Here is a 121,896-nt window from a genome sequence, read left to right on the forward strand (position 1 = left end):
TCTTAGCTTTTGGGTGGTAGAGGCAGGAAGATCAAAGTCATTTTTGACTGCTCAGTGAGTTTGAGGCCAAGCCGGGACTACTTAAGAAACAAACAAATAAACAAACAAACCCCCAAACACCACAAACAAAACAAACAAACAAACAAACAAACAAATGAAACCAGCACTAGGGAGCTGGATTAGCAGGTTTAAAAGCATGCACTGCTTTTGCAGAGGACTGGGGTTTGACTCCCAACACCCACATGGAGGCTCACAATCATCTGGAACTCCAGTTCCAGGGGCTCCGACACCTTCTTCTGACTTTTAGGGGCACTACACGCATGTGGTGCACACATGTGGTTCACATACACACACACACATACACACACACACGAAAAGATGAAGTACACAGAACGGAAAATGCAAAGGAGAAAATTAAGCTTTTTCCTGACAGACTTCCCCTTTCCTCTGTATCTCATCCTCCCCTCCTCCACTCATTACAAGGTCCCTGAGACCTTAAATGGATGACAGGCCATATGCCCAGCACCAGCCATGTCTCCTGCAGCCCAGAACATCCTTATTTTGTCAGAATGAAAATTCCTCTGAGATCTTGGGTGATGGCTCGGTTCCATGTGTCTTATGCAGAACTCTTACCCATCATCCTACAGTGTAGCCTCGTCTGCGCCTCTTGTGTCACAAGGGACAAGATTAACCTGGAGGGAATGAGGCTAAAACAGGCATCACAGATCTGGAAGTGGGCTCTCACTTCAGGTGTGCCCCGAGAGCGAGTCCTTTCAGATGAGAGCAGCTCACTCAGTGTTGAGCCGTCCCAGAGGCAAGCCTTCTGTGTCCCTGGCTCCTAGGAATGAGAGTCTTTACCCTTGCTTCCTGATTCCTCTGGCCCAGGTGACCTGACTGGTGATGCAAGGGTTGTGCAGGGGGAGGGGAGGAGCTCTGCTGACCTCTTTGAGGACCATGAGGATGCTAGTTGAGTGGTGGTTCCTGTCGACTGTGGCTTCAGGGCAGGCCCTATGGACCAGCAGGAAGGGGTGTCGTGAGCAACGCTACAGGAACATCTTGGGAAAAAGGTTATCACAGCCCTCTGAGCTCATCCTTGTGTTTGTCACACCTCACTGCCCTCTGGCACACACACTGTGCCTGCTTTGTGTCTCTCTTAGGGCGTTCCCGCCCCTTGTGCGATGACTACCAAGTGGCTTGGCACAGGCCTGAATGCACGTCCCAGGCAGGTGGCGTGATGACACCTGGCTGGCACCGCTCTCCTTATGTTCCTTGGCTACCCTTGTCCCCACTGCATTGCCTTCACAGACACGTGTGTCTAGTGGGAACTAGCCCGTGAGCGCATTCACAGTTCACCTGAGATGAGTGACTGCTTTCTTTGTGTGTGTATAACACAGCTTCTGGGGATCGATACAGCCGAAACCAACAAAACAGAGGCGCAATACACACTACGTCACTGAGAATACTCAGGGTAAGCAAGGTTTACTAAGCCTTGGTCTTGCACCCGTCTTTGAGGTTATAAGTGATAATTCATTCAAGATGATCAAAACCTCCCCAGTTAGATATGGCCAATGTGCTCATTCTACTATGAGGAAATGGAGGCCAGAGAAGTTAATTTACATACCCAGGATGCACAGTGTGGAGGGAGGATTTACTCAGAAGCCCATACACAAGACCAAGATGGATTATATATAGTGTGTTTTTCGTATCTGCGCCACTGTGGCTTGAGGAAAAGTTCCCTTAATCCCTGTGCTTTTATTTACATCAGTGCACAAATCTAAACCTTTACCTAGGTCTCTAAAATCATCATTTACAATGAGTTTGAGCCGTAGTCTCCTTTTGTCTCTGGCATCTGTGGCTTTTGAATACTCATGCATGGGATTGACATGTTTTTTTTTTTAAATGACAGTATTTCTTTCTATTTGTGTGTGTGTGTGTGTGTGTGTGAGTGCATGCATGTGCCTGAGTGTGTGTGTGCATGTGTGTGTGTGTGTGCACTTGTGCATGTACATGTATGTGTATGACTCAGTCAGGAAGCAGACCATAGTGAAGAGTGCTCAGTCCCTTTCTCCTTTTAATTTGGTCTGGGACTTCAGCCCAAAGGATGCTGCCAGCCACGTTCAGGGTGAGTTTTCCTCTTCAGTTAAACCTCTCTGGAAACATCCTTGCTGACACACCCAGGGTGTCTCAAGATGGTTGTAAATGCGGCCAAGCTGACAATGAAGGCTAACACTATGGTTTTTCCAGTGCTGTTTCTTTGAAGACTCTTCGTGACATAACCTGCAATAGTTTATCCGTTTATACCAACAACCATCTTTTAGTCCCCTCGGCACCCACATGGCTGTATTCATCTATGCTCTGACAGCTGTGGGGGGTCCCCTTGGTCTACATACCTGCTAGCATGCTTTCATGTGTGTGTGTGTGTGTGTGTGTTTTTCCCTGTTAGCCGTTCAGACTGGGAAGGATGTTGTTATGTACCTCACTGTGGCTGTGACTTGCAGTTCCCTAATGGCGATGGTGGGTATTTTCTCATGTGCTTCTTGGCTTTTTATGTGTCATCTGAGGAATCTTTATCCAAATCATTTAGCCATCTTAAAGTTGAATTATTCAGTTTTTTATTGCTGGGTATTTTGAGTTCCTTATAAATTCTGGACATTAATCCTTTGCCTGGTGGACAAGATGAACCCGGAAGAAAGCAGGGGCAGAAGAGAAGAGTATCCAGTGAGCTAATGGGGACCTGCTGCCCACTAAAGGGGATTGTGAAAGACACATGTCTCAGAATTTCCTTAGACACCTAGCCTCCCACTGATTTAAAGTTTCTGCTTGTTGTGGAATAACTGTTGGTGACTTCTACTTTTAGTGGGGAATTTGTCATTTTGCGGGGATCTAGACATCATGAGTGAAGAAGCTGTGTCTCTTGGGTGACTCCAAATGTGTGCTATCATTTCTGTTCTGAGTTTTGGGGATCTTTCTTTTCTTTTCGTGTTTGGATTGGATGGGTGATTTTGTGTGTGCATCCTTGCACAGACCTGGCCAAAGGACAACCTTCAGAGCGGATTCTCTTCTTCCATTGTTTGGGGTCTTGGCAGGAAGAGCCTTCAGCCGCCGATTTATCTGGTTGACTCCAGAATTAAAGCTTTTTTTTTCTCAAAGAAAGAGTTTTTGAGATATCAGTTCAAATGCTTTTCCATTTTTCCTTATTTCTTTGTTTTGTCTTTATTATTTTTTCTTTCTTTGGGTGGTTTGTCAGTTCGTTTTATAAATTATTGAGTTGAAAATTTATTTTTTTTTCTTTAGCTAATTTAATTAATAGAGAAGATTTTGCCTCTGAGCTTCAACCAGATACGGTTTTCAAATTTTGATTGTACCTCTGACTATAGTTAGTGATTGCGCCAACTGATTTTGTGTCAACCTGACACAGCTGGAGTCATCAGAGAGGAAGGAGCCTCAGCGGAGGAAGTGCCTCCATGAGACCCAGCTGTAAGACATTTTCTCAAGTGGTGATCAATGGAGGAGAGCCCAGCCCATGGAGGGTGGTGCCATCCTGAGCTGCCGGTCCTGGGCTGTATAATAAAGCAGACTGAGCAAACCAAGGGAAGCAAACCAGTAGTGAGCAGCTTCTCTCTTTGGCCTCTGCATCAGCTCCAGCCTCCTGTTCCTGTTCTGTTTGAGCTCCTGTCCTGACTTCCGTCAGTGATGAACAGCGATGTAGCAAATGGAGAATGTGCTTTTGCTTCCCAACTGCCCAGACCCAAATAACCAAACAGAAACTATCCTAATCGCAACACTGTTTGGTGGCATATTCCTAGCTAGCTCTTACATTTTAATTAACCCATTTCTATTATTTGATATTTTACCACGAGGCTCTTGGTTTGTTACTTCACATCTTGCTTTCTTGGGTGGCTACATCGCTTCTGCCTGACTCCCCCTTCTTTTTCCCTGCATTCAGTGTAGTTTCCCCATCTAGCTATATTTGCCCTGCCACAGGCCAGATCATATTTTTTTATTAACCAATGGGTAATAAAATATATTCATAACATATGGAGGGGAATCCCAGATCACAGTGTGGATGTGTAAGCTGAATAAACCCTTTCCTCTCCGACTTGCTTTATGGTCATGGTATTTTGTTGCAGGAATAGAAACTCTTGCTAAGACAGTGATTATATATTTTTTCCTTGCCCAATTTATCTAACTGTACTTTTCATTAAAATGCTAACTAGAAATAATATGAATGGGCTTTTAATACTGATCTTTTGCTTGACCAAATTATTCATATTTTCTTAAGATTTATTTTTACTTATGTGTATATGTGTTTGTGTGACCATAATATGCACATGAGTGCAAATCCCAGAAGAGGGCATCAGATCCCCTGGAACTGGTAGAATTACAGACAGTTGTGGGCCCTTATGTGGGTGCTGGGAACTAAACTGGCGTCCTTTGGAAAAGCAGCTGGTGTTCTTACTCATTGAGTGCTTGTTTGTTTCCCAGCTGCCCAGACCTGAATAATCACACAGAAACTATATTAATTACAACACTGTTTGACCAATAGTTCAGGCTTCTTATTAACTAACTCTTACATCTTAAATCAACACATTTCTATTAATCTGTGTATCACCATGAGACTGTGGTTTACTGGTAAGTTTCTGGTGTCTGTGTCCTTTAGCAGCTACAAAGCATCTCCTGGACTCCACACACATACACAGAAGGACATCCCACATCATTATTAATCTTTTCTTTTCCTTTTTCCATTCCACAAATATTTGTTAGGTGGTTTACATGGTAGATGTTCATTTTCTTCCTGGAGACACAGTAGTGAGTGAAGGCCCCAGAGTCTTTGTTCCTACTGGGGAAGCAGTCACGGACTGAATGGATGACTATACAGCACACATAAAAGAGTTACAGAGTTGATAAAGAACAAAACAGAAGAGAGTGATAGGCCCATGTGGTTAGACTTAGGCCCAGTCATCCTCAGGCCAGAGTAGGCAGAGCCTGAAGAAACTACAGCAGGTGTCTTAGTGTATATTCGAGACATAGCTGGAATAGTAACTAATTGCTAGAAACAATAGAGATCCTGTCTTTTACATTATGGGCTAATATATAATTTTTCTGAAAATATTTTGTATGTGTGTGTGTGTGTGTGTGTGTGTGTGTGTGTGTGTGCATGTTGCATGCCATGAGAAGTGAAGAGACACCAGAAGACAGCCTGTAGGAGTCAGTTTTCTCCTCCACCAAGGGGGTCCTAGGGGTCAAACCCAGGTTGTCACTGCCCCATCCCATAGGACCCCTGAAGATATTCAATAGCTGAAATAGTCACCTTATACTCGACTCTACTGCATTATAATCACAAAACATTAAGTTATTGTTATTGTTGTAGCCAGTTAAATTCATAGATTTATTTCTAATTTCAGTTTATCTGTTTAGAGATTAAATTATGCCAGGGAGGGATACTATCTTTAAAGTTTTTTTCACAGTAATTGGGCTAGACATGGTGGCACACAACTTCAATCTCAGCACTCAGAAGAGAATAGAGGTAAGGAGATCTCTGTAAGTTGAAGGTTAGCCTGGTTGTCATAGTAAGTTCCAGGACAACCACAACCTAGGGAGACTGTCTCAAAAAAGAGTGGTTTTTGTAAAAAATCATTGCACCAGATTTTGAGATTTGCCTTTTTCCTACATCAGAATTTTAAGTAGATGTTCAAGGAAACTTCTAGTTGTGGACCAAATGCTTTCGAGGTGGTTTGTGTCTTCTCAGAAGCCAACTAAAAGCCACAGCATTGAAATGGGAGCTTAACTGCGTCAACCAGAATCCAGTCTTTCGCACATTCCTTCCTAAGATGGAAATCTCCCAGGATGCACCTGAGTCTATACTCAAGCAGGGCTTGTGTGCAGTTGTGATGAAGCCCTGCAGTATTCGCTTGGGTGATCTTTAAAGCTACAGATCCTCAGGTGGATGGAAGAAAATCACAGGATGCTTGAGGCGTGTTTCTAATATATGCGAAGACGCAATTCACCAGAGTAGAGGAAAGAGACCAAACTGAAGACCCATGCTGGCCATGAACTTCACATGCCAGGTCCCTGAGATGCCTGCATGTGTATGAGTGTGTTTAAATGTGCGTGTGTGTGTGTGTGTGTGTGTGTGTGTATGTGAGGTGAGTATGATCATGCCATCTCACCTGTAAGCTTCCAGAGTTTCTGCTGGTTCTACCTCCCTTCTCACTTAGGAGTAGAGAGGTTATAGGTTAGTAACCAGCTTTATGTGAGTTCTGAGGGTTTGAACTCACGCCTTCACTCCTGCGTGGCAAGTGTTTTACCTATTGAGCCATCTCCTCAGTCCCTTAACCACTCTACCATGTATTGTGGAATATTAGTTTAAGATGTGTTACATTTGTTTATGCTGTGAAACATTTGTTTTAATGATGCAAAAGTGTGTTGTATTCTTTTATGTTGTGTTTGTTTAACTCTGTGAAGCTGTGTTACTTTGTCTGTCTAAAATACCCAATTGAGCTAATAAAGAGCTGAATGACCAATAGCTATTCAGGAGAAAGGATAGGTGGGGCTGGCAGGTAGAGAGAATAAATAGGAGGAGAAATCTGGCAGGAGAAGAAGAACAAGGAGAGGAAGACATCAGGGGCCAGCCATCCAGCTACACAGTCAACCATGGAGTAGGGGTGAAAGAAAAAGGATACAGATATAGAGAAAGATAAAAGCCCAAAAGATAGATGATGTGGGATTCTCCTCTGTATGCTATTAATACCGTTGGTGAATAAGGAAACTGCTTTGAGCCTATAGCAGAGCAGCGCAGAACAGAGGTGTGGGGAAAACTAAACTGAATGCTGGAAGGAAGAAGTAAGGGAGATGCCATGGAGCTGCTGCCAGAGACAGACATGCTGAAGCTTTGTCAGTAGGCATAAAATAATGGAGATGGGTTAATTCTAGATGTAAGAGCTAGCTAGCAATACACTTAAGTAATTGGTCAAACAGTGATTTATATAATACCATTTAGGGTCTGAGCTTCCAGGTGGCCGGGAAACAAACAAGCAGCCTTCTTACTACAGATAGATGGGATAATTTAAGATAAGAAAAGCTTGCTAGAAACAAGCCAAGCTAAGGCTGGACATTTGTAAGAAATAATAAGCTTCCATGTGTGATTTATTTGGGAGTTGGGTGTCGAGTCCCCCGAAAGAGCTAAAAAGCCAAAAGAGTAAAAAGAGAAAAACAAACAACAAACACCTGACATGCTGGTGCTATCATCTGCTTATGTGGTCCCCAGGGCCGGGCTCTGTGGATTCTCCTGACACCGCCCCTCCATGCTTTCTTTTACCTTGAAGGTCTTTGGAGGCTGGGAGCTTGAGTTGGACCACATACTCGAGGCATTTAGGATCACATTTAGGTTTTTATTCTAAGAACCAGAATGTGCATGTGGGAGACTGTCCTAGCTCAGCTTCCTCAGATGAGTGAGTGGGAACTGAACATACAGAATGACCAGCAAAGCCCCAGAGTCGCAAGGTGGGGAGAAGCAGGATGCATGCCCAGAACTTGGCCTCTGGGTCCCCTTCCTGACAGGCACCCAGAAGTCTCGCACCCTGGGTGGAGGCTGTGCACACTGCAGGGGAAAGGCCACTCTTTTTTCTTGTCCTGCTGGGACATTTCAACGCTGCAGTGTCCTCCTGGGATGACACCCATGTTTCCATAATCCTGCCCTGCCATGTTCCATATGCTGGTGGTACAGGCTCTTCGGCAGTACTCCAGCTCCCCTCTCTTCCAGTGGATCCCTGCAGGACTTGAGACGGAGATAGCAGCAGGAGCTCTCAGAGTTCCTAGGCATCTGCATACCTCCATGTGGAATGTTCACCAGAGCCAGCATTCCTGCAAAGAGGCTGTTTCCTGCCCCTCGCATTTCCCTTTCAGCACAAAAACTCGATTTATTTTTATGCCTAAGAATAAAATTCCTGTAAAGCTGTGGTCCACTTTTGCATAACTTTGAACACAAACCAGTGGCCTTTCTTGCAGGAGCTTCCATCTTTCAAGGTTGGTTGACCAAGGTGGGCGTCTGGGTCACACACATGGATTTTTATAGCTCTGTCCCTCACTGAAAAGCCCTTGAACCAAGTATCCATGCCATTCAGCAACTCTTTGACTCCTGCTCCCTGGCTGTGAGCTGCTGAGCTGTACATGCAAGGCCCATATACTGGAGAGACACGGGGAGGGTTCACCAAAGACTGATAGGGACTGGGTGGACAGTTCTAGAAGTATTCCCCACTGTTAGAGTCCAACAGTGGGTTCCACGGATGGGGCATAAGAGAGACAGATAGGCCTGTGTGCCCTTTCCCCCAGGCTGTGCAGAGAAGAGTTGAAGAGGTGTAGCCTCGGCATTTGGATCGCTGTGCTTAGCAGCTCTCTGCTGGTTAGTTCTGCCAGCTTGACACAGCCTAGATCCTCTTGGAAGTAAGTCCCAGTGAGGTGTTGTCTAAATCAGGTCGGCCTGTGGCATGTCCGTAGGGGATCGTCTTGTTTGTTCCTTAAGATGAGAAGATTTATTCACCCTGAACATGGGTGGCACCAGAGGTGGGCCCTGAACTGTGTAAGGGCGACAAAGACCGTCAGCTAGGCAGAAGTGCCCCTGGGGCAAGCGGCACCTGTGCTTTCCCCTCGGCTCTTTTGTTTTGGGGTGTGGTGGTGGTTTGAGACAGGATTTCTCTTTGTAGCCCAGGCTGTCCTGGAACTTGCTCTGTAGATCAGGCTGGCCTTGAACTCACGGAGTTCTTCATGCCTCTGTTCCTCTCTGCTCCTGACCGTGGATGTGATGTGAAGAGCTGTTCCAGGTTCCTGCTTTGGCATTTCTCATGACTGTGACCTGGAATCTGAGCAAGCCTTTCCTCCCCTAAGCTGATTTGAGTTGTGGTGTTTTCGTACAGCAGAAAGGGCACTAGGACAGACCCTACAGGGTAATTGAGTTTCATTGTTCTACGGGATTCTGCAAAACTTTCCCTAAAACAGCCTCACACAGAAACTGTCCCAGGGCCCTACAGCACTGGCTCTTAGTCTGGGCCATGGTGCCAGAGTGACTCAGAAGCAGAGGAGCAGGGGTACCCCTAGAGTTTAGCATATTGCACCCCAAGCTCTACATTCCCGACAGTTCTCAGGAATATTAATCTAGACCTCAGAGCATCTACATACTCTTCACCTTCAAATCTTATGGTTTCTATGAAAGCTGTCAGGAAATCACCCAGAGGCATTTTCTGCTGCCATCCTACCTTAGCTTCTCTCAGTGCAGGATGAAGGGTCACTGTTTTTCCTCCAGGTATTAGGAAGAACTTCATTTCTTTAGGCAGACAGGGGCCAAGTACAATCAGGTTTAGGATTCTACAAAGATCATCTAGAATTCAAGCAATGGCTTCACACTTAAGAGCGTTTACTGCTCTTTCAATAGACCCGTGTTGGCATGTCAGGAAGGAACATGTTAGGTGGCCCACAGCCCCTGTAACACTAGATCCAGGGGAATACAATGCCCTCTTCTGGCCATTGAGAGCAACTGCATTCATGTGCACATACCCCTGCATAGACACACATGAATAAATACACACAGTTAAGAATAAAAGTAGATCTTAATAAAAAAGGATCACCTACTGTTTTTCCCCTTATTCACACTTGCAGATAAAAATTTGTTTCAGCCACATTAAAGGAAAACACCAGTCTTGATGTTTAGGAAAAAAAAGTTCATTCCTTCATCCTTCCAAACAAGGTACAATACAACTGAGTAACAATACACATTTCTGAAAACCATAACAGTGTCTTATATTCCTCACTGCTCTTTAAGTATAATTCAGATATTAAGGAAAAAGCTTCTAATCACATTAATACATTACAGAAACCAAAATTAACTTACCACATAAAATAAATTAAAACATTACATATTAACCTTCAGTGCATCATATACAGAAGTCAGAATGATGAGTTCTAAGACAGCATCAGGTTCCTTATAATAAAGTTACTACACTACGGAGAGGAGTTGCTGTTCGGTTCTCTATGTAATCATGTGCACGAGTGTGTGCAACACTATGTCTTTGAGACAGATAAATGGCCTCAGGGAATAGATCTTACCCCAGAACATTAAAAACAAACGTAAGTCAGGCATGGTGGCACACACCTGTAACCCAGGAGGCTGAGGCAGGAGAATCATGGGTTTGAGGCTGGCTTGGGCTACAGAGTGAAACCCTGTGTCAAAAACTGTATGTGTTGTTTAGTATGGCCTCCCCTTGGTCCTGGGAGGGACAAGCTTAGAACTCACCACAGGACTGGGCCTGTAGGCAGGGTTAGAATGTTGCTGGTTCATTCAGTGGCTCACAGGCACAGGAAAGCTGACCTGTGGACCCCAGATGACTTTGTGTACTTGGGAACAACCCACAACCCAGGCCTCAGAGCCACAGCCTCGTCCCTCACCAGTGTGCATGTTTAGGACCAATCTTGACTCCTGCCCCTTTTTTGGGGGTGGGTGGGAGAAAATGGACCTTGGAACGATTGGTCCCACCTTTTTCTAGGACACATGACAAACTGACTCATGGCTTGATTCTATATTTGCCCATCTGGAATCTATCTTTCAGGCTGGAGTTGCTACTGTATGTTTCCATGGAGAAAACATGTCCTATGGTGTCTTCAAAGTTACAACTAGAGGTGTGGTGGCCTTTCTAAAATTCATTTTTATTTTTAAAAATTAGTGAGTGTGTGTGTGTTCTCTCCTTCCACCATGTGGGTCCCAGGGATTGAATTCAGGTCCTCAGGGTTGTTGGCAAATGCTTTTACTCTTGGTGCCATCTTGATGTCCCTGGAATTAATTTTAATTCATTTTGTGGGGCTGTTCATTGTCCCTTGAGTCACTGAAAAACTGTGTTGGCCACTGTCCTGTGTGGCTGCTGAGAATCACTCCTTATTTATAGCTGTGTTGAACATCAAGAGGGAGTCAGGAAGTACAGTGTGAACTATCAGGAAGGTGCTGTGGGGAGCACGATGTGAACTGGCAGGAGGATGCTGTGGGGAGCACAGTGTGAAATGACAGGAGGGTGCTATGGGGAGCACAGTGTGAACTGACAGAAGGGTGCTGTGGGGAGCACGGTGTGAACTGACAGGAGGGTGCTGTGGGGAGCACGGTGTGAACTGACAGAAGGGTGCTGTGGGGAGCACGGTGTGAACTGACAGAAGGGTGCTGTGGGGAGCACAGTGGAACTGGCAGGAGGATGTTGTGGGGAGCATGGTGTGAACTGACAGAAGGGTGCTATGGGGAGCACAGTGTGAACTGACAGAAGGGTGCTGTGGGGAGCACGGTGTGAACTGACAGGAGGGTGCTGTGGGGAGCACGGTGTGAACTCACAGAAGGGTGCTGTGCGGAGCACGGTGTGAACTGGCAGGAGGGTGCTGTGAAGAGCACGGTGTGAACTGGCAGGAGGGCACTGGTACAGTTAATCAGGGCTATCTCTGCTGTGAGATGGCCCAGGAAGGAAAATAGCATCTGTCTTCCAAAATCAGTCACCAAAAAGCAGGACTGTCATCTGTTGGGGCAGGGACAATATCCAGCTAGACTCATCACAACCTAGCCTCAGCTTCTGACTCTTTAGAGCCATTATTTTACAAAAGACCTGGCTGGGAAGGCACTTCTAGGGGCATTTGAGCCATCTGCTTTTGTATATAGGCACCAGGAGGGTTATTGGCTGCTGTGATTGGCTGGACCTGAGAACTGGGATGCTCAGACCCCAAGCTGTGGTCCTCCCTGGGATCCTCCGCCTTCGCCATCATATGTCCATCCTAATTTTCCCCACTTCTGCTGAGTCTCGGATGACAATTGGTGACATTTTTAGGACGGGACATTAGTGAAGAAGTTCCCATCAATACTTTGATGTCAGTTCAAAGTCTTTAAAAGAAGTCAGATGTCCAGGAGCCTCCAGCAGACCAGGAAAGATCTGTCATCTGAAGGTAACGGTGTGAACTAAATGAAAACAAGCCCTGTGCCTCCTTTGTGTAAGTCCCCACGAGTCAGGACTTCAGACAGGGTCCTACTGAAAATGCTGGGGGCCGATAGAGGTCTAAGGTCCAGTGCAGTTGATGGTCTCTGAGCAGCAGGCTACACCTGACCTTGACCCACATGTATAGCCCAAGGAAAGCAAACGTAACCAGTTTTCTTTAAAATCTGAAAAACTCTGCTGGGCATGGTGGTGCACACCTATCAGCCTAGAACTCAGGAGGCTGGAACAGAAGGACCTTGAGTTCAAGGCCAAGCTGGGCTATACAGCAAGAACTTGTCTCACAAAAAGAAACAACAAAACACCAAACCAAAATAATAATAATAATAATAATAATAATAATAACAAAAATGATGACTTCCGCCTGGAGCCGTGTCAGCTCTGTAGCTAGAGGACAGCTCTGGACAGATCCAGTTTCTTCTTTTGGGGCTCCAGTTATTGTGAAAAAAGCAGGCCAGGGTTCAGACCTGGGGCAGATCAATGCCTAGATCCTAGGAGAAGAGAAAAATCTACAGAAAAAGGTGGGATGAAAGAATGAGGCAAAACTTTCCGATAGAAATCAAACCGACTTGGTGTGTCGAATGCCCTCTCCCGAGGCAGTGTCAGAGGCTTTGGGGGGCTGATGGGGGCAGGCTTTACACTTCTGAGTTAGACAATGTCTTCTTCCATAAGCAGCGATATATATTAACTGTCATTCTATCTCCAGACAGTACTGAGCATCCCAGGGATGAGGGTGGACCCAATGGGTCAGAGCACCCTTGGGTGCTCAGGTCTCCTTCTCCAGAGGGGAGTGGTGGGGTTTGGTAGCAATTTTGTTAATAATGCCAGCGTTCTGAAAGGGAAGAAAACAAAACAAACAAACAAAATCCAACAGTGGGATATATATCCTAATGCTTGAAAATAAATAGGAAAGTTAAATTTCTCCTTCTGAAAATAAGGCAAAAACCAAGGCAAAAGCACGGAAAATAAAGGGCTGGTCCCCTTCATGGATTTGGCCCATAACTCGCTCCTAATGCCAGAGCTCACGAGGAAGTTAATCCACTTAACCAAGCATTGGCATGTTCGTCCTCCCTAGGTGTTCACACAGACTCTTTTGTGCTCTTGCCCCTGTGGAGGCGGGGCTCTGCCACTGGCCTTGCTAACTTTGTGACCATGTGTATCTGGGGGGACTTTTCTGCTTTGCATCTTAGAGGACATGGCCTCCAAATAGCAGTTCTGTTCCCATCAGAGTCACTTTTGGCCGCTGTCCCTACAGTCCCTGGGAGGCACCCCTCCCTGCAGTCGGGCATTATCAAAGTGGCTGGACATTTGTGTTTGGTGTAACGCCACAGCCAGCCGCTCTTGTATCGTTAATATGGATGCCTGGCATTGACTTAAGAGATTAAAGATAAACCATTATCTATCTAATAAATAAGACACACATCCTGGCAACAGCTTGAGGAGATGTCAAGGGTGCTAGGAGGCCACGCTGTCTTCATATAGCAATAGGCGTCTCCCCTTGTCCATTTTGTACATCAACCATGGAGTCTCTGCTGGGACCAGATGGCCCATTGAGAAGAAACAGCCTTGAATCCATAACTGGCAAGAGACACCAACCCAAGCCCATGCCTGGTGTGGGTTAGCAAGAAGGCCAGACAGCCCTTTGAGGTTCTTGTTCAGTTTGTCTTGAAACATGGTCTACTGGCCTCTTCTCTAGGGTGCGCTGAGGAAGCCCGGCAGGCAGAATTACCACACAGTTTTGGAGGCCTGCAGAGGACAGACGGCCACAGAGGCGATTGTGCACTGCACAGGGAAAGTCTGCCAGCATGTCCCAGGAACGTGGGTACTGCCGGTGGCATTGTCCCAAGAAGCTTTTCTGGTGTTGGGCTCCCATAGGTCACCTGGCCAAATTCCTCCTCTGGGATCTTCAGACCACTGGCAGAGAAGGGAAACAGAGTGAGCAATGTGGGTCCGAGCTGGGGAGACAAGCTGGGGACAGAGACTTTGGGGCAACATCATCCAATGTCACTGACGTCTCTCAGCAGCCAGGCCCAGTTCTAGGCCAGTTTCAGGGGCATCAACTTCTGAAACTCTGCCTTCAGCGACAGACAGACAATGAGTTACAGTAGAGGGGGTGGGGCTGTAACGGAGAAAGATGGGCTAGAGTAACGAGGAGAGTGGGGGACATATTTCTGTCAGGAGGGCTGCAGTTCAGCCAAACCCATGGCCGATTTCCCTGTCAGGAGTGGCAGGGGGAAACAGCCCCTCACTTCCCTCCTGTTTTGTCTCAGCACCTCTGTGCCATCTTGAAAAATGGTGGCCATTTTCTCCACCCAGCAGTATCTTCCCAGGAATGAAAGGGGAGAAGCTGTCTTGTACCTGTCTCAGAGTGGCAGCAAGCAGTCCTTCCCTTCAGAAGGGCGCTGGGCTTCTCGTGTCTGCAGACAAGGGCGCGGCACCACTCACAGTGTTTGCGGATGCGGCAGCAGCTGGCGACAGAAGGGACAGGCTGAGTTGCACCTGCCTGGCAGGGGAGCCCAGCTGGGCAGCCCTGGGTTCTCACATATCAGCCACGCCAGGACCCCGAGGACCAGGACAGTTACCGACCAGCCTCAAGGAACCTGTTGGCTGCTGCACAGACAGGGCCAGCATTATCGCTGGAGCTCTGCTCTAGGCTCCCTGGACCACCTGGCTCCAGATTCCCTAGTTGGCTGAGGGGACAGGCCAGCCACCTAGCTGCTTGCTGTCTCCATAAAGGGCCAGCTGAGAAGTTCTGCCAGTGTAGCAGTGGCTTCACAGAAGACACAAGGACTAAGACCAGCAGACCCTGGGGTTGGAGGCCATCACGCTTCAGGGGTGGCCAAGTCATCACTGGGCTTGTGTCCCAGATGCCTGATCAGCAGCAACTCACCAGGACAGTGTCTGTTATTGGTCTGTGTGCAACCTGGCCAGCTTTGGAGGACAAAAGCCTGGCCTTACTTTATACCCAGCCTCATCAAAATAACCTTTGTGCTTTCTGAAATCCCAGCCTTCAGTCAACCTGAACTGTGCTGCCAGCCTGCCTTTAACTGAAGAGTGACCTGGGCCAATTCAAACTAGGTAGGATCCTCTGAGCCCTTTGACTTAGAATAAATCAACCAGGGGTGAAGTCCTGCTTGGTGTCAGCTGCTGGGAATCCAACACTGTGAATCCAGGGCTCTGGTTGTACTAGCCAGGTCAGTGGGCAGCTGTAGGCAAGCTAATAGGATAAGACACTCCTGTGGTCTCCCTTGACCTGGGGCTCAACACAGCTCCCTGGAGGATACGGTTTAGAGGATGAGAGGGTGGTGGTGGGGAAAGAGGGAGGGCGCTGAAGGTGAGGACACCAGGGTGCAGCAATAGCATCGGGAGCCTCTGACTTCAGAATTTATCAAATGTTTTTTGCAGGGAGGAAGAACTTTGCTGCAGACCAAGGGCACTGAGCTGTTTCCAGCTCTCTCCAGAGCCCCTGACCAGCTCATAGGTTTTCAGAAGTTTCTGGGTTCATGGGCAGTGGTGGAGCATGTCTTTGAGTTGACATGATCTCTAGAAGAGCCTAGAACCACTGCTATTGCCCAACCGTGTTCCAGGTGTTTGCACATATTGCCTGACACCGGGTGGGGAGACATTAACCTTCTTAGCTGATGTCACTCTCACATCACAACAACGAGCTGGTGGCTCTTCTGTGTGGTCGTATTCTAGTTGCTCCCAGCAAGGCAGGCCGTTGGGGGACATTAACTCAGGGGTGGCAAATACTCACTGGATCAGCACACAGGTGACAATCAGGACAGCCAGGGCCACAATGGAGACCACCACCAAGGCAGTGATGGCCTGCTTCTTCTGACTGGCAGCGACCACAGCCAGGAGATCTGCATGCTCACAGCGAACACCCACGTACCCAGAGTGGCAGCTGTGGGAGAAAGGATTGTTAGCCTGCCTCCGACAGAGGGGCTCCTTTACCCAAGCTAAGTTGGGAGGATCTGGGCTTGTTGGACACGCCCCAGAGGGCCACTGCATCCCTTGTGATTGGAGACACAGGCGTGAGGCAGTGAGTGCCTCTTCCTTGCCATGGTGTTGCTTGCTGAGGGGAAACTTCCTCCCCTTCATCACCAAGGGAGCACTTGGGATCTCTGTACTTATGTCAGCTCTCGGGCACTGAGGATGAGAACTTTATTTGGGTAGGTGATGAAGCTCTATGTGTGCATGCTCATGCGTGTGTGCATGCTAGTGTAGGTGCATGGATGTGTGCACATCTGTGGAGGCCAGAAGTCAATGTTGGTTATCTTTCTCTCTCACCCTCTGCCTTATTTTGGAGACAGAGTCCCTTACTGTATCTGGAGTTCACCTGTATGGCAAGGCTGTCTGGCCACAGAGTTACAAGGATCCCCCTGCTTCTGTCTCCTCAGCTATGGGGTTAAATAAGTTGCTACACCATTTTTTCCCCATGGGTGCTAGCAATCTGGACTCAGGTCTTCATAGTCTTGTGGCAAGTATTTTACCAACTGAGCTCCAAATCCAGGTGTTTTTTTGTTTGTTTACTTGAGACAGGGTCTCCCTATGTAATCTTGGCTGTCCTGGAACTTGCTATGTAGACCAGGCTGGCCTCAAACTCACAGAGATCTGCCTGCCTTTGCCACCCAAGTGCTGGGATTAAGGGCACGTGTTATCATGCCTAACCCAAATCCAGGTTATTTTTAAGCCAAATTTGCTTATTTAGAATTTTGAATGAAAAAAATACACTAGATGAATAGTCAGTGTTTGCCTTTTCTGTCTTCATCAAGTTTAATTAGCCCCAAGTATATTTCCTGGGTGGCTCAGTGCATCGTCTGGTCCCTCCAGGAAGGGATGAGGGCCTGGCTGTCACCTGGTCACATCAGGACTGAGAAGCCTCTGGACTCCTGTGAGATCTTGTGTAACATGTCTGACCTCTACGCAGTGAGTGAAGGCATTAATGAGGTCAAAGTGTGAACGTGCATGCTAGTACGTGCATCGCCAGCCCATTCATTCCTGGTCTGGCTGCACCCTCAGCTTCTCTGGCTCTGTCATGCCAAAGGCAGCCTTCTGTGTGCGCAGGGTTGCTTAGTGGATGGTTCTTCATGATGGGCCGATGATGACGAGACATGGACCACTTGCTTTCCTGGCATTCCTCCAAGCACGCGACTCTTTTTAACAAAAAAGTGAATGAAGTGACACCCTGGTCCCTTTTTAAAATCCTCAATGTAAATATTGAGTTCCAACTCTCTCAGGCAGGAAGCTTCCTTGAGGAGCAACCCCACATCACATTCTGAATTAATATTATATATATTCCTAACTATGGCTAAGGTAGCTACTATTTTTAAGTCTATGCTTGAATTACCTTGTAACTTGTAGTTGTCAGGTAAGAGGGCTTTAAAGAGCACAGGAAGGACTTGGGTTTAAAGACCCGCCCTGGGGCACCTGGGGCTGTGTCTGGCTGGCTCTGCAGCCATCCCAGGTGGGATCCCTGAGTCCAGGCTCCTCAGTCGTCGGGCCCAGCTCTCATGAAGGCTCATGGAGGCCCAGGACAAACTGGGCATGTTTTCTCAGAACAGGGCTAAACATCAGCATTTGGATGCTGAAGGAACAAGTGTTGTAGGGGGCTTAAGGCTAATGGCAGCCCGGGATACAGGGCACACACCCTTGCCTGAATCACCTGAAGGTGGCTATTAGTTGAAGCCCAGATACTTGAGTTTATTGTTGTTTTTGTAGCCTTGGCTAGCTCACACTCACAATCCTCCTGCCTCAGCTTCCGAATGCCTGGATGGCAGCCGCGCACCACAGGCTTGGCTACTTGTTCTTTGGCTGGAGTTATTTCGTGTTTGGTGTGTTTTCTCATTTAATCTCGTTATGGGAACGTCGAGCCGCACTTTCCCTGCACCTGTTCTGGGGACTTGAAGGACATTTGTACCAAGTCCAAGACTGGGGTCTGGCGCCCTCTCCTTTGCCAGATGGTAGGCTTATGGTTTGGCGTCTTATCTTGTAAAGTAGAAAAGATTGGAGTTTCAGTTGAGCAAGCTGTAAAGAGCTTGTGTCCTTGGTAAATAGAAAGTTAGGCAGGGCTAACAGGGAAATAAAAGAACCTAGATAGACAGGCTGTCTACGTGGACCCTCATGGCTCAGTGCGGTGGGACGAAGACAAGATTTTATTTCATTAAAAAAAAAAAACCTGGGGGGAGGCAGAGAGGAGACAGCTCACTGGGTAGCCTCTGCCCTTTTCCCTGGGGGCAGATGGAAAACAACAGTGAACAGCCCCAGAACTGTTTGGTGATCAGCTGTTGGCTTGGGCCCACCCAGTCTGTGTTGCCCATGGCTAGACAACACTGGTCAGGTTCTCTCAGCCCATTCTCAAGTTCTAACTCTTCCCGGATGTCCCTCCTTTCCAGAGTCCCCCAGTTAGAGGTGTCCTTTCTGTGATGTTTGACATCTCCTCCATACAGGGTCTTAATCTCTCCCTCCTAGCATCCTGTGAGGTCAAGCAGCCCACACGGTCCCTCCTAGCCAGGTGGTCACACACGGGTTCTCGGGCACCTGGGATACATCCCTGACTCTCCCACACTGCAATCCACAGACCACCTTCTCCAGAACCACGAGCTTTCTTCACTGATTCACCCACTCGCCACCCCGTCCATTTTCCCGTGGCTCAGCAGTGCCTCCCAGACCCTGTCTGTCTTTGAACGTCTACAGCCCCGCCTGTGCCCACCCTCTCTCCCCAGCCCCTCGCTCCTGCAGGGCAGGCCTTGTCCTACAAAATGCCCTGTGAGTAGTTCCTTATGAGTGGGGAAAAAGACCAAACTTGACATCTCATCTTCTCTTTAGTTTCTAGTCTTCTAATATTAGACTTAATTATGCTGATTATTTTAAGCACAAGCCACATAAGGAGGGAGGAGTGTCACCTCACCTGGCGACAGATGAGTCACAGCCTCACTCTGCTGCTGCCTTTACCTCTGACAGGCACAGCAGAGTCCCCTGGGAGTTCTAGAAACTGCTGGGTTCAAGGCCATACCCTCGCTCTGGCCACCTGGGTGGCCCTAGCGTGCATACAGTCCGAGGAGTGCAGAGGTAGGACTGGCTTGGAATCTGGACCCAAGTTAAAATGCGTTGGCTCCTCCTCTACCTTCCTTCCTTCCTTTTCCTCCTTCAGCTCTGTCCCAGAATGACAGCTGTAAGAAAAGCCCTGGGCCAGGCACTGGACACGAGGGATAGAGGGGGCTGCACCTCCCGTTATAAAAAGAATCTGAATGACTTAAGTTTGGTGACAATGGGGGAAAGACGCGAGAGTGGCGCCTTCCTCATGGGACCACGTCCGCATTCAGAGAGGGTCTCCTGGGCCTGAGATAGTTGCTTGTCAGACATGTCTGCAATGCTGTCTGTCTTCCGTAACTCAGTAATTCAGGCCCTTTCCAGGCTGCTTCCCCAGAGTAAGAACAACAACAACAACAAAAATGAAAAAAGATAAAAGGAAGAATGGAAAAAAAGGAAGAGAAGAGTGTGGCCAGCCAGGCTGCAGGACTACAGGGCTGCAGATAAGTGTTGAGGACCCCAATCTCCTGTGCCTCTAGCAGAGGGTGGGCTGGGCTGTGCCTGCTGGTGGTTAAGGCCGCCAGTTACCTTGGAGCTTTTCCTAAGAGTTTTAACTGCAGGCCCCTCTGTTTTAGCCGTCTATGGCACCTCTCCTCCTCTAAGGATAGCTTTTGGGTCACCCTAAGTTCCCACTACTCCTGGCTCACAATGCTCTTTAAAAATATTATGAAATATGAAAACTGCAGCTGCCAAATGTTAAGGTTTTCCTTAAGGAAAAATTTCCCCAACTAGGAAAAGAATGCTTTAAGCACATTGGGAAGTATAAAAAATGTAATAAACATAGAGAAGTTCATACCAGTGCCATGGCGCCAGTGTGTGTGTGTGTGTGTGTGTGTGTGTGTGTGTGTGTATGCAAGCGGCTATAATTCATATAAATGTATGAAACTGTAAACTATAGAAGAGAGAGAAAGAAAAACAAACAAATAAACAAACAACAATAACAAAACCCAATAAGAAAAGAAACCTCAAGCCAGAATCTCAGGTTCTATCAGGCTGAGGATGTAGCTTAGAGCAAGAATGTTTGCCTAGCAGTCACAAAGACCTGGGTTCAATTCCCAGCAACACAGGAAAAAAAAAAAAAACCAAAACAAGAAACAAAAATCCTTTGCAAAGCCACTTTAAATGGAGCACAGTAATTTCTGTGCTTTAGCTTCACCAAATTCTTTCCACGCAGACGGTGCCGGGTGTGATAAGCAGAAGGCTGGGCATTATCTCTGTACTCAAAAATACTTTGTTTGTATTTCCGATTACATCCCCAGGACAGGAGCTCAAAGGTATACACAACTTGGCACAGGCTCTGTAGCCAACCTGGCCCGGATTCAAAGCCCTTTCTTCACTTCCTGTCTGGGTAACCTGGAGCCAGTAACAGCTCTTTACCACAGACTCTGCAGCGTGACAATAAAGTGCCAGTAAGCCCCGCCCCCAGTTAAGAACACTAAAGGGGCCTTGTGCTTTGTGGAGAGCAGCGTGAAGCCCACAGGCTATGTCTCTGTTAAAAATGAAATTAAACAGCAGGGGTGGGGAGGTGGTTCAGTTGGAAAGGGCTTGCTTGCCTTGCAGTTTGAGGACCTGAATTCCATCCCAAGCCAATCAAGGTGCTGGGTGCTTGTAGTCCCAGCAGACAGGAAGATTCCCGGGCTCACCGTCCAGCTGCCCTAACCTACTCGGGTGAACTCCAGGCCAGCGAGAGACTCTGTCTCAAAAAATAGTGTGGGCGTTGGAGAATTGGCTTCGGCGGTAAAGTTTTTGCTAGGCAGTCAGGAGGATCCGTGTTTAGACCCCCAGAACTCACAAGAAGTTGGGCCTTTAGTATGCTCGGGATTCCAGAGCTGGGAAGGCACAGACAGGTGTATTATTGGGCCGGCTGGCTGGCAAGCCTAAACGACTTGGTCATTATGAGGCCAGTGAGAGACCTGGTCTCACCAAACAAGGTGGGTCTGGGGAGATTGTTCGGTTGTGAAGATCACTTGCTGCTCTTGCAGAGGACCCAAGTTCATTTTTCCAGCAACCACACTGTTCCTCACAATGGCCTGCAACTCTAGTTCCAGGGGATTCAACGCCACCCTCTTCTGGCCATTGAAGGCATAAACACACACCCTACACACAAAGATAATCTTGAAAAACAACAAAAATCCCAGCCCAACAAGGTGGACAGAATTTGGGGAACAATGCTGAAGTTGACCTCTGACCTCCACACACACATGAACTTGATCCTGCCTATACATGTGTGTGTATGTGTGCACATGCACACATATACACACATGCGCATACACTCACAAAGGAGACAGTGTTAGACATGGTCTCTGTATGCTGTGCTGTGTTCTTTGGCAGGCGGCTGCTGCCCTGGTGACTTGCTGAGTCCCTCTGCACTGATCTCAAGGTGCCCATCAGAGCCTGAGGGTTGAGGACCAGGGGAAACTGTCTCTGAATGTTCATTATCAACTGGTGCTTTATATGCACCTCCCCACAGGGCTGGGCTGGGAGTGGACTCCCTAGGACTGGTGGGATGAGGATCGAGTTCACCTTTTCTTGCTCTCTGGAGAAATGAATTCGGGGCTGGGTGTGGTTCCGAGACAAAGCACTTGCTCAGCATGTGAAGGGGTCTGGGTTCCATCCCCAGCTCCGAAACAACAAAAAAGATGGATTCACCTGGTCCTATTCTTTCTTCCATGGGGCTGGGAGGCAGGGCTTCCTCTGCAGCCCAGAGTCAAGGGTCTCTTGGGCTGCCTTCACTGTCCCTGAGCCAGGGGGAAGGTGACACTTGTGTGAGCCCCTCCTGACAAAACTTGTAGGCTTATGCTGTGCGGGGAACAGGGCCTGGCAGTCTCCTGGAGGTTTTCAGTGATGACTACAGAATTTGCCTCCTGCCGCCTCTAGGTGTTCAGAGCTTAAAAGGTAGTCGTGGAAAAGAAAACTAAACCCTATTTAATTAATTCAAGTGTCCAGAGGCACAGCGGCAATTACCACGAAATCCTCACTACGTGTCTCTAAGGTATTGGTCCCTAAGGGGAATCTGAGGTTAAATGCGGCCAGGCCACTTAGTGTATGGGATACTTATCTGGATTTTAAATCAGGTCTATCTGACCCCCAGATCCAAAGAGACCCTTACTGTCTGCTTCAGGTGGAGGTGGGGAGAAAACAAAACCAGGACATAGGTTTTCTCCAGTCCTGTCATGGGTGTGGTGTGATGTCATGCTACCCTCTCCCCACACACTGGTGTTCAGATGCTAACAGAGCTGTCTGTGGGGGCTTCTATGCCACCTGGATCTGATCTCCTGTGGCTGCAAGGCTGCCTGTCTGGGCTGGAATGCCCATTGTGGTCCTCTCTCTCTAGGTGTCTGGCTATTCAGACTCACTGGTGTGCACCGTGGACAGAGTGGTCAGGGAGGGCAGAGTGATGGGGAATATTTTCTTTGACTGGGAGAGAGATGTTTTGCTCTGGGGTCTCTGTCAGGGTTTTCATTCCCAGGAACATCCAGGACAGGGGGGAAACTTCAGTCTCCTGTGGTTCCTCACACTATCACCCGTGTGAACTCTGCGGCCACCTGCCCAGGGCACCTTGGGGAAAGGGTGGGCCTCCCCTGACCTTCCATCTCCACAGTTTTCTGCTTTTGCATCTCGTCCTGCCAGCGAGATTTCCACGATGTTCAGAGGAACAATCTTGGGCTCATCTGAAGCAAACACATTTGAGGGTGATTTTCACAGTATCTGACTAGTGGTACTTTTTCATTCTCTAGTTTTAGAGTATGAAATGTCACTTTGGGTTTTCTGAAAACCTAGTGACTTTTTTCTTCTGGGAGAGTATGCTAGGAAGCAGAGTCTGCCTCTGTACTACACTCTCAACTTGCTGGGCTTCTTTACGAGGCCCTGACAGATGGGGCCCTACCTCAAGGTCTGTCAGTTTTATTGACCAGAATGTTGAGTGTGTCAACTCCTCAAAGGTGGGAGGTTCTTCAGAGCGGGGACAGAATGTTCTGACTTTCTCTATAGAGACTCAGAGTTTCTGGTCTGGTGGGAATTAGGTAGCTAGAACATTCTTCTGGTTACTATAAATATTAAAAAGGAGCAAGGTGTGGTCCTGTCTCCTACAGCTGATGCACCAGAAGGGATAGAGAAGCAAACCTCACCAGGTCTCCAGGCCCGACAACTTGCCTTGTCCAGACACGCTAGCTCTGTGCCCCCAGAGTGCTGTGCTGAGGGTAGGGCATGGCCCTCATGCCCCCCACAGTCTCTGCTGCTAAATGGATCTTCTGAGGATTAAAGGTCAATCATTCACAGCACTCAGGGCCATGTGAATGTCTGAGTGGCTGACTGTAAGCAGATAGAGGTGGTGGCAGGTGATGGACACCAACACTCTGCTTTGGTGTCAGGCAACACTGGGGAAAGGTGGGAACCAGAGAGCTGGAGAGGACAGCCATGATACGTGGTGATATGTGGGTAGCCGTGACTGGGTGATGCGTGGGCAGCCATGATACGTGGTGATATGTGGGCAGCTGTGACTGGGTGATGCGTGGGCAGCCATGATACGTGGTGATATGTGGGCAGCCATGATACATGGTGATACGTGGGCAGCCGTGACTGGGTGATGCGTAGTTAGCAGTGACTGGGTGATGCGTGGGCAGCCATGGCTGGGTGATGTGTGGTTAGCAGTGGCTGGGTGATGCGTGGGCAGCCGTGGCTGGGTGATGTGTGGGCAGTTGTGGTCTGTGGGAGGTCAGGGCAGCACTGTGTCTTCTGTTGAGTCAAGGGAAGCTGAGTGACAGCTGCAAAGTGTGAAGCCCAACTTCTAAAATGCACACAAAGACTTAGAGCCACCAGAGAAGAACACACAGTGTCACCTGTCATATTAACATGTCTGCCGACTGAATACTGCCCCTGGGCCACCAAGATCCAGTAGGGAAACTGAGAGAAGAGGGTGGTCACTGTTTTCCATGGCCTCAGCTTTCCAAGGTTGGCAGAACATCCTAATCTCGGCTCTTGGCCCTGAAGAAGTCTTGTGAAGAGTGGGTAGGAGCAACCCTGACCTTTCTCTGGAGTAGGGCTCACCTGCCAGAGGAAAATGCCCAATCCTTTCTTGATGACTTGAGGTGAATTCTGTGACAGACACATCTACGACCATCTTGTCACAGCTGCCACAGACAGATGAACAACTGCAAATATCCCTTTCTGAACTTAACAAGGCTCCCTCTGCTCAGAGGGTGAGGGATTTCTCCCAACAGGTTCTGGCCTCCAACTGCATCTGCTGCCTCCCTCCCTGGTGTGCACTCTGATCTGCAGCAGCCCCTGGAACCCTGGGTCTGGAACCCTGGGTCTGGACACCTTTCTGCTTGTCCTCTGGTCAGCCCCACATCTGTTAAGTGGCCTTTCTCTCTGACTCCACTGTCCATGGCAGTTACCAGTGGCTGCGTGTGTGTGTTTGTGTGTGTGTGTGTGTGTGTGTGTGTGTGTGTTTGTGTGTCAGACATGCACCCTACTGCATCTGGCTTTTATGTGGGTTCTGGGCATCTGAACTCATCAGGCTTAAGTGGCAAGTGCCTTACCCCTCTGAGCCATCTCCCCAGTCCTCGTGTGCTGAGAAGGCTTAGCACCTGCATGGCACTTGGCAGTACTTTGTGAGGCTCAAGGGAAATGGGAGCCACCAAGGTGTGCATGTGTCCTGACCCTCTGCGTCCCTTCCGGCTACTTCCCAGGCTGGACACAAAGTGTTGGCTGAAAGGGAACTTCATTACAGAGGTGCGGGTGCCCAGGTCAATACCTTCCCCCAGGAACTCCAAGCAGAGAACTAAACTCTAGTCAGAGATTGCTGTTAAAAACAGATCCCGGCTCTGGCCTCCTGGGCTCCTCCTCTACCCTGGGCACTTGGTTGGCAGCTCTCACCCTTCAGCTTCCGTCCTTTGGGTCTCAGATCCCTGGCCAGCTTCATAGAAGTAAACGTTCTATTCACTGGGTGCCTGACCGCCCTCTGGGGACTAGGGGGTACTTACACACATGCCGGCTTCTCCTCCTGCACCAGAAACCTGCAGGTTCCATGGAAGCAGAACTGAGTGTGGGAATCCGGGCAGTCGTTGAAGTGAGACACCACTGCAGCCGCCACGGGGGAGTCTGCTGGGGCGAAGAGACAGAGGTCAGACCTGGCACAGCTCATACCTGGGAGGGACTTCTGACCCCACCCAACACCCCCTGCAGAACTCTCAACTGTCTAATGCCCAGCCAGGGCCCAGAGTCTTCATCAAGAACTCTGATTATTATTCTAAGATTATAAAAGAATTCCTCCAAAGGCTTTGGTATAATTCAAAGATAGCTAGTTTGAGTCATTTTTGCAAAGAAGTTTTTTTTTTAATAATAGCCCTAATGATAATTTGTTTGTAGTTGGGTGTGGCAGCACACAGCTGTAACCCCAACACTCAGAAGGTAGAGGAGCAAGGGTCAGGGGTTCAAGGTCAACCTAATCCATAAACTGAGTTTGAGGCCAGTTGGATCCCATTGTCTTAGAAATCAAAAAGGGGCTAGAGAAACAGCTCAGTGGGTAAAGTGCTTGCTGGACAAACACGGGAGCCCGAGTTTGAGCTCTTCTGCCCCCACAAAAAGACATAGTGGTGAGGACTGTGATTCCAGCACTGGTGTCGGGGCAGCGCTCTATGCCTCGTGGCAGAATGAACAAGGATGCTCATCGGACAGAAATATACAGACACATAGGCAGGCGGGGCTCAGCTTTCCCGCTTCCATGTCCAGAGAGCTATTGAAGAAGACATAGTGGGCAATGGCAGATAACCTCCTCAACCGTGTCCCAAAGATCCCTGCAGAAGCGCCTGCAGTGTCCCCTCTCCCGGGCCATCTCATGGAGTCCACACCATAAAGAAACTGCAGTAGCAGGCGCAGTGAGAGTCGCTGACACCTGTTCTCAGTCCTCAGAGCACAGGGTGAGAACAAGAAGCCCGCTGTAAGTAGAGTGTACACTTCTGGTTCTTTGTGTTTTGAGCCTCGTGTAGCCCAGGTTGGCCTTGAACTCACTGTGTAAGCGGGCTGTCTTTGAACTCTTCCTGCCTCCACGTCCCAAGTGCTGGGATTATAGGAGTGTGACACCACACCTGGTTTATGTAATGCTGGGGATGAAACCAGGCCGGCACTCTACAGTTTGGCTTCATCCCCAGCCCACTTTGGTCCTTCATACAGCCGCCTACCTGCCTTCTGCTTAGAAAGCATGCGTCCGGTCCTTTCTGGTACCCTCTGTCCTCTTCAGGGCAAAGGTCTCAGAAAGGATGAAGCACATGTTACAACTAAACAGCAGTTTTTTTTAAACCCTTTGTCTTAATTACAGCGATACATTTGCTCTTGAAACTTTTCTAGAAGCTTCACAGACTTCTGGATTATGAAAGTAGTCCACCGAAACCACCAACATACAGTAAAAGTCACCTCAGAGACGAACGCGCACACATTCTTAATCCTCAACCCATTGGGAGTCATAAAAACACACACCACACAGCGACACGCTTGTGGGCTTACATCCCTGTTCTAAAGTCAAGTGTGAAGCCATGGCGACCAGGAAACCATCCTTGTCTGGGACCCACAGAAGTGTTTGTGGCCACCCAGGACACCTCAGCATGCGCTCAGATTCACAGGCAAGCACATTCCTACTGATGTTCAAGGTGGGAAGGCTGGGGAGGGCTCATGCGTGTTGAGGGCAAAGATAAAAGATGGGCTTGCCAGGGTATCATCTCCGCTTCTGGTGGGGGGAGCATTGCCTCTAGTTTATCTAAGTAAGTTTATGAGAAGACCCCCAAGCTCCCAATATCTTCTCCCAAGGTTGGGTCCCTCAGCATTTTTTTCTCCTTTTGTTCTTTTAAATGAAAAAGTGTGTATGTGTGTGTGTCTGTGTGTGTGTGTCTGTGTATATGTGTCTGTATGTATGAATATGTGCGTGTGTCTATGTGTGTGTGTGTGTGTGTGTGTGTGCTTGAGTTCTCTGGAAGAGCATTACTACATCTTAACCACTGAGTCATATCTCCACCTCTTTCTATTTCTCTATGGGGTTATGTAGCCCAGGCTGGCCCCAAATTTATATTAATCTTCTTATGTTAGTTGAGGGCTAGGATTCTAGGTGTGTAGCACCACACCTGTCATTCATCCCCCTCTCCCCTCCTCTCTCTTCTCTGTCTAAAAACTCAACATAATATCAAGAGATGAAGGAAAGCTTAAAAGCACGCTCAGGTAGAAAAGGTGGGGTGATGGCTACTGGGCAGCATCCAAAGGAGGGCTGTCTTGCTGGTGCACACGCAGGGCAGGGCGGGCTGGCCCAGTTCCCTGCCCTGGGCCATCTCGGCCAGGCACCATGTCTGATTAGCTCTGGGACTGATAGGAAAAGCAAATGTTCTGGTTGGGGAGCAGCTCAGCACCAGGCACTTGCTAGCAGCTGGAGTTTCAAAACTGCTCAGTTCCTGTTGTTGTGAAGCTGACGAGAGGCCCCTACATCCTGGAGACCCGACACTCATCCTGCAGACATCACTGTCCTCTGGGGAAGCTGGGAAAGAGAGACCACAGACCCACTAATAGGGCCTAGAGCCCGGCCCAGCTCACAGAAAGAGTCTGGAATAGTCATCAGGGGTTGAGGAAATCCCTGCTTCAACCCACAGGGGGTTCAGAAGTCTGGGCAGACACAGTCTGCAGTGTCTTTGGGAGCTGGAATGGGGAAGCTCCAGGGTCGCTGCAGCCATACCCGAGTGGTCCCGAGGAGCAGCCCTAATTGGCCTGTGTCTAGCTAGTGGGGGCCTGTGAGGCTGTGGCGCTTCACTTTTCCCCAGATGTGGTGTTTGCCTGCTGTAAAGCTGACATCACTCAGAGCTCCTTCATCACTTCCTCCAGGAGGCTGAGTAACTTTCCGACAGTTTCGACGTGACATCTAGCAGGATCATCTGCCAAGGCTAGTAGTCAGAGGCAACAATAGCAGGGCTGACTACTGCTTCTTGGATGTCCGGGAGGAAAGATGAATTAATGAATATGAGAGTCCCCAGTAGCCCCCTCATAGCCAGGGAAAAGCAGACGTCAGAAGGGTGCCCCCTGCAGGGCTAGATGAGTATTTCACCTTGTGGCCAGGCTGGAGGCCTCATGGTCAGGGAGGGTTGGTTCAGGGCAGCAGGCCTGGCTACAGGGCTGAAACTCCTTGCTCAGGACAGATGTGCCACAAGTAAAGGAACAGGCCTTCCCCAGAGGGAAGAAATGCCACACTGCGGTTAGGGGTGAATGGCCCAGGTCACAGGCCCCAGCCTACACGTCCCCGTTGGTGAGTGGGGCACTTGTGGGTTGGGGAGAGCAAGCCTTTGTTTTTTTGAGGCAGGATTTCATTCTAGCCCAGGCAGACTTCAACCTCATGACAATCCTCCTGCCTCAGTCCTTTGAGTTTTGGGTTATAGGCCATGAGTCACCATGCCCAGCTCAACGGAACTCTACAAATAATTCTGAAGAGGAAGGATGCCATCGGCACTGTGTGGTCATACCACCGACTGTCAGCAGACAGAGGAGTACCCCTTCCAGGAAGACAGGCAGCGAGGGCCACTCCTGCAAGACGGAGGCAGGCCAGCTTCAAGGGCGCTAAAAGAGTCATCAGAGGATAAAAAAGCAGTCATGTCACTTCCGTTGCTGAAGTTAGTAATGTCTCATTCTCAGGCTGCATCAGCTGGTAAGGGGGAGTCCCAGGTTCTTAGAATGCTCACTGACAGACTCCTTGAACGAGAAAATGGGCCAGTGAGAGGGCTCAGCTGGTAAAGGGGCTTGTTGCCAAACCCAGTGAACTGAGTTGGATCCCCAGGACCCACATGAGGGGAGGGGAGCCCTCTGACCTTCACACATGTGCTACGGTACACTCTCTCCACTACACAGTCATGTAATAAATAAATACATATAAAGGTAAAAGTGCTTTCTAAAGCTGAATCCCAGGACACAGACATTCTAGATCCTTCAGCAGTCTTTCCTGTACTGGCTGACTCCAACCCTGCTTGTCTCCATCAGTTCCCTGCCTGGAAACTGACTTTAGGACACCTGAAAGGTGTCCTCCTAGACTCTCATTAAGAGAAAGGGCTTTTCATTATTTTGCCAAACCTCGCACTGTACAGCCCGTGGCTAGAGGTTTTCAGACACAGAAACTAGCATTCAGGTAAACTTCCAGACAGCTAGACGGTGCTAGAACTAGACACTTAGGTTGTTTTTCTCTGACTTGGAGCAAATAAAAGGCTGTAGGGAGTCAGGATGCTGCCCAAGTCTGGGAAGACAAGTGCCGAGAGGCGCATGAACAGCATCGACAAGTTCCTGTGAGCAGCAGGGAAGGGCAATACCAACAGGCACGGCTCTAAGCAGAAGAGATGCTTTTAGAGAAACAAGAGAAAATTCTGCCGTTCACAAGAGGACGAAACTGAAGATGGTGGTTTCTCATTCCCTCAAAGGAACAGTAGCCAGAGCCATACACAAGTGCACAGAGATTTCTAGATTCATGAGTGATGGTTCACTGAGGAGCACCTGGGGTGTACTGAGGGCCCCAGCCATGACCACTGAACCTCTGTGCAGCATGGCATTCATGCCCAAGAGACTGGGAGCTTCTGGTTCAGGGCAGGCTTGGGTGAAGCCAGAATACTTTCTACAGCTTAAAGTAAGACCCTGGGGGACAACGCAGGAACAACTGGTCCAATTTGATTTCACTTGCTCATTTTTAGTTCCAGGCAAAACAAGATACATGAATGAACAAAGTTCAAAGATAACCGTCCTACAAAAATACTGGCTACTTTGGTCCATTGTCGGCTTTAGGGTGTCACTGGCGATACCACACCTGGGAGGGAGGGGCTTTCCTGCTGTGCTCACTTAAGTCAGAGGCAGAGGTGGCATCAAGTTGAAGCGTCTTTCCATCTTAAGAAGGGAGCTGGAGTACAGACATGTCAGGACCCTGTTGTCGCGGAGGTACCCAAGTTTACAATTTTAGCGCAGTTGGGTTTTCTGAGGCTGAGCTATGACGGTGACAGCTAATGTCACTAACAGTAGCCACTGATGGGTTGTCTAACTACAGGCACCACACTCAACACGATGAAAGTCCATTGCTGTCCCTTCTGCCACAGAGGGTGGCGACATTAGTTCAAGGCTGCTCACTCAATAAAGGGCAGAGCTGAGACCTGAATTTAGGGGTGGTCACTCTGGCTTCTTCCTCTGACACCTGACAGTCACTACAGGGTGTGGATATGTGTGAAGAGGGGCAAGAAATCCTTAGTGGGCACCGTCACACACAGACGACTTGTTCAGAGAACAAACAAACCTGGGATTACCAAGACATTCCAGGAGAATTTTAGGATTAAAGGGGCTGAGATTTTCAAAGCAAATGGCTTTAATTTGCAAAGAAAATTTAGAAGCCTAAAATAAAATGTCAGTGAGCTAACATGAAGTGTAGGATGGAACCCGCCTCTGTGTGTCCCACCAAAGTCACAATATGCAGATTTCAGCTGACCGCCTAACTGTACGCTGGGTGTTACTGGGGACACTGCATCCCTTGGAGAAGGGAAAGCCAGTTCCACTCTAACCTGCATTCTAGATCACAGACTAAGGACGGCGGAGGACAGATGGCTCCCTTCCCACAGCTGTTATTGTTCTGTGAGACCCTGGGCTTAGCCTACAGGTCTTTCCTTTTGTCTATACCAAAGCCTTGGTAATTTTAAAGGAAAAAGAAAATCAGGTCATGGTTTTGCTTTGAAGACAGATGCCAAATGTCCTCCACCTCAGCATTTTAAACATTTGATTTCAAACAGAAGGACCGCTTCTTTCATATCTTTAAAGCAGAAAGCCCCTTATTCTAATTTCATGTTCTTAGGTGTCAGTCAGCGTTCTGAGAACACTTCACCTCTGATTTCCATTCACGCAGCCAACAAGGGTATACCTGTACTGAGCGCTCAGAATCAGGATAGGAGGGGCTCCTGGAGACGCAGGTGAGCCCTGCCAGCAGGGGAATTCTGCCCCAGCTTTGTGGAAGGAAGAGTCCCGTTAGAGCCCAGGGCTACCTGCCTTTGCCAGCTCTGTGAGCCTCTATTCTCTTTATAAATACCAAAATTGTTAGGTAGAGTGGCTGGCAGGAAACCCTCACTCAGCCCTGGGGGGGGGGATGCTCCCTCCTGCTAAGTCTTTGAACCCTAATCCCTTCAAACCCTCTGCATCTAGGGTTATAAACACTGCGGAGATGGCGGTTTTTCTAGAACATTTTGTGTCCTCAGAACTTTTGGGGATGGTACCCAAGGCCTTGCACATCTGAGACAAACGTTCTACTGCAGAGCCACACTCCCTGTCCTCGGACCCTCCAACAGATGTCTTACTTACGTGATCTGAACATAAAGACTCCATGGGCAGATGATGTGCCTAACTTTGAGTGAGGGTCTGGGGTACTAAGAGGTGGACTGGAGACAAAGCTCGGAAGCCTTAAAATCCCTGGAGCAGGAACTGCAGAGATGCTTAGTGAGGAAAGGCATTTGTTACCAAGATTGACGGCCTGAGTTTAATCCATGGATCCACACAGTGGGAGGAGACGAGATAGCCTCTGACCTTTCCCGATGTCCCACAGCATGCGTATACGCACACCCAGACGTGGGTATAATATAAATAAAATGTAATCATAATAATGATAATAAAAACTATAGGAGTAAAATCAGGCATGGTGATGTGAGCGTATAATAACCCCAGCAGCATGCAGCAGGCCGAGGCGGGGTGGGCCGTGAGTTTGAGGCTAGCCTGGGATACACAGTAAGTCCCTTTCGAGTGTGCCACTGGCGTCAACAGAAGACCTTCTGTCAAGATCACGTTCCAAGGAGCAGGGTCGAGATGTTGGGAGGGGATTATGGGTAATTTTCTTCTTTTGTAGTTTTTTTTTTATTATTATATTTCACAAGATGATGACTTTAAGAGTCTGAAACAACACCGAAGCTTCAAACTTCATGAGACTGGGGGCACAAAGCCTGGCTTTATTTTTACTGTCTTAATCACAGGCTGTATATAGGGCTAGAGAAATTGGGCTGTAGGAGTCTGGATTTGAATTTGAACTACAGCAACAACAACAACAACAAAACCGTGGAACTCCCTCAGGCTCGGTCACTGGCAGCGAAAGCTGGAGAATGGTGCTGCCCCCTCCTTCAGTCTCAGGAGCCTTAGAAACGTTAGGACCCATGAGTGTGATGCTCAAGTCCCTCATGAGTTCTGTGGCATTGACTATAACCCCCAAATGTCCTCTTGTATGCTTGGATTGCTCCCAGAACACACCCAGTGCCCAGTGCAGTGGAAATGAGGCACGATTGGATTGTTGCTGTATCACATCCGTTAGGGGGTAGTGACAGAAAGTCTTACGAGTGTAGCACACATACAATTTTTGTTCAAGTGTCTTTAAGTGGAGGTTGGCTGAATCTGTGGTACAAATCCATGAATGTAGAGTGTCTATAATTGCTTAGAGGAGACAGAACATGTTCAGATGAGAGACGCTTGGCAATGGGACTAGATACACGGCTCCGTCGCTAAGAGGACTTGGTGTTTTTGCGGTAGCCACAATCAGCTCACAACCACATGTAACTCCTGCTCCAAAGAATCTGATGCCCTCTTCTGGCCTCTAGGGCACCTGTACTCATGTGGCACACTCACACACATGCACTCACACACATGCGCACACACAAAATCTTAAAAAAACTACAAGCTCTGAAGGACACGGCACCTATGTGATTCCATCTCTAACCACACTTGTGTCTTGTGTGTAAGGGTGCATGTGTGGGTTGTGTATGGGTTCATGTGCACACGTGTCCATTTGTGTGTGAAGGCCAGAGGACAACTTCGAGTGTTGTTCCTCAGGAGCTCACCATTTCAGATGGACTGCTGGTCAGTCAGCCACAGTACCCTTCCCTGGCTGTCCTTCATGCAGCCCTGGTTACAGTCATGCGTCACTAAGCCTGGCTTTGAACTCAGGTCCTCATGTTTGTACACTGAGCACTTTATCCACTGAGCCATCTCTCTCACTCCAGAACTTTGCTCTGAAAGAATAAAATGTTGGGAGGTCCCCACCACAGCAGGGACAGGTAGCTTCTTAATCGTTTCCAAGACATGCTGGGTCTCAGACAAAGGCTGCATATTTCAGTGAAGAAATTTCCACCCACAGTCAAGGAACCAAAGCCAGGACAAGTCTTGGATTCTCTTGGGAATATCAAGTTTTCTTATCTACACGTTAAAGAATCTTCAGGCATTTTTATGGATTTAAACTCAGAAACAGATTTGTCTTTCCCAACTCACTGAGCAATCATTTCTATTGGCTACTTCTTAAAGAACACCAGCAAAGATGCAAAGTTCTTGGAAGTTCCCCTAGGACATCATGGCGACTCTCGTGTCTGGGCTCCTGATGAGCAAATTCTCTTCTGACTTTGGGTGGTTTCTCACTGTAACCTGTGCACAGACTTCTCTGTCTTTACCCTTTGTCTTGACAAGACATATGAAAGCAAAAGTATACACAGAGGCGGTAACTTTTCCCCAGTCTTGCTCTAACTTTATCTCACCTGCTCCAAAAACTGAATTTACCCTCCTCCTGTGTGTGTGTATACACATGTGCATGTGTGTGTGTACATGTGTGCATGCACAGACTGATGTTGCTTTCTTCCTCTATTACAATCCACCTTATGTTTTGAGACAGGGTCTCTCACTGAAGCAGCGATCCAGCTTGGCTGGCTGGACAATGAACTCCAGCAATCTTCCTGCTTTTCCTCCCCACTCCCCAAATACTGGGATTAAAGACCTTGACTGCTATACACTGCTATTTTTTAATTATTATTATTATTTTTAGTGTGGGTGCTGGGAATCTCAGGTGTGCACAGCAAGCCCTTTATCCACAGAGTCATCTCTTCAGCCCTTGATTTTTAAACTCATAGATCAGACATCCATGTCTCCATCACAGATCAGACATCCATGTCTCTGTCACAGATCAGACATCCGTGTCTCCGTTATAGATCAGACATCCGTGCCTCCATCACAGATCAGACATCGTGTCTCCATCCTAGATCAGACATCACAGATCAGACATCCGTGCCTCCATCACAGATCAGACATCGTGTCTCCATCCTAGATCAGACATCACAGATCAGACATCCGTGCCTCCATCACAGATCAGACATCCGTGCCTCCGTCACAGATCCGACATCCGTGCCTCTATCACAGATCCGACATCCATGTCTCCGTCACAGATCCGACATCCATGTCTCTGTCACAGATCCGACACACATGTCTCCATCATAGATCTGACACCCATGTCTCCATCATAGATCTGACACCCATGTCTCCGTCATAGATCAGACATCCATGTCTCCGTCCATCAACATTTGCCAGTCTGGGGTCTTCCCAGCAGAAAGCCCCCCGTTTCCGAACAGCACCGGATTTCCCTTTAGTGAATCACTTCTGCTCTATAGGTTTACATTGGTTACGTATGGTCAGATGTCCTCTCTCCCTGGACTGCAGATCTCCAGAAGAAAGACATGTAGCGGATGACCTGGCAGGCTGGCATGTTGAGCACTGACTGTTCTAGAACAGAATCTGTAATCCCTGATCTTGGCTCCAGGGACCTCCTGGATTATCACTCATTTCCAAGCACAGCTCCTCAGCTTTTTGACTATGTGGCTCCCACAGACTTCCAATGAGCCTGTGTTGGTGCAAAGTGGCAGACTGTGACTGCTGTAACCAAAAGAACCCTCACAAGGAGGTATGGCCTTCCAATTCTTCTCACCAAATCTCCACAGCCCATAAGGCAGGACATGACCTGTTCAATTCACTGGAATGATTTATTTCAATTTTTCAAAGACATCCCTATACCATGTCCATAGTGCAGAAGCTGGGCTAAAATCTCAAGTTGAATCTTTGTTTCTCAACAGCTCCTTTCTGGTGGCTTTGCATGGTCACACTTGAGATGGACTGTCGAGAGAGACTAGATAAGCATGCGCTATCGGCAGCTCCATCCTCTCTGACAGAAGGTCACGTGCCACAACCATACTGCCAGCTTCTGACCTTAAAGTCAGGATCCTCTATGCTCTCAGGTGTCAAGGTGGCAGTATTTGACAACTCTCACAGAGAAAATATCTGAACGTGACCTAAAATTCTTTCCCCCAGGCTTCTGAGTAAGGAATTTCTTGTTTTTGTCTGCCTGTGGAGTGGATCAGTCCTTCATGGTTATATTTGTGAGACACTTCCTGCCTGAGGAGAAGGGCTGGAGCCTGTGCCCAGCCAATCCTGCCTATGTACCCTCTGTGCCCAGCCAGTCCTGCCTATGTACCCTCCCTCTGTGCCCAGCCAATCCTGCCTGTGTACCCTCCCTCTGTGCCCAGCCAATCCTGCCTATGTACCCTCTGTGCCCAGCCAGTCCTGCCTATGTACCCTCTGTGCCCAGCCAATCCTGCCTGTGTACCCTCCCTCTGTGCCCAGCCAATCCTGCCTGTGTACCCTCCCTCTGTGCCCAGCCAATCCTGCCTATGCATTCTCTGTGCCCAGCCAATCCTGCCTATGTACCCTCTGTAGCCTGGCAGATGACACAGTGAATGTGCTGGCTTGTTCTGTGGTGGCCTTCAGGGAAGGGAGGCGCAGGAACAGAGGGCAGAGTGGCCTGCTTCCTTTGATCCTTGTCTACATGAAACTCAGTGACATCAGGCCCTGACCGCAGCCACCCAGCTCTTGAGAGCATCTGAGAAAGTCTCCCTTGTGCTCTTTTCACTGCACCTCCCGCCCTTGTTTTTCACTCTAAGCAACTCAAAAGTGCCAAGGCAACATTCAGTTCAAAGCAGCACACTCAAGAGAGAAAGCACAGAGAAGAAAAGCCATGGTCACCCGAAAGTCCCTGGTTCCCAGAGAGCCACAGGTAACACCGAGGAAGCTAACCATCCACTTTACTCTATGCCTACTGAGCCGCTGGCAGGAAGTTGGCAGAAATGACCGGCCTTGCCAGCTCACATTCCCTGTCACTGTGCTGAGACACCTGCCTGAAGCAACTGTAAAGGAGGAAAGCTTATTAGGGCTCACGGTTTTAGTCATCATGGTGGTGCTGGGAGCATGTGGTACAGTCTGCTCACATCATGGCGGATCAGGAAGCAGCCGGTGCTCCAGAACCAGGCAGGGCTGTTCCAAAATCTTCCAAGGCTCGCTCTTAGTGACCTACTTCCTCCAGTTAGGCAACTCCTAAAGATTCTAAAGCTTCCCAAATTACTGCCACTTCCTGGGGAACAGGCACTCATAATACGGGCTTGTGAGGGGTGTTTTAGATCCAAACCCTAGTAAGCTCCATTCAACTCAAATGTTAGAAGGGAACTTGATCGGTGACTGATGTCTCCTTTGGCATATCTGCTTCTTTGGGTCACATGGACTCTCCACAGTACGTACACACGCACGCACGCACACACACACACACACACACACACACACACACACACACATTTTAGAGAGGGTCTTACTGAATAGTTCCAGCTGGCATGGAACACCTTGTGTAGATCAAACAACCTGGAACTCACAATGATCTGTCTGCCTTTGCCTCCCAGTGCTGGTATTAAAGCAAACACCTAGCATTTGCTGTCCATCTTTGTTTGTGTGCACTAATGGCTATCTTCCTGCGAGAAGAACCAGTGTGACAAGGGATCCTCCCTTCTAAGACTTCCGAGGACTTTGGTCAAGCTGCAACCACTGTAGTGACCACCTCAAAGGATGAGGTTATTTCCTCACTTTTCGGTCCGCGTTGCCTGTCACCTTTCAGAACCCTTTAGGCCAAGTTCTTTTTAAAAAATAAATAATTCAAATGTGTGTATACATACAGACCTGTGTGTGGGTCTTTGCACATGTATGTGGGTGCCCTTGGAGACCAGGAGATGTCAGATCCCTGGAGTTGGAGTTACAGGAAGCTGTGACCTGCATGACATACATGCTGGGAACTGAACTCGGTTCCTTGGGAAGTGTGGTCTTAACCAGAGAGCCATCTCTCCAGCCCCTCTACTGAGCCTGTATGGGAATCTTCACAGCACCATTTCTGTAACTTGGGATGCAGATTTTTTTTTCCTCAAGATTTTCAGCTTCCATTTTTGACTCTCATTAGCCAGCTCTATCTGTTGCCTGTTTTTCTATGGACACACCCATTCTTGTTTATTTAATAAGCTCTCTTTAAGCTACTAAGAATAACAATTCTGCATCCTGTTATGTATACTACAAATAATTTGTGGTTTGAGTCTTTATTTTGTTGATGCAGAAGACACCTTGACCTTGTAATTAGAGACCTTACCTTCCCTGAAATTATATAAATATTTACCTGTGTTTCTACCACTGGGTTGTTTATACAAATGCAAGCCATCTGTAATTTATTTTAGTGTTCAAAGTGTGCTTTGTTATTTTCTAAGTGGCCCACCAATTACTCCCAACCATTTATTGGATAGCTCCTCGCTTCCTTGCTGATTTAGACTGCTACCTTTGTCTCCGATCAGGACTCACTTTCCAGTTCTGCCCAGTTCCACTGAGGTTCTGACTGCTCTGATATCAAACCTCTTATTGGTTCTAGCCTGGTAATATGATCTGTCATTGTCCCCTGACTTCACTTCTTACGGTTTTGGAAAAGAGTTACGTTTTTTAATGTGTGTTTAATGTGTGTTTTTTAATGGCTGTTTTGCTGGCATGTACGTCTGTGTACCATGTGCATGCAGTGCTCACAGAGCCAGCAGAGGACCTCAGATCCCCTGGAACTGGAGTTACAGATGGCCTGTGAGCCGTCTTGTGGATGCTGGGAACCAAAGCCGGGTCCTCAGAAAGAGCAGGCAGAGCCCCTGACTGTTGAGTCGTCTCTCAGCCGCTGTCTCCTCGCTTTTTTTTTTTTTTAAATAAACCAGTTTATACAATGGTAGTAGTGAGGAAAAAAAACAGTTTGAACATTTTCACCTATTTATTTTTTTCTACATCAACTTTAGGATTCTCCCGATTTTCCAAATCTTTTTAGGGAACTGAGACCACACATTAGGGACCACTGGCCCACTTAGAACTTAGACTTTTCTACTTAGAGGCACAAGGGGATTTTTCCTCTTGGCCATGGTTCAGCTGTGATCTCCAATGAAGCTCTACCACACGGCTGGAGTTATTACTTCCAGGTCATGACCTTGGAGTCTTTGTTAATCATTTGGACAGATTCTGCAGAGGCCTCCGGGCATCATGGCCACTGCAGAGCTGAGAACCAGGGACTGGCAGGGTGAACCAGGGCTCCAGGAATAACAACCAAAGGCCTGGCTTGGTGACTGCTTTGTCTCACTTGTCCTGAGGATGTTGGTCAAGTCACTGGTTTCCCTGGGTTTGTTTGTTTCTTTGTAACAATAGAGTATTAGGTCTACACAGAGAAGGCTCTTTACAGATGGGAAGGCTGTGGAAAGAGAGACGGGTTGTTGGTGGGGCTCAGTTGGTAGAGGTCTCACCCTGCAGGAAGACCTGGGTTCCCTTACCAGCACTGCATGGCATAAACCTAGTGGGTTGTGGTGGTACACGCTCATGATCCTGTCAATTGGGAGGTTGAGGCAAGGGGATCAGAAACTCAAAGTCAGCCTCAGCTACATAGTGAGTCTGAGGCCACCTTGGGCTACGGCTACATGGCACCATGTTCAAACTTAGGGTCAAAAGTAACTTGAGAAAAAAAGGGCTTATTTGGTGTATATATCCCATGTCTCAGTTCACTGGGGGAAGCCAAGGCAAGCACTCCAGACAGGGACTGAAGCAGAGACCATGGAAGAATGCTGTTTACTGATTTGCTCACCATGGATGGTTCAGCCTGATTCCCTATACAACCCAGGGGTGCCGTCACTACAGTGGGCGGGGCCTTCTCAGATCAATCACTAATCAAGCAGATGCCCCCACAGACTTGCCCACAGGCCACTGATGGAGGCATTTCCTTAACTGGAATCCCTTTCCCAGAAGACTCTAATTTGTATCAAGTTGACAAGGGCAGCTAGCCAGTGTAGATCCAGTCTCAAAACCAACAAAAGCAAAGATGGTGGACAGGGCAACCCTCTGAGGGAAGGCAAAGACCCTGAGGAACGTATGTATTAATGAATTCTAGGTGGTTTTTATAATGGTGGGCACTTCAGAGACAGGTGGGGGTGTGAATGTGGCTCTTGAGGCACAGAAAATGTGGCCTCTCTTTCCTCTCTCCCTTTCTCTGTAGGAAGTGTGCAGGGCTGAGAAGTGGGACGGAGAGGAAAACGAGAGCCCTTGAGACTGCACAACACAAGCTCCAGATGACTTTCTACTAGAGAGTGGCCGTGTGGGAAGGCCGAGCTGGAAGAAGTCTCCACAGCCAGTTTCTTTCTTCCTTCCTCCCTCCTCCCTCACTTCCTCCCTCCTTCTTCTCTTCCCCTCTTCCTCCATCTCTTCTTCCTTTCCTTCTTTTGCTGAGTCAGTGTCTCCTTCTGTATTGCAGGCTGGCCTTGAACTCACTCCGTAGCCCTGGTTTGGCCCTGACTTCGTTTTGTAACCCCAGGGTGGCCTCAAGCTTGTGCAACGCTTTCTGCCTCCGCCCCACGGAGTGCGGGGTTACAGGTGTGCTCCTCTACACCGGTTCCTAGTCGGTTCCTTTTAGCAACATCTTTGGCTGCGCGTCAACAGTTTCCGCCCACTCAGAGCAGTTGAGGGCCTAATGCAGACAGCCCTGGCTGGTCCTCAGGTTTCCTGGGCTCATTAACGCAGGGACCTTGGTCTTGATTTCTCTCTAGAGATGAGAGGGCTGGAGAAACACAGAGGAGATGGACTTCCTCATTCTAGGAGACAGACCAAGGCATGAACCCTCTGTAAAGAGGTGAGTGTGAGGGACATAGGTGGCAGCTGCCCCGCCTGTCTAGACACAGAGGGAAGCTTGGATGGGCCATGCACAGAGCTGCGCCAGGAGACAGGTAGACTCCAGTGCCCAGTACTGCCTGCCTGGCCTCGGGAGATGGGACCTGGCTTCACAGACTCAGGCAGAGCTGCCCCGGCAGGTGAGTGTCTACTCCCACCAGCTGCTGGAGAGAGGTGGGTGTTGGAATGCTGCTCCTAGCCACCCTGGCCTCGCTCAGCCTGGCATTTCACACACCCATTCCTTAACCTCATTCTCTGTCTATTTCATTCCTCTTCCCACGCAGTGTTTACTAAAATCCCTCCTCCACCACGAGAAGCACGGGACTTCAGTTCCCTGGGCCTCCTGGGAAAGTTCCCACAACCTGGGAGTCATCAAGCACAGAAACACTGTGTGGCCAGCCCACACTACCCACTGCAGGCCAGAAAGCCCCAGCTTCCACCTTGGAGGGCACAGACTTTGTCAGGGACAGGAAAACCACCAGGTAATGTCAGAGGAAAACCGACTTTCTTTCTGAGGCTTCCAAACACCTCATAGGAAAAAGAAAGGGAAGACACAGGTCCTGGTGGCTTTGCTATTTATCAGAACTGGAGAAAGCAAAGGACCAAGGAGAGACTGTGAGGCATCTGCTTATGGCTGTGTAAGGCCTCGTCTCTATTCTAGCTGTGTACTCTCATGTACAGCAAGGGATCTTGCAGCTTAGAGACTTGCCGAAAAGAGTCATGCTTTCCCCTCAGCCCAGAGCTGTGTCCTAACCACCCCAGAAACAGTACCATGCATGCAGCAACCAGGGATGTGATGCCCAGGCACACTCAGCCTCGGCTATGTGCAGGTTGGAGAAATCACCTTGGAAAAGTACCTGGTCTGGGTCCACCTCCGTACCCAGAATAATGACCTAATTGTTCTGAGGTACAGCTAGGACAATAGCTTGTTCCTTGGGGTGCCTACTATGTAGAAAAGTTGGAGAGACAATGGTTTAGGATGAATATAAATCGATTAAAACAAACAAACAAGCAAGCAAACAAGAAGAAGAAAAACTAAAAGGAGACCTTCCTTCCTAGGCTTTAAATGGAATCACACAAAGATGTGTAAATCATTGCAACCGACCTCACTGAGAACCAGACCGTATAAGAACAGCTCATCGGATGTGACTTTACCATATGGTGTCAGTAAACTTATGAAGAGGAAAATAAAATCACTGAAACCTGTTCTTCGGCGTAGCTCAGAGACAACATCGCCTCCCACCCACCCGCATCCTTTCCTTGTGAATACATTTTGAAAAAACGGCTTTTCCACACAGCGATTTTCAGACTCGGCAAACCGGACCATTTTGGTGTTCTTAGCTTGGTTTTCTTTTCACACGGTGGATTTTAGTCTGATAACGTGCAGTGTGCTAGAATTCCCCGGGCAGGGTGGATGGCCTAGTGTTCGCTCAGACTACACAGACTTTCCTTTGACGCACAGCCTCCTCTACTGTAGCTGGACATCAATCTTGCAGGCTTAGAAAGGAGGTTTTATTTCTGTGCCAAGGGGCAGAACTTCCAAAAAACACAAATGCCTTTCAGAATCGTGTAGAGTAAATAATCAAGGGTCTGTGAATCAATCGCCCTCTCTACCTTCAACTCATCAGCGGGCTGTGGAAGGACACCCAGGCAGGATGTCAACCGCGCCCCTCCCCTCAGCTGTGACTCTTCCTGGGCTTCCCAAGCCTCAGCTTTATCTGCTTCTGGGGTTTTCCAACAAAGAGTACATGTATGTAGATGAGTTAGCATTTGCCTTTGAATCCAAGCCATTCATAAAGCCTGGGGAAGCACAAGGGCACCCAGTGGTATTGAGTTTTATGTAATCATTAGTATCCCATTGGTCCACATCTACAGGAGATCTGCAGGAGATCACACCTTACCAGACCTCTTACCCCCAAAGGAAGCCCTGGGAGCTCCCAGGGCCCCACCAGAACTCATCAAGTTGGTGGGGAATGGGAAGAGGAAAGTAATAAAAGCCTGGATAGCAAGCGCAGGGCTCCAACAACCCAACACACTTCCCACGACTGAACCCGGAAGTCACTCCAACTGTACATATACAAAAGCAGCCACCCTAAGCCCACCAGCCCCTTTTGTGTTGCTTGTAAGAAACTCTTTCGTGTGTGTGTGTGTGTGTGTGTGTGTGTGTGTGTGTGTGTGTAGGCCAAAAGACAACCCCAGTGTGGTTCCTCATGTGCCTCTCTTTCCCGGGGCCGAAGAGAGAAAGGACCTGCCAGTGGTCGGGCTGATTGGACAGTGAGCCCCAGGGACCCACCTGACTTTGCCTCCTCAGCATTTGGATGACAAGTGTGGGCCACCAGGTCTGAGTTTGGAAAATTGAGTTTAAAAAAGTGTTCATAGCAGAAGAGAGGGGGAGAAAGATTACAGAGCCTGAAGAACAGGAAGTTTGCTGAGAGAGTTTTGTCTCCTAGAAATGTCAGAGAAGCTCCACTCATGAAGTCTCATGGATGTGACTTTTTCAACATGACCTGTAAGGGACAATGCCAGCAGACATGCTAACACTGACGGGGAATCTCAGGGGACCCCAACCCTAGATAGAGAACTACAGGCAACTAAAGAATGTGGAGAGAGGGAGAAATAGTCTTCCCTGGGGAAGGGCCCCAAAGTTGCCTACGATCAAGTGGTCAGTTCTGAAATCATATACATACTAGTAACAGTGTATGTACTGAGCAGGTTGTTCTTGTATGTTTAGGAACATCTATATCAACCATTAAAGAAATAAAGGCCATGAGTTTGAGAAAGAACAAAGGAGGTTCATGGGAAGGGTTGGAGGGAAATTGATGCAATTATACTTTAATTTCAAAAATTAAAAAAATGTTCATTTTCTTTATCTTCTTAAAAAATTCAAAAGAGACAAGTATAAGTTGAGACAAGACCGTCTCACCCTGTCTACTGGCCAGGCCCCCTCCCTGTTGGCTCTGCCTTCATTTTGGAAGGGCTCATTTTGCTGGGTGAGGGGTCATTTCCACATGCAGAGACTTTCAAGACTATCTCCGCCCCCAAGTCTCGCTAAGTGTTATAGAAGAGAAATGTGTAGAAGCAAGTCTTAGCCCGGGACGTGGGTGCCTGCACTCCTGCTGATGCCTGGGGACGTGGGTGCCTGCACTCCTGCTGATGCCTGGGGACGTGGGTGCCTGCACTCCTGCTGATGCCCGGGACCTGGGTGCCTACACTCCTGCTGATGCCTGGGGTAGCTGGTGTCTGCACTCCTGCTGATGCTTGGGGTCGCGGGTGCCTGCATTCTTGCTGACTCCTGGGGACCTGGGTACCTGCACTCCTGCCAATGGATGGAGAGTCGTGGGAGAGGAAAACAAAGGGATCCAGAATGGGAGGGAGCAACACAAGACTAGAGACCCAACATGAGGACCCAACAACACAGGATTTGGGAGAGAAAGGAACAGAGGGCAAGTTGGTGTCACCTTGATCCTAGCTGCTCCACTATCCTATGGGGCACGCGAACACGACACTTCCTTCTGCACACCTGGCCCAGGTGGGGCCAAGGGGAGAGGATGGATGGAATGAATGGGCTCTGTGTCGGAGCATGGTCAGTTAAGGATGGCCCTGGCATCTCTGCAGCTGGACAGCATGTCCTCTGAGGTCAGGTGAGGATGAGATGAGGTGGCTGCCTGCGTCAGTCTCTGTCCTACTTCTTACCATCACTAGACAAGCAGGTATTATCTTCTCATCACAGACAAGGAAACGGAGAGGTCGGGCGACTTGTCTAAGGTCGCTCTGCTGGTTGGCATGGGAGCTGGTCAGAGCCCAGGGCCCTATGTACTCAAGCCCTTGCTGCCCCTGTTTCTTTATGCAGCTGCTGCAGGCTTCATTTATCTTGCTGTTCTTTGGCTTAGGAACCACACTCATAGAAAGTGGGGGGTTTTCACATCCCCAGCTAATTTCACACCCTTCCCGCACGCTGGGCTAACAAGCTATCTCTGCATCCCCTCACACGCTTCTCAATCATCATTTGTGCTACAAATATGCTCAAAAGACAAAGGTGCCTTTCACGTCATCCCTTCATCACAACACTCGGCTTCTGTGTGAGGCCTTCAGCCATTCGTTCACAGTGGGCCTAAGGCTGATTCCGGCTGTTGTTGTGGAGAGCCCTGGTTCCTTGCAGACACAAAGTTAAGAACGGTGTGTATATATATTTATGTTGAACAGATTCAAGTAATGAATACTGATTATTATGGTGGTTGTGCTTATGTATCCAGGAAAGATGTAAATATACAATTTTTTTATTTTCTGAAATTCAAATATAATTATAGAAACCCCCAATAAGCTCCATGCTGTTACCTGGCACTGAATGGGAACTCTCCTTCCCTGCAATGTTTCCTGTGGGCCAGGGAGGACACAGAGCAGGGAGGGCATGGAGCAGTGCCCACCCTCTCTTCTGGGCAAGTGACTTTTACAGACCTGGAATGTCTGCCCTATGGTGATGCTAGAGTTTCAAACTTCTTTAAAAAATATTTTGTTATTATTATTTTTTTATTTTGTGTGTGTGTGTGTGTGTGTGTGTGTGTATTGTCTCTGTGGGTGTGTGCATGTAAGTATTGGTGCGAGAGGAGCCAGAGGCATCAGATCTCCCAGATCTCCAGAGCTGGAGCTACAGGCAGGTGTGAGCCTGGGTACTGGGTACAGGTACTGGGTACTGGGAATGGAGCTCAGGTCCTTTGTAATAGCAACAGTCGTCTCTTCAGTCCCAAATCTCAAACGTCTTCTCTTACATGAACTGTAGTGATCTGATGTATGAATTTGAAGAGGAAGGTTCTTCTAGGAAACAGTTCTAGAAAGATCTACGGGTAACCTGAAGAGTACACGCCCAGGGTCAGATGTACCATGGTCTCTGTCTGTCATGGTTCTGATGGCTTTTAACCCTCTTTGTCTGCACAGCATTCGCTGAAAAGGAGTCCCAGGATCCTCCATGGAGAAATATGCCACTCATCTGAGCACACACCCCAAAAGGAAAATGCCTCCTAGATAAATCAGCTAAATTTCCTCCACAGCCTCACCCACATTTATCAGTGCCACAACAGCCAGGCGCCCAATGGGGTAAACAGAGCTCCGGAGCAAGGAGGGAGCCTGAGAGATGAAGGCAGAGACCGAAAGGGGACTCTGTCCATTTGGGAGGGCTCTACAGGACCACCTAAAATACCCGGAAGGCTCGAGTTCAAATTCAGTCTGTGCTCTCTATTTCCAAATGCCTTGTTTATCATTGCCACTAGGACAAAATTTACAAAGTGAGTGACTTAGAACCACATGTGAAAAAAAAAAAGGAGCCAGGCAGTGATGGCGCATGCTTTTAATCCCAGTACTTGGGAGGTGGAGGCTGGAACCAGGCAGGCACGACCAACCGCTTCAGCCAGCTCTCTGAGTTCTTCAGCTTGAGAAGCAATTCTGCTCGGTCACCTCATCTTCCACTGAGCCTTCTGCCCTCATTTTCCCATTTTAAGGGTACTCAAGACTAGAATCAGTTTATCTACCAGGGGATAATCCCACTTCCAAGGTCCTGCAGACCATCTGCAAAGTCCCTTTGGCCATAGAGGTAGCATAGTCATAGTTTCTGGGGACCAGGGGTAGACATCTTTGGATGCTTGTCACATCATGTGAAAAGTGTTCCTCTCTGCTGTCTGTACCAAGACATACTCTATTGTGATGACCCTTCTTTTAAAAACATACCTATTTATTTCTATTTTATGTGTATGAGTGTTTTGCCTGGTTGCATTTCTGGGCACCACATATGGGCTTAGTTCCTGTGGAGGTCCGAAGAGGGCCTTGGATCCCCTGAAACTGGAGTTAGGCATGGTTGAACTGCTATGTGGATGCTGGGAACTGAACTCCGAGCCTCTGCAAGAGTGGTCAGTGCTCTTTTTCAGAGTCCTCTCTCCAGCCCCGAGACAACCCTTTTAAAAGGCAAAGCAGCAAGAAGGGAATAGAGACTTAAGTTCTTGTGTGTGGATGATCGCAGTCCACCCCCAGCAAAATCCAGAAATTCAAACACGTGACTCTCTGCTGAAACCACAGAAGCCTAAGCTGTAATGGGAAAACCAGATTCCAGAAATTCGACTCCAAACTCAATGTTACTTGAAAGGTAAGAACCTGAGAAGTTTGCGTGAAGACCGAGGAAAGTCTCCAAACCATAAATCCCCAAAGGCCTTAGTGCTTCTCACACAGAGCTGCTCTCAGCCTCCGTCAGGGTCTCCAGCACACAGACCCCCATGCCAGTCCACCCTGGCATCCCATGGAGACCCCAGTCCTTCCCCAGCAGCCGTTACTGCCCCAGCACTGAGTTTCTCTTTAAAATTATTATTATCATTATTATTGTTTTCGTGTGTGCAGGGTGCACATGTGTTCTGGTGGCACACGTGTGGAGGGTAGAAGACATCTGGGGGAGTCTGGTCTCTCCTTCTGCCGTGTCGGTCCTTGGGGACTGAACTTAGGTTGCTCGCTTTGGCAGCAAGCACTGACACCTGCTGAGCACTTGTCAGCCCCAGCTAGGTCTCAGCATAAATCCTCGCAATGCTTATTTCCTTAGGGTGAATTCTTACACGTGAGCCACTAAGTGAGAAGGACTTCCCTTCGAGCCTGTGATGAATGTGCCAACCTGCTATCCCAAGATGTCAGATCTTACATACCCACAATGTCTGTCTCCAACTCTATCCACACTACTTCATAACGATTTACGTATCTTTGGCGGCTTCAAGCCTGGACATCTGTTGTATGCTTCTTGGCCTGGGAGTTGTTTTTTTAATATTGTGCCCATTCAGAGAGTCTGATCATCCTCTTAGTGGGATGTCAAGACTTACCCATTGCTTTGAATGAATATTTCATATTTTAAAGTATGGACTCCTTTAAGGAGTCAAGTATCGACAGACAGTTACTATGGATTCTTTCCTACAGTGGCTTCTCCGATGGTGTTCACAAAACTATAATTTTTTTTGCTATGTTCTTCAATGTTTTAGTTACTCTTTTTTTTTTGTCCCATAAATATTCTCTTTCCCCCTGGCCCTGGAGATTAAACTCAAGGCCTCAGTCAGGCAAAGACCCTACTTCCCAATTCCTAATATATAATGTATATACTATATAACAAATAAACATATAATATATAATGTATATAATATTTAACAAACAAAAACATTTTTGCAACAGGTTCTCACATGATCCAGGGTGGTATCAAACTCACCATCTGGCACAGGATGACCTTGAACTTCCAACTCCCAACTGCTGAGTCACAGCTGTGTGCTGCGACTCGTGTGTTCTGTGGTGCTGAGGGTCAGCCCTGAGGCAGAGGGCTCTATGGGTGCTAGGCAAGCACTCTGCCACCTGCACTATGTCCCCAGCCTCGCGTTTATGTTTTCTTAGAGGAATTTTATGTTTCTATCTTTGAAATATTCCAATCTGCTAATATTTATTTTAAAATGTCACTCAGATTCCAAATCTAAACTTGCTTATTTCAGATGCTTACCCTCTTGTATCAGAGTCACTGTGGCATGAACTGCTCTTTATCTGGAGAGGTGACCACCTCTTTGTCCTGTGCCATCTTGTTATGGACCTTGAAGAGTACCCAATGTCAGGATGAAGGTCAGTTACTTCAAAACCATGGTAATCAAAATAGACCATGTAGGATGGGGGGAGAATGAGTTGGGAGAGGGTGAGTGGGGGGAGGGTGAGTTGAGGGAGGGTGAGTTGAGGGAGGGTGAGTGGGGGGAGGGTGAGTTGAGGGAGGGTGAGTTGGGGGGAAGGTGAGTTGGAGGAGGGTGAGTCTCTGCCCCTGGCATGAAACTCCATTGTGCAACATGAAAAGAAGCCATGAGCTACTGTACAACTTTGGGCTTGTATTTCCTGAAACTGCTGAGCTGGAGAGATTGCTCAACAGTTGAAAGTGTTGGCTGCTCTTGCCGAGAACCCACGTTTGGTTCCCAGCACCCATGTGGGGACTCATAACCACCTGTGAGTCCAGCTCCAGGGGATCTGATGCCCTTTCCTGGTCTCTGTGGATACCTGCATTCATACACACAACACAGCATAGCATACACATGCACGCACACTTCAAATTTATCATCCTTGAAGATGATAATTCACCATGTTGTGCTGTATACATAAAAATTTAAGAAGGTAAAGAGTCCCCAAAACATTCTGGGAAAAACGGCCTTCAAAGATTTGAAATACAGATTCTGTAGAACACTTGGAAAGAATCTTTAAAAGGTGTCCTCAGGATCTATTTGTGGAATTCCATGGATCTTTCCTTTTAAGGTGAATTTATTTAGCAGAAATTCTGCCTTGATGAGGAAGCACGATGCTATAAAATTATTCTCATTAGCACATTTGCCATCAAGGGAAGACTCAGTTGCTCTTTCAAAACCTCCAGGATAAGGGAGAACATGACAAAACGACACTAAGTTCACCTTGAAGGGTAAGATAAAATATTTTTAAAGACACAGTGTTCCTTTGAATGTGGAGAGATCTGTACCATCAAATTTTATAAAAGACACAATGAAACTGAGGTAATTAAAGATTTTAACACTTGCACAAGAAAAGTTACAACAGTAAACCGGCATGGAAAGCCCCAGAAGAGACCTAGTTGCTCCCAGTAAGCTGACACGGGATAAAGTGGTGTTTCATGTCTTTTGGGAAAGAGCTGGTCATGCCCCAGTGACTCTGATCACAGATGGGGGGTAAGAGCTGCGAGAGCTCACCATGTGCCAAGGCAGCATCTCCCCTGCCCTATCAATTACAGAGTAGCTGGCACCCTCCAGAGCACAGGCCAGGAAAAGCCAGGGAGCAGCAGCTTGTGTCTATAATCCCTGAGTTTCTACAGCAAGATGGGAGGCAGAACCAGGAGAATCCCCAAGTCTTCTGGGCCAGCCAGCAGGGCATTTGCAGCATCAAGTAGAAAGAGACCCTGTCTCTAACAAGATAAAGGCAAGGACTAACCACCAAGGTTGTCCTCTGACCTCCACGTGTGCACTGTAACTCTCTCTCTCTCTCTCTCTCTCTCTCTCTCTCTCTCTCTCTCTCTCTCTCTCTCACACACACACACACACACACACACAAACACACACACACACACGGACAGGAACTCTGGAGTTCTGAGCTCAGGTCCTCATGGTCACACAGTAAGCACATAACCCGTTGAGCCATTTCCTCTGCTCTCCATATCTTTAACAGACTTTTTGGGGTTAAGGGTGTTTTCCTGGCGTGTGATTGTTTAATTTGTGAAAATGGTTATTGAACTCCTTTCCAGCCAGGGAGAGTGAGCATGGACCCGGCTGGCTATCACCCTGGTCTCAGCACTTGCGCAGAGTCCCCTGCACCATGCTGTGGACACTGAGGTGCTGGGCAGACCCTCATCACTGCTGTCTGGTACTTGCTTGTGCCGTCTGATCACGGCTGGCACGCTTTGATTGTTTTACAAAAACCAGACTAATAGTTTTACGATGTGTCTGACCTTTGGATTCTGGAAAACGATTAGTTGCCTATAAAGTCCATGCTGGAGAACTGTACAGTTAGATCACAAAACACTCAAAATCATCAAAAATTACCATAATGTTCCAAGTGAGTTTACAGTTTTATATTGGGTGGTGTTCCTAGCTGCCCTTGTCCACGTGGAGCTGTGGACCCAGTGTATTACTTCTCCAATGGGAATCGCTGTGATCGTGTTCAAGCAACCCTCTACAGCTCCCTCCAAAATAGACTCCTACTGGAACCTTCCTTGTTACTTCTGAGTTCTGCAGAAAACAGTGAGAAAGGACCCATGTCAAAGGCAGCAGACAGAAAGCTGTGTGCTATGGGAGCCCCTTCAGCTGCTCTTCAAGGGAAGCCCACCAAAATACTGCCTATCCACGTACCTATCAAGACAGACTCATACCCGAATCTACCAGAGACCTGTGCATGCTGGGAGGCCTGAGGGCAAATCTCCATGCACTCTGAGAGCATGGGAGTGTGACCGCACACATGGTCATCGGTCCCATTTGCAATAAAGTGAGTCACAGAGATCTGACCCAAAGTTCCCTGCAAAGCATCAGAAAAGCCTTAAGACACCTGTCACTGAGGAGGCATGGTGCCTGGGAATACTGTCCCTGTCACTCAGGAGGCATGGTGTCCAGAAATATGGCACCCAGAAATAGGGCCCCATTGCCTCCAGCCCTGACCAACCAAGCAAGGGAGGTCCAGGTAAGAGGGCAGGGTGACAGAGTCACCAGGTTTCAGGAAGGCCACGGATTCCTTTGCAGTTTGAGTTGTCAGCATGGCCATTAGCAGTCGCCCGAAAGGCAGTGCCAGCTGTCCAGGCTGAGCAACTCCTTCCACCATCTTTGTTCATAGCGAGTACACAAAGTCCTTCATAAATGCTGTGGCATTTATTCACAGTGAGGGTAATTATTAGGCACAAGAAGAAAAATAATTAAAACCAACTTATTTTAGTATTAATGATTAGCTCTGCCAATGCTTTTTTTTTAAATAAATAATCAAGCCTGGCTTTAAGGGCATTTCCAGTTTACAGGACAGCAGCATTCCTGGAACCTGTGGGTGTCTTAGTTAGAGCTACACAGGAAGCAGAGTGTCACAGAGAGTGTGTGAGGATATGGTTGGTCACTGCTTTTGGGAACTGTCGTTCCCCACCACATACTACGCTGGAAGAGATGGCAGGGCGGAGCTCTTTGCTGGGGTCAGTGCACTAGGCACAGAGTTCTGACATCACATGTTAGTCTTTGTAAACCTGATGCAAATTAGGGCCACTCAGGAAGAGAGAGCCTCTAGAGAACTTGCCGCCACCGAACTGTACCAGGACATGTCTGCGAGGCATTTTCCCGGTTAATCATTGGTATGAGAAGGCCTGACTTACTGTGGGTAATGCCATCCTGGGCAGGTTCTGGGTTGTAGTTTGCAGGCTGGGCAAACTACAGGGAACCAGCCACTAAGCATCTTCTGCCATGGCTCCTGCCCTGACTTCCTCCAAGGACGGACTGTAACGGAGACTCAGAAGCCATCTTCCTGGTGGTGTTTTGAATGGAAACAACCCCCACAATCTCACATATTTGAATACTTGGTCCCTAGTTGACGAAGTGTTTGGGGAAGATTAGGAGATGCAGCCTTGTTGGAGGTGTGTCTGTCTCATCTCTCTCTGCCTGCTATTATAGATCAGGATGTAAAGCTCCCAGCTACTGCTTCAGCGCCAGGAAGGTCTGTTTCCCGCCATGAGGATCATGGACTAGCCCTCTAAAACTGCAAGCAAGTCCTCATTTGATGCTTTCTTTTTACAGAGTTGCCTTGGCCATGGTGTCTCTTCACAGCAATAGAACAGGAACCAGGACATCCGCCCAAGGTACTTTTGGTCATGGTGTTTATTATAGCAGCAAATAGCAAACTAGAACCCTCGATAGCATTCTAGTTCCTGTGCAGAGCTGGCATGGGGTTCCCCAGTGGTGTGTGGCTGTCATATGGGACAGGGTGTTTCTCCACACACTGTCCAGAACCTTTCAGAGATGTCTCCTATTTAGGAAGACTCACACGTATGACCTGGGCAATGGGGGGGGGGGAGGGGTGGGCGGGGGAGGGGGAGACACTCTTACTTAAAAAGAAAGCATTGGTTGAGCTATATTCTTGTTCTTCTTTCAGTTCTCTGTGACTTTGATGGGCTTGGAGCTTGCTATGTAGACCAGGCTGGCTCAGATCCTCAGGCCTGCTTCTGCCTCTTGAGTGCTGGGATTTAAGCCTGGCCTGAGCCAGATTCTAAATAATGCCAGTCTTTGAAAAAGGAGGAGGAGGAGGGAGTGGCTTGGGGGTGGGGCTGTAACTCACTAGCTCAGCAGTGGAGTGCTTGGCTGCCATGCCCAAGGCCCGGGATTTGGTCCCCAGCGCTACACAGCCACATACACACAAATGACGCTATCTTAAAATGCAGTGATTGTCAAGGTCCACCCACATCGCACAAGTGTCCTGACAGGACTGTCTCATCAGGAGGTTCGGTCAGGAAGCACCGGTGACCAGACTCTGCACACACACTCACAGGAAGAGACCCTCACAGGACCTGAGCTGGTTTAGGCTGAAGGGCAGACAGACAGACAGAGGAAGACATACAGGTTCTGGGGATGGACACTCATTAAAGCCATGCTACTTAAGCTTTTAAAAAGCCATTTACTAGGCAGGCCTGCAGGCTCCAGATTCTATGCACAGTGCTATCAAACGTGAGTGATTTCCCCACTCAGACATCTTTTCGATGAGTCGGCGGGAGACGATGAGGAGGCTGGATTTTCTATTCTGCTGACCTAGAAACTTCCTGGACTGTGGCCACCCGAGGTGACCAGCAGACAGGGACATTGCACACATTAAAGCTGAGCCAAGAGAACACTGCTTTTATCCCTAACAACTGGCTTTGCCATCTCCAGGGTCACCAGTGTTTACAGGACCCCTGACAGGGTTTCATCTGGACCTGCGAGGAGATTCTGCCAAGAAGCACTTGTGACCAGACCTTTGACATCTAAGAACAAAATCCCCCACAGGATCTGAGCTAGCCTCTGCGGAATGGCAGGACAGACAGACAGAGGTAGATTATATACCTTTGTGTTAAGAAAGAAGGCAAAATATTGCTGTTAGATGCATGTGCTTACATAGTATTCTCCATGTGCACATGCTATCCAAACACACATGTGCATATGTGATTACACACACATTTTGTGTTAAGATGAATAATTTAATTTTTATTATATTTTTAGATGCATTTATTGTGTGTGTGTGTGTGTGTGTGTGTGTGTGTGCACGCAAGCAGAGGTTAAAAATCCCAGAGGTAGGGTACTCAGAACCCGGTATTCCATTATCACCTGGGTTTGAATTCCACATTTCCCACTTTCTAGTGACCTTGGGAAAGCTTTATAACTTTCTGTGCCTCAGTTTTACCAATTGTAAGATGCAGCTGCTAAAATGACCTCCTTTGAGTTACAGAAATTAAATGGTCTAGACAGACCAGTATCCAGCTTGTAGCAAATACAGTCTGCCAGTTTACATTGGGACGACATGAGTTTAACACAAACAAGAAACACAAGTTCATTGTGACATGTTGAACTCTCATGGTAGCTTTGGCAATTATGTATATTGATTCAATAAGATGTAATTAATAAAGGCCAAGTTACTATCTGTAGGGTTCATGCTTTTGATATTAAAATTAGATTTTTGCTGAGGGAGGAGGATTGCTACAAATTCAAAGTCAGCCTAGGCTACAATATGGGTTCCAGGCCATTCTGAGCTACAGAGTGAAATCCTGTTGAGAGAGAGAGAGAGAAAGAGAGAGAGAGACAGAAAATGAAGTACTGACCCAGGGTTGAGACAGAAGCTGCCCACAGTGGTCCCTGTGGTCAGGCCTCAGAATTCTGCCTTCTCTGGGCTGGCTTTTATTTAACTGGGTGTTGGTTGCAAAGTGTGCTGGAAACTGACTTTAATAGAAGATACCGGACTTTTATAGAAGCATGTCAGAGCCTGTTACAGTATCGGGAAGATTCACTTGTGGCAGATTTCAGAGTGACATGTGAGACCTTCCCTTTCTGAAACCTCAAACATCTTCCTAAATCTACTGGGCAAGGTGCGGAGGGGTTCTGGCCACAATCCAAGCCCCTTGAGTAGAGATGAGAGAAGAACCGCAGGAAGGGCTGCTATGAGCAGCTGGGTGACAGAGGGGAAGGAAAAGATGTCCCTTCTGGCTCGGGCTGCAAGGAGCTGGGCTATGACTTTCAAGAGAAGACCCTAGATTCAGGATGAGTCTATAAACTGCACGTTCCGAGGCTCCACAGCTTAGAAGTGGGGACTCCAGCTTGAGACCCCAGGAAACAAAGCCACCATGCTGCCTCCTTCATTGCATATTTCATTTCTTCATCAGAAGAATTTTTAAAAGCATATTTGTAACCCTGGAATTTGGGAGGTAGGGGCAGGAAAACCAGAAGTACAAGGTCATCCTCAACTATATAGTGAGTTTGAGGCTAGCCTGGGATACATGAGACTTTGCCTAATTTCTTTTTGTGACAGGGTTTCCTTCATAGCCCAGGCTGATCTCAAAGTCCTGCCTCAGCTTCCCGAGTGCTGGAATTGCAGGCATGAATCACCATGCCTGGCTCATTAACACAATTGAAAATTTAAAAATGAATGTGTACAGGTGTTTTGTGGGCATGTATGTGCATCACAAGCATGCAGTACCCTCAGAGGTGAGAGGAGGGTGTGGGAGACCCTGGAACTAAAGCTACTGGGGTTTGTGAGCTGCCGCATGGGTACTAGAATTGAACTCAGATTCTCTGATGAGCAGTGCTCTCGACCAGAACCATCTCTCTATCCCCTCGCCTGGACAGTTTTGAGGGACCACCTACAATCCCTCTGCCCACCTGTTCAGGAACTGCTTCCCTTTTCTGGACGTTCAAAGACTCCTTTCGCTCCAGTGAGGAACAACCTAACTTCTCGTTGTTTTTCTAACATAGATCCCTAGAAGAGCCACAGTGAGGTTGTAGGGTGCGAACAAGGTTCAAGTTATTACTTATGGGCTAACCCTAAGATGCTCTCAAGGCACACCCTGGGCTACATAGGAAGACGCTGTCACAATCTGCCAATATCATAAAGGTCACATTGGCTTGCACACCTTTTGGCAATCGACGCTGCCATCCTGTAACACATACATGAGATGTCCCAAACTCTACTATCATTCTCAGAAATGTGTCAGCTCAGCGGAGTCATCCATGTCGTCCGTCTCCAGTTGAGCGGAAGGTCTTGAAGAAAGAAAGGGCTTACTCAATCATGTACTTCCAGATCACAATCCATCACTGGGGGAAGTCAGGGCGGGAAGGCAATCAGGAACAGGAAGCTGAGGCCATGGAGGAACACTGCTGACTTGCTCAGAATCCCGCTTAGCTAGTTTTCTTATATACCCCAGGAGCACTGGCCTAGGCATGGCACTGTCTGCAGTAGTCTGGGCCCTTCTTCGCCAATTAATAGTCAAGCCAAGCCCTCACACACATGTTCACAGACCAGCCTAATAAAGACAACTGCCTCACTGAAGTTAGTTTCAGGCAGTTCTAGGCTGTGTCTAATTGACATCAGGGCCTGGAAGGCAGCAAATTGCTCAGCAAACATGTTATGTAGAATAGTTCCAGGGCATTTTGGACCTGGGATGCCAGGCTCCTCTCTTCCAGGTCTAACTAGGACATCTGCCTTCTTCCTCAGGTCTCACTGCCTTCTGGTTCCTTTCACCTTCCCTTGCTTCTAAAGCTCCAAAGCATCAAGGCAATCAGATTCTTCTTTGAACTTCACTAAGGCAGACACAGGATGGCTGGCCTTAGGATGTTCTTCATGTAAGACAGAGTAATGGCCCAGTCCATGTGTGACCTCTGGGTCTCTGCATGGGTCTTGGTACCTGTGTTCCTTGGGCCAACTGGGGTACCCAGTACTTTCCCAACATTACTCTGGGGCCAGCTCTTTCTAAGTAGCCACGTTTTGCACAGGAGGATGGAGCGAAGGGGCTGTTTTTGTGGACCTGGGCTCTATCTTTGGCAGGACTGCTGCCTGAGAGAGAGACACTCTCCTTGGCTGTGCCATGGCCACTGCTGGGAAGAGATGCCAATCAGAGGGAAGCCAGCTGGGCACCCAGTTTGGCAAGGTGCAACTGTATGCAATGGATGAAAACTATTCATGTGGGAACTGAGGTTAAGAACACCGAGTCTCCGGAGTTTACAAGTGTGGCTTTCTTCAGAGAAGTCTATCATGGTGTGTCCCGACTTTGTCTGTGTTTGGGATGCCACAATCACCATCAGCCAGGCGTGAAGGCATATCCCTGTAATCCCAGCACTTGGAAGGTGGAGGTGGAAGGATCAAGAGTTCAAGGCCACTCTCAAATACACAGCAAATCAAAGGTCAAGGCCGATTTGGGCTGTTGGTGACCCTGTCTCTAAAGACCAGACCAGACCAATCATCATCTCGACCTGGCTGATCCGATGCCCTTCTCTGGCGGGACTTACACTTAGTTCTCTTTAGGGCTACATACAACGCCTGGTCCACGGAATGTTCTCAACAGTGTATGGGAAATAAATGTTAAACACTGAAAACAACAACATAGCAAGGCTTCTGCAGCCCTAGATTCTAAAATTCTATGGATCTTATCACTTGCTTTGCTTCCTCCAAAGATGATGGCTGCCCTCCCCAGCTCGACTAAAACACGCCCATAGCACACCCAGTGCCAAGCATTCCCCTTCGTCTCCTGGCACCACTGGATCAAGGCCCTCAGCCAGCACAAGCTCAGGTAGGCGGCTTCCATAGTTGACAGCCTATTTCTGTACTACCAGCTAGATTATATGTTTACCACGGGCCATTGTGTTTGTGCTCAAACCTGTTCGTGTCAGTTGTACTCAGTATTGTATTTGCGTAAGTTAATTATATATTATGGAAATTAATGAACTATCTGCACGGAAGGAGAGCTACTGCTCTTGTAGGTATGGGGTTTTGGAAAGGCCTGCTGAAGATGAGCATGTCATAAGTGATCTGCTGTCCTGCTCCCACGTGGGGCAAATGGGAGGCGGAGACAGGAGAATCCTTGAAAGCGCACAGGCCTGTTAGCCTGGCACACAGCAGGAAGAAAAAGCAAAGAGACCCTGTCTCAGACAAGGATAGACACCCAAGTCCTTCCACTGCGCCCTGATGCCTCCAGGGACTCCATGAATGCCTTTCAAGTGTTGTCCATGCCCCTACTAAAGCTATGCTGTGACCTGTGGTTTGAAAGTCAGCGATGTGATCCTATTCCTTTATTTTGCTCCTAGGAAATAAAGGCGCAGGGAGAGTTTAGGGCTCTGTAAATGTTTCTTAGACAGTGAGTCTGGGGAACAACCCTTCTCCATGGTTTGTTTTGTTTTGTTTTCTCCCAGAGAAGCCTGGTTGAAAAGCAACAGGCATAGCACAATTTCCCTTGCAAAAAGTAACAGGGAGGGGCTGGGAGATGGCTCAGCTGGTAAAGTGTTTGCTGTGAAAAACTGGTGACCTGGGTCCCGATCTCAGCACCCTTGTGAAAAGCCAGGTGCAGAGGCACAAACCTGTGACCCCAGCACTGGGGACGCAGGGACAGGAAAGGCCCTGGTGCTTGTCCGCCAGCCCATCTAGCTGTATCCACAAGCTCTCAGCTCAGTGAGAGACTTTCTCTCAAAAATAAGCTGGATGGCTTAGCAGTTAAGAATGCTTACAGTCTTGTAGAGGACTGGGGTTAAAGTTGGGGTTCAGTGCCCAGCACCCACATGGTGGCTTCACAATCACATGGAACTCCAGATCTAGGGGATTGACACCTCTTTTGCCTTCTGAAAACTCCTATACCCACCCAGAAAACAAACACAGGCAGGCACATACCCATGAATGTAAATTAAGAGAAAAATCTTAAAAAATGGGGAAAAAAGGGTGGCAAGCAATTGAGGTTCTGTCAGCCTCCAGTCTCAATGCGTACAAGTACACACCTGTACAGGCATGTACGCCACACATATACACACAAGTCGCAGGTAAAATGAGGAAGTAGATGACATCAAGGCCACACCCTGGAAGGCAGGAAGGCTTTCATTCCATCCCGCTGCTCCTCTATGCACACACTAGACAACCACACACAGGTGCGTGCGGTTCCCTCCCGAACTGCGGCACAGCAAACCTCTTGTGTGAGACGCAGGTTTGAAACAGGTGAACCATGTACCTGGATCAAACACGTGAGCCTTCTAATTTTAGAATGGCTTCAGCTTCACATGTGGGAAAACCGTAGACAATGGAACAGGGAAGCAGTTTGAAGTTCTGAAAAGCTTTTGTTAAAGGAGGTGAGCCGTGAGGAGAGCCCTGACTGGCTGGCTGTGTAAACAAGCAAAGACTTCAAAGGCTTTCCCCTCTAATCCGACATGGCCTCTTTCTGTCCAGCCCAGCCTGGACTCTCATCTCAACAGACTGGAGTCTACAGTCCCCAGTGATGCCTGACCTGGCCACTATCTCCCCGAGCGAGTGGGGATGGTGGCATGCCCTACGAAGAACCCCACAGTGAAGTGTCTGTTTATCATATTTGAATAGTCTTCCCGATACTAAATTGAACAAACCATCAAACATGCTGAGAGGCCAGGTGTGTGTCCGTAGACACTGGCCAAAGGTGAAAGAAGAGGAAGTCGAGGCACAGACAGTCACTCTGAGGAGCGTGCAAGCAGGCAGGGACCCGGCTCCCAGGGGCCCAGAGGGGCCCTCACCACACCTTCTTGGTCATTACAGTGAGTCTCACGAGAAAAAACCAGATGAGCGGCCTGGGAAAGTGTAGCATTGCTGAGGGTGAGGCAAGCGGCTGCCCGACAGCTTTGTGCTGGGTGCATTCTGTCCCTTTTAAAGGGGGCACCGAAGAGTGAGTGCCTTTTGAATATAGGTCGGAGCTTTTTCCTGAGGAGGGCGTAGCCGGTGTTCTAGGATGTGAATGCCGACGCCCTCATCTGCCTCCAGCTGATGTTTTATAAACAGACAACCGACAAGGATAAAAGTTTATGCTCCACATTTCAGAACATTGATTTCACTCCTGCGGCAGTTTATGGTCTAAGTGACACACTGAGCAGCCAGTGACACTCCCAAGAAAGGCCACAGACTGGGTCGTCACCTGTTGTGTGGGCTCCTGGAGGGCCAGGCAGAGATCTTCGATTCTTTGTGGGATTTTAACAACCAGAGGGTTAGAATCTGAAGATACAAGAGCATCCTTGAGATGTAGCATCCTAAGAGAATCAAATGCAGCTCTCCCTCTGTACCCAGGAAGGAGCAGTCCGTACTAAAACCACAGATGCTCAAATCCTTCCAGGAAATAGTGTAGGGTGTACACTGAAACTACACTCATGTTCTCACACATTCTTTAGGTTTGTTTTTTCTGCGCGCACGTGTGTGTACGTGTGTGTGTGTGTGTGTGTGTGTGTGTGTATACGTGTGAGTGTGCAGGCCCAAAGTTGACATCAGGTGTCTTCCTGGACTGTTCTTCACTGTATTTATCGGGGCAGGGTCTCTCACTGTTTCAGATAGTCTAGCTAGCTTGTCCCGGGAATCAGCTGTCTTCCCTTACTAAGTGCTGGGGTTACAGGGAACCACCATGCCTGTCCATTTTATATGTGGGTTCCGAGGATTTGAATTCTGACCTTCACAATTCCACCAAGCCATTTCCCTAGCCCCTCCTGTGCATTTAAAATCACCTCTGAATTACTATAATATGCAAAATAATGTATAAATAGCGGCCATATTGTTGTTGTTTTTGTAAACACCTTAGGGAAGCAAGTCTATATATATTCAGTATTTTGCCATTTTTTCCAGGTATTTTTGAGCCATTTATCCTTTGGCTTCTAAGATGCATAACTGTTGGGAAATATCATTTTTATATTATTTTATATTATTTTAATATTGTTGTTTATGCTGTGGAACATTTGTTTAATGATGTAAAGATGTGTTGTTTTTGTTTTACTCTGTGAAGCTGTGATTCTTTGCCTGTCTAAAACACCTGGTGGTCTAATAAAGCGCTGAACGGCCAAGGGCAAGTCAGGAGCAAGGATAGGTGGGGCTGGCAGGTAGAGAGAATGAATAGACAGAGAAACAAGGAGGAGAAGGAGCTAAAGAACAAGGAGAGGAGTACACTAGGGGCCAGTCACCTAGTCACTAGGCCAGCCGCGGAACAAGAGTGAAAAAGCAAGACACACAGAAGGAATAGGACAAAGTCCAGAGGCAAAAGGTGGTCGGGATAATTTAAGAAAAGCTGGCAAGAAACAAGTCAAGTTTCTTGGTCATTCCTAAGAATAGGCCCCGTGTGCGATTCATTTGGGAGCTGGGTGGTGGGCCCCTTAAAAAGCCCGAAGAATAAAACATTGAACAACACAGAACCTGTGGACATGGAGGGTGAATTCTGCTGGGCAATCACAGCACCACTTCTCAACCCAGCTCAGGGCAGGCCTTACGACGAGGTGCTCACTGACTGCAATGCTCCCTAAAGCCTGAAGGGATCCTCAGGAGCCCTCCAAGGCCTCTCCTCGTCCACCAGGACAGCCATGTGGAGATTCTCAGGCCATCACTCAGCCCGGTCCCACAGATGTGAAACTAATCTAAGCAAACACTTGAGGACTAACCTGCTCAGGAACTTGGAAAGTCTGAAACCAAGTGGGCCCCACACAGGATCCTGGCCTTCTCTCCAAGGCCCCATATTCTCCACTGTTCCACCCAAAATAAATGGCCGTGAAGCCTTTACTGATGCAACTCAGTTTCTCACACCTTTGCCACCCTCTGCCCTCCATATTTGGGGATCTAAGAGAAAGTAACAAAACAAGATCTTACCAAGAAAGTCTAAGGGCAACTGCCTGCTCTAACGGCATGGATGCTTCGTCCAAAGCCAAAAAAAAAAAAAAAAAAAAAAAAAAAAAGACAAAGACAAACCTTGTGTTCTGCTGAACTGGGGTCCCACCCTTGATGGCACTTGGAGCCTGAAATTTTCTCTCCACAATGCTCTGTAATGCTGGGGGGCTTCGCCCTAGGTCTGCCAGAGGCCCTTGTGGCATGATTGTCCTTCAGGGATATATTAAACCAAATGTAGGTTCATTGGCTTCTGGTTCCAATCAACAAAGTGAGAGCTGGGCCCATTTGCTACCATCCTGAAGTTCCTCATCCTAACACCTAGTGGATGCTTCAGGAATTCAGTATATGAGCCCACTAATACCCAGGAAGGAAAACTCAGATATTGAAGTCACTCAGTATATAAATGAATAAAATTTCTAAAACAGAGTTCACCTGAAAAAAATATACATGTATCAGGCAACATAAGAAAACACCAACATAATCACTAAGAAAAAAAAACACATGTATCAGACAATATAAGAAAACACCAAAATAATCACAAATTAACACTGAGGGCTGGGGAGACGGCTCAGTCAATGAGTACCTACGTCTAAGCATGAGGATGTGAGTTCAATCCCTGGAACCCATGTTAAAAAATAAGGAGGCTGCTGAGTTCTTTTAATTCAGTTCTCAGGGGCAGAGGCAGGAGGATCACGGGGGCTCGCTGGCCAACCACTCCTAACCACTGAGAGCCCCTATCTCAGAAAAGATGGACGATGTTTCAAAGGATGACGCCCACAGCTGTCGTCTGGTCTCCACGAGCATATGAACAAATGTACACCTATGCACATGTGTACCTGAACGTGCAAGGCACACTCAAGCTACCCCCACCACAGAATTTCAGCCCTGGGGATGGCAGAGAGGAGTGGGACAAACCTAGCAGTCCTATAGATGAGGTCACCGCAAAGAAGAGAAAGTGAGGCAGGCAAGTCCTACTTAGTCACCCAACCTCGGCCTTTGCAGAGGTGACCACGACATAGTCATCACTGTTTGAACTTGACTCCTGGCCCCTCCTCCCGAGTCCCAGGACCCAGGCTCTAGAGTGTGTAAAACAAAAGAGAACCAGTCCCACATCTAATCATTCAGCCAACTGAGAGCTGTCAGAGGTCAGACAGGTAGCCACCTCCCTTGTCCCCAGAGGGGATGTGGTTTGGGGCCTTCTGTGCAATGCAGTGTGGCCTCTGTTCTGGCCTGCCATCCTGAGCCTCCATGGGTGCTCAGTTATCATAGAGTCCAGGCAGCATAGCAGGGGGTGGACGTGCTTTGGGGGGCCTCTGTGTGAGAAGGATAAATCCTAAACACTTACTGATGTTGGGCACATTCCCTCAGAAGAAAATCCAGAAGAGGGAGTGGGAACTGAGGCATCAGAAGGGGGTGGCCTGTCATTCTCTGCATGAGTGATCAGGTCTGCCAAGGGAGCCTACAGCACTTCAAGGAGGCTCAGCAGGAGCCACTCCAGGGCTCTGAGGGATCAAACTCACATCACCAGACTCTCTTTGTCCATGTGAATAGACTTGAAGGGGTACGACAGTCACGAGCATCCTTCCCACTGACAGCCACCTCAGCATTTGCCACCATTCCAACCTGTCTCACCCGAGTGGCTCGGTAGCCAGCAGGGTTGACCCAGCCCTGAAGCCTGCATGCTTCAGGTGCACAGTTTGCTTTAGAAGAGTGCAAGGCAGGGTCACAAGCCAGCATCTCAGCCTCATGCAGCGGCCTGGAGGCACTTCCATCAGGTACCAGAACAAGTGGTGACTCCCGCCTGGTCTCATATCCAAGTCCCCTCAAGGCCAGGCTGTAAATGTTGCTATGGCATCTGGTGCTTGCCAGATGGCTTAGTGGGTGCGTGCTTGTCACACAAGAGTACCTAATAAATGCATACTCCTGTATCCCAACACACAGGAAAAGCAGAAATCAAAATCACGAAGACAACCATTACCGTCTACAAACAGAAGCCACCAGTTAGGAGCCCGTGAAACAGAAGGACATGGAGATGGTGAGGGCTTTGTCTTCCAACCCTCAGAAGTGCTGAGAGAGACGGGGGAGATAGGCAGGCGCTTGGGGGGGAGAATAAATAAGCAACAGTCCTTGGGCAGGAATGGACAGGAGCTTCGGAAATCCAGTCAACACACGGTTGGTAAAGTATGGACAGCTTCAAGCTCTGGGGTCCTGCAGGCCCATTTCACCTGCCACACTGGCTGTCTAAACAGGTGAAGGGTTCTGTGAATGGGCTGCCCCTGAGGGGATTGCATAGTCCCCTTAGGCCCTGGTGAAGGCCTTCTAGTAGGCTCTCCTCTTCCTGCCCAGAGGAGATGCAGAAGGTTCAAGGACAGGCAAGTGTCCTAGGGAGAGGGTTCTCCAGGAGTGAGGCAGGACCCACACCCCATGCACACCCAGGGAGGATGGACTCACCGCTCAAGGGGGACGTGCTGTTCTCCAGAGCCTGGCACACAGCTAACACGATACCTGTGGGGGAAGCAGAGAGGGCAGGTAAGTGTCTCCTCAGAAAAGAACGTCCTTGGGGATCAGGCAAAGACTTCAGAATTTTACTAAGGGGCCAACAAGTGTGTCTGGCTACCTTCTTTGAGGGGCTCAGTGCAAAATGGAAGCAGGGCCCCTTGTGCCAACACCAGGGGAGATACGTTCATGGTGGGAGGTGCACAGGGAACTAGCAATAGTGTTCTCCTCTGGCTGCAGTTTCTCCCCGCTTGCTGCAGAGTTTTCTGTCTGCTGGGGTTCTCTTTTGGGTGTGAGAGTACTCACAGATTGGGTACAGCCCCCCATATTCACACAGGGGCAGATAGGCTTCCCTCTAAGCAGCAACTGAAGCAATGCACTGAGACATAGCTGGGAACATAGTAAGGAACGTTGCTTCCCCAGGACTGGCTGCCCCCCAGCCAAGGAGGATGACCCCAAGAGCGTTGCACCACGGCAGTCAGGATGTGTGAGGAGCCTGGCTGAGGACAGTGGGGAAGAACTGTCACTGTGTTCTTCCTTGATATGTCACGGGTGCATTCAGGTATGTCCAGGTCTCATTAGGTGCTGAGCATGAGAGGGTCAATGACCCATGAATGGAAACCCCGTGATGGCAGTATGCAGGGCCCTGGGAACCAAGGTTCCCTTTGACTTCCCTCATGAAACACAGAGGCCAAGACAACACAGCAAGGCACACATGCAGGGCCTCTCTGTGATCCGTAAAGCCACCTCTGCCAACAGGTGACCCCCATGTGCCCTCATGTTATAGTGGTGGACGTTTCTAGAAACAGAGCAGTAAGTTCTCGTAAAGAAGGAAGCTCTTGTGAGTTTTGCCATCATCATGAATTAACTTCCCCGATCTGAAAGGCAAAGAGATGCCTCAGGCAGCCCTGCAGAGGAGGCTGGGCCTCAGTCAGACTATTCTAGAAGACTGATTTCCTAAGCCACTGCAGAAATCAAGTTAGGTCTTTCCGCCCCTCTAACAAGCACAGGACCCACGTGACCTCTGAGGTCCAATAGTGGGCCCCCGTTTCTCAGAGGAGGTGTTCCCTTCCTACACGTGTTCCTAGGATTCCCCAGACACATTTCAAAGGGACATCTGTCACGTTCACACCCAGGGTTTCATTCCTGCCAGAGCCAGAAAAAGCTAGGGGTTGTACCTTCAGACTGTGGGACAGTCACGTCCTGATGCTATGGCCACTGCCACAAACCACTCTGGGCTGAAGTCAGTCAGTGACCCGTAACCAGTCAAGGCTGACATGGAGATGCCTGGCATACCTCAGGACAGGGAGCATGACCAGCCTGTCAGCAACTGTCCCCAAACCACTGAGTGATTCTTACATCTCCTCCCTGTCAGGGCGAATAGCACAAACCCAACACTGAGTCTGGCCCTGCCAGCCTCTGGAGGAAAGACAGGAGATCGGGTGTGCGCTGGGGCCCGTCCCTCACCTGGCACAAAGCCCCTTCATCCTTCTTCTCACCTGCCAGCTGCCAATTGCCAAACTCAAGAAGGCATTTCAGGAAGTAATTAATGGCCACAAAGAACGCGTGTTCCTCTGAGGAACGAACAACATGTTATTTCTCTTTGTGATTCTAGAATGGTGAGAATCATAGCCACCTTCTGTCCCCCCAGTTCACATGATGATGCCTTGACTTTGTTCTAGCCGCTGTGGGCACCTATTATTGTCACCCTAGAAGCAAGTTCCTGCCAGTCCCCCTGCCCATGGGGATGCCCAGGACACAGGAGGCTTAAAGATTCAGAAATCTGCCCGAACTTCTGTGCTACATTGAAACTTGAGTCTTCCTACTTGCGATGTGCAAGACACTGCTGAGTGGATGTGCCCTGGCTGGTCATGGCACACCAGCGGGTATGTTTCCACCTGATCTGACCCTCCTGACTTAACCCACAGACTTGGCAGGCCCAGAGGTCTTCCAGAGGCTACAGCCTCATCTCCTCAGTTTCCCCACAAGCCAGGCCTGAGCTGGTCCACCTGCATACCCCGGGGAGCCAGAAGCCCCCATACATGTGGCCTAGTGTCTGAAGGCCTTCTAGGAACGTGTGGCCTTGGCAGACACGAGGCTCTGAGAGGCCAAGGGGCCGCCACAGAGCTGGCTGTCACCGCCAGAGCTCAGAAAGATACAGTCCAGGCTCAGGCTCAGGTTCAGCAGCAGGCGGGAGCCCCAAGTTCCTCTAGGCTGAGTATCCAAGCCACCTGGCGCCGGTCCTGAGGATGGGAAGGCAGGCTGTAGGGCCACCCAGCCAGCTAGCCTCCCTCAGGGACAGGAATCCTTTCATGGCTGTCCTGCCAGGATCTCATTCTCATGTCTGTCTAAATAGCTCCAAAGTGGGAAACCCCGACTGCAGTCTTCAAACAGAAAAGGAGGGCGGAGAGTGGTGTTGAGAGAAAAGCCACACATAACGGAAGTGTTTCCTTAGGGAAGCCTGGTCTCTGTTCCCAACACAGACCTTGGACCCAGGGCCTGCCCTCGAGGAAGGGTGAACTCACCATGCTTGTAATACCGTTGTCTGCCACTCAGAAACTTGTGACAGAGACAAGGTGACAAACAAGGCTAACCCATGCTTTGGGAGTTTGCAGAAATGCAGCTCTCACCCTCAAGCCTAGCCATGATGGAAAAGCGGGAAATGCCATTGAGAGAGGCTGGGCACTCCGGTTCCCCTGGGTCCCAGAGCAGGGGCATCCATACTTCAACCCCACTCCTGAGATAGACAGTCTGGGCAGGAACCCAAGCTTTTTGTCTGAGACAGGACCCTCAGACTTCAACTGCCATCACTTGGCAATCACCTCTTATGGAAGCATTCCGCTGTAATGCTCAGTCCTGAGAGGGGCATCTTCAGGCTCCTGGCTACACCAGTTGAGGTGAGTGTGTACTGCCCTGCCCTCTGTTGTAGCCTGTGTTTTCTCCTAGCTCCTGTCCTTCCCCTGATTGCTCGGTGAGAACCTAGCAAGAGCTCCGCATCTCATGTTTGGAAGAAGGACAAGATTATGCCTGGTTTTAGAAGAAGGACAAGATTGGGCGAAGTTCTGCGTCGAGGAAAGATGTGGAGGTGGATCATGGTCACGGCAGGTGCCGTTGGGTGCCGATGCCGTGGGTTCACCAACAGCACAGGGGAGGGGTGGGCAGGAGCTGGCCTAGGGTGGGACAGAGGGATGCATGAACACTTGGGGGCACTGCTAGTCTCCCCTTCTTCCTCTCTATCTCACTGGAGTTGGAAAACCATGAGGAAAAGACGAGGAACCAAGGAAGAAGGAGGTGAGTAGCCTCCTCTGGGACTCTGCAGCTTGGCACCAGGTCTACAGGGCTCCCAGTGGCACAAGAATACCTGTGAATGGGTAACCTGGGTCCTAGGCCCTGCTGGCACAGACCCATAAATTCCCCAGGAGAGAAGAACTTCCCTGTCTCCTCTGGGAAGAGGTGTCAGCTTACACTTGGCTCTGCTCCCAGAGGTGCTGTGCACAAGCTCCTGAGGATACCAGGCAAAGCTGCAGAGGAACCTTGGAGGAACTGGCCAGACAGGACAGGGAGAAGTCTGGGGACAGTGAGGTAAGGTGTTTGGAAAGACAAGAGCCCAGGAATGAGTCACGAGACAGATGGCCCCATGGGACACAAGGCTCTTCCCGCAGTCACCCTACCTCCAGAGTAATCTTTCAGATCAGGCTGGGCCTTGATATCCGGGAAGAGAATTTGGTGGGGAACTCGCTGGCAAACGTTAGTGCTGTGCCAGGAGATGGGTCCTGATGCAGAGTGGAGCTGGAGTTATGGATGGCAGTGAGCTCCCATGTGGGTCATAGGACTGAAAGCCTGATCCTCCGGAAGAGCAACAAGTGCTCTCTCTCTGTACGGCCTGGTTTTGTGTCAACCTGACACAGGCTAGAGTCATCAGAGAGGAAGGAACCTCAGTTGAGGAAGTGCCTCCATGAGATCCAGCTGTAAGGCATTTTCTCAAGTAGTGCTCAATGGGGCAGGGGTGGGGGAAGCACATGGTGAGCGGTGCCATCCCTAGGCTGGAGGTCCTGCGTTCTGTAAGAAAGCAGGCTGAGCAAGCCAGTAGTAAGCAGCTTCCCTCTGTGGCCTCTGCATCAGCTTCTTCCTCCAGGTTCCTGCCCTGTTTGAGTTCCTGCTCTGACTTTCTTTAGTGGTGAACAGCAATGTGGAAGTGGAAGTTGAATAAATCTCCTCTCCACACACACCCGTAACTTGTTTTTTGGTCCTGGTGTTTTGTCACAGCAGTAGAAACCCTGACTGAGACACACTTATAAGTGCTGGACCGCCATCTTTCCAGTCCCTTGTTAGTTTGTATGAACACAGGGCATTTTCCTGGCCTGGAGCTCCAGTGAGTCCCAGGAGCCTGACTCCAGACTTGGCTTTTTCCATGGGTTCTGGGGGTTGAACTCAGGGTCTTATACTTGCAGGATAACCGCTTTAATGATCTAGCAATCTCCCCAGCCCAATATATTTTTTTTAAATTTTGGAATTTTATTTTGGAATATTTGTATCTAGACTCTGAGATACTTTGGAAACAGGAGCAAAGTCTAAACAGAAAATTCATTTGTCTCATATATATATATATATATATATATATATATATATATATATATATATCCAAAGACTCGGTGTCTTTGGGTTCAGTAATTTTAGGGTACCTGCCTGATGACTGTGACCCACTCCAGAAAGTCAGATGTGGAATCTTGTGCTTGAAGCCTCACGTGGGCACTTAAAACACTGTGGATTTTGGACTGTAGGTTTACAGTCTGTATGATGCTCCTATTTTGGAGGGGAGAAGACATGCCAGCAGAACACCAGACTGTGGGCTCCATCCCAAACACTACATAAAACCAGATGTGGTAGCCCCCAAACTCAGGAAGTTGAGGTGAGAGCATCAGAGGTTCAAGGCCATCCTCAGTTACATGGGGAATTCTAGCACAGATGGGCCACTTGAGACTGAAACTCAAAAGAAAAACCAAAAAATAAAAAACACCACCCCCAAAACCCCAACCCCCCTTTCCCTTTCAGCTAAGGTCGGGCACGCTTAGGATGGGGAATGCAGGCAGACAGGAGACCAGAGCCTAGGTTTGTCTAGGACCTTGTTTTCCTCAGCAAGTCCTTCTCCTCTCCCTCCCCTCCCTCTCTCCCTCTTCCTTCTTTTCTGCCTCATAGTTCAGGCAGCTCTTGAATTCACAGCAATCTTCCTGTCTCAGCCTCCTGAGAGCTGGGATTACAAGCTTGTACCACCATGCCTGGGCCAGTTACATCTTTTTCAATCTTGGACTGTTTCTTGAGGTGGCAGAGTTGGTTGAGATTGACTGAGTCTCCAATTTACAGGCAGCTACGAAGTCAGAGGGATGTCCAGCTAGCTGGGGACAACTGGCCGTGTTTTAACCCCTTCTGAGTCAGTCCGCAGCCTGGAATTGAGGATCAGGCATAAGGACTGTCTGGACATAGCCTCAGCAAGGGGTGCTTTTATAGAAATTATCAGGCTTTGGATGAGGTATCAGATCGGCGTACTTCCCACTTCTACATCTTTAGTACAGACTTGATGGCTTGCTAATCTATCCAGAGGTCTCAAGAGAGTCAGTGGCCTTGGGTCCCTCAGATGCCTGTTCTACTCTCCTGGGCTCTTCGAGCAGCTAATTGCACAGTGGCGAGTCTAAGGCACTATCTTCTGGTGGCCTTCTGGTGACTATGGCATTGATGTCACAGTTCCCCCTCCAGTGTCACTGAGAGCTCATAGGAATTTTCTACATCCTTCTAGATGGAAGAGACCCTTAGGGACAGGGTGGTGGAAAGACAGCAGAGGGGCCGGGCACAATAGCTTCTGCCCCTTCTAAATTCTGACTCACGTGTGCCTTGACTTTGCCGCAGACCTGTGTTTGTGCCCAGGAGACTTTGACACACTCTAAGCTCACTAAGCCTTGAAATCCCTCTGCCAAACAGGAATAGAATCTCCTCACGGGACTATGGCAAAGGTGAAGTGAAGTGGGCATGTCGCTTCCTTACAGCGCGATGTGTCTGCCTATTGACCTGCTTTGCCTGATTATTGCCTCTTCAGTCCACAGAACTCCCCAGGATTCAGAGGAGGAGCAACGGCCACCCACCCTGCTCTCCCTCAGGATGTCCAGAAAAGACTTCAACAAGGGACTACTTGAGACCCAGGATCACTTGGCTAAAGCCCAAGGGTATTAGGGCACCAACCTTGCTTTTGAGGATTTAAAAGGTAACAGTCTACTTATATTAATGAGTCAAATATTGAGCAAACAATTACATAACAGCAAGAAGAGGGTCAGATTGGGAGGGAAAGAGGAAGAGAAAGAGGGGTAGGAGGAAAGGATGTGGGTGGAAATGGTACAGCAGTTAAGAGCAGGTACTGCCTTCGGAGGCACTGAGTTTGGTTCCTATCACCCAAGTCAGGTGGCTCACAATCTTCTGTAACTCCAGCTCCAGGGGAACCAAAGGTACCTGGGTACCTACACTCAGGTTTACTCACGCACATAATTTAAGACGTAAGTCTTCAAAAAGAGAAAGAAAGAAAGGAAGGAAGGGAGGGAGGGAGGAAGGAAGGAAATCTGAGATCTCCCCTCTAGACATCTGAGACACACGGGGCAGCGGCGGTGTCCCCACTATCACACTGCAGTAGACACCTATGGCATGAGCTGCTGGAGTCACTGAGATCATCTTAACACCAACTCTAGCCCCACCCTCCACCAGGGCCTGCTCTCCAAGTCACAAGGTCAAAATTAAACTCACATTCTCCTCTACCTCCTCCTGTTCTAGGCTGGACTGAAGACCAGGTCGGCCCCTCCCTCTACTTTGCAATCCAGCCCAAGCCCTCCAACACAATCAGCCCCCACACAGACACTTCATCCATCCCTGCATCCCTGGTCTCCCCAGTCCAGGCCTCAGCACCTCTGTAGATAGCACAGCAGATGCCAAACCGGTTCTTCTGACAAGGCCTTCCCTTGTCTTTGCTCTGGATGCTGCTACTTGAGAGAGGGCAGAGGAGGCCACAAGCCATACCAGCTCCTTCCCCAGCTCACAGCCCGGGCTGGCCTCCTGAGTCAGATTTAAAATACACAGCCAGAAAAGCCAGGCATGATAGATGGCGCAAGATTGGAGGTTGAAGAAGAATCATCTTCCTTCAAGGTAGTCCTTGGTTACCAGTTTAAGGCTAGTTTTTCCCCAACGAACAGCAAAGCTTCACCCTTCCCTCCCCCCCACAGTCACCAGGCCGCATTGGTACTGCACCCAAACACCTCTACCTCCTCTGTTTGCTTCCATTGCCTATCCTAGCGGCTGTCATGCGTGGGGGGCCTTGCAACTCTGACCTCCGTGGAGCTGTGGCAGCCTCTTTTTCTTCGCTGTAAAAGGCCACAGACTCTGTCTCCTGGACAAAGACCTTGTGACACAAGAATTAAGGGATTTTCCTGAAACCTGTAGGACACTGAGTGAGAGTTTCTCCCCATTTATTTTATTTTAGAGACAGGGTGGGTTTTAATAATTAATGTAGCCTTCAGATTACTATGTACCAAGAAAGACCTTGCATTCCTGATACTCCTGTCTCCATCTCCCTGGTGCTGGGATCCGGGGCTTGCCCCACCACACTTGACTGCGCTTATCGATGGTGCTTAGGCCAATGGATTGCCAGTCACCCGGATCACAGCTGATACAAGCTTCAGAACAGCACGTTGTGCCCTGAACTCCACGTGACTTGTATGTGTGCACGGACAGTGGCGCTGTCTTTAACGTGCCACTCTCTCATGTTGGCTTACCTCACCCCCCTGTGGAAATCACATCTGCCTCTCAAAGTCCGGCTCACCGTGGCAAACAATCATGTCTTTTTCAGTTCACTCCTCCTATTCCACCCTGTGGCTTTGAGATTGTCCCACTTATCTATCTGTCCCAGTGGTGTGGTGTTCCCTGTGACCACTATCCCCATACTTGGCCTGACGTCTGGTGCCCACTTTGGTTGGACTGCATTTCTCTAAGAAGTCTGTCTCCCTATTGGGAGGGAAGCTGGAGGTGATGGAGGGGAACATGCGGGGGGCGGGGGTCCAGAAAACTGCCCTTCCCCAGAATTCTCTGCTTAGACCCCCTTCTTCTTGCATTTATAGATTTTCTTTTTTATTCAGATTTCAGGGGAAAGGGAGCACGCTTAGATTCTGACCACCATTCAAGTGGTGACTGAGTGTCTATTACTGTGCCAGTTAGGTGCTGGAGAGATTGGGGACAAAGAGGCTCATTACTCACAGTCCACAGTCCCTTTCCTGCAAGAAGCCACCCTTCCAGTTTTTAAAAACCATCACAGTGAACTCTAGAAATGGTCTCTGAAGAAAGAGCTCAAGGGGGGGGTAAGGAGATCGGCCTGCCCCAGGGGAGCTGTGCCTGTCAGCTCTTCCCACCATGTCCTGTCTGTCCGTCTGTGCCTGTCTGTCTCACTCTTTGCCCCAGCTCAAAGCACTGGGGTTGCGGGCACAGAGCCTGCCTGTCGAATGATTAGGCTGACCAGCCACAGACAGAACCTATGGTTGGTTGACGTTCAAATGAATGTATCTGTTACTCAATGGTGTCAGCTTGTCTCATAGAAAGTCATGATGCAGAGGTCCTCCTCTCTCCCCGGGGACACCTGATCTTCCCAGGGAAGTTTCTCAGCTCACTTGGACGACTTTAAGGAGTCCTGAGCAGATTCCATGGAAGCCAGTGTGCCCAGTGTGTGCCCAGGGATCCCCACAGAGGGGAGCCACACTGAAGCATCAGTGGAGTTCCTGCCAGGTCCTTGATGCTCTCACTCTTCCTGTTCTTTCTTCCCGATGACATCCAGCTGGTCCAGGTTGCCTAAAGACCCTAGCTCAGTTGCTCCCTGTGTTATCCATCCCATCTAGTTTCCCAAGCCCAGCTCAATGCCTGCTTCCTACACATGCCTGTTACTAGGGCCTTTGACTTCCCCGAGCTACCGGCTGCTCATGACCAGAACCAGCAATGGATCCCACTTGGATCATACACACGGACCATCTCTCTCCCAGTTTCTCACAGCCCAGACCTCATAGTCTCAGATTTATAAAAGCTACTTAGTAATTTTCTTTCCCTGTGTCAAAGGTCAAGTGTGAATGTTTGCCGAGTCCTTTGAGCTGTTTCGAGTTTAGGTCCTAATTAATAAATGCCTAAAAGTGACATCACAGACATGAGGTTGGCAGAGAATTGACCCGATTGCAAGAGGAGGTGATGCATCCTGACGTGCTGGAAAGCGGCCAAGGTAAATAAACAGTGTGAATCGGCTGAAGAGGTGCTTGCTGGAGACCCATCCTGCCCAACCGAGACACTTCCATTCCTAAGGCCACATGTGTGAGCCGAGACATATTGCACTGCCACAAAGACCCTCTCCTTGTTCTGACCCCTCACCCACTCACGGGCACAACTCACTGTACTGCTCACTGGTGCTGGCTGAGGAGCACACACACCTGACAACACAGCTCTGGCTCCATCGGTTACTTGCCAGGATTCAGAGCTGTGTGTGTGTCCTGGGGCAAGGAAGGCCCTTGGCAAGGCCTATCTGCAAGATCTGTGCCATGCCCTTCTCTGCCAGGAGGGAGCCCATCTCTGGATCTGGGATGGGTCCTGAGTCAAGCTTCCTCTTCCTCAGGGGCTCCTCCAGCCACCCCCTGAGTTCCTGGAACGGGGAGGTATCAGGGCTGGCAGGAGTCCCCAAATCTTGACTCACCAACAGACTCTACCAGGGCTGAATGGCAAAGACACTGTGCCGCACTGAGTGCTCTGAAAGCCCATGCCAGCTGATTGCCATTGAGTCAGACATCAAGGCGTCTCTGGAAAGGGTCCTAGAAAGATGAGAAACAGCCTGGGGGAGTGGGCAGACACAGGGTTGGGGCTCAAGTAGTCGAGGCTTTAGTACCAACTAGGCGGCCCAAGGCCTTGGAGCCTGAAACAGGGCAGAGAATGGGGCAGCATAGAAAGATAGGGAAAGGAGGCCTTCACTCCAGCGTCGAAAGCCCCTCGCTAGGGAAGAAGCAAGCATTCCAGCGCAGTGCACACCTGCTGGGAGGGTTTAAAACATCCGTAAGCAGAACAGTGAGCCAGGCTTATGGCCTGAACATGTAGGACTTTGGGCAGGGCCATACTACTCTTCCATTTTCTGGGACTCTCTAACAGGTCTATTTGTTTACAGTAGCGATAGCCTACCTTCCCATAGCCCTATGATCTAGACTTTTCCTGGCGATAGGCTACCTTCCCGTAGCTCTATGATCTAGACTTTTCCTTTATCAAGTGTGATCTTGTCCTCAGCAACCACGTGTGACCTCACTCTGGTTCCTTAGCTACCCTTTGATGATAACAGCTTCAAAAACACCCAAATCCTGCGTATGACTATTGTAAACGCTATGAAAGGGATTCTCTCAGAGAAGCCCACTCCCCCACGCTCAGATGTATCTTTTTGTGAGCTTCCTAAAGTTCCATATTTGAAAATAACTTAAAACCCCAGTTCTGTTTCATCCTGGCTCACCCTGAAAATCTTTACTGTGTCAAAGCCAAGGATCTGGCTTCACCTGAATGGAAAAATGAAGGGAGCTCTTGGGTTGCTAAGAGTGGAATTGTTCTGTGTCCCTGCTGCTACTGACAGAGTACACTTGCTGCCAGCAAATGTGGAAGCTATTTCCAGTCTTCGAGGTCCAACATAGATGGTATGAGTCCCTTCCCCATCTGTGAGGTCCATTGGAACATCTCAGACTCCCTGGCATGTGGTGGTTCAAACCATCCTTCGAGCCTCACACCACCCAACATAATTAGACTAATGATAACTTTGAGCTAGCCGGGCATATTTTCTTTTCGGCGGCTAGCCCATGTGTAGATATCCCACCTGGCCAGGGACTTGGAAGTTCTCAAGGATGTGAAAATAGCCCTTGAACTTTGCTCCATTTCCCAAGTAGGCAACAAACGCGTTTCTCACCACCACTGTCCGAGACTCAGAACACCCCTGGCACCACCCTGCGGAGGTTTTCGGCCAATACAGATGTAAATATAACTTGTCAGGATTGAGATCAGTGCAGTATTAGCCTGGGTATGAAGGCAGCTGGGAGGAAGGGACGAGGAGTTAAGTGGCTGATTAGGAGGCATGGTCACAGAGAAGCAGCAGCAGTCCCTAGAAGGTCACCAGCTTGTGGGGAGCGCCCTGAAGCTCTGTTGGTCCCACTTTATGCTGCACACTGGTAGGGTTCCAGAAGAGAAGGGAAAGGACAGGAGAGAAAAGCTCACGCTGGAAGGAAGAGGGGGTTGGGAGTACATCTGGCTTACTGCCTTTCGCTAGAGGACCCTGACTAGCAATCCCCTCCACTTCCAGCCAGGGCTTCTTCTATTGGCAATACACTCCTCCAGGGTCCTCTGACCCTCACAGGGGGCGGGTTTCATTACTGTGGCAATGACAAGGGCCACTCTTGGTATTTAGAGGGTAGGCCAAGAGTACCAAATTTCTGTAGTGCATGGGACTTTGTTCCTCTTAGGATGTGATTGATTCTTCTAGACTTTCTGGACCCCAAAGGGGAGGATGCCTTCACTTTAGGTCAGTCAGCTCCAAGCCGTGCCTGAGTAGAAGGAGCCAGCACATAGAAGGAGCTAGGTACAGTCACACGAGTTGACGACAACCTCATCAGAGCCTGGCAAATGGTCTCCCAGGGGTTATACTGGGACAATGGGGCTCCCTCCCTGGAGAGCATGGGGCGCCCCTGCTCTTCCCAGCACTGACCCCATCCCATGTCCATCTGTCTGCGCCTGTCTGTCTCACTTTTTTTCCATGAACCCAAAGCATCTGGGTTTAAGGGCACAAAGCCTGCCCGTGTAGTATTGAGGCTGACTAGCCACAAACAAAGGCCGTTCCAGAGGCTACCGGATTTTCAAGGCACATAACATTCTGCTCTCCTGGTCCACAGCCCAGCCTGGGGACCCTGGTGTATTGTCCTCAGGCCACTTGGGTTGTCATGGTCACACGTGGCAACACCGTTTGGTGCCTTCCATGCTCTGACTCATGCTCCCCAAGTCTCATTGTGGACTCTAGAGACACTGGTAAGGAATTGGGCACACTGCCCACTCAGTTTGGGGACAGATGATGCCATGTGCCTTTTGTTAACGGTAGTTTAGAACACTGCAAAGGAAACCAGAGTCACAGCTGGAACCCTTCAGGTTTATGGAAGACGCCATAGAAGGTGAGGCAGGAACTCCCTGCCGGCCCCCCTCCTTCAGCTTCTGCTGGGAAAGAACAGGGAAAGAGCATAGGATGTTTGCTGAAGAAGATTCAAATCTCATGACGACAGGGAGTTCATAGGGGAAAGGAGGGAAGGAGATAGGACTCCATGTTGAAGCCCAGAGGAGCGTGCAATAGGCCAAGGGTCTTGGATTATCCCTGTTCGGAGTGCTCTCAAGTTCAGCCTATCAGTCAGACCCATCTCAGAGAAGCTGAGGAGATGAGGCCACCCCAGACGACAGCCTGGGCACCTGAATCCTGCCATGGGGTAGAGCCATAGAGTTGAAAGTGAGCCTTCAGCAGAGTGTCTGAGAAGCTGTCCGTCAATGACTGGAACTCAGACACCGCTGCCAAGTCCCTCACAGGTGGGGGATAAGTGGTGGTCACAGAGTGGGGTGTTCTACAGCAATGAAAACAAACAGCTCATGACGCTACCAAGAGACAGGGGAGTTTGAATACCCTCAGGTTCCAGAAGTAAAAGAAGCTGGGCTGGAAATGGCTGGGAATCCCTACGTGAACCAAGAAAGACGAGTGCAGGGGTCTGAAAAGATCCATGGTGGCTAAGAAGTCAGGAAGGGGGGCAGGAGGCAGGGGACTTGTGAAGCCTTGGACCCACACTGAATGGTGCTTCAGTGGCGGGCAGCAATCATCATTATAAATCTTTCCAAGCTTGTGTAACGTACAATACCACATGTGAATCTTAACGTCAACTAGGGACTTGTAACTTATGTTTAATAGTGGTTAAACCGACAGTGGAGAGGTGGCTTAGTGCATACTGATCTTAGCACCCCAGCAGGCAGCTCACTGGTAATCCCTTCTCCCTGGGAACCAATGCCCTTTGCTGGTCTCGGAGGGCACTGCGTCCACATGGACATGTGCATGCACACACACAAGCACACACACACCAGACGATGAAAGGAGCGGGAGACGCAAGCAAGCATTGGGAGTCCTGGATTCTTGATCCGTTTTTCTTTAAACCTGAAACTCCTCTAAACAATAGCCTATTAATTTACAAAGCAGACCAAGCAGAAACATCCATTGGCAATGACAGCATGGTGGAGGCGCCCCCTCCCTTCTAATTGTCTAGTCGCTCATGTTCGGGCAGAAGGCTCCCCCTTTCCAGAAGGCTACGTGATGAAGAGCTGGGTGGGCTTTTCCAAACGTACAGAACCTCTGCTGTGCTTCATGGGGTGGGGGGTCCCACGAGCATCTTGGACCCCTGGATCCCTGACTGTGAAGGTGGAGACAGGCCAGCCTGTCTATGCCTAGATTCTACCTGGCATCCAACAGTGAACAGCCAGCAAGGCTCGGCCTCCTGCTGTCAGTCCTGAGCCACTCTGGAGGCTGTGTCAGCAAGCTGCTGCTGCAGGGGGATCCTGGCAACAAGCGACGGTAGCTTCAGCTGGTGACTCAGTTCCATTGTCAGGACCACCCATCCTCACACCATGCTTAATCACAGAACATGTCAGCAAAGGGGGAGCAGAGGAAAGCTCCAATCCCTGGGGACAGAGGGCGCAGAAAAGGCATCAGGGAGGACAGGGCAGATGTGTGTGTGCAAGGAGCCTTCCAGAGAAGCCTTCCAGAGGGGAGGCTGTTTGGCACAGACAGGTAGACTAGAAGCCTTGGATACACCAAGGGCATCCAGCATCCTGGTCCAGGGTCACAGACCTTGCTCCTGGGGCCTCTCATACACATTCCTTCTCAGGGCCTGGTTAGCACCTTTGTATCTGTTGTCATTGTGATGTGACAAAGAATAGTGACTAGTCAACCTCATGGTTACGCCAGAAGGGCTCCTGAGTGGAGCCTTACACAGCCTCCGTCATAATATGAACTATAGCCACGGAAACTTCTGCCACCTTCTTTGCCCTGTGAGATCCCCAGGGACAATCAGGCCAGGTTCCCTTTGAACGATGATGCCAACCCAAAGCTGTTTTGGAGGCTCACTCCAAATATTTCCCTGCTTGGTGGTGACCTCACCACCACTATGGGCTGGCACCTGAGACTCAGAGGGAAGGACACAGCAAAGGGGCCCAGGGCTAACCTGAGGCCTGAGTTCAGTCAGCAGCAAACACACAGACTCAGAGATGATGCTTTGCCTTGCGTGTCCCTGTGCTAAAGACTCTGGCTCTGATGCAGCCTCCAGGACCATGGGTACTTATGCAGTCTCCAGTTCCTTTTGTGCCTTGTGAAATATGTGTGGAGAGAAACAGACAGACAGCTGTCCTTACTAATGACGCACTAATATCCTCAAGGGAAAGAAGCCCTTCCCTCTAGAGACGGTAGAGTCCAGAGTTCCTTCTGGTAGGAGGCCATCAGAACACTCCTGCCGGTATCTCAGGAAGACCTGAGATCTCATCAATCCAGTCTTGGTACCCAGCATTCTGCCCTTTCCTGCTTCTGACTTTGATGACAGCAAATACCTGAGAACATCATGAAGGTGAGAGGTGAGGCCACACCCTCACAGGCTCTGTGCCCTGTTGGGATGCTAGTCTTGTATACTCGGGAGTGCCTCTAAATGGCTCAAGTATTAATTTAGAAACCACCTTTTAAAATATCCAAGTACTGATCAAAAGATAGTAACAAGGCAGGTGTCATAGTATGCTTTTGTCAACTTGACACAAACCTCCACATGTCTGGTAAGAGGTAATCTCAACTGAGGAATTGCCGCCATCAGACTGGCCTGTAGGAATGTCTAGGGAGAATTTTATTGATTGCTGATTGATGTGGGAGGGCCCAGCTCACTGTGGGCTGTGTCATCCTTGAGCAGGTGGGCCTGGGCTATAGAAGAAGGTACTTGAGCAATCTTCGAGGAGCGAGCCAATAAGAACATTTCCTTTGTCAGCTCTGATTGCTTCTGCCTTGAGTTCCTGCCTTGTCTTCTCTCAGTGATAGACTGTGATCAGGAAGTGTAGGTCAAATACTCCCCCCCCCCCCCAATTTTGGTTAGTGTTTAATCATAGCAACAGAGAAACAAGGAAAACATGAAAAATAAGAAGCATAAATAACAACATCTTCAGTAGTAGGAAATCCACCTTTTTCTCATGCTAGTAAAAATGGACCATCATCTTGAGCAGTAATATAATAGGTTGCATGCCTAGGGCCACCTCTATGCTGGATCCCCAGCAGACACTACTAATCAATCATGGAATTACTTACCACTAAATTCAACTACAGCTCCCAGAGTCATCTAAACAGTTGCTTCCAAAACACTATTTCCCAGGTGTGCTAAGACAAAACAAAACAAAACAAAAAAACAAACAACAAACAAAACAAAAATACCCCCCCGCCCCGGTCTGCTGCTTTGCTAGTGGTATGGGGGTCAGAGATGGCGGGGGTGGGGGAAGGAAAGAGGAACATGAAAAGAGGCTCTGGAGGTAAATTCTGGCCAATAGTGAAATATTACCATGGAAGTTGAGACTAGAAGCAGAAGCAAAGTCACCTGTCCCTCCCATTCTCAGACAGACTTGGTCACCCAGATACCTGTCAGTGTAACTATAAACTGGAGGAGGATTCTTCTAACCCCGACCCAACACTGGGGGTTGTTGGATCGAGTATCGATAGCGAATCATGCTGATTCCCTCATCTCCCTAAAGCAAATATTTTTATTGGAACAAAGCTCTAGAGATCTCTGAAAATAGCTCTTTGGGTGAAAATCAGCAGAGATGAAGCAGCACCTGAACCATTTATGCACAAAACGGAAGCAGAGAAAGTAGATCCCGAGCGAGTGAGCAGAACCGCCGCTCTGTGCTTTGAAATGGTCTTCTTGGAGTCTAAGCATAGTTTTACGCAACAAATGACTCTATCTTCAAGGCCAAGGGGAAGGCCACTTGTCCACCTCTGGTTTACTCTCAGCTGAGACATAGGTCATCAAGACTCCAGAAAGCATCCTTGGCTAGGCCAGCCCCAGTCCCTGGGGTGGGGGATGATAGAGACCAGACTGGTCAGGATGGGGTGAACTCCCAATCACACACTGTGCCTTCCTTGTGTAAGGAAGTACACACAAGGCAAGGCTTCTTGCATCACATCACATTCGAGGGATAAGAAATGAACTCCACGTGACTGCAATCTAGTTCTCAAGGCTGAGGGCACAGATAAAAGGTCTGTCCTTGGACATCCCGTTTCTATCCTTGGCCTGCTCATGGTGTCTGACTGCAGGCTGCTCTCTGACCTTGGGCATTCCCCACAGAGGACAGGAGCCAGAAGGAAAGTTGTGTTCTTGATCTTTCGAACAGCATAGCTATGAAGCCAGGTGGCTCTCCTTCCTGTTGGAAAGCGAGGCTTATTTCCCCAGGCCTTTTCTCCTTCAACTAACGGGAGTGGTTCTATTCCAAAAAGTCAAATCTCCCTCCAGAAAGATGTATCAGTCGGGTCAGGGACAAGTGACGGGGTGTGGGTCACAGAGAAATGCATAGACCTAAATAAAAAGCATGGATGTGGCAGGGTCATGGGGCAAACCTGCCGAGATGGAGACCCCTGCTCTGGCAGAGTGGCCTCTGAGAAGGATGTGTGCTCAGGCTAGACCCCTGCTCTGGCAGAGTGGCCTCTGAGAAGGATGTGTGCTCAGGCTAGACCCCTGCTCTGGCAGAGTGGCCTCTGAGAAGGATGTGTGCTCAGGCTAGACCAGCTAGACAGGGTGGGCTCTGTCCACAGTCACCAGCAAGACAACGTCTTCTTACCTCTGCAGTAGACCTGGCCTGCCTTAACTAAGTATATAACTTAAAGAGAGATGGTTCTGGAAAATGATGCTCTGATAAGGCCATTTAAGGCCATACTATACAGATCTTTTCTTGGATGAGATGGAAGGTAGCCCATATTAGCCTTAAGCTGATAATGGTCCTTTCTCAGCCTTCCCAGCGCTAGGATGACAGGCACGTACAGTACTAGAATATTAAAGATTGATTGATTTATCTAATGTGTGTACCAGCTAGTTTTGTGTCAACCCGACGCAAGAATCATCAGAGAGGAAGGAAATGCATCCATGAGATCCAGCTATAAGGCATTTTCTCAATGAGTGATCAATGGGGGAGGGCCCAGCCCATGGTGGGTGATGCCATCCCTGGGCTGATGGTCCTAGGTTCTATAAGGCAGGCTGAGCAAACCATGGGAAGTAAGCCAGTAAGCAACTCTTCTCCATGGCCTCTGCATCAGCTGTCTCCAAGTTCCTGCCCTGTGTGAGTTCCTGTCCTGACTTCCTCCAGTGATAAACAGTGATATAGAAGTATAAGTCAAATAAACCCTTTTCTCTCCAACTTGCTTTTTGGTCGTGGTGTTTCGTTGAAGCAATAGAAACCCCGAGACAATGTGCAGGTATGAGACAATGTGCAGGTATGAGATTCATTACTGGTCAGTTCTAATGCTTTCTATGGTTAAGTCTCCAGAAATGGATTACTAGGTCCAAAGATCAATACTTTGAGAAAAATGATTTATTTTTATTATTTTTAAATTGTGTGTGTGCGTGCGTGCGTGTGTGTGTGTGTGTGTGTGTGTGTGTGCGTGTGCATGCGAGTGCACTGTTTGTGGAAGCTAGAAGAGGGTTTCAGATCCCCCGGAACTGGATGGAGTTAAAGCCATTATAAGCTACCTGATGTGGGTGCCTAGAAATCTAAACATTGGCATGTACTCTTAACTGCTGAGCCAGCTCTCCTGTCCCAAGATTCAAATTTTTAAAAACCTCTCAGTTTTTTCAGACCCTTGCTCATTGTGAAGGGATCCATCCCACCTGTGGGTCTGTGTATAATCAATGTACCAATGTGTACTTAAAAGAAACAAAACAAAGAAACAAAACCAAAGCCCTAACCACTTTTGAGAAACATTTGTAGAATTCCTTCACGGGGCCCTAACCTGAATCAGATACTGTGGTGTCTGTCTATTCTGATATGCAAAGCCCGTCAAAAAAGGAAAAAAAAAAAAAAAAAACCCACCAGCTGGACCAGGCTCCCGTGTAGGCGTGAGCAGCAAATGTTCCTTTGTTCTCATCGGCTGCTCACGGCTGCTCACAGCATCAGCAGCGCCTGTGCTTTGGGGCGCACTGCATCCCGGGGCTGGGGGTGCAGACTTTGAATGGAAGGGCGGCTATTAACACACCTGCTAGGCAGGTTCCATCTTTAGCTGGGCTGTGAAGAACCGCAGGTGTTCACGAAGAGGTGTTAAAGCTGCTTGGGGGGGGGGGGCCTTCCACGATGATTTGTGGAAGCATTGACTAAAGTTGTAGGGATTGGGGGAGGAGAGGGGAGGCCAGGCCTGCAGCACAAGGCCTGCACGTCATGCCCTGCACGTCACGCCCTGCGAATTTTGTTGCCATTCATGGGGGACAGATTGTACAAACCAGTGGAAGAGAACACCCTTTCACATGAACACCTTTGGAAAAATTCAGAGTAGAACTGAAAACAGGTTCCCACTAACAATTCGACTCTAAGTTCCTGGGCACAATACACAGTTCTAATGGCACCCCAGGTGAGCACATGCCGTCTGAACCTGAACTCCTGGCAGAAGGAAAAGCTTCTGCTGGGCTTGTTTATAGTACTCTGCAGTGTAGGTAGGGCAGTGGCAGCTAGCTCTCCTTCAGAGCTAGCGTGGTGACCTGCAGAGAGGTTGGTCTGACTGGGCGCAAATGCGGGAATGGCAGCCTGAAAGAAAGCCTGAAATACCGACAAGGGTTAGACAAACAACGGTCCTTCACACATGACCGACACCTCACATATGACCTGGGGCTTGCTTGACCGCCACAGCCCTCTATGACAGTCCCCAGCTTCCACAGCCTTCAGTGCCCAGCACCTCAGCCTCCACGGCCTACAGTGCCCAGCGCCTCAGCCTCCACGGCCTTCAGTGCCCAGTGCCTCAGCCCCCACGGCCTTCAGTGCCCAGCGCCTCAGCCCCCATGGCCTTCAGTGCCTAGCGCTTCAGCCTGCATTGCCTCTGTGACTGGATGCAGAGAATTAGAAGTAGGTTAGGGGGCAGCACAGCAGACAAGGGTTCTTGATTCAAATCCTGGTTCTGGGGTCTGGCACCTGCTGGTCGCAGGAGTTTGAGCAAGTCATCTAATAATTTTATGCCTCAGTCCCCTCATCTATGAAACTGGGGGTCCCACCATGTCTCACAGTACTGCTAGGTGGGGCCAGAGGGTTCTGTATGACAGCCAAGGCACTTCGGGGACTTCAGAGGGCAGGCGTTGTCTCTTTAGTGACACTTTTGTGACACTCTTCTGAGCCCAAGGGCCACTCTATACCTTATGTTCATTTGTAAAAGCCCCCGTGTCCACTTATGTCGCTTTCTGTAAGACACTTCATGGCTGGGGGCCAGGGCTAGGTCAGGGTTCCCTTTGCAGCGTCACCAAGTCCAGCTCAACACTCTTACATGCCAACTGCAGTGATAACCCGTGAGTTAACCTGAAGACATGCCTCCCTTGCATCATGGCTGACTGACTGTGTGTTCCTTGTTACCCCACTGGCTCTGTTGGGTAAATTAAGTATCCAATGGCACATTAGAGTTGGGCCACGACAATCACCAGGGCTGCTTGATCGTGTAGATGACCCCACCTGGGGTGGGAGCAGTGTGAGCCCATTGCTTCCCTTTAATCTGAAGTCCAGAAAAGGCACTTTAGTTGAAAGGGCTGTTTTGTTTATTTTCCCGGGTTGCACACTATGGGAAAGAGGCCGTTCCCAGGAAGCCATGCTCACGTTACATAACCGGTTGATGTTGTTTTCCTAAGGGTGCGTCTCTCGGCTTTCAAGTGGTTCACTGGTGCAGAACTGGTCCGTTATCCCTCTACCTTAAACTGAATAGAGCCTTAGTCCAGGAAGTCGGAATCAAACCTTTTGTTCTTTTTTTTCCCTTTCTCCACAATAAACATAAAAATATAATAGAGGAGGGAACTCGACTCACTGGAATTCCCAGCCCCTCAGTCATCTGAAGGACAAAGTCACACAATCCCTAATATCGCTGTGCAGAATCTGCGTAGCAAAAATTCATGGACTGAAAGAGGATATAGACGTTACCGCGGCTGGTGGACACTTCAAAAATCTAGACCAGAACCAACAAAGGCAGTGTTTATTTAAAAACCATCCTCAGTCAGGTTGGAGATGCAACTCTGTTGACAGAGGGTTTGCCTAACACGGATGAGCTCTCGCTTGTGTTCCCAGCTCTGAATAAGACTGCTGTGGTGGTGTTTGCTGTAATCTCAGCATTGGAGAGGGAGGTGGAGGCAGGAGGATCAGAAGTTCAAGCCCACACTCAGCTATGTAACAAATTCAGTGCTAGCCTGGGCTACATGAGACTTTGTCTCAAAAAAAAAGTTGCCATCCATCAATGGATAGAATGAGCATCTTTAGATGATGCCATATACACGATATCTTCTCAAGCTCATGTGGAACATTCGCCAAGATGGACCACATTCTGAGACATTAAACACAACCAACGGAAAGGAATGGAAATCATAGTGTGTGCTTTAGATCACAGCCAAGTGGAACTAGAAATCAACAACAGAAAACCCGCTAGAGGCTGGAGAGGATCGCTCAGTGGCTAAGAGTGCCTGCCGCTCTCGCGGAGGACTCAAGTTCGGCTCCCGGCACCTGTAACTCCAGCCTCAGGAGATCCTACACTCTAGCCTCTGTGGGCATAGCACTCACGTGTACCCCCCATATATACATAATTAAAAATGATAAAAATATTTTTTAAATAGCTGGAAATCTCCAAATTCCTGGAGATTGAACAACACGTTCCGAAACAAAACATCGGTCAAAGAAGGGCTGTGGAGAGGAGCGAAGCAAATGGAAACTCGGCTCGCTTAAGTTTGTAGGACACAGTGAAAGCAGTGCTCAGAGGGACAGGTGGAGTGCTGCCCCCAGACCCCACAAAGGAAGGTGTGGGGCTGCCCTCCGGGCTTTCATCTTATGAGAAGAGGGAGGGAGGGAGGGAGGAAGGCAGGAAGGGAGGAAGGGAGGGAGGGAGAAGGAGAGGGAGGGAGAGGGAGAAAGAGCAGAAGAATTATGACCTCGTTTTGGTTAGTGTTCTCCTCTGAGTTTCTGAAAATTAGTCACTCGTGTAGGATGAGAAGTCTCCTAAGTTTCCACCAACTCTCCCCAAATTGCAAAGAGATGGGGCTGTGTCTGTCCCGGAGTCCTGTAACTAACTGGCTATGGAGGGAGATGACAACCATCTTTCTGAAGTCTTGTTTTAATCTAGAACACGTGGAAACACTGAAAACTTAGTGCTTTCAGTCTTGCTTTCTGTTCACTAATGTACCTGAGGTTTTTGGTGTTTAATAATTTTTAAATTTATTTTATCTTATTTTACTTATTTATTTCTTTTGTTTTTGAGATAGTGTTTCTCCGTGTAGCTCTGATTGGAACTTGCTTTGTACACTAGGCTGGCCTTGAACTCACAGAGATCCTCCTGCCTCTGCCTCCTGAGTGCTGGCATTAAAGGTGTGCACAGCTACCACCCTGCCGGAGGTTGTTTTAATGGAGAATCAGTGTCGTGACTTAAGTCTTTTAAGTTCCCTTTGAGTGCCCAATTTATCCATGTCCCAACAAGACATACCAGGTTGGGATGGGGGTCCCAAGTGGGCCAGGGCAGACACCATATGCTCTCAGCTGAGGGGGAAATGAGAAGGAAGACAGTCTCAGTTCTCCAGAATGTTCCACGAGGATGGCAGGCCTGCTACATGGCTTCCAATTCCCAGAAAGCCCAAAGTTGAGAAAGACTATAAGGAGTGTAACCAGGCTTGTTGGGTCTTTCAGGGCAATGAGACCCAATGCCCACCAGCCCCTAGCTAAGTTACAGAGTGGAATGATCCTCCGCTCTCAAGACGGAGTATGGAAACAGCTCTCCAGCTCCAGGAGATGAAACTCTTGTCACCAGAGTGAGAAAAGAAGGACATCCTCATGATACACTGTGACCTTCTGGTTCTCAGCCCTATTCCAGTCCCCGGGAGCAATCGTACACTCTAGTCTCTACACGGGTGGTGCATTATAGCCCCAATCCTCAGAACTGTGGGGCAGAACAAACACCACAGACAGACACACATCTCCTATGAATGAATTGGCAAGGTGGAATTTGAAACCAATAAATGCAGAAGAAATTATCCAGCAACCAAAGAACAGCTGAGACAGTATTTGACAAAAATGAAAAAAAAATTAGACTTTGATCTCAAATCCAAGCACATTCTCCAAAAGAATCAAGATTCAGACCTGTAAATGAACATCATAAAAGTCCAAGAGAAAATGACACAGGAAAGAGCCATAGGACATCCCTTTGTCTCCTTAGCCCTAGGCTTCATTGAAGCAGAAGCACCCAGAAATTAGGAGCTGATTCCAAGTCTCCATACGACAAAGCAAAAATGAAGCCGCATATTCGCAAATCTAAAGACAACACACAAGTCTAAAAGGCAAAATAGCACTTAATGCCTGGTTTAGAAAACTGTTTACAAGTCAACAAGAAAATAACTAACCAACTCCACCAGGGACACAAGAAAACCGACTCAGCCATGCTAACACCCAGTGACGTATGAATGATAATGGTATGACAGTATTTCACGTCTGAAAACGATAGTGCTCACCAAGGCGAGTTTGCTGGGCGGCAGCATTCGCGCATAGGGACAGAAAAGTGGCTTTGCTCAGCTTCTCAGCAAGCCAGGTTGTCAAATCATACTAAAAGGAAAACGTGTGATGCTTGGGGGCTGGAGAGATGGCTGAGCAGTTTGCTGCTCTTACAGAAGACCTAAGTTGGGTTCCCAGGGCCCGTCTTGGATGGCTCACAACTTAACTGCAAGAACTTTCTGGTATGCATATTTAAAAGTTTCAACAAAACAAAACAACAAAAAACCAACCCATGCCCATCAATAAGGGGCAGATAATTAAATGATGGATCTGGTAGAATACCTGTTACCTATCAAATGAATATGTAGAGGTATTTATACATCTGTAGCAGTATTGTCCTTGTGCCTTGTGAGTGACAGATTTTTAAAATAGAATCTTCCAGGTGCCATTTTTGATGGAAGATGAAATTACAAATCTCTATATTCATGTCCAGAAGAAGGGCATGCAGTGAAGAGCAGGAAACTGGGGGTCTCTGGAGAGCCATGTTGGGGTGTTTTTAGATTCCCTTGTTTGTGGATTCCTGTTTCTGTTTCCTTTTGGAAAAAGACTCAGCAGGACTTAATGAGGATGGCAGAGGAGAGGTCCTGGCCAGCCCATCTGGGAGGTGACAGCCACAGGGACATGAGTACCAGAGATCGGAAGTGGCCTACACCACAGACAGCACCAGGGGTTTCCTTTAGAGGGCACTGAAGTGGAGGCTGAGGCACAGAGAGTCCAAATCCAGAAGGAGTCTCCATCTGTATGATCTATGAGTTGACCTCACATCCCCGAGAAATACTCAGGCTCCAGGCCGGCTTTCATCCCAGCATAGGGACCCATGACTCATCCCCTTAAACCTTAGTTATAACACCCGAGTCTGCCATGTGCCAAAAAACATCTGTCATTGTTTAAACCTGCTGCATGGAGTAAGTATAGCTCACCAACAGGCCTGCAGATGCCGACCCCCAGCGCAAAACCAGCACTGGCATAGAAGGGTTCAAACCGAAGCTTCCAGTCAAGCTTGGTGGCAAGTCAGTGGACCAGTCCTGTTCCGCTATCTGTGGAGATGCAGGACTAAAGCTCTCTCTTTAAACTCAACCAAAGTCCCCTAATTCTGAATGTTCCCAGTCGGTTGCCAATGCCCAGCAGTGGGAAAGAGCGATGTTCCTCTGCCAACCCCTCGTTCATCAGTGATGGCAGGTCCTGTGTCATTGTGTTATGAGTTCCATTTAGCTAGTTAATCCTTGGGACCTCTTCTAGGCACAGTGATGAGATATAAGATGCTTTAGATTGGGTATGATGGCTAGTGGCTGGTGAAGACACAGTTATCCTCTTGGTGTCCAGACAACTGCTGATTTACATCATTCAGACTTGGGTTAAAGGCCCCAGAGAAACCAAACTGAAGACATGTTCTTGCTTCAAGAACCTAATATTTGTGTCTGGAGGTACTGATCAGAAAAATAAAAGAAATTAAACAAACAAACAAGCAACAAGTCCACACCCCAGCCCTGGCTGTGTAATAGTGGCATCTAATAGACACAGCAGCATTTGGGGAGGGTACCAAGCTTTTTAAAGCTTAAGGTGGGACTGAGAAGATGGCCTAGTTGGCAAGGAGCCTGCCTTTGCAATCATGAAGACTCAAGTTCAATCCAAAACACCCACTGAAAACCAGTCAGGCATGGTAATACACTCTTATGATTCCAGTGATGGAGAGGTAAAGGCAGAAAGATCCTTGGAGTTTATTGGCTAGTCAGCCCAGTGTAATCAGTGAGCATCAGGACAGCAAGAGAGATCCTGTCTCAAATTATAAGATAAGGGCTAGAGAAAAAGCTCAGTAATTAAGAATAGTCATTTTCTTCCAGAGGACTCAGATCACAGCACCAAAATGACAGCTCATAACCATCTATAAATCCAGTTCTAGGGATATATGATGCCCCCTTCTGGTCTTGGCAGGTACTGTATATATATGCTGCACATACATTCAGGTAGGTACACACTCATACATAAAAAATAAAAATAAAATTTAAAAAAAGAACTTTAAAAAAAGGGTAGATGACACCTAAGAAATGACACCAAAGGTGGCCTCTGATCTCCACATAAACACATAGGCTTCTAGAAGCCTCTGGAAATCATCACATCAGACACTTCCCAAATCAGAAGCAGTGTCTGATAACAAATCCACTAAGTACTTTCTACAAATAAAATCATTTACCTGGACTTATGGGAACAGCACCAATTATGAAAATTTTCTTGAATTTTATTTAGTAATTTAAAAGATTTTCTCCTCAATATCATCAACAGAAACAAATTTTAAGATATATTTCATTTGGGGGCTCTGGTGCTCACTTTTTTTTTTTTTTACTCTGTTAAAAGGTAGCTTCTAAGGGAAACATTTAAAATAAAAAACTCTTTCTAAATCCACCCTAAAGTTTTAAAACCTGAGCTGAATGGATTCTAAGCCAAAGTCATAGTTATCAAAGCTGACTTCGGAAAAAATGTCTTTGTCACTGTTCTGTTGCTGTGGAGAGACACCATGACCAAGGCAACTCTTATTAAAAACAACAACAAAAAAACACATTTAATTGGGGGCTTGCTTACAGTTTCAGAGGTTTAGTCCATTATCATCATGGTATGGTGAGACTCATGGTATTGGAGCAGTAACTAAGAGTTGCTTCCTGTCCCATGGGGTGGCATGGTGGAAGGGGAAGGGGAAAGGAGAGGGAGAAGGAGGGAGGGAGGGAGGGAAGGAAGGAGGGAGAGAGAGAAAGAGAGAGAGAGAGAGAGAGAGAGACACTAGGCCTGGCATGGGCTTTAGAAACTCCAACCCACCCCCTCCCCCCCCCACACACTGACACACTTCCTCCAACAAGGCTGTACCTTCTAATCCTTGTAGTCCTTTCAAACAGCTCCACGCCCTGGTGACTAATCATTCAAATATATGAACTTATGGTGGCCATTCCTATTCTAGCTCCCACCAATAGGAATCTGGAACCAATCACTGAAAAGGTCCAGAGCCACACCTGCCATTTACTTCCCTCTTTCATGAGATTGTGACTTCTACGTTATTTCAACCTTCAACATAAAATCATAGAATTGTTAAAACATTGTTTTATGAAGTTCACTTAAAGTTAATGCCAAAACCTAAGAAAAGAAAGGGTGTTAAGGGTGCTGGCAGCTCACGACCTCCTGTAACTCCAGGGTCAAGGTGTCTGACTCCCTCTTCTGGTCTCTATGGGTACTGCATAAATGGCACGCATGCGGGCACACACACACACACACACACACACACACACACACACACAAATAAAAACACAAACAAATCTTTAAAAAAATGAAGCTATATGCACAGACGTTTTGCAGTGGATCAAACCTAGCAGTATTTACAGAAAATTAATGTCATACTGATGGCAATGCGTTCTTCAAGATTTGAAAGATTGCTTTAACATAATTGAGTCTAGTGTCCTAAAAACACTTGAGCTTCACCACAAATTATCTCCTCTTGCTTTGGAAACCAACGGAAAAAATACTGAATCTCAATGAGTTATAAAGTGTATTTGATATGTACACATAAGCATATAAGATACAAAAAGCTAACCCCCACACTTAACTGTTAAATGCATAAATACTTTTAGTAAATCCATGGAAATTATACCCAAGAATATCTACTGCTTTTAAAAAAAAAGGCATTGCTTTTTAGGGTTGGAGAGATGACTCAGTGGACAAAGGTCCTTGCTACCAAGCCTGGAAAACTGAGTTTGATCTGCAGAAGCCATGCAGTGGAGAGAGCCGACTCCCCAAGTTGTCCTCTTACTTCAACATGTGCATCTGCCAGGTGAGCATAAATAGATCAATTAAATACATGTAACTAAAATTTTTAAATGTTTTTAAAATTCTAGTTGGCACCGTGTGTTAAAAAGGAGATAGACACAACACCTAAGAATGCTGGAAGGCTCTGTTCAAGAACACACTATCCTCTCTTGAAACACTAAAGGATTCAACTGAAAGCATCTTAGAGTTGGCAAAGCACATTAAAACAAATACAGGGGGACCGAGACCGCTCATGTGTCGGAGTCGGCAGCAGAGAGATAGATGCCTTGCTGCTAACTCAGGGATAGGAAGATGGGGCCTGCCTTTCTCATGGCTGACCTCGGGCCCCATCAGAATTCATGTTGGGAAACAGAAAATGTTTGCAGTTAGGGCAAGAATGCACAGTTATGGAGTCAAACTGAAATTCCAGCTTGATGCGTGTGCTTGAAAGCACTTAGCAAATGGTTTAAATAATGATCTTCCAAGGTTATGGTACAAAGGGTAAACCAAAACAACATCTAGGCTGTTCTTTAAAGGGTGGAGTACGAAGTCAGGTGTGGTGGTGGGCAGAGGTAATCCCAGACCCTTGGGAAGTGGAGGTTGGAGGGTCAGGAGTTCAAGGTTATCCTTGGTTACATATTGAGTTTGAAGCTAGCCTGGGCTACATGAGACCTTGTCTCAAAAACAAACAAACCAAAAAATGGAAGATGAGTCACACTCGTACACCCTATCCTCTACCATAGAGTAAGTTCTATATCAAATACCTCAACCAAATGTATGATTTCACCACAGACCTGGAAGGGAAAAGTAAGAAAATACTTGTGCTATCGTAGAATTCAGGAAGATTTTTTCCCCTAAATATTTAACCCAAACATCACAGGGAAAGCCAAGACTGCAGATTCACAAAGATGCCCTAATCAGCACAGTAAGGGAGAAATGATGGAGGAGAGCGCTCTGATACGTGGCCGGTAAAGGCTGTGGAGAGACATGCTTTCTCTGAGAGACCCTAGAAAGGGTGACGGATCAACTCAAAGGCACTTTGAAAATGTTAAGATGTGGATACTGAGGCAGCAAATGGCCAGTGTGTGAATTATGAACTTACCCCACTAAAGGGCAAAGCTGAGAATTCGGCTGAGATCGTTTTCTTTCAACAAACCTGTCAGATGTGAGATCTAAGGTGTGGTGTTATAGAAGACCGAAGACATCTGGGAACCAGGTGGAAGCAAGGCCAATTTCTGGGAACTTATCTTAAATAACCAAAGACGAATCCAGCATCTCTGTATAAATATGTCTGCTGTAAGGTGAGCTTCTTGGCTTTGATTATTATTTGCTTGTGCACATGTGTGTATTTCTGTGTGGCTATGTGCATAGAGGTCAGGAAAGGATGTTGGAGTCCCTTGAACTGGGTCTGTAGGAGCTTATAAATGGCTGTGAGCTGTTTGATGTGTGTGCTGGGAACGGCACTCTGGTCCTCTGGAAGAGCAACAAATGATCTTAACCACCGAGTCATCTCTGTAGCTCTGACTTTGAGGACTGTATTGTAAGTTTAATAAATTTAGTATATGATTGTTATAGAAGAAGGTGAACCAGTGCTTGAGGATGTACGCATGAGGCCCTGGGTCCAACCCTCACTGCCACAAAAAATTTAAAAGACTGTTTGAAACCAAAGCACTCTGTGGCACGTTCAGCTCAGGAACTCACCTTTCAAGTTTGAGTGTATTATGAAAACTCTCATCAAATAGTTGCCTAGTGAATCACCGTGGTGATGACAGAGAGAAGCACTCACTCAAATAACTCCAGCATCACGACAATTCAACAAGCAACATCGTTTGCCTGTCTTTGCCTGCATCTTTGCAAGCATTTCTGTAGCACAGGTGGGAAAGTGGGCCAAGTGCATTACCAAGTTATGCCCACTGGTAACTGAGTGAATGCTATGACCGCAGTGACTTCCAGAAAGTGTTGTATCAGTTGATATTCCCAACTCAAAACATGTGGATTCTTTGTTAGCAGAGAGTGATTGGAGGCAAGCCATGAGGCCAAAGTCCTTGAAAGCTGGCTATGTAATAATATAAATGCATGCATGTGTACAGACATACATACATGTGCGTGTATTTTGTGTGTGTGTGAAAAAGAGAGAGGGAGTCTCAGCCATTAGACATTAGTATGTATTACCCAGGAGTCATATAAGAGTGTTTATTATAAATGATTGAGCTACTCAAACTAATAAAAACATCACGAACCCATTGGGATCATATCCATTTTAGGACTGACCCATACTCCCCCACTGGCTCTAATGCAGCATTGATTGTAGTTATGATGTGGTGGTTACCCAAACACTGCTCATTTTTCCTTTAATATTCCAAATATCCCAGAAGAGTAACATAGGTTTTTGCTATCATGAAGACATGTCAGAATTTGTTTTTATGCATCTGTGAGTGCATGAGTGAGTGTGTGTGTATGTGCACACGTGTGCACACACATGTCAATGAGCATGTAGATGCCAGAGGGCAGCCTTAGGTGTTATTCCCAGGATACCACATATCTCCATCAGACAGGGGCTCTCACTGGCCTGGCATTTACCAAGTTAGCAAGGGTGGCTGGACACGGAGCCCACAGGAACCACCCAGTTCAGCCTCACCAGGACTAGAGTTACGAGTTCATTCTGCTCATGCTACTTAAGATCTGGGGATTTAACCCAATTGGGCTCTCATAAGACAAGAACTTTTCTTACTGACTGAGCCTTCCCCCTAGTTTCAAATCTACTTTTCATATTTAAAAAAAATATTTATTACTGCATGTGTGCATGCATGCAAACCCAAACCAAAACTTTCAAAGTCAGTTCTCTCCTTCCATCTTTGTGTGGGTTTGGGGAATTGAACTCAGTTCATCAAGCTTTTACAGCAATCACTTTTACCTGCTGATCCAACTCACTGGCCCCATCATCCATTTTTTGAAAACAACAAGAAACATCCCAAAGAAGAGCAGCATTAGTGACATGGGAATTTGCCTGCAACCACCCCACCCTTGATTATCAAAGAGCTGTCTGGGATGGATGCTGACAGCCCTGGCTGGTGTTTGGCTACTGAGGCATATTTAGAGTGTCCTAGGTAGACACTCCATGAGGTCGTGCTGACAGGTTCCCAAGGCAGAGACGAAGAACACGGATCCTGAAACCCGTCGAGAAGAGGAATGAGCTGGCTGACATGGTCCACGGCAGACTCTGAGGCTGAGGCGCTGCCATTTGTTTCCCAGGCAGGGAAGGTGAATGCTGGAAGATTGAACCAACAGCCAAGCACCAGCAAGCTGAAGGAGCTCCGTGTCTGAGTCCTTCCTGGGGAAGCCTCCTCCGTCTTTGTGAAACTGAAAAGCCAAAGGCTCAAGTGAGGAAAGCAGAAGTTCTTTCAGGCGGCACACCAGGAGGATGGCGCATTCCTGGGCTATGCGGAAAGATCCTGCCTCAGTCTACCGCTCCAAAAATAATAGATACAGCAGCACACAGAATTCAGTAGACAAAGAGACGACTCCATGCTGGTATTTTGTTTTGTTTTGTTTTTTAAAAAAAGCTTCCCCGGGTTTAAGACAAACCAGTATTAGATGGAGCACAATTAGGTACCCATAAGCTTCTGGCTTATGGTAACAGTCTTTATTTCTTAAGTCGTATTTAATACAACACATTCATGATGCTTCAAACGAATTAGCCTAGCTAGGGTGGTGGCACATGCCTTTGAACAGGCAGATCTCTGAGTTCAAGGCCAGCCATGTCTACATAGTGAGTTCCACCCTGGAACTAGGCCTAGGGGTGCCTAGACCTGAGCATGTGGGCCAAAAGAGCACACCCCTTTGCGTTTGAGCTGATGCTCAGTGGTGGTTCTGCCAGCTAGATTTCTGGCTTTCCTGACTTTGGGGAAGATTTTTGTATTTGCCACTTGCCCTAGGAGACATTACGAAACTAACCAAGGGGCTGAAGAGATGGCTTAGCAGTTAAAAGAGCCCACTGCTCTTACAGGGCACATGAGTTTAGTTCCTAGTAACTACAATGGTGGCTCACACCGCCCTGTGACTCCAGCTCAGGGGATTTGATACAGTGTTCCGGCCTCTATGGGCATTTTACTCATGTGCACAAATCTACACACACACACACACACACACACACACACACACACACAATTTTTAAAAATCTTAACAAAAATATAATGCAAACCAGTCAGCAGAAAAGTCCCCAAGCCTTCTCTATCTAGAAATGCATATATTTAAGTTTATATCTTAAAATTATATGATCAGAAATATTTGAAAAAGCCATATATCAAGTCACTTTTGCAATTAACAACCAAGTGTGGCATGGGGCTAGAAAGGTGGCTCAGGGATTAAGAGCACTGACCGCTCCTGCAGAGGAAATCGGTTCAGTTCCCAGCTCCTATCTGGCGGCACAGAATCCTCTGTAACTCCAGTCCCAAGGCATCTGACACCCTTGTGGCCTCCTCGGGCACGGTGTGCATGTGGTGCTCAGGCGTCCACACAGGCACGACACTCATACGCTAAAAATAAGTAAAAATTTAAAAAGAGAAAGCATGAAGTGGGTAGTGTGGCAAGCTGATGTTCGGTAACACAGGCCATAGGCAGAGCAGACCTGGGAATTCTCAGCAAGGTTCCAACTCTGTCCTGGCCAGCAGCATAGGCTGAAGCAGCTTTAATGACAGTGCGTGAGTCGCCAACCACACTTACGATCGTGAGGATGGCTTTGACACACAGGGCAGTGGGTGAAGGCAGAAGGTCCCCACAGCACCTGTCTGAGGATCCGGCCCTGCGGAGCTTGCAAACCCCTCCACCTGTGCTCCCCAGGCCTCCAGATGGTTCTGACAGAAGCATATTGCTGTAGAAGATGCTAGAAAGGTTTTCAGTGTGGGATGACCTGATGCCTGCCTGCTTTAGAGGGCAGTGTGGCGACGGGGGCCTTGTTCCAAACACATATTGCAAAGGTCCTTGGAGAGCCATCCAATGGAAAAGTCATCTGTTTGTCATGTGTTGCCATAGTAACAAGAGTGCAAAGCATCATTTACTCCTATAAGAAAAGTCTCCCTTGCAAGACACATTACTTAAAAGATCACCTTGTCCCGAGGAAACCAAATGCTGGGAGAGAAAATAGGGTCAACAACCTTGCCAGCATCTATCTACCCCTCTCCAGGCCTCGCTTTCAGCGAGCACACCCTAACTGCCCGGTTCGGAAGGCATGAGTCTTCAGGACTCGTGAAGGGTGGACAGTGGAGGCCTGAAAGACATTTCCCTAATGAACCCTCAGCACGAATCCAGAACAAGGTCACCGCCCCGCTTGCCTCCATGACAGCCTTCTCTGTGGTCCACCTAGGGAAAGCACGGCAGAAACAGGCTTTGTCTCTGAGTTAGAAAGCCCCTCCCTGTCACAGAGTCAGTTTTGTTTCCAGTGCAGCCTGCGGTGGTAGAGGTGGAGCCTGGGGCTTTGGGCCGCCAGGTAAATGACTCTACCACTGAGCAGCATCTCCAGCCTAATTAGTTTTATGGTTTGTAAATCTGTTGACCATCTCACCCTGGAAGGCGGGCTGGTTTTATTATTCCCACTCTACAGAAGGGAAACAACTGTTGGCTGAGTACTAAAGAGCAGGCACAGACGCCTGACCAGGAAAATTCGTTGGTTTGTAACGTACAGAAGAATGCCGAGGCTTACTGAGTTTACTGAGTTTGTCTGCCAGGTGGCACCGACTAGAAATCACTTGGGCAGGTTTTCTGGCAGAGACAGGGTGAGGAGCTTGAGGCAAGCTCAGGTGGTGACCTGTGGGTCACAGAACCCATGTAACCTGTCACGGCATCTAGAATTCTCTGGCGCTCTGAGTACCAACAACAAGGGGACGGGTGGCATTAAGATTAATTAAGCTCTTACTGCATACCAGACATTAGTCTGCAGGCATCAAGTCTATCCAGTAGCCCTCTTAACATTCCCATTTCACAGAGAGGAAAAACAAGGCACGGAAAGGCTATACTTAACCTCTTGTTCCCTGGACACAAAGGAGGTGCCATGCCTAGGAGGAGAACCCTGCCTGGGGTGGACATTATCCCAGGAACCTCAATCGTGTTTCTAAAGTTGCCATTTGGGCCACACTGCCCACACTCTGTCCCCAGAACATGGATCAGTGTCGGGATATAAGCCTAAGCCTCTACCAGCATCAGGCCTCTCTCAGGACAAGCGAGGGTTTTCGAGACCGTGTTTATTGATGAAATACTGGCTGATTTGCCTGGAGCTGTCTAAGAAAAATCAGAGAAAGAGCAGCTTCAGAGGAAATACCACAAATTAAAGACACGTGGGAGGCAGCCGTTTGAATAAAGGCACAGACCTAAGGGTTGTGATTTTTTTTCTTTTAAAGAGTATTAAATAAAAAGAAATCCTCACTGGTGTAAATTAATTCCCTTTCACACGCATTTTTTTTAAACTACTCATTCTAGAACAGTACAAGCCAGCTTTTATAGATTGGTCAATCTTAGGTTTATAATTGTTTTTCTCTCTCTCAAAGAAGCAGTGAGGACGCCGAACAGAACACCCAGGCAAGGAGAAAATAAGGGTGTGAGTGCCGCTCCATGCTGAGTGCTAGCGGGCTGGGGAGCACAGTGTCAGCAGCTGCTGGCAGGCGCTTCTGCCTCACGTTCTCACTGAATAAAAGCAACCTTGCCATCCTAGAGCTCAACCACAAAGACACCGAACAGTGATGTCTACACCATCTCTCAAAGCCACATCAAAATCCCTGAGATGGGACTGGTCTGCTGACCACAGTGAGGTGACGTTCCACTTCTTGGTCCACCTAGGACAGCGGCTCTTTGCCCTGTCCTTTCTTCCTCTATAAAATGGGAACAAGGATGGCTCCTTCTTTCATCAGATGGGTGCACAAGCCAAATGAGTGAAGGAATTAGAACTGCTTGGCAACCCCAGGCAAACACTCACGGTGTTCTAGCTAGTAAATACTATTGGGCAGCCTGGGAGGGGGATGGGAAACACTTATCGGTTTCCCAACACCTCCACTTTCACAGCTTTAAATAGATGGATTTGAAGGGAAAACCGGTGTTAGCATACACCCGAAAGGTGGTTCTTGCAAAAAGTGAAGAAATCTGCCCTTATCTGTCGCTTCAGGTGAGGGAGCAACTAGAAACATCTGGCTGTGTTCCCTCCTGCCTCAGAGCAGGGCTTGACTTTCCAGGGCAGGATTGAGGGGGACCTGTGAGCTTGGCTGGGACAGGCTGCAACTCTGTGCATATTTTGAAGAGGGGAGTTCCACACTTCCCTTTGGGCTCTATTGACCCCGGAGCAAGTATCTTACTTTACAGGGCTTTAATTATTAATAATTAGAACCAGATTCTCACGAGCTCAAGCGATCTCAAACTCGCAATGTAGATAAGAATGGCATTGAACTTATGATCCCACTGCCTCTGCCTTCCAAGCACTAGGGTTACAAACCTAACCTGGGGATCCTTCCCAGGGCTTGGCGCCTGCTAGGCAACTACTCTACCCACTGACCTACAGCCTCAGCCTCTTCACAGGGTTTTTAAATGCTGAAGATACCAGAAAAGATTCGCAAGGCGGCAGCAATGACCGGGACACCTGGGTGCCTCCATCCACTCTGTCAAACATCACAGACCCTGCACCAGACGGATGAGAGTGCACACTGCGCTTGGGAGCACACATGTCAAGGACAGACCGGTTACCGAAGCACACACCTGCGAGCTTCGCCGCGGGAAAGCTCTCCCGCCTCCCAGACACGCGGGGACGAATGTCCCCTCCCCCACCCCCGTTTATGTCCAAGAACCAACTCTGAGGAAACCGGCCACGCTCAGGTGTCACTTCGGCCTCTTCTGACAGGGACACTATGGCTTCCAGGAAAGCTCATTTACAGAACAATTAATCTGCACAAAAAGCCCAAACCCACCCCAAAGCCTAGGAGAGCTTGAAGTCGAAGGCGGAGGGCGCCCCGCAACGTGGACTCCCATCCCGGGGAAAAAAAAGGGGCTCAAGCCAGGGCCACCCAGAGGGTCGCACTCAAACAACCCGCGCTCAGGCAGCTCCGGAGAAGCCCGACTCCGTGACAAGCAGGTAGGCAGGAGGGCGTGGGCACCGGCGAGCCGACGTCGCGTAGAGTAAAGTTCAAGCCGGATCTCATCGCCGGGCGGCCACCTCTCTAGGACTGTCCCTCGCTTCACAGTTCTCAGCGATTCCCGGTCGCTCGCACGCTCCCACCCACTTCAAACATCCCCCTCTCCCAAGCGGACTCCGGAGCACCACAGAGAGCAGTCTGGAGCGGGCCCGGGGACACCGGGTGTCATCTACGTACCCAGCGCTAGCAGAGCGAGCTGTCCGGCCGCGGGGACCATCTTCCGAGCGCAGGGCGCTGCAGCCACCGCGCTCCCTGCGGTTGGCTAGTGACCGCGCGCCGCCGCGGTGAGAGCGGGGGAAAAAGGCGCAGGCGGCAGGGCCGGCCCCCGGCGCGCGGGCGGAGGGACGACCGCGCCTCCCGGTGGCACTGGCCGGCACGCTGCCCGCGGCGGAAACGGGAAGGAGGTTCCCGCCACCTCTCCGCCCCTAGGCGACCCGGGCGCGGCGGACCACCCTCCCGCGATGGGGCGCCCCCGAGGGCGCAGGGGTGGGGACTGGGAGCCGGGGGCGGGGACCCGCGCCCCGATCGCGACAGCCAGTCACCACCCTGGGCCAAGGGCCAGGCAGGAAGCGCCCGGCTTCAGACACCTCCCCGCGGTGCTCGTGCCCAGGGTCGCCGCCCGAGTCCCCTGCGCAGTAGCTGCGTCTAGGCTGTAGGCGGCGGAGCGGAGTCGCCCAGCATCTAGTCACCTGCGCCAGGGGTTGCTCCAAGACTACTCCTGAACAGGGCCAGTCACCCTACAGGGCCTGACCCAAGAAAAGCGCTCTCTCCATAGTCAACCAAACACTCATTAAACGCGAATTCCCACCTGTGCCTCCATTCATGCTGGCTCTGGGACGTCTGCACCAACCAGGGGCAAAGCCACCCTTCGCCCCCAGATACATTGTAAAGATCAGGGACTCAGTCAACCACGAACTTAATCACGTTTCAACCCTACTGTCCCACAGCTTCAGGGGTGCGGGAGCCGGAACATGGCAGGCTAGCACGCAGTTAAGTGCAGGACAAAGTGGGAGTGGGTGGTGGGGGTCAGCTAGCTTTCAGGGTTTATATAACTTTGACCTGGCCCTCGATACTGGACTAGGAGAGGGGAACACAGGAAGGGAAGACTTTCTTGGTGGAGAAAGGATGGCTCATGTGTGTTTGGGGGGACCATCCATGGGGGACAATAGCCCCAAAGAGACTAGTCCCAATTGTCAGACTGACCCCCTCTGTTTCCTACGCCTTGCTGCCCCAGAGAGGCCCCACGCTCCTTGTGGCTGGAGCGTTGGTGGTAGGGCGTGTTTGTCTTGGGATTCGCTTGTTGTCTGTTTAGCTGGATGCTCAAAGGTCTCAGGGTTAAAAATTCCAGTTTATTGTAAGAACAGAGGGACCACTATTCCAAAAGGAGGCCCAAGCCATTGGACCCAACGGATGGCTACTGTGTTAACCATCTTTCAGTTAAGGAACGTAAAATGAAAGATTTGGGGTTCTATTCCAGTTCATCGCCAGTTGGCCCTATAAGTTTGGGCCTGTGAAGAGGAAGGGCGTCATAGTGGGGAGCACTATTCTGCAGCCCCCAAACAAGGAAGGGGGTCCCAATATCCCCTTCAAGGGTACACTCTGATTGATCTAACTTCCTCCTCCATCTCTCACTAGCGCCGCCCACTGGGGGGTCCAAGCGAGCAACAAACAAGTTTTTATGAGAAAGGGTGTTAAGTCCAAGCATCTCTTTTGTTTTAATTAATTAATTGATTGATTTTTTTTCTTTTGGAGACGGGGTCTCATTGAACTCACAGAGATCTACCTGCTTCTACCTCCAAAGTACTGAGATTATAAGGCCTGCACGGCCAAACCCAGCTCCAAGCGCCTCTTTTGAAAAAAAAAAAAAAAAAAGATTTGTTAATACTGTTTGTATAAGGGTTTTCACTGTGCACATGCGTGTCTGGCCGGCATCTGATCCCTGGAACTGGAATTACAGGTGATGATGCATACCATGTGTGTGGGGAACTGAACCCAGAATCTCTGCTAGAGGAGCAAGCGCTCTTAATCACTGAGCCAGTCATAAAAGGTTTTGGAGGCAGGTGGGCATTTACGATCTGAACCATAAGATACGGACTATTCTATTATAAAAAGGTACTTTGAAAGGGGTGTGAACTTGCTGGGCGGTGGTGGCGCACACCTTTAATCCCAGCACTCGGGAGGCAGAGGCAGGTGTATCTCTGTGAGTTTGAGGTCAGTTTGAGGTCAGCCTGGTCTACAGAGTGAGTTCCAGACAGGCTCCAAAACTACACAGAGAAGCCTTGTCTTGAAAAATCAAAAAAGAAAAGATATATATATATATATATATACATATATATGTATGTATATGACATGAACTCGCATAGAAAACCATCCCTTCACTACGTTGACAGACAATATTGTTCTGGTTCCGTCACGGCTTTATGCTGTCACTGCTGAGGATCTGCCTGTCAGTCAATCCCTCCACCCATTGCATAGATCCTTCCTGAGGTCTTCAGCATAGGGGCTCGCTTCCTTCGGCTTGACCTGAACCTGCCCTGGAGCTTGCCTGGTGTTTTTGGCCACAAGAGGCAAGGAAAGAATCGGGGCTGGGGACTGACTGCTGGCTGTCTCCTTCCTGAAACATGTGCAGAGCAGCGAAGGCTGTGGTTGGCTGTGGCTGTCTGGGAATTGACCTATCCTGGTCCTCTGCCTGCTGCCTACACACTGTTGGGGCTGGCAGAATCAAGCAAGTGGGCTGGTCCCCTGAAGGGCTGGAAAGTATTTTTAATCAAAAGATAATTTGTAGGGATGTAGAGATGGCTCAGAGGTTAAGAATGCTTGTTACTTTTGCAGAGGACCAGAGTTCGGTATCCAGCACCCACATGGTGGCTCAAAACCATCCATACTCCAGTTTCAGGGAATCTAATACCCTCTTCTGACCTCTGTGAGCATTAAGCATGCACATGGTACACATCATGTGCATCAGTGCAGGCAAAACACACGTACAATAAAATGAATAACTCTAATTTGAAAAGTTCTTTAACAGAAAAAAAGAAAATTTGCTAGCTTGCAAACTCAAAAGTACACAATGCCAAGCATATTCTTTCTGTTTTTACTCCTTCTCTCCCTCCCTTCTTCCAACTCTCCCTTCTTCCCTTTCCCTCTCTGTCTTTCTCTTCTGGGTCTGGATCTTGTTACACAGTCAGGAATTTTCAGTTCTCATGCCCCAGCCTCTATAGTGTGGGGACAACAGAAGCATGTCTCGGGCCTGGCTTAGAGTGTGCTCCAATACATGAAAATCACTCCTTATCACCCAAGATTTTCTTGAGCAAGTACAATGAGGTTTGAGAACATTCAGGTTTATTTTTCATTCTTGTGTGTGTGTGTGTGTGTGTGTGTGTGTGTGTGTGTGGTATGCTTTTGTGTGTATGTGTGTCTGCGTGGGTGTGGGAGTCTGTGCACATTTGTGCATGCATGTGGAGGGCAGAGGTTAAATCATCATCCACTGTCCTTCTAGCTCATTTGTTCACTGAGGTAAGGTCTTTTAATCAAACCCAGAGCTCAGGAATTGGGCTGGTCTGCTAGCCAGCTTGCTCTCGAGATACCTCTCTGCCTCCCAAGGTTGGAATTTCAGGTAGGCTATTACACCATTCAGGGTTTATGTGGATTCTGGGGTTCTGAATTCCAGTCCTTATGCTTGAGAGACAAGTCCTTTTAACAGCGACTCCTTCCAGTTTACTTATATGATTCGATAATGAGGTTTGGGAAGCAAAGGGCGAGAGTGAGGTTGGAAACAAAATTTGTACCAAGGTTTCTCTGCTCCACTGCCTCGGTTTCCCACATTTTTATTAAAGATAATGCTTAACGTATTGGGATAGTAGGAGAATTAGGTGCCAGAGTTTGCTTAACAGTCTTTCACATAAGCAAAGTTTCCCTCTGTGGACTTGCCTTCCGCTCTGTGTTCCCTACTCTTTTCCTTGCTTAATCATCCCATGCTAATTTCCTCGTTTACAAGTTCACATACATGCACACACACCTATACACAGACACACATGTACACCTGCATGTGCATACATGTGCATACTCACATTTCAGTTATACAGAATTCATGGCTCTCTGAGAAGAGTGAACCCCAGTGTGTCCTTGAGACTGCAAGAAGATGGGGTGTCCTTCCCCTGCAGACCCTACACCTGTCTCCTGCACCCTGAGGTGCCATTCCTGTATCCACGCAGAGCCCTCTTTTAGGAATATACTCTGGATTGAGCAAGGGTGATTCACTCTGCAGAACCAATTGTTCCTGTCCAGGGCAAACAAGAGAACACTGGTAGGGCTGGGGCAGAGGCCACCTGGTGTGGGAGAATTGTCTGTATTCTGTCAATCATGTATTTTAATAAAACGCTGATTGGCCAGGCAGGAAGTATAGGTGGGTCAACCAGACAGGAAGTAGAGGCGGGGCAATGAGAATAGGATAAGGCTAGGGAGGAGAAAACTCCCTTAGTCACTCCTGCACAGACCACCGAAGAGGCAACATGTAGGCTGTCACACTGAGAAAGGTACTGAGCCCATGTGGCTAAAATAGATAAGAATAATGGGTTAATATAAGTTATAAGAGTTAACAAGAAGCCTGACCTAATGGGCCAATCAGTTTATAACCTTATGGAGTCTTGTGTGTAATTTCTCTTTGGGATTTGCCGGCCGTTGGGGTACCGGGCGGGACAGAAACCCCAACAAGCTGGCCCTCATGTTACAAATGGCGCCAACGTGTGGACAACTGTATCCACATAAAGCCTGAGACAGCTTGGGAAGTAATTCTAGAACAAAATAACAGCATTATGCATGGTTTCTTGGTAGCAGCAATTTCTCGGGTCTGCTCTGCTTGCTAGAGGCAAGCAAGTACCCTCATCTAAGAGAGGCTTCCTGACTCAGCTTTAGCTGCAAAACCTTGCAGCTCTTTTAAGAGGTCCTGCTGCGAAGCACTTAAATGGTGTTGATGAAAAGCTGAACGCATGCTTTTCGGGTTTTCAGCAGTAGCAGGAAAAAAGCTGCGCTGTTTTAAAATGCCGGCTTTCTGGGCTGTCCTGTCAGGGCAATCTCTGACTCTTTCAGACAGGCAGTCCTACTGAGTGTGGTCTGTGAGCAGAATGCTCCAGCTTACTTGCTAACAAGGACCTTGAAACGCCATAGAGTTGTGGCAACAAAAATGGCTACAGCCAGTACCTCCGCAGAGGCTGGAAAGTTAAGGATCTAGCCTTCAAAGCCACGGCTTTCCGTATTGCTTTGTAAATTAAAGGCTCATGTGGTCAGAAAAAGAGAGATATACAGTAAAGAGAGATTCAAAGATGAAGAAAACCTCTAAATGGTTTATAATGTGTTAAAAATAAATGCAGGATAAAAGTTAAAGTTCTTAAAGTAAAAAGAGAGGAGTTGGGTGTGGTGTTACACTCCTTTAATCCCAATGCCTGGGAGGCAGAGGTACCTTGACCTCTGAGACTTTAAGGGGCAGAGGTAGTTGACCTCTGTGACTTCAGGGTGTGGTAGCACACACCTTTAATCCCAATGCCTGGGAGGCAGAGACAGACAGATCTCTGAGTTCAAGGTGTGGTAGCAAACACCTTTAATCCCAGCACTGGAGAGGCAGAGACAAAGGGATCTCTGTGAGTTCAAGGACAGCCTGGTCTACAGAGTTATTCCAGGACAAAGATATACAGAGAACTTGTCTCAAAAAGTAAAAGTAAAAATGGAAGAAATAGAGGTTAAAATAAAGATGGAAAATATACAGAGAATCTTGATACTGTATGCTATTATGCTCTCTTTAAATTGTTTGATTGCTGAGGAAGGAGCAACAACTGCTAAAAGACTTTTGTTTATAAATGCTGCAGAATTAATCCAAGATAGACATTTTGAAAATACCTTGGCTTCAAAACTGAAGTCAAAAGGTTTGTTACTTTGGAGAAGAGATTTTGCTTGTGTTTCCACAGAAAATGAGAGCCTCTGGATTTATTCAGAGTTAAGAAAATTCATCTTTGGCCAAGGGAGACCACCTGAGCAATCTCCGGTAGGAACAGATGGCCCAGATGTCTGAGTTCTACATACAGAACGGATTCAAGGCGCTGCCTGAGATGATCAGGTCTCACAGGATACTCCAGTCAGGACTTGATTATAACTCTAAATTTTCTTTAGGTCCCCATAAGATCATCAGCGCCCCCAACCAGCAGGAAGTAGCCTGAAATACTACGCCCACATTCCCAACAAATGGACTATGGGTATTTTCTTTTGTTTAAAAAAAAAAAAGAGGGAAATGGTGTGGGAGAATTGTCTGTATTCTGTCAATCATGTATTTTAATAAAACGCTGATTGGCCAGGCAGGAAGTATAGGTGGGTCAACCAGACAGGAAGTAGAGGCGGGGCAATGAGAATAGGATAAGGCTAGGGAGGAGAAAACTCCCTTAGTCACTCCTGCACAGACCACCGAAGAGGCAACATGTAGGCTGTCACACTGAGAAAGGTACTGAGCCCATGTGGCTAAAATAGATAAGAATAATGGGTTAATATAAGTTATAAGAGTTAACAAGAAGCCTGACCTAATGGGCCAATCAGTTTATAACCTTATGGAGTCTTGTGTGTAATTTCTCTTTGGGATTTGCCGGCCGTTGGGGTACCGGGCGGGACAGAAACCCCAACAAGCTGGCCCTCATGTTACAGCCACCAAGTCACAGCCCAGGTGCCTTCCATCCAAATTCTGAGAGTGTGTGTAGGGGTCCTTTCCCCACTTTCCCAGTCTCCCCTCATTCCTGGCTATGGGGCAGTCACAGGCACTAGCGCTGTCACCTAGCAGCTGGCCTGGTCTTGAGTAAACGGCCCCAGATACTTCTAGGAGGTCTCAAGGAGGAAATACAGTTATGAGTATGAGAGGAAAGATGACTCTCATGTGCCAGTCTCAGAGCCAGTGACATGCTGCCTTCAGCACGTTGCAGAACCTTCCCTCAGGAAGTGATACAAGACAAGGGGAGTGGGGGTGGCAGAGGCATCCACCAGATGGTAAAGTTCAGAAGCCATTGGTCATGGGGAAACCTTTTGGAGGACTCTGAGAACTGAGTTTTGGTGGAATAAGGAGATTCTAACACAAGGGATTTAGGGACAGAAAGGGATGCAAAGTGAAGAATTGTCTAAGTTTCAGCCCCATGGAGGCCTCAGCGATCAGTGTGTCTTCATCTCTAGGGGACAACAAAGCAGGGGGACTCCTGCTGGGTTCATTGTGCATCTTCCTTGCCTGGGTGAGGAGAACTCTGCCCTTCGGCACCTAGGTGATTTTCATTGCCAGTGCTGTTCAGAATGGATGTGGCCCCTGCTTCCTGTCTCGCTGCTGGTGCTCAGGCTGACCTCAGATGTGGACCCTGGACATGTGGATTACCTCAAATCCTTCCATCCTAGACCGCGATGTCCCCAAAGTGTGGGTTGGAAGCTTGGGTGTTAACGAACCCATAGGTGGTACCTGCTGGTCGAGGCACTGACTTAGATGCCCTTAGGTTCTGGAACATCAATGGCTGCCACAGCAGAGGCACGGCCATGCAGCACAGCTTGGGAACTACCTAGGGACCTGGGTACAGTGCAGACAAACCCACCCTGGACTCAGCACATCGTGTGGAAGACACCGCCTCTCTCCAAGCATGCTCAGAGGCAGAGAGTAATCACTGGACATCCAGGCATGGGTTTATTCTCTTTGTTGCTGCCCCTGGTGGTCTTCAAGACACCGTCGCACCTTTCTGGAGACTGAGAAGATGGCCTCTGGAATCTTCAAATCAAATCCAGTGTCCAGAAATCCTTAAGATGGCTCAGGTGGCAAAGCCCTTGCTGCGCAACCAAAATCCATCTCTAGAACACCCGTACTTTACGTATGCACACACACACACATTTTACAAGTCCTATTTGCCTTGATTTCTTTTTCTTTTATTCTTTGTGTGTGTGTGTGTGTTTGTGTGCGCGCATGTGCGCGCACGCATGTATGCATGTGCACACATGCACGTGTGGTGTGTCCATGCACATAACCGTGTGAGGTGACTACAGAACAACCTTGGTTCCAGAGGGTCTCTCATTGGCCTGAAATTTGACAACTAGTCAGAGAATGGCTGTCTAGAGAGCACTGAGGACTCAGTTCTTCCTCTTTCTCCAATGCTGGAGGAATAGGTGCATGTTATCACGCCTGACTTTACACACACACACACACACACACACACACACACCCCTAAAGAATAAGGGAAGATAAATCAAGGCAAATGGGACTTACTCACTTACTTTTCAATGTTGGCTCCAGCTGCCTGATAAACGCAGTAAATTCTCCCCAAGGTCAGAGGAAAGGGGAAACGAAAATCAGGACAGATAAGACAGAAGTCAGGGAAAGACAAGGGTAGTCAAAATATTTTTATTAGGATGCTCACTCAGGAAGACAGCAGAGGTTGACAGAGGAGAATCTAGTCTCTGTCCTATCCCAAGGGAGGAGGAAGGAGGCGAGAGTTGCACCCCACAGCTCTCTGGGGGGTTGGGGATCTTGTTCAAGGTGATTCTGCAAACACAAGGACGTGTCTGCACCCTGTGACAGGCAAGTGTGCTCTCAATGTCAGCTTCCAAACTCCACAAGGAATATGAGGGCAGCAATGACAGAGTGGAGCCTGTGGCAGGTACCAAAGCTGAGCGAGAAGGGTCCTACTCAGACACTAGGACAATTAGGGCAGCTGGAGAGAGGCATTCACGGTGACAGGTGTGCTGCAGGGAACCCAGGAGCGTTGGGAGCCCTGTGCAGGCGACAGCCCCTTCACTGGCTCTTGCCTCTTTGCAACAGCTTTCGCTGGGAGTCTCTTGTGTCCCAGGCAGCTGACATTGGACAAGCCCTTCTGCTCTGTGGGGGACCATGGGGAAGAAGAACGAGGGCGCTTCCAAATGAAACTTATTATACTGATGTCTGTCAGATAAATGCCAAAGACCACAAAGCCATTGCCATGGAATTTTGAGAGGAAATGACTGTTACGCAAAATTCAGTTTCTTATCAAGATAGTTCAGATAAGACACTATAAAAATTTCAACCACCTGTGCATCACCCTGACTGAAAAATATTCCACAGAAGATACCCCAGTCAAGTAAACAAAACAGATTGAATAACGTGGAAGAAATGAGCAAAAAAGTTGACGAATGATGGCAGGTGTGAACCTCGTGCTGAACTTACGTTTTCAATGTCTGCAGTGCCTGGTGTTGTTGCCTGTAGCATGGATGGGTTCCTTTCCCACAAGCCTGGCAGCAAGCCTTGGTCCACTAGAAGAAACAGGACATCCCTTGACGCCTGCTGCTGCTGATTGGCTTAGTGGTGGGCACAGGAATAAGCCTGGCCAGAGAAACATCCGGGGGTCTCATGAAGCTTCAGGGGAAGGGATGTTCGCTTTTGATAAGGAGAATACTGAGGCAGGCTTTTCTCCTGTCCTGCTTGTGGATGAGACTAGGTAGTTTCAGCATCCATTTGTGGCCATGAGAAGGAGAGTGCTGGGGTTTGGATGGAAGATGGTTTCAGAAGGATACCGAGCTTGGTTGCTGGGAACTGTGGAATTCATTAGAAGAGTTAGTTACACCATAAACAGATAGGCAAGAGCGTAGCAGGGGCTGTGAGAAGAGTTCAGGCCATATCACCGAGATGGAGACAGACAGTGTGGCAGGGACTCTGAAGGAAGAGATCAGAGTCCATGTGGCGGTGGAAGTGAAAGTCTGTTCATACAGCTGTCTGAGGACTGGGGAGTGCGTGGGTTGGGGTGGTAGTGGTGATGGGGTGGGGGTTTCACAGCCAGGACCTCTGATTCCCAGGCTGGAGGAAGGGAAACAGCAGTGAGCAGGAAGAGTGGCCTCTGATTCCCCTTTGGGGTAAAATCACCTCCCCAGGTGAGAGATACTGACCTCTGTTAGCCGAGGGCTCACACATGGCATCTCAGTAAGGTACCCACGAGAAGGAAGAGCAGCCTAGATTCTAACATTATGTTTTTACGTCTAGGAGAATCTGAGAGCCTACCAGCCAGCACTGGGCATTGAATTGCTATCATCTTGCATCATCTTCTCTCGGCTTTGTGTGTGTGTTTTGATGTGTTCGTGTAGAGGGCAGCATGCATGTGTGTCCATACATGTGGAGGCCACCTTGAGTGTCTTCCTCAATGTTTCTTCACATTATTTTTGAAGCCAAGGTCTCCAATTATAGCTGGACCTTATCAATTCTGCTAGACTAACTGGCTGGTCAGCGAGCTCCAGGCGTCCTCTTGTTCCTCTTCCCGGTGCTGGGTTGTCAGGCTGATCGATGCCACCATGCCTGAATTTCTATGCTGGTACTGGAGATCAAACTCAGGCCCTCATGCTTCAAGATGAGCCCAGTAGGCCATCTCCCCAGCCTAGTTTTGACAGTGTTTTTGTGTGGTAAAATTGTATAATTAAATGCCCTTAGAGTCTGAGGTGATGAAGAAAACTCTCTAAAGAAAATACACAACAAGCCATGTGTGGCGGCATACATCTGACTTCCCAGACGTGTAATCTCCCATGAATTTGAGGTCAGCACAGTCTATGGTGTTGGGATTAAATCTAGGGTCTCATGCATACTAGGTAAGGACTCCACCACCTGAGTCACATCCCCAGGCCTTTTTTTATAAATTTAGTTTAATAGTATTGTGTCCGTGTGTGCATAGTCGACCGTGGAGTTCAGAGAGCAACTTTGTGGAGTTGGCTCTCTCCTTCCAGCTTTATGTAGGCTAGGGTCATTCTCAGGTCATCAGACTTTTGCAACAAGCACTTTGAGTCACTGAGCCATCTCCCAAGCCCCAGCTCTCTTTTGAAGACACAGAATCTCATCTGAGGATTTTAAGAAACGTGCCTAGGGAAGATCCTAACGGGCAAAACCAGATGCTAATAAACTCATCATGGAGGACATGGGGATCAGAGACAAGTCCCCTCACTGCTGAACTCAGTACCCAGTCTACCCATGGAATTGTGCTGTAGGATCAAACCTGCCAACCTCAGAGCTTGAGAAACTGTAAACTGTCAAAGTCCTGATTCTCGGTGTGGCTTACACGCAGACACAAACGAGGGACAGGCTGAAGTTCCGGGTTCCTCACTATCAGCGGCCCCTCAGAAGGATGGAAACAGTAAAGATACCAAGCTGAGTAATCTGATTCCATTGACTTAATAAGCACAAGCCAAGCCTTTCTCTCCCATCAATACTAGCACATTTCTTTCAAGGCTCTTTAGAAGACCCAAGAAGCGTGACCATGGGCCATTGAGTAAAGATGCTTGTTGCTCAGTCAGCGGACATGAGTTCAATTCCTGGGGCCCACAGCTGGAAGGAGGGTTTTCTGCTGACTCCCGTTTGTCCATAGGCATCTGAGCATGCAGACAGCACATGCAGACTGTGCACACAGACTTAGAAATAAATAAATAATAATAAATACAATCAAAGACTAAACTTGAAGCTATCTCTAGAACCACTGAACAAGTTCTTAGTTAATGAGACATCAGATGTGTCACTGGGGACTGGTTCTTCATAATAAACGGTGGGAACAGTTGTTGTAGAGGTCAGTGAGGATCTGACCTAGCCACTACTGAATGATGCTTTCCAAATAATTTGATTTGCTGATGATGTCCTTCCTCTGAATCTATCTTTCTTCCTTTCCCCACCGATTTGAACTAACACCTTTACCCACACTGCCACCCTTCCCTTGACAGTTTATTTTGCTTACTTTTTTATTTTTTAAATTCGCCCCAGGCTCCCAGCATTTTAACTTCATAATTTGGTTACAGTTATCTTTTTTCTTACAGAAGACTTTTCCTAATTAGCATTCCAAGAGTGGTCCAGATACATATAAATTGTTACTTCTTTGGGTCGCGCACATTGCGATAGTTAGTCTTAATTGTCAATTAACAGAAGATGGAATCAGCTGAGAAGGGAGTCTCGGTGAGGGATCGTCTAGATGAGGTCAGTCTCTGGCTTTGTCTGTAGGCTTGTCTGTCAATGTCTTGATTACATTGAGATGCAGACCCACCCACGGTGGGTGGCGCCATTCCCTAGGTAGGGGATCCTGGGCTGTGGAAGTGCAGAGAAGGTGATCTGAGAACCAGCTTGCATGCATGTGTTGCTCTTTTCTCCTGACTGCCAATGTCATGTGAGCAGCTGCTCCTTGAACCTTGGCTTGGATGCCGCAGTGGACCACCTTGGACGTCATCCCCTCTCCCTTAGGTTGCTTTTGTTAACAGCGTTTTATCACAGTAGTAAAAGAGAAACCGAGACACACGTCCCGGAGAATGTGGGAAAGACTAGGGACAGTCTCCCTTGGGTAGGGACCCTAGATTTGCATTTAGATACGAGTCCCCATCTCTTCACAAATACAGATTCTTTTCACCCGTGCTAGAAGTCTCATAGCAACAACTCTTAAAATCAGTGACTATCCATATTTACCCCAGAACCTTTCTTTTCTTTTGGAAGCTGGAGGGAAAAGTCTCACTCTGTGGCCCAGGCTGGCCTGGAATTCACCCTGTAGCCCAGACTGGCTTCAGTCCTCCTGAGTGAGGGGGTATTTTATTATTCAATATAATTAAAATTAATTTCAGTGATTGTTTATGACACATGTATAAGAAGTGTACCTTGCAGCACGTTCTGTCCCTTCCCGTGAGCGTGTTAATGTATGTACACGGACAAACAGAAGGTTATAAATATGCCAAAAACGTCGACAGATTGCATGTCTGAATTCTTCATTTTGATTCTCCTTGTTTAATTTTCTGTAGTAAGCATTTCTTGCTTTTGCAAGGATTTTTGGTTCAGAAAGAAGAGTGGGGAGAGTCAGGGGTGGGTTCGGGTTTCAGGGAGTGGCAGGGGAGAGGGTTTCTTCTTTTGTAGACTTACAGACGGTCCTAAATTCAGGGACAAGTTAAGCTTGGGTGTCAGCTGTTGGCAATGCTGTCCCAGCAGGGCAGGGATCCGAGGCTGCTGAGGCCACCTCTCTGCACACAGGCGCCTCAGTGTGAGCCATGAGCCGGGACTGGGATGGCCAGTCATGCTCAAAGCGGGAACAAGAGCTCTGTGTCTGCCAGTGTCCGGCACAAAGGACAGAGGTCTCTTGTTTACTTTGGATTAGAAATGGTAAAACGAAAGACAGAAAAAACATTTGAGTTTCCCCTCTTTTTGGTTTCCTACAAAACAAATTGTCGCGAGTAGGGGATGTTTTTGGCGTCTTCTGCAAATAAGAATCAATCAAATCCAATGGCCAACGGAGCCTTAAAGCGCCTCCTTTGTTTACAGTTTACTTTAGATTTAAGGCTTAAAGGTTAAGAAGTAAAAAGGACTGAAGAGGCCCCTGAATTGTTCATTCATTTCCCAGGAAGTGGGGCATTCCCAGGCCATTGGTCAGCTGGGCCAAGTGACCTTTGACCTTTTGCAATAAGCTCCCTGTAGTCTGAAGCAACACATTATCATGGTCACCCACCCGTCATGCCCCCTCCCTGTCTCCAGTCCAGCCTTCCACACACTGCGATATGTGTTGTCAAACACCCCCTTAGAAAACTGGCCCTACCATGGGATATAGGTTCCCCTAGACACAGTAGTCCTAAATCAGGAAGGTCAAGGTGGTCCTGGGTTGAACGACTGCCTGAGACTCAGGGAATGAGTCCTTGAAGACTTCTGTATCACAGTACAAATTGTGTGGATGGAAACCTGGAGGGTGACCATGGGTCTGCGCCAATGGCCAGGGCAATGGCGTGAACCCTTCTTATTGGTAGTTTACTTTACCTGTAAAATGGGGGCCGCTGTACTACCTGGCACAGATCCCTGTGAAGATTACACAAGATGGTGGAGCCAAAGGCTCTAAGTCTGAGTGTCGCAGCAAACGGTACATGGTGTCTGGTGAGCCACCGTCTGTCATCACCATGGAGTGCCTATTGGGAAGAAGGACTAGCTCAGTGCACACGTAGGCCTAGGTCTCAGAGAGCTCACTGGGCAGAGCCCTCTGTCTCGTGCTGGCTTGTTCTTGAGTTACTCTTGTGACATCAGAGGTGTTCGTGGGGGTTAGAAGCGAAAGTGTTGGGGTTGGGGCTTAGAACCCCATGGCTGATGCTGTCCAACATCTGGTGCTCCTAGAGTGTCTAGTGAGGTGTGGCTCCCTGTGATGAGAGATGGATGCCCTTGGCGACAGCATGATGTGCTTATCAATGGGCATGAAGAGGGAGATCTGAGACAGTAATTTGGATCCGCTGTGTTGTTTCCCCACAGCCCTAGCTGATGCTGACCTCATCACAGACGATATGCTGAGGGGCAGGTTTCTCAGGGTGAAAGGTAGCTCCTTGTGTGAACTTGGCTGGGTGGAGGGATGTCCTGAGAGCTCCTGGGATGCTCAGTCTTGCCTGTTGGATGCGGAATTGACTTGTGTTACCTCCTGTGGGTGGGACCTGGAGGGATCCTGGGCTATACAGATAGAGAGAGGTAGGTAGGCAGCAGCCGGCATTCATCACCTTCTGCTTCCTGAGTGTGGATGCCACGTGACCAGCTGCTTCCAGTTCCTGCTGCGTTGACTTCCCCACATGACAGACTGCACCCTTGCATTGGGAGCTGATTCAAACCCCTCCTTCCTTAAGTTGCCTTTGTCATAGTATTTTATCAGAACAACATAGAAATGGGAGCTCACCAAGGCCAGCTGTCAGAATGGGATTGAACGAGCAAGTGATCAGACCGGACTCTCTGAATGTGGCTGACAATGAGGGCTGACTGAGAAGCCAATGATAATGGCACTGGGTTTTGATTCTACTTCATGTACTGACATTTTGGGAGCCTAGTCTGGTTGGATGCACACTTTCCTAGACCTGAATGGAGAGGGGAGGGCCTTGGACTTCCCACAGGGCAGGGCACCCTGACTTTTCTTAGAACTGGAGGAGGGGGGAGTAGGGGAGTGGGAGGGAAATGGAAGGAGGGAGGGAGGTGGGAATTTTTTATAATAAGAGAAAGAAAGAAAGAAAGAAAGAAAGAAAGAAAGAAAGAAAGAAAGAAGAAAGAAAGAAAGGACGGACCTAGGGTAGCTGGTAAAGCAGTTGAGGAACAACCCATGTGTGGGTACTGGGAGGGTGTGTCTTAAAGAGTAGAACTTTTGAATGGGAAACTTGAGTTAAGATCATTCTTAGCAGCATTAAGATCATCCTTAGCAGTATGGGTGAAGTTAATCCAATTCATCAATTGGATAGAATAAAACTAGTAGAAGAGGCTGGGCATAGCTCGGGAAAGTGCTTGCCTAGCATGCAGGAAGCCTGCGCTTAAGCCCCAGCACCACATAAACCAGGTGTGGCGCTGCACACCTGTGACTTTCACACTGGGTAGGTAGAGGCAGGAGGATCAGAAGTTCCAGGTTATCCTTGACTATTTAGTGAGTTTGAAGCCAGCGTAGGCTGCATGAGATCTTGTCTCAAAAACAAAGTCAACTATCTGAAGAGATGTCTCAGAGGTTAAGAGTGCTTGCTCTCTTGCAAAGTACCCAAGTTCATTTCCCATTACCCATGTTGAGCAACTTACATGCACCTGTAACTCTTCTTCTAGCCTCTGACGGCGCCCACAGGCATGGACACGTGCATACATACATACACATAAATAAAAATAAATCCTTAAAACAGTGAAAGCAGGAGCTGGAGAGATGGTTCAGAGGTTAAGAGGACTTGCTGCCCTGGCAGAGGACCTGGGTTTGGGTCCCAGGATCCTCATGGCAGTTAATGACCATCTGGGACTCTAGTTCTGGGCTATCTAGTGCCCTTTTCTGGTCTCCATGGACACTGTGTGCATGTGTTGTGCCGACATACACGCAAGGAAAACACTCATACACAATTTTTCAACAAGCAAATACATCAGAAGGTGAAAGGATTGCTTCCCTGATGCCAGAGCTCTCATCTCTCACCCTTGACATTGCTGCTCCTGGTTCACAGGTCTTCCAGCTGGAAGAGGGAGCCCACCCCCAGTTCCCAGGTCTTTGGGCCAGACCAGAACTCAGCGTTTTTCACTGTTTCTTAGGCCTCTCAGTTTCACTCAGACGACACCACTGGCTGACTCTCCCGGACTCCAGCTGCAGATGCCAAGACTGGTACTTCTCGGCTTCCATGGCGGTGATACATACAATTAATTGCGTACAACTACAGTGATCCTTTGACGACTTCTTCTCCTTCTCCTTCTTTCTCTTCCTCTTCTTCTTCCTTCTTCTCCCTCTCCCTTCCCCTCTCCTTCTTCTATGAAAAGACTATTTTAACTGTATATATGTAATGTGTGTATGTGTGCGTGTATGTACATGTCAGTGCCATGTCCAAGGAGGCCAGAAAGAGGGCATCAAATTCCCTGAAGCTGGAGTTACAGGTGGTTGTGACATGTCCAACGTGGGTGCTGGGTATCAAACTCAGGTCCTATGGAAGAACAGTACATCTTCTTAACCAGTGAGTCATCTCTGCAGTAGCTTGAGCTCGTGTGTGTGTGTGTGTGTGTGTGTGTGTGTGTGTGTGTAGACCAGCTGTTACTCAGGAGCTGTCCACCATGTTTTTTGGGACAGGCCTGTTACTGGGGTTTGGTGCTCTAAGCTCCACGTGTCTCTCCTCCCCAGTGCTGGCATTAGACTCATGCCACGACACCAAGTTCTACAGAGTAGGTACTGGGGGTGGAACTGTGGTCCCCATGCTCACAGCAGCGCTTTACTCCCAGTCCAGCCCTTCGACCTCTGGATTGTTCTGGAGATATCTTAAGATGCCTTTCATGTGTCGTCTTCAGATGCCTAGATTTTGGAGCCATTAGGATCTTTTCCTTGTGAACATTTGTACAAACTTGGTTGGGCCTGTTGGAAAATCTATTAGGAAGCTACTCAGCAGAATCCAATTCCTGTCATGACACAACACTTACCAGTGACCTGGAACTGCACCTGAGAGCTGAGAAAAATGTGTCTGCCCAGCTTCCATTTAAATGTCACCAGAGATATTTAAATATCTCCTGGCATTGGTGGTCACAGCCATGTGCCCATGCCAAGCTCTATCAGTTAAGCAACCTGTTTCTCCAGTTGGGCAGGATGGAATGCTGGAATTCCCCCCAGATGAAACAAGTCCCTCAGGTGACCGCTGGATCACACTGAGAGAGATAACCCAAATTTCCCTCCCATGCTTACAAAGAGCTTCCGAAGGCTCACTGGCCTCACGTGGTCTCATATCAGTGCAGGGGGGAGGCCACTGTGATCCCAGGTTTACAGATGTGAGACTGTCTAAGGTCCCACAGCTGGAAAGGGTCAGCGTGAGGATTGTAAGCCTGAGACTACAGAGAGTCATGCAGCGTGGGTTCAGGAAACATCTGATCCCCATGCATACCTGCCTCAAGCTCACCAAAAGGTTTCTGCTCAGGGGAGGGATCACCACCAGGATGAGAAGGAGCAGATACAGCCTGTGGTGTTTCATCTCAGAGCCTCCCGGGCTCGGTGCAGCCCCCAGTCGTGCAGCAGCAGAGAAGCCTGCCGCACTATATTCTCTCTGCAAAAGAGGAGAACCCCCACCTCTCACAGAGGATAGCAGGCAGGAGGTATGGCCACAGCTTAATGGAAATGCTAGGAAACAAGTTAGCGAGACACCGTGGCTCCTACCTGTAATCCAGGCATCCAGGAGCCAGGACAAAGTAGCGGAACTGGCACAGGGGGATGGAGCTTGAGACAAGTTATAAAGACAGCACACAAAGGTTGTAAATCATGTCAAATGTGTTGTTCTGTTTATGAGGTTCAAGCTTGTGTTGTACTGTAAGCTTTCCATTGTAAAAAGTATGCATGTACATGTGTGTACATGTACACACATGTATGCATATAAGCATGCACATGTGTATTGGTGAGGTTTCTGTCCTGTCTGGCTTCTGCATCATTAAATCCCAAAGAAATCACACAGAGGTCTACATTAGTTATAAAACTCATTAGCTCAGGCTTCTTATTAACTCTTATAACTTATATAGCCCATTATTAGTCATTATTCTTATCTGTGTTAGCCATGTGGCTCAGTACCTTATTCAGCGGGGCAGTCACATCTTGCTTCTTCTGTGGTTGGGCCAAGACTGCCAAGGAATGGGCTTCCTTCTTCCCAGAATTCTCCTGTTCTCATTGATCCACCTCTACTTCTTGTCTAGTTGTCCTGCCTATATTTCCTGCCTGGCTACTGGCCAATCAGTGTTTATTTAAAATATAATTGACAGAATATAGACCATGGTCCCACACCACATATGTGCATGAACAAGTGTGTATGTACTTGTATGTGTGTACACACATGTTCTTGTACTTGTGTCTATGTGTGCGTGTGTGCATGTGTGCAGGAGACATGGAAGTCTTTGTGCTCACAGGTAAACATGAGTGAAATCTGGAATGTTAAGCACACAGGGTTGATCCTTCAAGGGGAGGAAAGCAGTACCTGTTATCCACTCAGAATGCTGGGAGTGGCCTTCCTCCTGGCATGGTGACCTTTACATTATCTGTGTGGCCAGAGACTTTTCCTGTGCTGAACCCTTCCCAATACTCTTACCATAAGCTTGGTATTCTCCATCAGTCTACAGAACCTATCTTTACAGACTTTACAAAGAGTTTCGATGTAGTCACATCTGACCTGTATTTAACTGACTTTTTTCTTCAAGGAAATTTATGTATGCTTTATTGTGCCCACAAGATTGAATTAATTATCACCAGGAAAGTTTTTGTCAAATTCTGCTGTGCTTAAATGTGTCTAAAATAAACTACTTGGAGTCAGATTCCTGAAGTTTGAACCAACACCCACTGCTAAGTCTTGTTGAACTGAGCTACCTTCTTGCCTTCTACAGACCATCTCTACCTGTAGGGCTGTGGGTGCATGTATGTGTGTGCAAGTGTATGTGCATACTTGTACACCTGTTTGCACTTGTGAAGGTCAAGGCTTAACCCTGGTTGTTGGTCCTCAGGAGCCTCTCACCTTGGGTTTCCAGTCAGGATCTTTTATTGTAGCCTGAGGCTCACCAGGTGGGCTAGGCTGGCTGGCAAGCCCCAGGAGTTATGAGATGCCAAGGGCGCAGCATGGTACCTGATGCTAATGTGGAGTCTGGGCCCCCTGGAACATGAGGAAAACATTTTGCCAGTTTAACCATCTTTCCTGCCCCAAGCTTTCTGTTCGTTTTGTATTTTTATTGTGAGAAGAAATCTTGTTTCACCCAAATCTTATTTTAAACACTTGGAGGAGGAGGGAGAGAATTGGGGGGGGGGTGAGGGAGTGGTCAGGATGGTTTTCCTGTAAACATGACAAGGGAGAGAGGCGAGAGCTGTACTGGGTAGCTCCCGTGACTAAGAGATGAGGAATGGGGAGAATCCTGGAAGGTACTGAGTGTGCTCACCAAGGCAAGGCAACACTGGGCATGTTCTTGCACGTTCAGCGTTGGTGACTGGTTTGAAAAAATTCAATACATTACATTCTGGAACATACATAACGATTTATTCTTGGTTTCAGTCTGAACAACGCAGAGTTTTATCTGACACCATAATGTTGGTGGAGGGTCCACTGACATCAGGATCTCTTGTTAGGTCCTTTCGGCCTTTGCCAGCACCCTGAGCTATTAGAAAAAGAATCCCTTGAGGTGTCGGAGGCTGTGGGCTTCATAAGCAGAAGACAACTGTTGCTGGGACCGCAGAGAAAGTGGCTCATCCTGGGGTCTCAGCTGCATAGCCCTGTTCTCCTAGTAGTGACAAGACCCGGACTGGCAGCAGCAGTACTGCGGAGTTCAAGCATGAAGTCTACAAGCCTGGTCCTTCAGTGGGGCTCTCTGTGGCTAAGCCTGGAATAAGGGAGAGGACCTCCCGAAGCACAGGCAGCAGGGATAAAGGCGTAAGGGCCGAAATGAAAGCCACACAGTCAAAGGCAAAGGCAAAGGGCCTGCTGCACAGCGTGGATCACATTAACCCAAGGATAACACCGGCCACCCGAGAGAACTTTATCACATACGTGAAAACATAAACCAGGAAGAAAGTCACTTATGTTTTATCCCAACCTCCAGCTGTTGTGGTTCTGTGTCTTGGAAGCTCAACCCCATCCCTGGTGTCCTGCTAGAGTTAGGAAACTCTCTGATCAAGTGACATTACAAAACTATCCCCAGGAACGAGCCTTGAGGGCTAAGTGGCTGAGATTAGAGTCTCCACCAGGGAGAGCAAGCCCCGGGTGGAGTTCTGCTGATGGAACGAACAGGAGCTATGTTCTGGGATCGAAATAAACATGACTCCGAGACCAGAGATGGGGGAGGTGACCCACACACTTGTTCCTGCACACTGAAGTTAATGTGGGGCCATGTCGTGTACAGAGAGAAGCAGCGTCTCAGCTACAAAACCCGCTGTGTTCTTAAGGGCTTTCTCAGGTGTTTGGACTGCTTCTTTCTATCATCTTGCCAGACTCAGATTTCCAACATGTTACCTCTCCTCATGCCAGATCTAATCATCTATCTAGACATAGCTTGTCAGCGTGGCGGGAGGGGTTCACAGTGCTTGCTGCACAATTATGACGACCAGAGTTTGAATCCATGCACCCAAGTAACAGGCTGGGTATCCTGAAAATTCCTATAACTCTAGCTATAAGGGATCCATAGCCCTCCTCTGGTCTCTGAGCATACCCAGGCAAGTGTACACACACACACACACACACACACACACACACACACACTCAACTTACATAAATAAATAACTGAATAAATAAAAATTTAGGCCATCACAAACGACTTCTGTTCTCAAAGGTCATTTACCTAGGAGTCTCTCAGACATTTAGGATACATCCTCATGACAGTTATGAAAACAAAGACGAGAAGAAGCCAAGCACGGTGGCTCATGCCTGTAGCCCCAGCACCCTCAAGGTTGAGGCAGGAGGCCTGGGAGCGCAAGCTTGTTTTCAGCGTGACACAGGGGACACTGTGTCAGACAAGAAAGAAAACACGGGAACAAGAACTCAGCAAACGCTAGAAACTTGGGCCTTGGGGGTGGCCTAACTGAAGCCTCACCAGCGTATTTACAGGTACAGGTGGGACGCATCAGACTGACACAAACCTGTCCTGTTCGTGCCTCCTATGATAGAGGTCAGTAGAAAGACGGGTGCTCCTGATCGTCACTACAGACCCAGGGATGCAAGGCACAGACAAGCCGGAACACCAGGAGGGAACAGCATCTTTGTCAATCCTGCCTTTCACGGGAATGAACACTACATCTGATTGGTCAGTCCTGCCTTTCACGGGAACAAACACTACATCTGATTGGTCAGTCCTGCCTTTCCCAGAATGAACACTACTGAGTCCTACTATAAACCAGCATCATTACATTTAGCCCCTGGCTTTGTGCATAGTTCCTGGAGTTTGGGGATTTGTTCATTTTAGGGAAGATGGGGCAGAGGGAATGCTCACAGACAAGACCAGGGAGGCTCAGCTATGCTGCAAAACTGCCATGATTACACAACAAAGTTGAACATGAGGCTTTATGAGCCATCAGTCCAGCTTCTGCTACACAGCCTCTGTGCAGTGAGCGTTTGTCACAGCACCCTTCACAGGGCTAAAGCACTAAGCTTTCCCTGGAGGGAAGGGGGTGAGTTAGAGCATATTCATAGAATAAGGAAACCACAGTGAAGAACAAACAATTAGAGCCACAAACAGCAATGTGTGTGGATATCAAAAGCTGAATATTGATCCTAGGAGGTAAATCCTCTATGTTCTGATATGCATGGGGTTTACATACACATGGTATGAGCCCATTTCTAAAACATACAAAGGTTGGATGAGACCAAATAAGATACATCCCCTCCCTTTTAACAGCTGAACCCATTTTTCAAACCTGAAGACATGTAAAAAGCCTTATATGGTATTTTCATCAACTATAACTGGAAAAATTATGACACTATCACAACACGAATCATAGACATTTTAGAGAGAGGAAATGCATTAATAAAGCAATGAAAAACCCAAGTTCCAAAAATAGAGATCTCCAATCTGAAAGGAAGAAAAACCCACATACCCTAACTGCAATATAACTGATTCTAGTCACAGGCCAAGCAATATCTGCCAGGACATTTCTGCATTATTGCCTAAACTATTGTGAAATATTATTTCAACTGGAAGAAGATGTATTGCATTTATTTATATTATGGAATATTACTTTAACTGTGTAAAGATATGTTACTTTTGTTTTTGCTACATTTGTTTAATTCTGTAACTATGTGTTGTATTTGTTTCACCTTGCCTGCCTAAGGCACCAGATTATTCTAATAGAGAGCAAATAACCAGGCAGAGAAAGGATTGGCAGGGCTACCAGGGAGAGAGAATAAATAGGAGGGAAAATCCAGGCTCGAGAGGGAATGAGAGAGAAGAGAGGAGAGAACGAGGGAGACGCCCGGCCCCTAGCCAGCAGACACAAGCAACAGTGAAAGTAAGAAACACAGAAAGAAGATAAAAAGCCCCAAGGCAAAAGGTAGATAAAGAGAAGTTAATTTAAGTTTAAAAAGCTAGTCAGAAATGAGCCTAAGCTAGGCCGAGCACTCAAATCTAATAATAAGTCTCTGTGTCATGATTTGGGAGCTGGCTGGTGGCCCCAAAAGAAAAAGCCTGGTACACTAACTTGTTTCCAAACAAGAAAAATTGGAACATTCATCCAGTACTTCCTAGAGCTGACAGAACCGTGAAAGCAAACCTGGCACGATGTACACGCAGCAACCAACCAAATCCTGCAAGCGTGCAGAGTCACATCCTGTGATCCCAGCATTCAGAGGGATCGGAAATTCAAACTTATCTTCTGCTACATAAAGTTTGAGACAAGCCCAGGCTGCATGACGTTCTGTCTCAAACAAACGAACAAACAGGATCTCAAATTGTTTTCATCCTCGATTACTGATTTTTAAATCACAATAAGTCAAAACAAAAAGAATGACATTAACAGATATCAAAAGTAATTCCACAGAAGTCCGATTTCTGTAAGGCTGGAGGGATGGCTCAGAGGTTAAGAAGAAGGCTTTGTGTTCAGAGGACCCACGGTTAGCCTTCACACTGGGAGGTTCACAACTGCCTGGAACTCAAGCTCTAGGGGAACAAATGCTGTCTTCTGGCTTCTTTGGGCACCTGAATGCATGTGTACAGACATACACAAGCACACATACAGACATGCATCCTTTTAAAACTAATTAAAAACCCAAATTAGTAAATAGTTTTGATAAATTAATCTGGTAAACAGTGGGTAAGGGCTTCTTTATATATGGACTACATTCAGACAAAACCAACTGCTAATGTTGTTTGAATGATGAATCAACTCTTGATATAATTCTTAACGGAGGGTGTCCCATCCAAACCAGGCCCTTGGGTTCAGTCCTCAAACTTCCCTGAGCATTTTAACTAATGTGCTATTTAGAAAAATTAGATGCCTAGGTTGAAAAGACAGAGGAAAAATCATCAATTTAAAATATGTGATCAGCCGGGCCTGGTGGCGCCCACCTTTAATCCTGGCACTAAGGAGGCAGAGGCAGGAAGATGTCTGCGAGTTTGAGGACAGTCCAGTCCACATAGTGAGTTCTAGGCCAGCCTGGGTTACATAGTGACATCCTGCTCCAAAACAAAACATAGCAAAACAAAATGTAACAAAACACCAAAGCAACAACAAGGAGAAAGGGGGGTCAGCTTTTCTCCCTAGGCAAGCGTCAGTGCATGGGCTGGGGATGACCTTCTTATACAGACACTGAGGTGAATGGTTGCTGTGTAGACTTTTCACTGAAGAACTGAATAAAAATCCATTGTCATCTTAAAAATTGATCTTTTTTAAAAAAGTATTTCCTTTATATTTTAAATTATTTTTGAGACAGTCTCACGTAGTCTAACCCAGCTTGATTTTAACTCACAACCCTCCTGCCTCCGCTTCCCTAATCATGGGGCCACAGGCGCGAAACTGCCCCACTAGGCCTGATACCTTTTAAACAAGTGAATGAGCAAGCAAGCAACAACCAAAATAAAAACAAAGTACAACCAAACCAGGGTTTCACTGTGTAACCCAGGCTGGCCTAGAATTCCTGGCTCTCCAGTCTCAGTCTCCTGACTGGAATGTCAGGCATGGCCACCACCTGGGCACCATTGATTTTTAATTATGACTTCCATGAACAGTTCTAAGTGACATCAGTGATAAAATATTCTTCTCTGAAAACAAAACAAGAATAGAAACAAAAACATTTCGTCTAACTCCTAA

General features: G+C 48.2%; 1 protein-coding gene and 1 long non-coding RNA gene across 2 annotated transcripts; one reads left to right on the forward strand and one right to left on the reverse strand.

The window, feature by feature from the left end:
• Positions 1-13,757: 13,757 nt before the first annotated feature.
• Positions 13,758-98,493, reverse strand: Tgfa (transforming growth factor alpha). The gene is given in 9 exon segments (XM_048416497.3): positions 13,758-13,922; positions 14,367-14,476; positions 15,766-15,915; positions 25,088-25,205; positions 62,799-62,852; positions 97,847-97,937; positions 97,939-98,094; positions 98,188-98,387; positions 98,478-98,493. Coding segments are annotated over 9 exon segments (903 nt in total). The 3' UTR covers positions 13,758-13,914.
• Positions 50,743-52,716, forward strand: LOC125388432 (uncharacterized). Its single transcript, XR_015002264.2, has 3 exons — positions 50,743-50,832; positions 51,272-51,333; positions 52,397-52,716. It is a non-coding gene; the product is annotated as an uncharacterized LOC125388432 (long non-coding RNA).
• Positions 98,494-121,896: the final 23,403 nt, after the last annotated feature.

Source organism: Myodes glareolus, chromosome 6 (assembly GCF_982192425.1).
Source record: "Myodes glareolus chromosome 6, mMyoGla1.1, whole genome shotgun sequence".
Classification (NCBI taxonomy): domain Eukaryota; kingdom Metazoa; phylum Chordata; class Mammalia; order Rodentia; family Cricetidae; genus Myodes; species Myodes glareolus.